The 142,982-nt window shown below is 47.7% G+C and overlaps 1 protein-coding gene and 2 long non-coding RNA genes across 6 annotated transcripts; all 3 read left to right on the top strand.

The window, feature by feature from the left end:
- The first annotated feature begins 72,996 nt into the window (after positions 1 to 72,996).
- Positions 72,997 to 103,766, top strand: LOC114671281 (uncharacterized). The gene is made up of 6 exons (XR_013399988.1): positions 72,997 to 73,247; positions 75,624 to 75,849; positions 100,593 to 101,121; positions 102,047 to 102,159; positions 102,262 to 102,382; positions 102,465 to 103,766. It is a non-coding gene; the product is annotated as an uncharacterized LOC114671281 (long non-coding RNA).
- Positions 103,767 to 104,365: 599 nt separating this feature from the next.
- On the top strand, positions 104,366 to 106,320 carry LOC144332183 (uncharacterized). Its single transcript, XR_013399990.1, has 2 exons — positions 104,366 to 104,650; positions 105,780 to 106,320. It is a non-coding gene; the product is annotated as an uncharacterized LOC144332183 (long non-coding RNA).
- A 919-nt stretch (positions 106,321 to 107,239) lies between these two features.
- Positions 107,240 to 127,274, top strand: CSF1 (colony stimulating factor 1). Of its 4 annotated transcripts, none has more exons than XM_028830580.2 (9): positions 107,240 to 107,453; positions 110,718 to 110,840; positions 112,083 to 112,145; positions 113,745 to 113,915; positions 118,137 to 118,284; positions 120,342 to 120,472; positions 121,060 to 121,112; positions 121,428 to 121,486; positions 125,144 to 127,274. In XM_028830580.2, exons 1-8 carry the CDS (start codon positions 107,415 to 107,417, stop codon positions 121,471 to 121,473), a joined length of 774 nt encoding a protein of 257 aa, XP_028686413.1. In that variant the 5' UTR covers positions 107,240 to 107,414; the 3' UTR covers positions 121,474 to 121,486; positions 125,144 to 127,274. The 4 variants fall into 4 exon arrangements, with proteins under 4 accessions (XP_028686413.1, XP_028686403.1, XP_028686409.1 ...); XM_028830570.2 differs by having other exon boundaries at positions 119,448 to 120,472; XM_028830576.2 differs by having other exon boundaries at positions 119,448 to 120,472; positions 122,346 to 126,920.
- Positions 127,275 to 142,982: the final 15,708 nt, after the last annotated feature.

Here is a 142,982-nt window from a genome sequence, read left to right as displayed (position 1 = left end):
TGGCGACTGGCTTCTCAGTGGCCCCGATTTTGTGTTCTTGTTGTTGATTCTTGGAAACCAAATGCTGGCAACCAGCCTGTGCCTGCCGGACTCCAGGCTGGGGCCCTTAGATATGTGACTGCTTTTCAAATTTGGAACAACCAAAACATAAGCATGCTCATCAACACTCTTGTACAAAGAAGGAAACGGAGTCAGGATTGGGTGTCTTCTTCCAGTCTGCCTGCCAACTTTCTCCATCTTGGTCTGCCCCCTAGGACTGTGGGAACTACATCCGTGGGTGCTCTTACCCTCTGCCTTGGTCACTGGGGAGCACCGACAGCTTATGGGAGGCAGAGAGGAGAGTGAGGTCAGGGCACTTAACCTCCTGCAGGGTAGCCACAGCCTGACTGCATCCCTCCATGAGGCCACAGCTGCTGCCAGGCAGCCCTATCTACTCGGCTCCAGAGCTCTGCAGGTCTGGTGACCTCCCCTGGGCTCATCAGGTCCAGCAGCAGAAAAGCCTGATGCTCTTGGTCCAGGTTCCTGCAATCCTTTTCCAAGACCTTTGACAATAGTCTCCTTATTGAATACTTCTCAAATCCCCCAGTTTGAGTGTGTTGACAGCTTCCTCCCAGGACCCTGCATGATCCATACCATCCAGCCAGTTGATGAGCAAGGACTCCTGGGTCTGCCGAGTCACTACAGACTGCAGCTGGGCCATAGGAGGGGGGCCCCCTTTCTAATTCCTGTTCTTTTTTCTGGCTCTGCTCATACCCTCATCCATGTACCCCCTATTACCCTGCTTTGCCTCCCACCCCAACCTACAGTTCTTCCCCTGCCAGATGTCTAGGGATGTCTAGAAGATAAGAGTCACAGCCAAACAACTGCTTCCCCACCCCAGCCACCCATGATGCATCCGGGAAGTGGTGCTCATTGGGATCTGAGCTCTGAGGCGTCATAGGGCAGTCATAGAGGCCCTGGGTCTTTGAGACAGGTGTCCTGGAAGCCAGTGCACGGAAGCAGGGTGATTTCACATTGCTGGAAGAGTCCTCTTCTCTGGGGACCTCTTTGCCAGTAAAGCCCACCCACTCACCTACTCACTCACTTGCAATTCAGAGGGGCTGGCTCACCACCAGGCCCACCCCAAGGGACCCGTGTATCACTTCCTGTGGGAGGCTGTCCCTGGCCCCTGGTAGAGGCTGGCTGCCCCATCACATGCTCCCAGCACATCATCTCTCCTCATGTTGTAACCCTTATCACACTGACATGGCTTGTCTGTTGTCCACGTCCACCACTGGTCCCACCACAGCCTGGAGTCCTTCGCACCTGGCACAGTGCTGGGCACACAGAGAGGGCTCAACAAATGTTCGTTAAATTAAAATGGGAAAAAAACGTATTTCAATCAATACTATGCAGGTTACTCTTCCTGTATCAAGGTGGCCCCTGAAAGAACACCTAAAGAACGTCCTAAAGAGAACACCAGCCTGCCGAGTCTGGAGACTGGGCTCTGTCCCTGATGTGCCTCATGCTAAGCGTGTGCCTCTGGTCAAAGTCTCTGAGCTTTAGGTTTCTCATCTCTAAGATGGAGATGGTACTTACCTTCGTTTTCTATTGCTTCATAATAAATGATCACAAACTTAGGGGCTTAGAACAGGACACATTTGTTAGGCTTCGCTGGGTCCTCTGCAGGGCCGCAGTGAAGGTGTCAGCCAGGGCTGGGTTCTTCATCTGGACGCTCACCTGGGGATGGATCCACTTCCAGGCTTATCAAGGTTGTTAGCAGAATTCATCTTGTGGTTGTAGAACTAAAATCTTTGTGATAACTGTTGGTAGGGGGCTGCTCTCAGGTCCTAGAGGCCACCTGTACTTCCTTACCACAAAGCCTCTCTGATGCCCCTTCAGATCATGGCACTTCTTCAAATTCAGCAAGGAAGAAAATGTCTAGCACCAGTCTGCTAATAAGCTCAGGTCTTTTTTTTTTTTTTGAGACAGAGTTTTGTTCTTTGTTGCCCAGGCTGGAGTGCAGTGGCACGATCTCGGCTCACTGCAACCTCCGCCTCCCGGGTTCAAGCGATTCTCCTGTCTCAGCCTCCTGAGTAGCTGGGATTACAGGTACCCACCACCATGCCTGGCTAATTTTTGTATTTTTAGTAAAGATGGGGTTTCACCATATTGGCCAGGCTGGTCTCAAACTCCTGACCTCAGGTGATCCGTCTGCCTCGGCCTCCCAAAGTGCTGGGATTATAGGCATGAGCCATGGTGCCCAGCCAAGCCCAGGTCTTTTATGGAACGCTTCATGAATTTGCATGTCATCCTTGACAGCCCACGTCTTTTACAATATAACATAATCATAGAAGTGACGTCCCATTCCCTTTGCCATATTTCCTTGATTAGGAGCTACTCACAGGCCCTGCCCTATGAGGGTTGGGGATCACAGAAAGACATGAACATGGAGTCACTCTAGGGCTCTAGGAGCTAGAGTCTGAATCCTGCAATGCTAATCTCTATCTCATAGATTTCTGGAGAGAATTAAGTGAAAGAATGCCTGGCACTTAGTGAGAACTCAGGAAATGTCACAGAAGGCAGCATAAGCAGCTGTCTTTACTTTGGCCCACTTTGAAATGTTGGCTCACAGCTTGTCCTCAGGCTGCACCTGCCCTGTTGCTTCCACCACGCTGCTGCGGTCACTTTTATCACGTGGCTGGATCTTGAAGGCAGTTGAATTTGCCATGTGGTATTAACTGGAACGATCAACAGGTGTTATTATCATTTTAATTAAAAGTTATTGGAAGATAAGAACCCATCTTACTAATGTTTTCAGCCGCTGGTGCTTAGCCTGTTCAGCTTAGGATGTTGGCTTTAGCTTGGCTGCTCTGTAAGTGTTGAGCCATTGCACCCTAGAATGATGTAATTGAGTTCAGGGCTGCAGCCTCAGGGGACAAGTGATGGTTGGTGGGGAGAAGGGAGCAGACATGGGTTGGATGGGCAAGTTAGGTGACAGCTGGGAGGAGCAGGAAGAGTCTTGGCAGGTCCCTGAGTCCAGATCCTGCCAGGGGAAGCGCCTCGACCCTGCTGCCATGCCCACCCACCCTCCCAACCCCTGGCTGCTCCAGGCTTTCTTCCATTCTTTCTGTTCAGCTCCCCTCACACCCCTACCCCCAGAGCAGAGTGGAGTGCAGTGGCGCTATTTCAGCTCACCGCAAGCTCCGCCTCCTGGGTTTACACCATTCTCCTGCCTCAACCTCCTGAGTAGCTGGGACTACAGGCGCCTGCCACCATGCCTGGCTAATTTTTTGTATTTTTAGTGGAGACAGGGTTTCATCGTGTTAGCCAGGATGGTCTCGATCTCCTGACCTCGTGATCCGCCCATCTCGGCCTCCAAAGTCCTGGGATTACAGGCGTGAGCCACCGCGCCCTGCTGGGCCCTGTCCCTTCTAATGTGGGGAGAGAAGCCTGATTCTTTCAGAGACATAGAGCTTCTGGGCCAGGAAGGGCCTTAGACTTGGGGTCAGTAACTGTCTTTAGGATGCAAGTGAGTTGTGTCTATTGAGCAACTACTTGTGCCACTGGGCTCTGCACTTTACATACTTCATTTCCACCATTTTTCAGTCTTCAAGGTGGATAAACCAAAGTCCAGAGAGGGAAAGCAGCTTTCCCTGGTCACACAGCTGCTAGGTGGCAAAGTTAGGACCAGAGCTTTGGTGACCTGAGCCACTGGTCCAGGATTCCCTTTCTGTGACACTCCCTCCCACCCAAGTCTGTGGGCCCCCCGGTGTCGGTAGGGGAGCGTGCCTGCCTTGGCCCTAGCCCGGTTCTTCATATAGGCTGCTCTGACTCCCACCCACAGTGTCTTCCTTCCCACCACCCTTCCTTCCAGAACTTTGCTCCAGCCTCTTACCAACTCTGTCCCACATCCCTCACCCCCGCCTGGCCCAGAACCAGCTGGGGCAGATGGTCCAGACCCTGAGTGTATTCTTTCCCGGCAGGGACAGAAGCAGTCTGAGGCTCACACATCTGGGCAGCTGTTGCCCAACTTTGATCTGCAGGAAATAAGCCAGAGGGATCCTTCCTGTCACTTCTGGGCTGGACCCTGGCCCTGAGAGTTGGAGCGTCCTCAGAGAGGTAGAAGGCCTGCCTCAGCTGTGGGAGGGGGTGGTAGCAGCAAGAAGCTAGGGTACTGCGTGGGTGGGGTCACCTGGCCTGGGACTAGGGGCAGCCAGACTGGAAGCTCGCCCTCCTTCCTCAGGTAGAAAAGTGGAGGACAGAAGCCCAGAGACAGCAGCCTAGGGCCGGGCCTGGAAGAGCCTGTAAACATCTGAAACTGTCAGTTTCTTCCAGGGCTGTTTTTGTTATCCCATCTGATTTCTCTCAAGGAGTTAGTGGTAAAGCCCTTACAAAGCATGTCTTCAGGGTTGGAAAAGAAGCAGAGCTGGGTTCCTGTGTTCTTTTTGCACCCAGATGAGGTCTGGGGAGGGTGGAAGCAGGTGGCCAGGGCTGGGAGGTGCTGGCTGTGCTCCTGCAGGGTGGAAGGCAGCCTGGGTCTGGGTCAGGGCGGAGCTGAGACTTTGTTAGCCTGGGACTCAGCTGTTGCAAGGGCTCAGACGGGCTGGCACTCCCCCAAAGCCCAGACTGGCTTCCAAGAAAACACTCTGAACATGGTCAGTAATGGCAGGGAAGAGCACCCTGCAGCCCAGCTCCACCTCCTTTCATAAATGGGAGCTGGTCCGGGCTCCTCAGGGGCAGAACCTGGCAAAGGAGGATGCACACAGCAGGCACGCACACACCTGTCATCCCCCACAGAACACAGGCTGCAGACCCCTCACTTTCTTGGGCCTGGGCCTGTGCCAAGAAGATTGGGGGTCTGCAGCCTATATTTTGTGGGGGTTGACAGGTGTGTGCATGGTCCTGAAGAGTCATACACAGCCCCACCCAGTCACACACAGCCACCCACAGCCACACGCACCCACAGGCATGCTTCCTCACACTCCGCACCACACAACCACTAGAACACACATAACCACAGGTGATCATGCCTAACACACCATGACATACAATCACACAAAACCATACAGCACCAGGTGCAATCGCATTCAGTCCTCCATCTGCACTCAATCACAGCTGGACACGGTTACACGCAGGGATTCTGAGTCACATGTAGTCACACAGAGACTTGTACCATTCAACACAACCACAGTCACATTCAACCACGCCTATCGGCGCATAACACACAGTCACAGGCAATCACACACGACCAGTACGGTGGCAGGCAAGCATAGGCAGTCACAGGCCATGGATGGTGCTTTGATACAGCAGGGGGTCAGGGCCTGGGGAGACCTTGTTCTCTGAATGGGGGTTGGTGAGGGCCTGGCTGTGACTAAGGGACAGAGGCATCCATCAGCCATTAGACAGTCCACTTCCTGGTCACCCCTTCAGAGCGGTGGAAGTTATTCCCCGCTGCTCCCACCCAGCAGAGCATTCCTGGGTCCTGATGCAGTCTCCTTGGCCTCCTACCTCCCTCTCCTCTGGTCTTGGCTGGGCCGCTGGCAGGAAGCTTGGACTAGCCAGGACTATGGTGAGTCAGCAGGGAAGGGCTCAGGGAATGCCAGGCAGGTGAGTGACCCACAGGGCCTGCAATTGATGAGGCTTCTGAGAGTGGGAGGGCTGCCATTCGTCATCGGGGGCTGCCCACTGGAGGTCACCCACCCAGGGGATAGAGGGTTATGGGCATGGGACCAGGTGACGATGGTAATTTCCCAGCCAACCCTATATCCAAAGCCTCTGCTCTTGGAAAACTCCCTATGCAGCTGTCAGGGTCTATGCCCTCCTACAGGCTGAGCTCTGACCTGGGCCTCTGCTCCCATGGTCCCCAGCTAGTCTCAGCCTGGAACAGTCCTGCATCCCCAGCCCCACACCCTGCTCTCTACCATCACTGACTCACTCATTCATTTAGCACTTTGTGAAGCACCTACCACACCAAGATGTTTGACAGTCTCTTCAAGTAGGGAAGATCGCCCAAAAGATGATTCCAGAATGATGTGGACGTGTAGGGACAGAGATATATACATATTATTGTGGAAGCTGTTGGGATCGACTGCCTTGTGAGCCCTGGATGGCCAGTCCTTGCTATGGGGGCTGGAATGGCTGCTGACAGTGGTGACCGTCCACAGGCAACCCAGCCAGAAGGGGCTGAGCCCCTCCCAGGGAAGGCACCAGTGGCCTGACAGTTAATAATAGAGCCTTTTTTTTTTTTTTTAAGGAAGTAACTCAACCCACTTTAATACTTAGCTAGCATTTATGTTACAGGTCTATGAGGGAAGAAATATGCTGGAAAAAAAGAAGAAATACATTTTTTTCTCATTCTGAAAGATTTCATTTCGCCACAAGAGAGCAAAATATACAAATATATGCAAATATGTGCATGCACACGTGCACACAACCCACAAAAGTCCTATCTATGACGGAAAAAGATACCAAGTTCAATTTAACAGGAATTTAGAAATGATAGGGAGGTTGGAAGAAAAGGTGAGAACACGTGAAAAGTAATTTTACTTTTGTTTAACCTTAAGCTTGCCAACTTTTTTCCTTGAACAGCATTTGTCTTGTTTTCATACCCACCTACGCTCATATCAGGAACTTAATACAAACTACTTAGTGATTCTACTTTGAATTTATAGCCGCATGACTAAGATATTTTGAATATAAGCTTATCCATATGCCAGATAAACTTCGAGAACTCTTAATATCTCTTCTTTTATGAGAATTCTACCCCTATTCTGATGTAGTTGGGTTGATCAAGAAAATTAAAGGCCAAGGGCCAGAAAGCCAAGTTCCTTAAAGGCAAACAGAGGAAAATTTCTTGCACAACTACCTCTATGCAAGAAATCTTTCTTGCAAGTACTAAATGAATTTCTTCAACTGTATAATAAATTCTAATTTGATGGTTTCCAAAAATAATGGAGTAACAACAAAGTATGATAAAATTAAGATTACATGAAAACAGAGTAAATGGAATAATAATTCAAATAAAGATTAAAATAAAATGACATTTACTATGGATTTTTGTAATCGGTATCTCATAATATATTTAAATTTTCCTTTTATACATAAGATCACAGCCAACCAGGTTAACTATAACTTCCAATTTTATCATCAGCCACTTGTGCTATTTTATCACATTTGAAAATATCCACTCTTACTAATTTACTTCAAACATTGACTTACAAATTTGTTTAGACTATAATAATTAAGGGTCCTTTCTTTGTCAGGATAATAAAAAAATTAAATGATATATTGAAGATACTACTAAAGAAACCACTTTGTTGATTTTGGCCTCTGCATTGACGATCTGTAGGAATTTTTCTAATTAATTTTCAAATCTTACCACAAGTTTTATGTTCGAAGAAATATCATCTTTGAAATAATTTGTGGGAATAATTTACAAATCAAAAATTGATTCACAAGATTGTGTTGCTGTTACCACCAATTTTAACATCTAAATATTTTCTGTATTGGTTTTCTTGATTGTAAAATATCAATAATGTGGATGTACTTTTAATATACCAGAACACTTAATTACACCAGTTTCCCATCAACCCACCAAAATCATTTAATGATTATATTGGCCATTTCCGCTGATTGGCAGGAGGCTCTTCTGCTAAGAAGTCCCATGGTTTCCACTGCATTATTTTTTTCGCCAGACTTCATTCATTTTGAGCCTGAAGAATCACCTCTTTGGCAACCTTGAAGTCAGTCTTCTTATTTTTTAACATCTGGTTCTGCTTTAACCATTTAACTATTTTAACCAGCTTCTCATTTGTAATCTGTTCTGTATACTTTCTGTATGTTGCATTTTTAGGGTTTTGCTTAATAACATCAAGAATCTTTGCATGCAGTATTCTCAGCCTCTCCAGTGGACTCTTGCATACATCCAGTCTCACAAATCCCGGGTTCTTCTTCAGCACACCGCCATGACAGCACCAATGAACCCACCCATTTTCTTTTATCTAACAGAGTCGGGTGATTACTTTTTCAGATCTGAAGAACGAAATTTTAAATGACATGTTTGAAGGAAGTCTTTCCAAAATGATGAATTCCTGCCAGGCACGGTGGCTCACGCTTGTAATCCCAGCACTTTGGGAGGCTGAGGCGGGTGGATCACAAGGTCAGGAGTTCAAGACCAGCCTGGCCAATATGGTGAAACCCTGTCTCTACTAAAAATACAAAAATTAGCTGTGTGTGGTGGTGGGTGCCTGTAGTCCCAGCTACTCAGGAGGCTGAGGCAGGAGAATTGCTTGAACTCGGGAGGCAGAGGTTGCAGTGAGCCGAGATTGCACCACTGTACTCCAGCCCGGGCAACAGAGCAAGACTCTGTCTCAAAAAAAAAAAAAAAAAAAAAAAAAAATGAATTCCTGCCTCTTGCAGCATGGCAGATTCCCCACAGCATTCTTCTTCTTGTCTCAGGGCCATTAGTCCCAACTTCCATTATGACTAGAGTAGGATGCAGTGATGCTTTCTTGGACTCAGAGTAGGGGCACAAAAAATATTTGTGGAATGGCCAGGTGTGGTGGCTGATTCCTGTAATGCCAGCACTTTGGGAGGTCGAGGCAGGTGGATCACCTGAGGTCAGGGATTCAATACCAGCCTGGCCAATGTGGCAAAACTCCATCTCTACTAAAAATACAAAAATTAGCTGGGCATGGGGGCTCACACCTGTAATCCCAGCTACTTGGGAGGCTGAGGCAGGAGAATTGCTTGAACCTGGGAGGTGGAGGTTGCAGTGAGCCGAAATCATGCCATTGCACTCAAGCCTGGGCAACAAAAGTGAAACTCCGTCTCAAAAAAAAAAAAAAAAAATTTGTGGAACACACGCTAATGAGCCCACCCAGTTAGGCTGGAAGATTGGAATGCAGAGAGTAAAGAACAGAATGCTCCCTGGTATCAGGTCCATGGGGTGCGGTGGCCGCTACTAGGGTCTTTCTCTCTTGCTCCCTGGATTCTTCCTAAGCGAAGAGCGACTCTTCCTGCCTTCCTTCTTCTTTGCTGCAGGGGCTCAGCCTGTTTCCCCTCTTCTAGGCCCTGCATCCATCCTCCTAACATCGTCTGAGGAGCATGTCCCACTCTCACTGGGTCCTCCTTTCCTGGCTGTCCCTGGACTTGAGGAGAAGCACCAGCCTTCCTTCTAGTTCCTTCTCATTGCTCCCTGGAAACAAGATGTTAACAAATATCAGAACCACAGGGAACTTGCAGAGACTCTGGAATCTTAAAAGTCCCTACATCCGGCTGGGGGCCATGGCTCACGCCTGTAATCTTAACACTTTGGGAGGCCGAGGCGGTGGATCACCTGAGGTCAGGAGTTCCAGACCAGCCTGGCCAACATGGTGAAACCCCGTCTCTACTAAAAATACAAAAATGACCCAGACGCAGGAGAATCACTTGAACCTGGGGGGCGGAGGTTGCAGTGGACTCCAGCCTGGGTGAAAGAGTGAGACTTTGTCTCAAAAAAAAAAAAAAAAGTCCCTACATCCTAAGCGGCTATCTCTTTTAAAAAAAACAAAAAACAAAAAACAGCTAAGTCATCCTGCCTCACATCTATAATATAAAACAAATTCCAGATAGAAAAAATATTTCAATATAAAAAGAAACCACAGAAGACATGAAAGAAAACAGGAGTGACCATTTTTTTTTTATTTTAGAGTGGGGAAGACCTTTCTAAGAAGAAACTCAGAAAAGCCTAATACATTTAATTACATAAAATTTGTAATGTTCTGGACAACAAAAGCTCTGTATACAAAGTCAAAGCACAAAGGACAAGCTGGGGAAAATACTTGCAACAGATAAAACAAAGGGTTTGTATCTCTAATCTACAAAGAGCTTTTCCACATCAACAAGAAAAAGATAAACAACCCATCAGAAAAATACAAAAAAAGCCAGGAGCAAGTAATCCATAGAAAAAGTATTATAATTAGCTACTACATGTATGAAAAGATGTTCACCTTCCCCCATAGTTTAAAAAAATCAAATTAAATCTATCAGGATGGCAAACATTAAAAAGATGAAATATATATATATATATATATATATTTTTTTTCTTCTTCTTCTTCTTCCTCTTCCTGCTCCTCTTCTTCTTCTTCTCCTTCTTCTCCTTCTTCTTCTTCTTTTTGAGACAGTCTCCTTCTGTCACCCAGGCTGGAGTGCAGTGGCACAATCTTGGCTCACTGCAACCTCCGCCTCCCAGGTTCAAGTGATTCTCTTGCCTCAGCCTCCCAAGTAGCTGAGATTACAGACATGCACCACCATACCCAGATAATTTTCTGTATTTTTTGTAGAGACAGGGTTTCACCATATTGGCCGGGCTAGTCAAGAACTCCTGACCTCAAGTGATCTTCCTGCCTCAGCCTCCCCAAAACTGTTGGGATTACAGGTGTGAGCCACTGTGCTCAGCTAAAAGATGAATAATATTTAGTATTGACAAGGTGTGGGTTAATGGGCATTTTCATAGCCTGTATAGTTGGAAGGAAAAATTGGTAGAAACGTTTTAGAGGGCAATTTTGTAATATCGATTAAAGTTTGAAATACTCAAGCCCTTTGACTCAGCAATTCCATCGCTAGGAATTTATTATAGAATAAGGATAAACACCACACATCAGGGTGTTTATGGTGCATTTTGGGGGAGTCAGTGTGAATTTTTTCCTCCATAGGGTAGTGTTTTGTCTTATTCCCCTTGGGATTCTATAGGCACTTGGGGTGTGGAGTTTATACAGTCCAGTAAACTCACTTATTTCTCTCTAAGCCCTTACACCCTTAAAAGCTCTCATAGGCCGGGCACAGTGGCTCATGCCTGTAATCCCAGCACTTTGGGAGGCTGAGGTGGGCGGATCACCTGAGGTCGGGAGTTTGAGACTAGCCTGACCAACATGGAGAAATCCTGCCTCTACTAAAAATACAAACTTAGCCAGGCGTGGTGGTGCATGACTGTAATCCCAGCTACCTGGGAGGCTGAGGTAGGAGAATCGCTTCAACCCAAAAGGTGGAGGTTGCGATGAGCTGAGATTCCACCATTGCACTCCAGCCTGGGCAACAAGAGCAAAACTTCATCAAAACAACACAAAACAAAACAAAAACTCTCATAAATCCCCACTTCCCCTCTTCTAACAGCTCACTTTTTGTTGGAAAATAAATCCCTCTGACTTTGGGAAAGCCATCTGTACCTCAACTCTGGAGGGGAGCATGTGACCTAGACTAACTCTGTCGAATATTTCATCCTCCCACCACAGCTGTTGGTTCGGTGGCGGGCACATGGCCTAAGGTATTCCCATCATAATGCAGTTCTGTTGGATGTATGAGGACAGAGATCTTCTTTTCCTATAGATGTCATAGATAGATATGTGATCTGAACTGCTCTAGTTCGTTTTCTGCAGGGATAAAAATGAGCTTGAGGATGAAGCTAATCTACGGAGCAAGCCTGAGCCAAGTCAATTACAGAGAAATGAACTAAAGCCTGATGATGTTGTGAAACTCTAGATCAAATCACCCCGGAATCTCACCGAGCCTCTGGGCTTTTCTAATGTTGGAGGCCATACATTCTCTCTATCTGAGCCAGTTTGAGAAGAGATGTTTGTGTGCTTGCAGTGGAAGCCTCTCCACAAAGACAGAGTCCCTCCTCCTTGCAGACCATCTGGTTCTTTGTCTCAGTAAGGCTCTGCCTCAGAGAACAACATTTTGTTAGTTCTTCTTGGGAGTGAGGGAAGAAGTCCTGACTTCCTTCATCCTAGGCTTCATTGCTTTGAGGTACTGTTGAGGTGGTATATGGAGGTGAGAGAAAAATGCCTCCTTGTCTTTGTGAGCCTCCTATAATGATGTGAACTAGTCAGATATTAGTCTCTCCCTGAATTACCTCACTACATTAGTTTCAGCTACAAAACTAGGAACAATTCAAATGCTTATCAGCAGGGTAACTTAATCGTGGCTCATCCACATGGTGGGGCCGGGGGTGGGGGGATCCTCTGCAGCCTTTAAAAAGATGTAAGAAGAAATGCTCTATGCACTGCCATGAAAGGCACCTAGAATAAATCATTTATTGAAAAAACCTGGTTGAAAAGCAGAATGTATAGTATATAATGCCACTTCTGTTTTTTAAAACTGTAAGTCTATGGTTCTATCTGAATAGAAAAGGTCTAGAAGGAAGGTTGCTTGCACGACAAATTTTAAAATGATCTCTGGGTGCTAGAATTCCAAAGGCTTTGCATTTTCTATTTTTTTCCACTCCTTTACTGAATTTGTATAGTATAATAAAAGGATTTTTTTAAATAAAATTTTTACAGTGCTGGCCTCTGGTCTATAGCTCCCTATTTCCCTCTGTGACAGTAACTGGAGGCCTCGAGGGAGCTGCCACAACCTGAGTGTGTAGTTAAACATCCCTGCTGCTCCAGGAAACTCCAGCCTTGCTTGGCTTGTTTGTGGGTCTGTGAGAGACAACTCCAGGGTGGGTAGGGCCTCAGGGGCAGGGCCATGTGCCCAATCATCCTGAGCCTGGTGTACGGTGCCAGGTGGTGAAGAGTGACAGGACCAGGATGCCAGGGGGTGGAGCGGTGAGCTGCTGGTCAGCTTTGTTAGAGGAAGATGTCAGCGTGGGTAGTAGGCTGAATCATAATCCCCAAAGACTTTGGATCCTAATCCCTTGGTATCAGTGAATGTTACTTTATATGGAAAAAAGGTCATAGCAGATGTGATTAAGGATCTTGAGATGGGCAGATAGTTTTGGACTATCCTAGCAGGGCCTAAATGCAATCGCAGATACCCTTAAGAGAGAGGCAGAGGGAGATTTGTCACAACAGAAGAGGAGAAGGCCATGTGACCACAGAGGCAGAGACTAGAGTGATGTGGCCACAAGCCAGGGAATGCTGGCAGCCACCAGAAGCTGGAAGAGGCCCGGCACAGATTCTCCCATGATGCCTCTAGAGGGGTGTGCAGCCTGACTGAAACTGGATTTTGGCCCAGTTATACCGATTTTGAACTTCTCTGCCTTCCAGAACTATGAGGGAATCCGTTTCTGTTGTTTTAAGCCACCAAATTCTTGAGGATCTGTGACAGCAGCCGTAGGAACCTGACATAGCTGTCGAAAGTGAGGCTGGCCTGCAGCTGTTCGGTGTGCTTTTTCCTGCGGGCCTACCTTCCTCACTCCAAGCTGCCCGGGCTGAAAAGAAAATGAGGCTGCTTCTTCTAGACACCCTTGAGAGGGGCTTATCTAATGAGTTCTGGCACTTGTGAGGAGGGGTGTGGGAGTGTGGAGCCTACCCTTGCTCTCCACTAGCCCTGCTGGCGGTGAGGGGTTGCCCAGCAACCACAGAGACTGGCAGGGCTCCCCACTGTGCCCTGGTTTCTCCTCAGAGCAGTTCTTGCCGTGAGTATTGTTAGAGCGCAGAGGCTATTAAAAAAAATGAAAACACTAACCCTCAAAATAACTTCCCAGGTTCTAAAAATGGAATTCTGCCCAGTAGTAATATTTCTCACTCCTGCAATAGTAAAATTTCTCACTTCCTCGTGCTCTGTAGGCTTGTGTCTGGCCCAAGAGGGAACTGCTATTAATGGCAATTTCCGCCTGATGTAATCCCTTTGGTGAGCCACCTGCCTGTGGAGGGTGACAGTCCTTTACCCAACAGGCCTTGGCACCCTCCTCCACAGAACCTCCCCCAGCATGTTAGGTTTTTGTCTGCTTTGATTGATATCCATAGTCTCTCTTGGTTAAGAAAACAATAACAACAATGATAATCAACCAATTACTTATGTAGCCCTTATAATGTGTCAGGCACTGCTCCAAGCATGGAACATTTATTAACCCATACACTGCTCGTGACTATCCTATGGGGTAGCTATTAGTATTGTCCTCATTGTACAGATGAGAAAACAAAGGCACGGGGAGGTTAAGAGCATGTCCAAGGGCACATAGCTACCAAGTGGCTGAGCTGGGGTTTGAACCCAGCCTGAAGGGCTCTGGGATCAGAGCTCTTACCTCCTGCATTGTATTGGCTGGCTGGAGGAAGGATGGGGAAGCCTTTCTCTGTGCAAAGCAAGCTGTCCTGGGCAGCTGATTTGGGCCCTTGAGCTCTTTTGAGGTCAGGGCTGCGATTGCCTGGAGAGGTCTCCCAGCTGCATGCGCTCTACATTAGCACCTTCCGTATTCTCTTCCTGTTGGGTCATTGCAAAGCCTGTGACTATGAGTAGGGTGGGGAATTATCCTTCAGATTTTGGGCACAGACCTCAGATGGGTGTCCTGGAGGAACCAATGCAAAGTCCTCAGGCCTGGGTGTGGGGCAAAGCTGGTTCCATTCTGCTCACATTTACTGGGCAGTGTGTGGATAAATAGCCCACAAGAACCGAGGATGGTCCTCGATGCTGAGACTAGAAGGGAAGCAGCCTCCTTTCCTCTCCTTGTGGGAAGGACCTGTGGGAGAGGGACAGAAGGAGGATGAGTGGTCTCCCCCAGGGTCCTGGGGTGAAATGAACAGGTGCCCATGCTGTCTGTGCCTGCTCAGGGATGGCCTGACGTCTTAGATGAACAGAGCCTAGAAGTTGGAGTGAAGAGACCTGGCTTCTAGTCCTCATTCTCCCAGGTTTGACGTGAGGTGTCACTGTCTCTGTGTCCCAGACCTCCCCTCTGTATACCGAGGGATTGGATGCACTTTGATACATGAAATCCCTCTCTAAAACGCATAACTGCTCTGCAAATCCAAGTTGGTTTGCTGCGTGTCCTCTGTGAGACAGCAAGTCACAAGCAGCCGGATCCCGTGCTCACTTTCTGCAACTCCTGTCGTTTTGTCACTGTGCTTGCCTCTCTTCCCTCACTAGCAAAATAGGGGTTAAAACACTCGTCTCAGAGTTGTGAGCCTTAAAGGAACATCGAATGGAAAGGCCCTTCTTGGAAGGGTGGAGCCCTGCCCTATGGGACCCATCAGAGAGGGGCCCCTGCTCACCTGGACTCAGATGGGGCTGGGGGTGTGGACGCTGGAATCTTTCAGAGGTAAAAGGAAACTGGGTGAAGAGATTGCAGACTGGCAGCTCTCACCTGGACAGGCAGACATACTTTTTTGGTCCAGCAAAAATACCACACTAGAAAAAAAAATTCTGAGTGTCTTCTGGGGAGAGGATAAGTTCCACTCTCTAGTTTACCCACAGAGCCCACCCCTCCCTGTTGTCTTACACAGGGCTGGGCATGGCAGGCCCATGAGCTCACTGAGTCCTGCCTTCGGAGAACCTGGACCAGGGGGTTTGGATGTTCCAGGGGGCAGGACTGATGCTCTTCCCATCCTCAGCCCCACCCAGGTCTTGGCAGCACCCGAGTGGGTGTGTTGTGGGGGAATACTGAACTGGTCTGGGCCTCATTGCTCTGCCCTCACCCCCAACCCCGGAGATGAGAGCTCCAAGTTCAGCCAGCTGGTTGTGCTGCCTCTTTGCATCTGTTTTGGGGGTCCCAGAACTCCTCTTTTCCCAGAGGAAGGCGGTGTCCCTGCTGGGCCTGTAGAGGAAGCTGAGGGCTGGGTGTACCCTGGCCAGCAGCCCAGGAAGCCTGAGCATGTAATGAAAAGATTGCATCTCCTCAACTCTGCTGTTGGGGACAAGCACTTCCAGTGTTGTCCTTGCCCTGTGACCTCTGTCTGGGCACTGCCTCCCCTGCTGCCTGGCTCTGTTCTGTGTCTTTAGGCAGGCTTGGCAGCCCCATCTCAGCCAGTTCTGAGCACGGAGAAGACAGAGACCCCTTTCTCCTCTTCAGGTCTCCTAACAGCCACCCCAAAGGATGACAGATGTGCCTCCCCTTCACATGCCTCTTTGCTGTTGGCAAAGCATAGTCACATCGGTCCTGGAGGGACACCCCAGCTCTACAGAGGTCACCCAGCTGTAAGGGGATGAGCTGCACCTCCGACGTGAATCTACTGAGTGTTCAACCTTGCGCCGGCTCCCTAGTCCGTCCTGACTCCCTCTACCGTGAGGCCCATTCGTGGGAGGCAGAGTAGGGTGTGGACGAGGTGCATAGGATAGCTGAGGAGCTGCTCCCCGAGCCCCAGGCAACGGCTCTGACGAATCCAAATAGTCATGGAACACTGTAGCCTTTGCAAGTAAGACCATGAGATATCAAGTCGCCCCACAGTCACCAGCCTCACTAGTAGAAGGAAGTAAAGCAGGCAAGGACTCTCAGCAGAGAAAGGGACCGACTTCTGGGGATACAAAGGAGAGGGAGGATAGGGCCAGGCAGGAGAGGAAAAGTCAAGGGTAAGAGCCCGGGCGGTTGGGCAGTGGGGAGAGCTTTCAAAAGGACAAGCCAGTGGACAGGCCACATGGCCCCGTCTCTCCTCCTCCCTGTGGCTCTGTGGCTGATCAGGAGCTGGGAGCAGGCACGTGCTTTCTGGGCCTGGTGGCCTGGGCACAGAGGCTAAGAGTGACTATGGGAACCTCTTCTGCCTATGAATCCGCTGATTCCTGCCACTGCCCCAGGAGGCGGGTGGGCCCATCTTGTTGTACAGCCTGGATGGCTGCAGCCTGGAGATGGAAAGGGACCTGCCCAGAGTCTCCCAGGCTGGGGCCGTTTTCCCCAGTCCTGGTAGCAGCGGCTGCCATTTGCTGAGCACTTCTCTCTGCCAGACTCTGTACTGAGCACTTTACAGGCACCACTGTTATCCCACTTTCCCTACAAGGAGACCAGCACTCAGAAAGAAGGTCTCACGCAGAGCCAGTGTCAGGAGTTGAGTCAAGGTAGTTTGACTTCATAGTCTCCGTGCTTAGCGCAACTGCCCCACTCATTCCCTCCTACCTTCTCCCTTACCCCCACTAGACATTTTGGGTGGTCTTTTCTACTTGTTGGGCCTAGAGGTCATTGGGCTGCTTTTCTCACCCTCAATTCCCAGGGCTCCTCCCGGAGCCACAAGCCTCAGTGCTTGGGGAGCTAGGGATTTCCCTCTGTGCCTTCTGCCTGGGCCTCCTTCTTGCCCTTGAAAGAGGAACAGGGGGAAGAGTAGGCGAGGCTTTGGGGAAGTCTTGGGGGTAGGTACAGGAGAGGTCTTCACCCCAGGCTGGAATCTCCAGGTAGCTTAGTGTCCTCAGCTTGGTGTCCGCAGCCAGGGCAGGGATGGGTGGGGAGAGCAGCATTGGTCAGGGGTACAGATAATGAGAGTGGTCAGACACATCCTGACTTTTTTGTTTGTTTGTTTGTTTGTTTGGAGGAGTTGAATCCTCAGGACATTTAGGTCCTGCGGTCACTCAACCTTGAAGGCCTCATGACGTCCCTTAGCCTTGTCCCTGCCAACTCATAGTAGGGCCATCAATAGTAGGCTGGTGGTCTGTGGGCATTCTGAGGCCTGTAACTGTGCTGGGCTGCAGGGTTCCTGCCCAACTAAGGGTGGTCCCTGCCCTTTGAGGGGGTGGTCGGAAGCATCTTACTTTGCTGGAAGGTCAGGGAAAACCTAGACAGCAGATCCTTTAAGGATGTAGGAGCCAGACCAGGAATGAAGGGCAAGGTATCCCTAGCTGCGGGAATGGTACGGGCAAAGGTGGGGTGTCAGAGCAGGCCCTTATTGGGAAATTGTTTGGTAGGAGGTCCCCCAGGGCTGTGGGTTCCACGACTGTGGATTTAACCAACTGCATATACCCTGGATAAATTGTGTCTGTATTAAACACGTAGGGACTTGTTTTTTGTCATTATTTCCTAAACAATAGAGTATAACAACTATTTATATAGCATTTATATTGTATTAGATATTATAAGTAACCTAGAGTTGATTTAAAGTTTATGGGAGGATGTTTATAAGTTATATGCAAATACGTCACCATTTTATATCAGGAACCTGAGCATCTGTGGGTTTTGGTATCTGCAGCAGGATTTGGAACCAATATCCAACAGATTCCGAGGGATGACCGTAGCCTGGGTGGTTGGAGCTGGGGAAAAGTGAGAGGGCAGGTTTGTGGGAGGGAAGGGTCACATCCTGACCATCTCAGTACCAGCTTGCAGGGCAAGTCCTTCATGCCAGGGCAGCAGGGAGCCATCGAAGGATTCTGAGCAGGAGAGTAATGTGGTTGTAATTGTTTTTGAAAAAGCCCACTCTGACTGCAAGAGTGGTGTGGGGAGAGCAGTTAGGAGGTGCCAGTGGAGCAAACACCCACACACGCTGTGGTGGAATTCTGTGATGAGCGCCCCGAGCAACTGGGACCCGTGGTGCAACTGTTGCCTAGGCCAGCCTGGTCATCTTCCTCTCAGCAGGAGCAGGGCCCGTTTGGCTGGAGAACTGAGCAGGCGCAGAGAGAAGCACATGTGGCTGATGTGAGTGTGGCTGAGGAAGCTGTCGTTCGTGCTGATGAGTCAGTGGCCCGTGCCCCATGCCAGCATTGCCGGCTTCCTGGGATTGGGGGAAGGATTCAGAGAAGGGTGGGGGTGTGAGGGAGCAGGAGGGGGATACCCTGGGGAGGCCGTGGGTTGAGAAGCCCAGGCTGGCCTTAGTTCTTACCACTACTTACACCCAGGAGGGCAAATTAGTTTCTGGCTACTTACAGCCAGAGAGGGTTTGGGAGCCTCTTCTCTGCATGGAGGCTGGGCAGCCCAGGTTAACCCCTTTATGCCCTGCCCCCTCCTCAGCCCTCCTCCTCTGGGCCCTAGTACCTGGGGTGACCCAAGGCAGGACTGGGAGGCAGTTGAACTTGTTTCCTTCCTCCCTGCGATGATCATATCGTTGGCTTCCAGCTCTCCCAGCCTGAGAATCCAGGGTCACTCTTGGTCCTGACGCCCTGCCCAGAAGCCAGTGCCCTTCTCCAGGTCTGCCCTCTGATCCCATCTCTGCCAGCTGGCTCCTCGGAGGGATGTAAATAACCAACCCAGATTAGCTGGCCTTCCCCTAAAGCCTTGGGCATCATCAAAAGAATGAACAACAGTAGAATGCAAAGCATCCCGAGGGCCCGGGGTGGGAGCCATGATTGGGCAGGTGGGGGCTGTTTTGTCTTCTCAGACCACTGCTCTGACACTCAGAAGGTCCAGACTCCAAGATGGGGTAGCATTCTCTCGGGGCTTCCTGGAGCTGTGTGCTGAGGGTCCACGTGGGGGTGGGCGGAGTGGCTGTGCAGAAGGCCGCGGGTGTCAGCCCTTGGTTCAAGAGAGGGAGGTCAGGAGACTTCTGGCATCACTGTCTTCACCAAATGCAGGGCCTCAAAGATCAGAGGGTGAGTCACTGGTTCAGACTTGGCGACTCCCCCCGGTCCAATCAGAGGGTGGTGGGAGGTCTGAGGGAGAACCCAGGGCAGCCTCTCTAGGGCAAGGGGACAGGGCCAGGGCTGAGGGAGCAGGTGCTTCTAGGGAGATTCCATGGACAGTGGAAAGAAAGGACTGAGGCAGGCAGGAAAGATGACTCCGTGAGCTGTCCCTTCTTTGGGTAAGACAATGAGCGGTGGGTGGAGCTGAGGGCTTGCTGAGTAATGTCTTCACGGGGAATGGCCAAAAATAAGGAGGATGTGTGACCCTCGGGTGGCTCAACGGCCTGTGAGGTCATGCTCCTGGCCTCTGCTTCTCCAGTTTCTCAAGATAACAGGGTGCCCTCCTGATGCAAGCTCCTTAGTTACCCGAGAGCGGACTCTTTGGACTTGCATTTGTTTATTCATTTAACAACCAAGCAGGAGAAACAGGAGAGTGCTCTGGGAGTCCAGGGCTGGGACACTGATATACAAATGGTCAGTTGCCATTTATCAAGTCAATGTCATTGCATGCAGAGGTCCAAGGACAGAGAGGTGTAGGGGCACAGAGAGAGGGGTTGGCTCTGCTGAGTCACGACAGGGAAGGCTTCACAGAGGAGGTGGCACTTCTTGAAGAAGAAGTGGTGACTGGCTGCGAGAGGAGAATGGGAAAGGACATTGCAGACAAAGGTCAGGCAGCATCCCAGCGCCAGGGAAACCGAAGGAGGTGCAAGGGAGAAAGGACCTGCAGAAGGTGGTGGGAGCTGTGACAAGTCCTCAGCACGGCTGCTTAAGTGGGGAGGCCAGCGCGGCCTCTAGAGGGTTTGCCAGTCCACGCTTGGGTGAAGAAGGGGAGCAGATCCTGCTCTAGCATAAAGAATGTGGGGCCTGGAATCAGGAAAGCCTGCCTTCGAGTCCAGGTTCTACGGCTTAGCACCTGCTGAGCTTGAGCTGGTCACTTAATGCCCCTGAGCCTTGGTTTCCCGTCTGTGCAGTGGGGAATCACTGTGACTGGGGTTTCTGTAAGCAGATGTGACACTGCTTTGCAAGCTGTAAACAGCTCTGCAAACTTGAGGCATCACTAGGGTAGCACCTTAGCAGCAGCTGCTTCTGTGTTGACCTTTTGCTTCTGCAGCACCATTTCCTGGGGAATTGCCACAGAAGGCTGCTCTCACCCAGTCATCAGAGGGTGGTGTTTTCTGAACTTTTCCCTAGACTCTATGGGGTCATTTTGTTTGGGACCTGCTGTCACTGCCCAAGGCCTTGGGGCTTGCTGCAGAGACTTAGAGACAAGGGGTCCGCAGCCTGAATTGAGCCTTGAGGCTGGACAGCGAGGCACGAGAGGGTAGGGGCAGTGGACCCCCAGTGGGACAGGGACCTTGAGGCAAAACAGAACACTGGGGCAGCAGGTGAGTGAGGCTGGACAGAGAAAAGGATTGAGTGAAAACTAGAAGAGTGAGGAGGACAGAGGTCCCTGATCTCAGCAAGGAAGTCTGCTGCCTTCACCCCCACCGCCCCACACCCCCTGTTCTCAGCCTCTTCAGCCTTGGGGCCGCCTGAGAAGCCAAGCGCAGAAGGGGAGGAGGGAAGGCTTTTTAGCTCCACGGGCCTGCGGCCTCCATTCCGGCCTGCCCAGCCCATATCATGGCGGCAACTCCAACTCTCTCTGCCCCAGGGTCACCCTGGCTCAGCATGGGCAGTGTTTCCAGTGGTCTGTGACTCAGCAGTTCTTGGCCAGAGGGTGGAGCCCCAGCTGGCTGCTGAACTCTGGTCTCCACAGGGCCGAGGCTTTGCTCGGGGCCTGGAGGTCCTCAGCAACCAGCCCGGCTCCTGCACCCTCTCCAAGCCCCTCATCTGCTCCAGTGGTCTTGGAGGTCCCTCTGTCCACAACACCATGATGCCAGGATGGGGCTGTGCTCAGTGACTCAGCCTGGCCCTCTTATTTGCACTGAGTAGGTGCCATAAATATTTGTTGAATGGTATTCTTGCCTCTCGTTTGGGATTTTCCACTGCAGCCAAACAGTTGCTCCCAGCCCTGCCAAGGGCCTAAGCTGGTTCTGCATTTGCCCTACATGCAGGCACACGGTAACATCTCTTCCCCACCACACCTTACTCCTCCTCACAACCACCACTGCAAATTGCTCCTCAGAACCGCTGCCTCCCCCAGCGTGTGCCTACAGGCCTCTGCCTTCTGTTTCCTCATTGTTTTCCTTCTTCTATGCATGTCTTAGCAGGGGTGAAGGAAAACAGGCCCCGAAGCAGAATCAGTGGTGGAGCCCTGTTTGTGTGTGCTCACGTGCGGTAGAAGAGCCGCCTGTTGTAGGCAGGGCAGGGGGGGAAGGTTAGGCTTCTACACTGCAGGAGACTAGACTTTGGTGTGAGGATGAGGATAAAGAGGTCTGCTAAAGGTCACGTGACCACACAGCCTGGTTACCCATTGCAGGTCTGGCTTTTGCCTTTGCTCTAATTATTTAATAGCACCATAAACTATACGGCCACCCTACTCAGAGGGGCTGCCACAGACCCCTAGGGCATAGGGAACTAAGCTCGTGTTGTGTCTCCAGGACTTGGCAGGGCAACTCAGCCAGGTCTGCACCTTTCCCTTCCACCGCATGCACCCAGGGAAGCATTCATTCAGTGTTGACTGAAACAGGGTTTCAAGGTTGAGACAGGTTCATCAGGTACGCAGGTAACAGGACAGCCCCTGGTATAACTGTAGTGTGAATTGCCCTTCCCTCCTCCCCTTCTGTGCTTGCCTTCTCAGGCGGCCCCAAAGTTGAAGGTCATAGTAGCATCCAAGAAGGTCAGGTAAGGGCTTTGCAAGCCATAAAGTTCCCAGATATTCATAATAACATCTAACCCTTGTAGTTACTTAACATACTGCTAAACAACCCCGTGATGGGGAGCCTATTATTACCTCATTTTTTTTTTTTTTTTTTTTGAGACAGAGTTTCGCTCCCGTTGCCCAGGCTGGAGGGCAATGGCATGATCTTGGCTCACTGCAACCTCCGCCTCTTGGGTTCAAGCAATTCTCCTGCCTCAGCCTCCCAAGTAGTGGGATTACAGGTGCCCGCCATCTCACCCAGCTGATTTTTGTATTCTTAGTAGAGACGGGGTTTCACCACATTGGCCAGGCTGGTCTTGAACTCCTGACCTCAGGTGATCCACCCACCTCGGCCTCCCAAAGTGCTGGGATTACAGGTGTGAGCCACCGTGCCCGGCCTGCCTCAATTTTATAGATGCAGAAACAGGCAGAGAGAGGTTATGGGACTTGACAAAAGTCACACAGTAAGTGTCAGAGCCAGCTTTGAAATCCAGGCAGTCTGTCTCCAGAGCCACGCTTTTAACCGTCATGTCACAGTGTTTCACGTCCAATACTTCAGTTATTAATGTATCTGCCAAGAGGATTTTGTGAGAACTAAATAAGGCCAAATACATCAGGTGACTTTGTAAACTAGAGTCATTTTTGCAGACATGAACCAATTGTAAAGTATTTAAGAAATAGTCAAATTGTGTCAAACTGTGGAGATAATGAAAGTATTTGCTAACTTCTCCTGAATCTGTGTTTCAAGACTAACCATAAACTAAGATTATGAAATTTTCCCCTTCTTTCCTTCCTTTTCAGATGAATACATTGTAATGGAATTGGTTTGATAGTTGGTGTTAGATTCTATTTTTATGATCAGTATCATGACAAGTCCAGTCAACTGTATTCTAAGGTGTCTCTTACATAGAACTCCTCTTTCCTGTCTTTAGGGTGTTATCCATAGCCAAGTCTTCACATCACACCTAAATCACACAACAGCTTTCTCCCCATCACTCTGCTTTGGACCACTGTCATCTCACATCCATCCTTTCCAAAGCAGCTTGAAATTTCAACGTGGTTTCCCCATTCCAATGAACCCAAAAAAGGCCTGCAATATACCCAATGAGAAAATGCAGGAAATAGAAATAGTAGGATTACGGGGGGGAAGAACTGGCAGATGATACAATTGCATACCTAGAAAACCCAAGAGAATTCACTGGAAGGCAAATATAACTGAAGTTTTTTAGGTAGCTAAAAAATAACAACCAACATTTATGCAGAACACAACCCATGCCAGGCTCTGTCCTAAACACTCTACATGCATCACTGAGTTCCCTTCCACTGCAATTGCAGGAGAAGCGTTACCTCATTTTGTAAACAAGGAAACCAAGGCACAGGGAAGTTTGGTGGCTTGCCCAAGACCCAGGCAGTTCGCCTCCTGCGTCTGCCTTCTTAGCTACTCTGCTATCAGTAGCTTTCCTGTGTGCCAGCAATGACTTCTCACAGAGTTTACCAGGAGAAAAAGAGGCAGCCGTAACTGCTTTCAGAGGTACTGGCGTTTCACTTACTCCCTCACGTTGCCACCAGTGTCTTTCAGCACCTGTGATTGTGGCCAGAGTCTCATGAAGCCTCTCACAAAGTAGTCATCAGTGTCTGGCCCTTAGATCACTCACAACAGGGGTCCCAGGCTTGGGCTAAGGGTCAAATGGAAAGAAACATGGCAATACCCCATCATCAGGCTCGTCTGTCTCCTTGCAGGCGCACATTTTGTCCACAGCAGCCTGTTTTACAGGGAGCAACTCTGCCTTCAACGGACACAGCCAGAATCTTCTAAAAATCACAGCTCCGTTTCAGGACAGGGCCTTTGGTTTACATTTCTGTAATTAAAAGGCCCATATGGGGAGATTTTCCTGAATAAAAGGACAGAGTTCCCTAAACGACTACTGCAGCTTCCACTTCTTATCAGAAGGAAACTCACTGCAGTTGCGCTGGCCGGGCCCCAGGCACAGCCGTGGTGGCTGCCCAACACGTGAAAACCAAAGAAGATGCGGATGGTGCCTTCTTGGTTTGCTCTAGAGCGCGTGAATTACAGTTTTCCCCACCATTTGGAAATTTTTCCAGAGCAGAAGCAATGTTTCTTATCCCGCTAATCATTTCTAGGGCACCAAATAGCACTCTGAAAGGAGCAGGGCACTAATTGGCTGGTTGACTAAGCTATAGCCTAGGGCCCTCCCTCCAGAAGAAGCGAGAGTAAGCAATATTTATCAAGCACCCTTCATATGTACACAGTGGGTAGGTACTTTCATAGGTCATCTTATTTAATCCCCACTATAACCTTATGGAGAAAGTGTTGTTATAATCACTTTAATTTTAATTTTTTTTTTTTTTTTTTTTTTTTTGAGACAGGGACTCACTCTGTCATCCAGGCTTGAGTGCAGTAGCATGATCTTGGCTCACTGCAACCTCCCACTCCCAGGCTCAACTGATCCTCCCACCTCAGCCTCCTGAGTAGCTGGGATTACAGGCACATGCCACCATACCTGGCTAATTTTTGTGTTTTTAATAAAGACAGGGTTTCACCATGCTGGCCAAGCTGGTCTTGAACTCCTGACCTCAAGTGATCTGCCCACCTTGGCCTCCCAAAGCACTGGGATTATAGGCGCGAGCCACTGTGCCGGCCTCTTAGACTCACTTTAGATGTGAGGAGACTGAGGTCCCAAGTGGGTAAGGAACGCTTAGTACATACGTAGTGTGACTCAGGCTTGAATCCAAGTGTGCTGGCTCCGAAATCCATGGTCTTTCCATCTTTATAGTCCATCTGTATGGTCTTGATGAAAAGGCCTAGAGTGGGCAGAATGTGAGTGCCTCGAGAATGACAGCAAGGCAGTCACGGTGGGACACTCCCGCACAGGACGAGAGAATTCCAAGGTGGTGGGACTCCAGGATGGGGGCTAGGGAGAGAGATAGGACTTCTAAGGACTGATGACAACCTCTGGGATGTCACTCGCAGGAGTGTGCCCATCAGACTGAGCTTGCACAGAATGCTCTTTCGGTGGTCTGAGCCCAGCAAGGCCTGCCTGCCTGCCGGCTGCAAGTCTTCTCTGCCCTGAGCCTGTCTGCAGGATGGGACAGCATATGGGGCCATGGACCAGTGGCTTTCCCAGCCCAGGACCTTTGCTGTTCCTCAGGACTGAGCCGAACCACAGTTCTTCTCACTTGGGCCAAGTTAAATGCCAGGGCTGTTGATACAGTAAACAGGAAGGAGGGTGTTTGGATTTGGTCCCTGAGGCTGGGCCTGAGAGGTCAGGCTGCCCTCCATGAGGAACAGGAGATGGTAGGGACTCGGTTGCCGCCTCGCTCTTCTCCTGTCCCAGCTGTCTCTCTGGTTTTTATGCAACTTTCTGTGACTTTTTCAAGGGTGGAGATTTGGCTGGAGCAGGATTAGGTAAGAAAAGAGGGAATGGAGAGGGATGGGTGTTGGGACTGGAGGTAAGGATGGAAAGGATGGGGTTGGCCATGGAGGGAGGGACCTAAGCCGCTAGAGCAGCATCTACTGAGTTCTTACCACGTGCTAGTAATGGTGCTGAGCACTTCATGGACATCATTTCTCTGAATCCTCGGAGCCACTTAAGGGTTAGGCACTCTTATTACCCCATTGCATTGATAGGGAGGCTGAGCTTAGCAGAGACCTGGACCCAGATCTGTCTGACTCCCAAGCTAGTGATCCTATCCACTACATTGTGGAGGGGTGGGGGATAGGGCAGGGGTGGGGAGGGGTTGAAGAGAGACACTGAGAGAGCCCAGGGAACTCGGGCAGGGAAGGCTGGCCCAGAGTTGAGATCGTTGCAGTCCTGGGCTCCCCCTTCCTGTGGCTCCCTTGTTGCCACCCCCAACTGCACACGCTCCTGATTGGCAGGCCTCTTTTAGGAAGCCTCCTGCTATGCTCTTTCCCCGAGAAAAACCTCCTCTCTGGAAGGGGCCTGAGGTGAAAATGATTCAGAAAGCAGCTGAGGTGTTCTGGAAAGAGCCCCAAAGACCAGGCTCTGAGGCCTCCCCGGGCCACTTACTAAATGGGAGAGGATTACTTGGGAAAAAGCCTAGAACAGTGCCCAGCATAGTAGGTGCTCATTTAAATTTTAATCTGTAAAAGCAGAGATCATATCCCTACCTCAGTCTGTGATCAGGTTGGGTGGATATTCTGCATGTGAAAGTTCTTAGGAAACTGTAAAGTTATTTAATTGTAAGCATATTAGTATGATCTCAGGAATGTGTGTATTTTATGAGAGAGCCAAGTGTCGAGCCAAGGGATGTGTTGACTGGCTGGGAAGTTCTTCTGGGCACAGAAAGTCCCCGCTGGTTCTCCAGAAACAACCTGAAATCCCACAACTTTTCTCCAGCTGCCTATTATGAGACTGGAAGCCAAGCTGAGCTGGTAAAAAACCCTCATGAGGAACCCCAAGGCTCGAGGCCATGGAGCTTCAGAGAATTTCTTAAGGAGAAGAAAGTTGTCTTCAGAGGTTGCAACTTAGCTTTAGGTGGCAAGGAGGCTGTTTCTTCAGAGAGGGGCTCGCTGTGATTGCACAGGGAGCGTGGCCAGGCAGCAATGCCACAGCTCTGCAAACTGGCTCCATAGACTAGAAGACAGACAGAGGACAGGCACACAGATGGGAGTGCAATGCAAAGGGGCTGTGGGTTGCATACTGCAGCTGGAAGACACAACTTTCTGGATTTCCCTGAATTCCTGCCAGGCACTTTTCTCCCGGATGACCTTCCTGATGGCACTAAGAACTTAGCTGCTCTACAGCTAAAGGCACTCACCCTTCAAAGGAAGTTATTGCTTGCTCAGGTCACATAGCTCCGAAGAAGTGGATTAGGGATTTATATTCAGTTCTGTCAGATCCAGTACCCAATTTCTTTTATTTATTTTTCGAGACAGAGTCTTGCTCTGTCGGCCAGGCTGGAGTGCAGTGGTACAATCTTGGCTCACTGCAACCTCTGCCTCCTGCATTCAAGTGATTCTTGTGCCTTAGCCTCCCGAGTAGCTGGGATTACAGGCGACCACCACCACCTCCGGCTAATTTTTGTATTTTTAGTAGAGATGGGGTTTCGCCACATTAGCCAGGCTGATCTTGAACTCCTGACCTTGGGTGATCTGCATACCTCAGCCTCCCAAAGTGCTGGGATTACAGGTGTGAGCCACTGTGCCTGGCCCGGTACCCAATTTCTGACTGTTAAATGGTGTGACTTCCAAGTAGCATCATCTTTTTTAAAATTCAATTTTATTTTAATTTATGGCAAAAAAAAATAGCATAAAATTTACTCAACAAGTTTTAAGTATACAGGTTGTTAAATCTGTCTACTCTAGAACTCTCTAGAACTTTTTCATCTTGCAAAACTGAGACTCCATACCCCTTGAATAACAATTCCCCAATTCTTCCTCCCTTTAGCTTCTGGCAACCACCATTCTATCTTCTGTTTCTGTGAGTTTGACTACTTTCATTGCTATTATTATTATTTGGAGACAGGGTCTCACTTGTCACCCAGGCTGGAGTGCGGTGGTGTGATCATGGCTCACTACAGCCTCAACTTCCTGGGCTTAGGTGATCCTCCCACCTCAGCCTCCTTGGTAGCTAGGACTACAGATGTGCACCACCACACCTGGATAATTTTTTGTAATTTTTTTTTTTTTTTTTTTTTTTGGTAGAGATGGCATTTCACCATGTTGGCCAGGCTGGTCTCAAACTCCTGGGCTCAAGCATTCCACCCACTTTGGCCTCCCAAAGTGCTGGGATTACAGACATGAGCCACCGTGTCCAGACTGAGTTTAACTACTTTAGATGCTTCATCTAGGTGGAATCATACAGTGTTTGTCTTTTTGACACTGGTTTATTTCACTTAGCTTAATGTCCCCCATGTTGTAGCATATGACAGGATTTCTTTCTTTTTAAAGAAGAAATAATATTCCATCACATGTATTTACCACCTTCTCTATCCATTCCTCCTTCAATGCACATTTGTGTTGCTTCCCCCTCTTAGCTGTGGTAAGTAATGCTTTAGTGAACAAGGGTGAGCAGCATCATCTTTTAAAGCAAAGACATTTGCATGTGTGTACACATATGCATAAAGATATGGACACGCATTCAAGTGTGGTGTACACATATGCCTCCACTGAGGGTAGACCCAGGCATAACCTGCCTTGGGGTATATCTTAGAGCAAACTAACTCTGTAAAGCAATCACATTTTCATGAAATAATGTCAGGTTTTAAAAACTTTTATCAAATTAACAGAGCATTTAAATGCAATTGAAAACGCCTTTGCAAAATTATGACTGAGACAGTGAAAGAGATCTGACTTTACTGACTCCATCTTGCTTCTAACCTCCAAGCTGCCCTTGTAGGCTGGGTGTAGGCTGAACTAATTTTGGGAGAAACTTAGTTTATAGTTTATAGTTTAAACAAAGATGGTAACAACCCTTTCCCAAAGCAGGACTCCTTCTTGCCTGGGGACTAGATTGCCTTTGTAGAATTAATATTAGCTGCAAGATTAGAAATTATGGTTTAGGAGTCATGCAGCTGGAGACTTCAAGATTCTGATCTTCCCTAAACTGCTCCCAAGATCATTGCTTGAGACATTTCGTAGACCCTGCACTTGATGAATCAGCTGGAACCACCCGGATCAGTAAACTGGCTCGTCTGATCTTGTAGCCCTCACCCAGGAACTGACTCAGTGCAAGAAGACAGGTTCGACTCCCTGTGATCTTTCTTTCTCTCTTTCTTTCTTCCTTCCTTTCTTTCTTTCTTTCTTTCTTTCTTTCTTTCTTTCTTTCTTTCTTTCTTTCTTTCTTTCTTTCTTTCCTTTCTTTCTCTTTCTTTCTTTCTTTCCTTTCTTTCTTTCTTTCTCTTTCTTTCTTTCTTTTTCTCTTTCTTCCTTCCTTCCTCTTCTTTTTCTTTTCTTTCTCTTTCTTTCTCTTTCTTTCTTTCTTTTCTTTCCTTCCTTCCTTCTTCCTTCCTTCCTTTTTCTTTCTTTCTTTCCTTCCTTCCTTTTTCCTTCCTTCCTTTTTTCTTCCTTCCTTCCTCTTTCTTTCTTTCTTTCTTTCTTTCTTTCTTTCTTTCTTTCTTTCTTTCTTTCTTTCTTTCTTTCTTTCTTTCTTTCTTCCTTCCTTCCTTCCTTCCTTCCTTCCTTCCTTCCTTTCTTTTCTTCCTTCCTTCCTTCCTTCCTTCCTTCCCTCCTCTTTCTTTCTTTCTTCTTTCTTTCTTTCCCTTTTTTTTTTTTTGGGACAGAGTCTCACACTGTTGCCCAGGCTGGAGTGCAGTGGTGTGATCTCGGCTGACTGCCACCTCCGTCTGCATGTCCAAGCAATTCTCCTGCCTCAGCCTCCTGAGTAGCTGGGATTACAGGTGCCTGCCACCATGCCCGGCTGTTTTTGTATTTTTAGTAAAGATGGGGTTTCACTATGTTGGCCAGACTGGTCTTGAACTCCTGACCTCACGATTCGCCCACCTCAGCCTCCCAAAGTGCTGGGATTATAGGTGTGAGCCACCGCGCCGAGACTATGATTTCATCTCTGACCAATCAGCACTCCTGGCTCACTGGCTTCCCCTAACCCACCAAATTATCCTTAAAAACTCTGCTCCCTGAATGCTCAGGGAGACTGATTTGAGTAATAATAAAACTCCCGTCTGCAGTACAGCTGGCTCTGCATGACTTACTCTTTCACTATTGCAATTCCCCTGTCTCAATGAATCAGCTCTGTCTAAGCAGCGGGCAAGGTGAACCCCTTGGGCAGTTACAAATTTGGGGGCTCGTCTGGGATTGCCCTTGTGGCTACCTGCCCATGATTCAGTGGCCTCCTCCTTTAGCGATGGATCCAGAAGCCAGCCCAAGGGGCGGCCTAGTTCTCTTGGACTGGGGGCTGACTCTGGTATTTCTCTATTGGCAGGGCACTGCCGACCCAATGTGCATGGATTTAATTGCAATGGAGAAATTGTCCTGGGGAATAGCCCTATCCCAGGGTGTCTGTCTGTAGCCCCATGGTGGGGTGTCTGGATTGGTAAGTATCCTAGGCATTGCCAACGGCTGCTTCCTTCTCCTGACTGGTTATGTAGCCCTGTGGTAGGGTGTCAGTAGCACCATAGTGGGGTGTCTGTTCAGTTCCTGGGGGGTCTCAGTTGGCTCTTTCTAACTAGTCACAGAACTCTGAAGGTCTAGTAGGAAGAGTCCTGGTTTGGGAGACTTGTCTTCAATCAGGAAGATTTCGAGGAGGTTTCTCAGAAGGAGACTAGGAGGATAGTTTGGGAGGGATACTCTTGGAGTTCTTGGTTAGGGATCTGATTTAGAAGGCCTTCTCTCTTTGTGTGTGTTTGTATATTAGGAAGGGATCTCAGAGGGATTGCTGATGGAAGTCCAGCAGGCCTAACTCAGAGAACTCTCCTTATTTGTCTGGTCACATTCGATGAGCTTTAAGAAGGCTCAACAGGCCTGTCTCAGCGAGTGAATATCTGCTCTTCTCTTGCTCAGAGACCCCATTGTGAATTACCATTCAGAGCTCGTCCATCCCCACCTGGAGTGGATCAAAGACAATAGGGGCCAACAGGAAAAAGTTTGAGCTTTGCCAGGCTGATATTGGCTGCTGAACAAGGTGACTAATGTCTGTTTTGTTATGTGTATTTTGCTGTCATGGAAAATGTTAATTCGGTTCCCCATGCAGTCCATTGGGCAGCATATTGCAAATTAAGAATCTCGTCTTAAAGGGTGATTTTCTCTTGTAAGGTGGCTTGAACCCCAAAGTTATAGCACAAGCAAGCAGGATCATCAGAAGCCACTCCATTCTTCTGGAAGCTGCAGGGAAATGGAATCCAGAAACCAGGTATGCCAGCAAAAAGGGTAAAAAATGCTTACCGGCCAAGTTTCTGATTATCTTGCTTCCTCTGTCTGAATAAACAGTAAACTATTTGTCTCCTCTGCAAGGGTTTGATTAACAGAAAAAAGGATTTGTGAGACTAGTCTTAGGCTGTTAAAATCTGGTGTACTTTGTGCTAAGAATCTGTCTTTCTGTGTTTTGTAATGGAGAGAGGGGTATCACAAGATAGAACATGGGTGTAGGACCCCTAGGCCTGCTTTTCAAATCCGTTTGGCAGGCTGGTCAGTTACAAACTTTGCTACGGGTCCCTGAAACCAATACAGGATGAAATTTCTCTGTTTTGTTTTGTAATTAAGAGTTTAACCTTATGACCATGGGGGATACTTTCTTTTGGTTTCCACCACCCAGAGGATAGGAATTTTGGGGTTCATGTCATAATCCTAAATTTTTTTTTTTTTTTGAGATGGAGTCTTGCTCCCGTCACGCAGGCTGGAGTGCAGTGGTGCGATCTCGGCTCACAGCAACCTCTGCCTCTTTTCGTGTTTTTTTGTAGAAACAGGGTTTCACCATGTTGGCCAGGCTGGTCTCGAACTCCTGACCTCAAGTGATCCACCCGCCTTGGCCTCCCAAAGTGCTAGAATTACAGACAGGCGTGAGCCACTGTGCCCAGCCTAAAAATTTTTCTTGAGCAATTGAAAGCCTTGCAAGCTTGAAATTGGCTTCTCTAGGCTCCTTCTGGGAAAAGCAATAGAAACTGCTCAATGCGCACAGCGCAGTAGCTAAGGCTTTATCTTTCGACAGTGGTGGCCTGGGTTCAGTTGTGGGCTGCTGAAATGATTCTTTTCTGGTTTGTTATTTTTGTAACTTTGCCATTTATTGAGGTTTTTTCCCCTGGTAGATAGCTTCTGATTTCCTCTCTTGAATTTTCGTTTCTTTGAACTACTTTGTGGAGATTCTAAATCTTATAAAAAAAGAAACTGCTTACCATGTCTTTGAAGCACCTAGGAGCTTACATTTGGTAAAATTCAGAAGCTAGAAGTATTGGCCACTTGGCATGGCTAAAGTCAGGTAATAAGAGATTTGAAAGGATTTCTTTTTTAAAGAGCACTATGGTTAAAAGTTAGGTTAATTAAAAGTGGATAAACAAGCTATAGATGTATTTAAAAGGCCATTGTTATTCTCTTCTTGGAACTTGTTTTTCTGGAAAAAGGTTTTTCCTTTTCAGTCGACTGAATTATTTTTCTCCGTTTTTTTGGTCTTGCCACTCTTAATGCACACATGAGAAGCCCTAAGATAATTTCTGGTAGCCTGGGACTCCTTGGGAAAAACAGAGGAGGCACTGCAGACCCCGCTTTGGGGAAAAAAACTCTGTCTTCATCATGAAACCCCAGGAATTAAAAGCGGATAGATCCCACTCAAAGTCAAAGGTTCGTTCTGTTTTGCATTGTGTTACCTGACGGTTTTGAGTTCTGGGGGTATCAGAAATTACTTCGCATTATGAGAGAGCTTTGGTGTGTAATTACGAGGTAGGAAATATACTGTAAGGGATGACTAATAGTAGTTATGGAGGGATACTTGACTTTTTGCACACTTGCATCAGAGACGCATGCTCTTGGCCACCTGGTAGATAAGGAAACATCCCCACTCCCTGCCCGGGAGATGAGACTCTCACGAGGGATGGGCCGATTACAACATGGGCTGATTGGCTTTGGGTTGTCTTGCAATGAAATGCAGGGTAGAAGCACTGCACTGTCCTCTCCTGTAGTATTTTCCTCCTTTTGGGATCCAGGATCAGTATAAAATGGCACCCTTAATTTTGGGGATCTGTCTTTGACTTCAGCTGATTATTTGCTGCTGCTTATGTGGCATTAGAAATGCATGCTTTCCTGGCCCTGTTCCTCCAAGGGCTGCACCCGGAAGCCAGTAATTCAATTAAGAAACTGGCAAATGAAAAGTCTTACAAGTCCTGAATCTTCTCTCTGTTTGTGTATTTATATGTGTTGTATGTTTAGATATAAAAGAGTTCTGATTAATTGGCTTGGAAAAATAAGCACTTAAATCAAATATTTTGTCAGAAAAATAGAAACGTTAATGCCTTTTTGTTCTCGTGATTTCAGTAATCTTTTGGAAATAAAGACAGTTTTTAAAGACTATTGGTAAAATAAAATTTCTTGAAAATGTAGACATTTGGTCTAAATTAAGGTCAGATATCAGATTTGCTAAAGATTTTAAGGTCATACTGTTTCTTTGGCTTTTGAAAACTGTTCAATATACCTACTTTGGAGCATTAGAGTATAGATAAGGCCTAGGATATATGGAGAGCCATGCCCGCTAGCTATGCTAAAAGGAGTCAGATCCTATCTTTGTTTCTGTCTGATGTCCTAGGCTCCACCCCTAGCACATAATTAAAATCGCTTACTTATCAGGTTTTTCACTAAATATAAAAGTTGCTAAGAGTTAATATTGCAACATGTAGTTGAGACCACTGGAGAAACAGTTTTACATACAAGGTGTGTAGGGAATGTATTTTTGGTAAAAGATTATAAGAAGGCATGGGAATATGGCTTTTGTGAAAGGGAATGTAATTTTGTCTAGTTCAGAGGGTTTTAAAGATTGTCTTAACCTAAAAGAGTAATGGAACAAAACTGAAGGTTTAAGCAAAGTGAAAAGGGTTTGTAAAGGGTTGATCTTGTAAGAATTCTGTGGGTATAAACAAGTTGGCTAAGATTAAAAAGAAATTATTGGCCGGGCGCGGTGGCTCAAGCCTGTAATCCCAGCACTTTGGGAGGCCGAGACGGGCGGATCACGAGGTCGGGAGATCGAGACCATCCTGGCTAACACGGTGAAACCCCGTCTCTACTAAAAAAATACAAAAAACTAGCCGGGCGCCTGTAGCCCCAGCTACTCGGGAGGCTGAGACAGGAGAATGGCGTGAACCCGGGAGGCGGAGCTTGCAGTGAGCTGAGATCCGGCCACTGCACTCCAGCCTGGGAGGCAGAGCGAGACTCCGTCTCAAAAAAAAAAAAAAAAAAAAAAAAGAAATTATTTAGCTTTTTTCCATAGTTTAAAACATTAAAATCATACTGATGTGGGACCAGAATCTGGGCCCATGTGTCTGAATAACAGGGCTTTCTTAGAATATTATCTGCTGTTTGATGGAAAATTGTAAAGGGTTCTAAAAAGTTTATGAAAATCTTACCTTATGGTGAAACTAATTAAAACTGGATAGAGATATAAAATTTTATCTGAAAAACTAGCTTTAACATTAAAGATGCACTAATGCAAACATGAAATTTGGTTTTCTCTTTTGAAGATGATTTTTATGTAATGTTAAAAGATAATGAAAGGGTTTTGTTTTCTCCTTGGGTAAATGGCAGGGAAAAAAAGAAAAGAGATAAGAGACAGATTCAGTTGGCCTCGTGCTATCTTCATTGGGTCTTGTTTGGAAAGCTAAGTCTTCTGTATCAGAGTAAAGCTTTTTCTTTCTTAAAAATTGTTTTGAAGTTATTATTTTGGCCAAATGAATGACTTATGGTGACCTGAGATTCTATTTTGTGATATCCTGTGTTTTACACCTTTGATATTTGACAAACTTTTCAATATCAAATTATAAATTATGTCTCTTTCTAACCTAATATTTTAGATATTAGGTCCTTTAAAGACCAAAAATGACATTTGGCTTATTTGGTACAAAAATCACACAGGAAGCATTGTCAAATATGAAATGGTATTTGGCTTTCTTTGGTCTATATTTGTGTAAATGTGTTACTGGTATATGTTCTGAAATAATGTAAAACTCCTATAACTCTACTATGACTTAGTCTGTGTTATCTGTAATAATTATAATTATTATGTTAAAAGACTGTGTGTGGGGCCTATTGTGGGGGGGGGAGGGATAGCATTAGGAGATATACCTAATGTAAATGACGAGTTAATGGGTGCAGCACATCAACCTGGCACATGTATACGTATGTAACAAACCTGCATGTTGTGCACATGTACCCTAGAACTTAAACTATTAAAAAAAAAAGAAAGACTGTGTGCTACAGAGGTAAATTTCCTTGTCAATTGTGTCTTTAACTGCCCTAAAATGTTTTTGTCATCCACAGATAATTGTTGTCTCATTTTGGTCCTCTTTAAAAGATGGTTTTAAAATGTAACAGGTGCTCTTAAATGTAGGATTCTGATAAATAACTCTGGAGATTGTAATATTAGAATAGAGGGAAAACTTTCAAATAGAAGAGTGAATGGTGTTTGGTTCACTTTGGACTGTATTTGTATTAATGTGTTATTAGTATGTGTTCCAAAATTATGGGAAACTTCTACAATGTTGATATAATTTAGTGTACATTAATAATTATATTGTTATGTAAAATTGTACACCACAAAAGTAACCAAAATTCCTCATCAGTTGTAGCTTTAATAGTGGCTACAGACTCTTGTCATCCACAGACATTTTGTCTTGCTTTGGTCCTTTTCAAAAGTCAATTTATAATCAAATATAGGACTCTAAGTGCAGGTCTCAGATAACTTTAAAAATTGTGCTGTTGGAATAGAGGGAAAAAACCAAACTTCTAGGACTGTCATGGAGCACTAATGTGTTAAACATTGCTAAACCTTTTGTTTCCAGAGTCAAGAGAACTTATTTCTTTAGAGGTATTTGCAGCTTTTAACAAGTGAATAAGATATACTCCTGTAAACAAAATTTGGAGCACATTTGTTCCTCTCTACCTGATTTCTCCAGAATTTGGAAACTATTTATTAATATTCTCAATTTATGGCAGTATAGTTAATTGCATAAGTGCAATAAGAAGCTGTTTTCTTCTGTAACAGAACACAGATGGAGAAATTGGTTAATTTACCAAGGTTTTGACTGGAATGGCATGCTTCCTTTAAAGAATCAAAGCTGACTTATAGAGCCAATTAAAGCCTGGTGGGGAATCTGGCCTCATACCTTGTCCGCACAGAGTCCCTGTACAAGGTTCCTGACCTGTGGTAAGTAAGGAATTTCACTTTCTAACAGGCCCAGGAACCCCAAGTTATCTTGGGAACTCAAGAGGAGAGGAATTTGCCCAACTCATAGGTATCTGAGGGTACAAACCCATGGCTGGGCTTGGTTTTTAAAAAGTCTTATCTGAGATTCTTCATGGAACAGAGTTCTATCAAAGCCAATTTAAAAAGCCTGTGTGAAAAATAATTACTTTTGCTGTACTTTATGCAAATAATTAGGCCAAGTACAGTAAGACTAAAGTTTATTTTGTAAACAAATCAGTTCTATCGTGATTTGTTTTTAATGAAAATGAGGACTGGAAAGAGAGAAAATTATGCTTCAAAAGAAAAACTATAGTACACTGTTGTTAGCTGTTCTTGAGGTTTTTTTCTGCAGTTTAGACTAAATTCCAAATTCTTTGTGGACTAGAAGTCCTCAAACTAATGCTTTCAAATCTTTTTTTTTAAAGTGGGAATTGTACTCCTCATCCGAGGACTCATTATTTACCTTATAATAGGCTGTTTCACTTCAGTACTGTAGTAAAACTATAGTTGAGAGTACTAATGTTTTTGCCATGAAAGCCCATCCAGGCCTGCCTGAGTCACTTAGACAGTGGCAAAGCAGTTCAACTCTTCTCACCATGGGGTTCACTCCCATTCCCACCACATTCCCTGTTGGCAGGAAGAAGCCAGAGCGATCGACCACCTTTTCCCATCTTCATAGCCTACATCATAAGATGAAGGCATTACAAAACCCAAAGGGAAGGATTGAAACCGCCTTGAAAAATTATGACTGAGGCAGTGAAAGATCTAATTATACTGACTCCATCTTGTTTCTTACCTCTAACCTGTCCTTGTAGGCTGGGCGTAGGCTGCACTAACTTTGGAGTTTACAGTTTAAACAAAGATGGTAACAGCCCTTTCCTAAAGCAGGCCTCTTTCTTGCATGGGGACTAGATTGCCTTTGTAGGACTAACATTAGCTGCAAGATTAGAAATTATGGTTTAGGAGTCTTGCAGCTGGAGGCTACAAGATTCTGAGCCTCCCTGAACGACTTCTAAGATCAGTGCTTGAGATATTTTACAGACACTGCACTTAATGGATCAGCCGGCATCGCTCAGATCAATAAACTGGTTCATCTGATCTTGTGACCTTCACCCAGGAACTGACTCAGTGCAAGAAGACAGGTCTGACTCCCTGTGATTTCATCTCTGACCAATCAGCACTCCTGGCTCGCTGGCTTACCCCGACTCTCCAAGTTATCTTTAAAAACTCTGCTCCCCAAATGGTCAGGGAGACTGATTTGAATAATAATAAAACTCTGGTCTCCCACACAGCTGGCTCTGCATGAATTACTCTTTCTCTATTGTAATTCTCCTGTCTTGATGAATCGGCTCTGTCTAGGCAGCAGGCAAACCAACCTTGGGTGGTTACACAATGAAAATATTAAGAAAAATTTTAAAATGTTTTACTGAGTTCAAAACAGGGAGACTATTTTATTGACTAAAATGGTTTGGGACTTAAGTCCTTTTTAAATTAGCTTCATATTTTGGAGCTGCCAGTCAGATTCTCCCAGGGCTGAGATAGTGGCACTTTGCCATAGACTGGTTTCTGCCATAGGCATGTTTAGAAGGACAATGTCCCTCTTCAAGGATGACCTGTTCTACTTTGGGTGAGGATGAATGGCAGGAAATCTTCAGGCTAGGGGTTTACAAACGGTAAGCAATACAAATTCATTTTATGTCGCAGTCCTGAATACATAAACATATGTATCTAGGTGAAGCAAAAATTCCATAGAAACAACACTTAACCTCACTCCAAGTGATGCACTCATATTTTCCAGGCCAGTGCTACTTGAAGTGTGATCCCTGAACTGCTTATCACCAGATCACCAGCCAGGGAGGAGATGAGTGCAGATATTCAGAGAAATTAAAGTGTTTTGCACATGAAAAGGTGTCGACATCATTAGTCATTAGGGAAATGCAAACCAACACTACAATGGAGTACCACGTCACACCCATTAGGGTGGCTATGATAAAAAAGATAGATAATCCTAAGTGTTGGTGAGAATGTGGAGAAATTGGAAGCCTCATGCACTGCTGGTGGGAATGTGAAGTGGTGCAGCTGCTGTGGAAAACAGTCTGGCAGTTCTTCAACAAGATAAACACAGAGGTTCCATATGACCCAGCAATTCCATTCCTGGGTGTACACCCAACAGCTTGTACATGAATGCTCATAGCAGCCTTATTTATAATAGCCCCAAAGTGGAAACAACCCAAATGTCCATCAACTGATGGATGGATAAACAAAATGTGGTATATCCACAAAATAAAGCATTATTTGGCAATAAAAAGAAATGAAATGCTGACACATACTGATGAACCTTGAAACATTATGCTAAAGAAAGAAGCCGGTCACCAAAGACCACATGGTGTATAATTCCATTTATCCGAAATGTCCAGACTAGACGCATTTATGGAGATAGAAAGTAGTTTAGTGGTTGCCTAGGGCTGGGGTAATGGGAGTCTGAGGGAAATGGGTATTACCTGCTAACGGGTAGAAGGTTTCTTTCAGGAGCGATGGAAATGTTCTAAGATAGATTGTGGTGCTCTGTGAATATACTAAGCACCATTGAATTGTACACTTTAAATGGGTGAATTATATCTCAATAAAGCTGTTAAAAACAGAGTAGTTTAGACACTTATAGTAGGTTGACATTAGTATGGTAGCATGATCCTTTTCCTAGTAATTCATTTTTATTGTTTTATTGCATTTTGCAAAAGTATCCATTCATGACAGATTGGAATTGGAAAAAAAAAAAAAAAAAAAGCAGATCCCTTCGCCACCAGCCTGGCCAACATGGCGAAATCCTGTCTCTACTAAAAATACAAAAATTAGCCAGGCTTGGTGGCACGCACCTGTAATCCTACCTACTTGGGAGGCTGAGGTGGGAGAATCTCTTAAACACAGGACGCAGAGGTTGCAGTAGAAGAGATTGTGCCATTACACTCCAGCCTGGACAACAGAGTGAGACTCTGTCTCAAAAAAAAAAAAAAAGGGTAAATCCTCTATAATCGATCCTTTGAAAGGCATTGTTCTAGTCTATTTTGCTACTTTAAAAAAATTCTAGTTTTCAGCCACTAAATTGATTTCATTATCCAATGGGTTGTGACTTGTAGTTTGAAAAGTACTGCCCTGGGGACACAGCACTCCAGCAGGGAAGGTTCGGTGACCTCAGCAACTGTCAGAGGTGAGTGGTGCCTTCAGGATAAACTAACACCTTGATCTGACTCTGTCCGGTCTCCTGCTCCTCCATTGTGTGTTCCCACATAGGCCTTCCACTCCCATCCTACCCAACCACATACTTTCCCCAACATGGCAAACCAGTTGGGATCCCAGTGTCTTTACAAATGATTCCTTTGCCAGGAATAACAAAACTTCAGTGCCATCCACCTAGAAAACACCTTGTTATTCGCCATGTTGCAACTCAGACATACTATCTCTGTACCTGGACCCCCTTCCTCTTTGCTTCTCTTACCCCAAGTCCATAAAAAAGCAACCATTACACAGCATGACAATCACACCCTTGCTGGTCCATCTGCTCCAGGAGATGGTGAATTTTGGGAAGGTAGGTAAGATCTTTTGTTCATTTGTGCATCCTGGCATTCACCAAGGGGTGAGATGCATGTGCTCAGAGCATAAATGTGGCATAGTTCACCCCTGTTTTTATGACAACTGGAATCCTTCCTGTCTGCCACACTAGACAGACAGCCAGGCAAAGAGCCCTTCACGTAGAATCCTGCCCATCCCACATCCTTGGCTGGGAGGTTCCCCTTCCCTTGTGTTTCTGGGCCATTTTACCCAGCTGGTGGGTTGACATGGTGACTCCTGTTTCCTGGCTGCTTATGTGTCTCCATTCCTTGCATCCTCCACCTTGGTACCGACGGACTTCTCTTTCTGTCTCCTACTGATCATCTGGGGCCATAGGATATAATTTCCTGGCTTCTTTGATATGGGAGATCCTTATTTTTTACTGTGCTTTACAGGTGGCAATTAGTTTCTGATCATGTTGCTCAAAAGAGGATCTCCCTTTTTACCCCGTTCCTATTTGGCCTACTTTTTTAGTGTCTAGCTAGATCCAGGCTACAATCCATTTATGACACATACTATTGTGTTAATCTTGTTGCTCTCTCTCTCTCTTTCTCTCAAGTCCTTGACCATTTAGCAGTATTAAAACATAAAAGGTCAACTGCCTCTGACTTGAGGGGATCAGCATAAAGAAATCAAGGGAGACAAACAGACTAAAACACATCGTTGAGATGACTTAGAAAGGCAGAGAAAAGTAGATGGAACTAAGCCCCATCTAGCCAAGTTTCCCACAAATTAGAGGTAAATTATATCTCATTACTATTAGCTACTTTCAAGCTGAATTGGGACTGAATTTGTGTTTCTGCCTTGGTAACAATGCAGTGCAGTACAGCACTTAGGATCAAGGGCTCTGGGAGTGGAATGTGTGGGTTCTTGCACTGGCTCTACTATTTACCAGCTGTGTGATCTTGGGCAAGTTACTTAACTTCTCTGTGCTCCTATTTTCTTTCTGTAAAATGGGAATTGTATTTGTACACAACCCATAAGTCTGTTATGAGGATTAAACAAGTTAACATAAAAAGGATATATAACACTGTGCTGACCTAAAGTAAGCGCTCAATAAATTTTAGCTACGATTAACTCTTTCTGAGGACCTACTCTTCACATATTCATTAAAGCTATAGATCCAAGGATCAATGAAGCAGGAATTGATTTCTCATACCAAGCCTGTACCAGACCTTGCCTTTCAGTAGACACTTAATACCTCATTTAATTTTTATAGTAACTGAATGAGATACATTCTGTTACCCCTATCTTATAGTAGAATTAAGCTCAGAAATGTTAGGTAAAAAGAGAAAAAGAAATCAAAGGATACTACTGTTCAAAGTAGGGCAAAATGACTGATGATTTAAGGTTTTGTCGACAATTTCTCAGTGAAGATCAAAGCGCTAATCAGTAGGAGGTGATGCTTGATTGCCCATCTAAGGATGGGAAAAAGTTGGCTGGATCTGGTTCCCGAAACACACTCCCAGGTATCTCAGGAGAGCAAAAATCACCCAGTGATCATTGAACAGGCCCCAGAGACAAAAACTCCTTATCTGAGGGATTTAGAAGGGAGCAAAGACCACTTGGTGATCATCAAACAGGCCATCTGGAGGCAAAACTCCTCATCTGGGGAAATTAGAAGTAATTAGACTTTCGTATTATATAAAGCAGACATCTGGTTCCAGATTTCTACCCCCCCCCCAAAAAAAATTCATACATAACTATTATTTATTTATTTATTTATTTATTTATTTATTTTATTGAGATGGAGTCTCGCTCTGTGGCCCAGGCTGGAGTGCAATGGCGTGATCTTGGCGTACTGCAATCTCTGCCTCCCAGGTCCCAGTTCAAGTGATTCTCCTGCCTTAGCCTCCTGAGTAGCTGGGACTGTAGGCACACGCCACCACACCCAGCTAATTTTTGTATTTTTAGTGTAGATGAGGTTTCGCCATGTTGGCCAGGCTGGTCTTGAACTCCTGACCTTGTGGTTCACCTGCCTTGGCCTCCCAAAGTGCTGGGATTTACAGGTGTGAGCCACCAAGCCTGACCCATAACTAGACTTTTTATAAATCTCTGGAATGCCATGCCAAAACTCATTGTGCAACCTAAGGAACCAAAATGTCTATACATGTAAGCATGTATCATGACTTACGTGGCTAGTATGGTTCAAATTACCCTCAAGCTCCCATCTTAAGGTCCATAAGTACCCCTGAGGAAAAATCTACTGTGGCAAGCTCAGTCCTCTCCCTGAGGTGGCCTGCTGCAGCCTCCTGCAGTGTTCTTTCTAATAAACTTTCCTTTTGCAAACATATCCTGTTGTCGGTAAGTTCTTTCTACCAACCCGTGAGTCTACCACTTCACGATGCCAGGGTTTTGACACCCCCTCCCCTACCCTGCCAGTATCCTCTCAATGTAGCCTTTAGGCCTCTAAAGGATTCTGGTGAGAAGGAAATTGTAATGTCCCCAGTTCATGGCTGGGAACCTGAGCCAAGTCAGGTGGCCAGTGAGTGACAGAGCAGTGCCAGGAACTCAGGTCCTTTGATGACGGTGATCATTGGCCACAGGCAGCCTCACCCAGCTTGCTGCTGCAAAGGCACTGACAATTCAGACCCCTGCGCAAGCCTTGCTGATTTGTTGAGGAAGAAAACTCCCATGCTCCAGTGACATGCTCAGCCAAGAAAGCTCCGCACTTGGACTCCCACACACGTGCCCACCTTGCCAGAGCAGCTGGGTCAGGAGGCAACAGTCAAATTACCTCTTCTCAGTCCCTTCCTCTCTGGTAAGTTTCTCCCTTGGTGGTTCTTGGTGGCCTTTCCCACTATTGGTCCTCAGCAGGGACCACATCAGCTCATCAGAGAGGTTCCCATAGTCTTGAGTTGGAAAGAGGGAGGGATTGGATATTGATCCCTCTCTTCCTAGTTGATGGAATTTTGTTGAATCTGATTTCAATTCCAAGAATTTCTCATCAGTCATATAAAATCTGAACCTGCTGTGGAAATTCAAATAACTTTTCCTTATTGCCTATAAATCACTTTGAATCATGTATAGAAATTGCTAGACTGGGTGTGGCAGCTCACACCTGTAATCCCAACACTTTCGGAGGCCAAAGTAGGAGGATTGCTTGAGACCAGGAGTTTGAGACCAACCTGGGCAACACAGGAAGATCCAGTCTCTACAAAAAGTAAAAAATTAGCTGGGCATGGTGGCAGGTACCTGAGGTCCCAGCTACTTGGGAGGTTGAGGCTGAAGGATCATTTGAACCCAGGAAGTTGAGACTGCAGTGAGTCATGATGGTGCCACTGCACTCCAACCTGGGTAAGAGAGCAAGACTCTGTCTCCAAAATAATAATAATAATAATGATAATAATAATAATAATAATAAACAACTAAAAAAAGAAAAATAAAAAGAAATTTCTCAGTTGGATGAGTTTTAAATGGAAATCTAAATTTCCTTAGCTTAAGTCTGGGTTTCAGCTGCTGACAGCTTCATTGTTTTGTTACCTCTACCCCTTCACCATCTATTAGACCATAGCTAATTTTTTTTTTTTTTTTTTGAGACAGAGTCTCACTCTGTCACCCATGCTGGAATGCAGTGGCATGATCTTGGCTCACTGCAATCTCCTCTTCCCTGGGTTCAAGTGATTCTCATGCCTCAGCCTCTCTAGTAGCTGGGATTACAGGTGTGCACCACCACACCCAGCTAATTTTTTGTATTTTTAGTAGAGATAGGGTTTTGCCATGTTGGCCAGGCTGGTCTTGAACTTCTGCCTGCCTCGGCCTCCCAAAGTGCTGGGATTACAGGTGTGGCCCCCGCGCCTGGCAGACCATAAGTAAATTAATCAAGGTTTGCTTGATGGAGAAAGTATGAATGGATGGGTGGAGGAACAGATGATGGACAGACTAATGGCAAGACGGACAAACAGATATGTGAATCTGTGAGCAGACGGATGAGACCATGGTAATGACAGCATTGCATTGTGATACAGTTGTTAGCTACTTACTCATGATGATTTTGTTGAACTAAATATTTACTGGACCAGAAATCCCAATTATTGACTGACTTGGAAAGTAGAAATGTAACTAAGATCTTTGTGTATGCTTTGGCTAATTGCTTTCCCTCACTGTCATTTAGTTGGCTTTGTTTTCAGTGGTGACATGAATTTCAGATGGATATCATCACTTTGAAGGATCCTGGTCAAACCTTCAGCTACAAGTACCGACCAGACTTAAGCCATGCCAAGGATTTGACTCCTTTCCAGCTCCCAGCATGCCTCAGTACCTGCTAAGAGGTGCTGCTGTACTTCTGCTCCCAACACAGAACTCCCAGACCAAAGACAATTTCTGTCTCTCCAGATCACCCTTTCTCTCATGACACAGGTCCTTTTAAAAGAGACCTTTGAAGAGTGGACAAACTAGAGGAATTGTCCTCAGGTAGGGCTGCAGGTAGTGGCTCAAGTTGCCTATTAATAGAATTTGATAGGAAACCATTTGGGTGGAAGTGTCCTCTGTGTCTGCTGCTGCCTCACCCACCTTCTCACTTGGGCCTGCCAATGAAGTATCTGTTCATTTTGCTCTCTGCCCTAAATGCAATATCCCTAAGTCATGTGGGCCCTGGCCAGCTGCCCCTGTCTATTCCTGCTCCTGCCACCCCCTCCCCCTCCCACCTGCCTCCACCTAGCTTCTTATTACTCAGGCCTATCTGTTTGCTCTCATCCAGCTCTGTTTGCTCTCACCCAGGCCTAGGGTACAGTTAGTTCTAACTGACAGAATTTCTACATAGTGACAAGTTGAACTCTTCCTAGTAGTAATTCCACCTATAGAATTACCTGCTCCACAGAATATGCTAATTCTATTTCCACCCTCTGGGGCAACACAGAATAAGTCCATTCCATCTTCTGCAGGAAGATCCTTTAGTGTTGAAGACAACTTTGAAGATGACTAATGTATCCCTTAAGACTTCTCTCCAGGCTGATAGCTCCAGTTCCAGCAATATTTCCTCAGGGGACTTGCTTTCCAGGCCTTCACCATTCTGGACATTTTCTGGTTTTTTATTCTTAAAAAGTTTTTCAGAAGACTGAGGATCCATCCCAGAATAGAGGTGATTAGGGAGATATGACAACTACATGCTATATTGAAGCCTGGATTGGATTTTCTATATCAGAAAAGGGAGATTGGTGGGACATTTAACTTAGTTTGAATAGGATCCATAAAGTAGTTAACAGTATAAATGTCAATTTCCTAATTTTGGTAATAATATACGGTTATGTAAGATGTTAACATTTAAGAATGCTCAGTAAAGTGCATACAAGAATTTTTTTTGCAGTGTTTTGGAAATTGAATATTATTTCAGAATGAAAGGTTTCTAAGTTAAAAAATAATCTTTCAGATGTGTTGGATTTGCATAGTGTCAATTTAACTAAGCTGGAACTACAGCTCCCAGAATTCCTTTCTCTGTATAGTATGGAGTTGGCGGGGTGGGGGGCAAGAGACCTGTGTGTGAAATTCTGAGGGCAGAAGTGAGGGAGTGCCGGGGCAGGGCACCAAGTGCTGCTGCAGCCCATGTAGTTTGTTGTAGGGCAATGGCTATCCCCACAGCTCCAGCCTGATCTATTTCTGCTTCTCCAAGTCCTTGGCCTGGTACATACTTAGCTCCTTCTGTGAAGAAGTGCACGATTTAGAAGAAACCGTTTGGAATCTTCAGGCTGCTCATTTTGTATTTGATAGATGCTGAGCATTTGCCCCAGTAAACATTTCAATGAACTATTTTAAAATCATTTTAATCTATTGGGAAGAAACTTGATTGATGAGTTAGTTGATATTAGTACAGTATCAATGTGGTCTAAAATTTGGTTACCTTTTTGAGAAATCAAGTCATAATGCTATCTCCTATTAAGCTAGTGTCAACTATCAATATCCAGAAATTTCCCCACATGAGTTGCTCTCATCCAAGTCCTTCAGTTCATTCTTGCAAGTAGTTTTTTGAACCTGAAGGTTTAGCTTTACATTTTTCCCCATAAAATTTCGTCTTGGGGCTTTTGGTTCATCATTCTAGCTATTCTGACTAATTTGAATGTGGAATCTGTCATTTAATACATTAGTCGTCCTTGTGAACTTGGCATTACTCATACATTTGGTAAGAACATATTCAGATTTTCTGGAGGTCTGTTCCAAGATGGCTGAATAGGAACAGCTCCAGCCTGCAGCTCCCAGGGTGATCAACACAGAAGACGTTGATTTCTGCATTTCCAACTGAGGTACCTGGTTCATCTCATTGGGAATGGTTGGACAGTGGGTGCAGCTCACGGAGGGTGAGCTGAAGCAGGGTGGGGCATCACCTCACCCAGGAAGCTCAAGAGGTCAGGAGATTTCCCTTTCCTAGCCAAGGGAAGCTGTGAGACTGAACCTGGAAAATCGGGACACTCTCACCCAAACACTGAGCTTTTCCAACGGTCTTAGCAAATGGCACACCAGGAGATTATATCTTGTGCCTGGCTCGGTGGGTCCCATGCCCACGAAGCCTTGCTCACTGCAAGCACAGCAGTCTGAGATGGACCTGTGAGGCAGCAGTCTGGTAGGGGGAGGGACGTCCGCCATTGCTGAGGCTTGAGTAGGTGAACGAAGTGGCTGGGGAAGCTCGAACTGGGCAGAGTCCACTGCAGCTCTGTAAGGCCTACTGCCTCTGTAGATCCCACCTCTGGGGCAGAGCATAGCTGAACAAAAGGCAGCAGAAACTTCTGCAGACTTAAAAGTCCCTGTCTGACAGCGCTGAAGAGAGCAGTGGTTCTCCCAGCATGGTGTTTGAGCTCTGAGAAGGAAGAGACTGCCTCCTCAAGTGGGTCCCTGACTCCCGTGTTGCCTTACTGGGAGACACCTCCCAGTAGGGGCCGATTGACACCTCATACAGGCGGGTGCCCCTCTGGGACAAAGCTTTCAGAGGAAGGATCAGGCAGCAGCAATATTTGCTGTTCTGCAAAATTTGCTGTTTTGCAGCCTCCACTAGTGATACCCAGGCAAACAGGGTCTGAAGTGGACCTCCAGCAAATTCCAACAGACCTGCAGCTGAGGGACCTGACTCTTAAAGTGTCTTTTCTTCTCCAAAGGATTGCAGCTCCTTGCCAGCAATAGAACAAAGCTGGACGGAGAATGACTTTGACAAGCTGATGCTACCAGGGGGTCCTTGTTCTTAGAGCTCCCAAGATGGTGGCAGGCCACTTCCAACATGGCAGCAAGCCTCTTGTTCTCTGACCTGGGGTTCTTAGCCTTATGGATTCCAAGGAATGGAATCTTGGGCCATGCGGCGAGTGTTATAGCTCTATTAGAAGCTCTATTAGAAGTCACAGAAGAGAACCATGGAACCCAGCGACTAGCGTTCAACTTGATTAGGAAGAACCCGGGCACTTAGCCATGCTGGAACAATGGCAAGCCTTTAGCCCGATCAGGAGGAGCAATGGGTGCCTCGCTGGATCAGGAGTACAGTGAACACCCTGCCAGATCTGGAGGGGTGGAAATCAGCAGCAGGTCTGTGACAGCGGCAAACAGCAGTGGTGGACGGTGAGACAAAGCTCAGCTCAAGCTGTAACAAACATGCACCAGAAGAGTGTTCAGTTGCAAGATGTAATAGAGTGAAAACAGAGCTCCCATACAATGGGAGGGGACCCAAAGGGGGTTGCCATTGCCGGCTTGAATGCCTGGGTTTATATCCCAATCATTGTCCCTCCCCCTGTGCTCTCAGGTGATAGATGATTGGCTATTTCTTTACCTCCTGTTTTTGCCGAATTAGTATTTTAGTGAGCTCTCTTTACTACCTGATTGGTTGGGTGTGAGCTAAGTTGCAAGCCCCGTGTTTAAAGGTGGATGTGGTCACCTTCCCAGCTAGGCTTAGGGATTCTTAGTCGGCCTAGGAAATCCAGCTAGTCCTGTCTCTCAGTACCCCCTCTCAACAGGAAAACCCAAGTGCTCTTGGGGAGATTGGCCGATGACTACTCTAACTGCTCCCTGCTGAACTGGGGCATAGTAGGGGTCATGCAGTTGAGATTTCCTTGGGAGGGGTGCCTTCGATGTCATCAATGTCAGCGCATGGGCTAGCAGACTGGTCCAGGGGTCTGCAGTAGATCTTAGTCATGGACTGCATCTGGGGCTCCATTTGAAGAACAATTTGTAGTTTTACAGCTTCGATTCTGGAAGAGACAAACTTAATAAGGATGTTAAAGATACAAGAATTGAAATGTATGGCCTGCAGTGCAGGTGATTATTTCTTTGGCACACTTCACAGGCCCTGACTATCTGCTTGATAATTTTGAAAAGGCCTGGTCCAGTAAATAATAATTTGGCCATCTGGTGGGTGCTATCAATGCCTAAGTGAAAGGTTTGTTGAAGGGTTTTGAGTAATTTCCATTGGTTAGCTGCAGGCAAAAGTATTTTTCCTTCTTCAATGGCTAACCATTCTGAGGGGAGGAAACTATGTCCTCATGAGGTTCCCCATTCTATTTCTCCTGCTGAGTACTGGAGCTTGGTTTCCCAGAGAGGATTACCCCATCCTAGGGGTCTTTCTATAAGCATTTCTAATGGAGGGCCCTGCCTTGCAGCTCTTCTGGCTTCATTATCCGCTTGGTGGTTCCCTTCTATTTCCCTTTCCTTTCCTGTCTGATGACTCCAGCAGTGTAAGACTGCGACCTCTTTAGGTTTCTGTACAGCCAATAATAATCTCCTAATGGCTTCCTGATCTTTGATAGGTGTTCCCTCAGAAGTTAGGAATTCCCTTTCTCTCCATCTTGCTGCATGGGCATGGAGGACTAGGTAAGCATACTAAGCATACTTAGAGTCTGGATATATATTTACCCTTTTTCCTTCTAATTCTGGTGCCCGAGTGAGGCCTATTAGTTCTGCCAGCTGAGGGCTAGTTCCTGGAGTGAGGGGATTACTTTCAAGTATTCCATTATCACTGACCACTGCATACCCCGCTTTTCAAAGTCCTTTTTCTACAAAGGAACTTCCATCAGTATACAAGTTGAGGTCAGGATCAGTCAAGGGAAACTCTAGAAGGTCCCCTCGAGTGGCGTAGGTTTGAGCAATCACCTGTTGAATGTTATGTTCTATCTTTTCTTCATTGTCTAGAAGAAATGTGGCTGGGTTAAGAGTTGCCCAAGTGCACAGTTCTCAGCACTGGCCCTTCAAGTAATAGAGCCTGATAGTTAAGCAAACAGTTGTCTGACAGGCACAAGTCTCCAGCAGCGAGTATGCCGTTTACATCATGAGATGTCCACACGATAAGATCTCTTCCCTGTATTATTTTAACTGCTTCAGATACTAAGACTGCTACTGCTGCCACTACGCATAAACAATGAGGCCAGCCCTTTGGCACTAAATCAATTTCCTTAGTCAGGTGTGCCATGGGTTGCAAGCTCATCCCTCAGACCTGTGTAAGGACTCCTAGAGCTATTCCTGTTTTTTCTGTGACATATACAGAAAAGTCTTGCCCTGTTAGCAAACTTAACACTGGGGCTTGGGTTAGGGCCTTATTTAGGGCCTGGAAAGCTGCTTCTGCTTCAGGTGTACATCTTACTAATTGGATATTGGTTTTCTGAGTTTCCTTAATTAGTGCATATAATGGCTTGGCTATTTCACCATACCTGGGAATTCATATTTGGCAGAAGGCTGTTATGCCAAGGAACGCTCTTAGTTGTTTTAGAGATTTGGGATGAGGATAAGCCAGTATAGGCTGGATACGTTCCTCACTGAGGGCCCTGGTGCCTTTGGATAATTTTAGCCCTAAGTATTTAACCTGCTGTGAGCAGAGCTGAGCCTTTGATTTGGAAACTTTGTAGCCACAGTTGGTGAGGAAATTTAAGAGTGCTTGGGTGGCTTGATGGCACGAGGTTTCCAAATGGGTGGCTAAAAGTAAATCATCCACGTACCGAAGGACAAGAGTGTCCAGGTATGAGAATTGGCTCAAGTCTTGGGCTAATGCCTGGCCAAATAGATGGGGGCTGTCCCTGAACCCTTGGGGTAAAACAGTCCAGGTAAGTTGAAATGTTGGGTTCGAAGGATCTTCAAAGGCAAACAAGAATTAAGAGTCAGGATGTACAGGGATGTAGAAAAAGGCATCCTTAAGGTCCAGGACTGTAAACCCCTCTGCTTCCTCTGGTATTTGGGAGAGCAGAGTATAAGGGTTAGGTACAGCTGGGTATAGAAGGACTCACTGATAATCCTAAGATCTTGCGCTAACCTCCACTGTCTGTTAGGTTTTTGTACTCCTAAAATTGGAGTATTGCAGGGGCTATTGCATGGTTTTACTAGGCCTTGGGCTTTTAGGTCTTAACAATCTTTTGGAGTGTTTTTTGGGCCTCAGGTGTAAGAGGGTACTGCCTTTGGTAGGGAAAGGAGGTGGAATCCTTTAGTTTAACTTAAACAGGATGGGCATTCTTTGCCCATCCATATTGTCCTTCTGTTGCCCAGACTTCAGGATTAATTCCTTCCTCAAGCAGGGGACAACAAAAAGGTGTTCCTTCTCCTATGTTTGGACGTATAATGGCCCCTGCTTTTGCTAGAATGTCTCTCCCTAACAAGAGAGTGGTGCTTTCAGGCATAATTAGAAAAGTATGTTAAAAGAGTAAAGTTCCCCAGTCACAGCTTAGTGGCTGGGAGAAGTATCTAGCGACTGGCTGTCCTAGGATCCCTCGGCTAGTGACAGATCTGCAGGACAGTTGTCTGGGACAGGACAGTAAGACTGAGAAGGCCACGCCAGTGTCCAGGAGACAGTTAACCTCCTGGCCCTCAATGGTCAAGCATACCCGGGACTCTGTGAGGGTGATAGCATGGGCTGGCACTTGCCCCAGGCACCCTCAGTCCTGCTGCTGGATCATCTGGTTAGCGGCTTCTGACTCAGAGGACCTTCATCCCCTGGGGCAGTGGGCCTTCCAGTGATTCCCTTGACATAAGGGGCATGGACGAGGGGAAGGCTTATTTCTATTCGGACAATCTTTTTTAAAGTGTCCTTGTAGACTGCACTGGAAGCAAGCCCTATTAGGCATTCGATTTGCCCAGCCTTTCCATGTTCCAGAGCCTCCAAAGTCTGCGTACCTGAGGGCCATGACTAAAGTGGTGGCCTTTTTCTTATCTCATTTGTCCTGTTCCTCCTGCTCTTCCTGATCTCTATTATAAAAAACCAAGGTAGCCAAGTTCAATAGGGTTTCTAAGTTTTGCTCCAGGCCTAAGGCGGACTTTTGAAGTTGTTTTTTAATGTCTGCTGCTGACTGAGTGATAAACTTATCCTTTAAGATTAGTTGGCCTTCAATAGTCAGGTGACCGAGAGGTATGCTTCCTCAATGCCTCCCTTAGTCTCTCCAGAAAGGCAGTAGGATTTTCTTCCTTACAGTGGACATCATTGAATCATTTATGGACTGCTTCCTAGTTTTCCTTAGTCCTTCTGGCACGCAAGTTAGTAAACGTCTGTGGCACCAATCTCCATGTCCTGATTCTGTGTCCCAATGAGGGTCTACACTGGGAACTGCCTGCTGGCCTGTGGGGAATCGTTCTCTTTCCTCTGTTGTCATCCTATCATTGCCCTGCCTGAGATACCAGAGATCGCCAAACTCTTGGGTTGCAGTTATGGCAGCACTTCTCTCATTTGGGGTTAGTGTCAGATCTAGCGGTAACATTATATCTCTCCATGTCAGACCAAAGGATTGTCCCAACCAATGTAAAACATCAATATAGCCATCAGGGTTATCTGAGAATTTACCTAGGTCTATTTTAATTTGCTTCAAGTCTGACAGGGAGAAAGGTACATACACACTGGGCCAAATTCTCCAGAATACATCTTAGGGGTGTTTTGCCTTGGGGGGAATGTTTCTCATCTGAAAAAAAAAACCATAAAGATGCCAGCACCCCTAGTCATTTTCCAATGAGCATTAGTCATATAGCATCCTCTATGGTCATAGTGCTTATTCCTTTCCAGGGTGCGTAACCACCCATGGACCTCTGCTTATTGGATTAGTTACACTCACTGATGTAGCAGTCCTGCACCTGTTTTCCTGCCTTTCTTGACCACAGATAAAGGGTTCTGGGCTGCTGGATTCTAGTGGTCCTTCACCAGCATGCACAACATTGCCTTTGCCCTCAGAGGTGAGTTCTGGAGCTGGACTGGGTTCTTGAGTATTTCATAACAATGTGGCTGCCCCATCAAGATGCATTCCCATAAACAACAGTTCTTATGCAAATTCGTTTCAGAGAGGGTGTAGGTAACATTTTGAGTCAGGATTGAGATAGAGTCTTTTTGATTCTGTGAGTACTTTAAGGCTTGGCTCAGTGCAAACAGCTCTTGTTTGAGCAAACCAATTATTAGGCAATTTTCCTAACTCTGCTTCCACAAGAGTCTCCCTATCAATTACTGAATGCCCACTGTGGTTTTTTTTTTTTTCCCTCAATCACCGGGGAGGAACCATCTATCATCCTGTCCTGAAGGGAGTTCCTGCTAGGTCTGGTCGGACCTTTGTATGGTAATGAAGATTTAAATCACCTGTTAGAAAATCTGCTGGGTTAAGGGAATTTTCAGTGGTTAATGTTAAATCACCTTTTTCTAACAGAAGAGCCCCATACTTTAAGATTTTTGAGTTAGTAAGCTACCTTTTTGCTTTTTTGACTTAGAATAATTCTGAACTGGTGAGGTGTGCTCACAATGAGGTTTCCTCTAAAAGTTACTTTTCTACTTTCTTCTGTTAACAAAGCAGTTGCCATTACAGATTGAATGCATTTGGGCCATCAGTGGGTTCCTGGGTTAAGGATTTTTGATAGGAAGGCTACTGGTTGTCAGTGGTCTCAGTGTTTTCAGGCTAAGCCCTTGTTTACACTGACAACAAGGTAGTACTGGAGTGTTATAGGGTCACGGAGAAGACCTTCAATTATCAATTATAGGTTTTGAATTTACCCTGGCTTTTAAAGGAATAGGGCACATTGTTTTTTCTTTACTACTTCTATCTCTGTTTTTCTCTCTCTTCCTCTCTTTTGTCTATCTCTCTGTCTCTGTCTCTATGTCTCTTCTCTCCTTGACTTACTCAATTCACTTTCATCCTGATCTATTATGTTGTCGTAGACCCATTTCCAGTTGTTAAAGTACTAGGTCATCAGTTCTAAGGTCCTGGCCAAGGAGCCAAGGCTTGGAGATTGTATTGCAGAGGGGAAAGCTGGGTAGAAATTGGGGGAGGAGAGCATCTTACGCAATGGGAGAGCAATCCTCCTAGCCATTTACAAACTTGGGGCTCTGGCAAGGGTGGTGGGGAATAGGTCCCACATAACTGCCCATGTTGAGAGCTATATGCCTAAATTGGGAGGGACACCAGGGACAAGAATCTCTGGGTTCATAGCTTAGGGGCCTAAGGATGCAGTGTAGAGCTTCCTTAGATTCCTTTGGAGATAGAACTTGCTAGAGGAAATGAAAGTCTGAACCATTAGTACCTAGGAAGTAGGGATCAGAGGAAGTAGATTCAGAGGTAAGGAGAATTTTGGGGCTACACTTTCAAGAAAGTCATGGTTGGGACCCAGGAAGTGTGGGTCAGAAGGAAAGGTAGGGGCACACGCATGGGCAACTGTTGAGTAGAGACTTCTGGCTGTGCCATGATCTCAACCGGCTAACGTCAGGAGTTCGGGATGACAGCTTTCTGCCTCTATTCGGCCCTTGGCTTCCCTAGGAAAATTGAAAGTGGAATCTGGTTCCAGGCTGACCAACGCTCCCAACCCAGAAGGGTTGGGGGTTGATAGAAAGCCCTTTCCCAGACAGCCTCACACCTGAGTCTTAAGTCTGGCGTCCACGCTAATAATTTTTAACTGCCCAACAGGTGCCCAGTATTTTCCTCCAGTTCTAAGGAAGGCTAGGACAGAATAGCAAGTGAAAGTTGTCCAATATTACTCATGGCTTTGGAGGTCCCTTCGTGGTCACCAAAATGTTACTGGGGGGTCTTTGTTCTTAGAGCTCCCAAGATGGTGGCAGGTCACTTCCAAGATGGCAGCAAGCCTCTTGTTCTCTGACCTGGGGTTCTTGGCCTCAGGGATTCCAAGGAATGGAATCTTGGGCCATGCAGTGAGTGTTATAGCTTTATTAGAAGCTGTGGGTCATGGAAGAGAACCGTGGAACCCAGTGACTAGTGTTCAGCTCAATTAGGAAGAACCTGGGCACTTAGTCATGCAGGAACAATGGCAAGCCTTTAGCCTGATTGGGAGCAGCAGTGGGCACCTCACTGGATTAGGAGCACAGCGAACACCCTGCCAGATCCGGAGGGGTGGAAGTCAGCAGCAGGTCTGGGACAGCGGCAAACAGCAGTGGTGGACAGCAAGCAAAAGCTCAGCTAAAGCCGTAACAAACACGGACCAGAAGAATATTCAGTTGCAAGATTTAATAGAGTGAAAACAGAGCTTCCATACAATGGGAGAGGACCCAAAAGGGGTTGCCATTGCCAGCTTGAATGCCTGGGTTTATATCCCAATCATTGTCCCTCCCCCTGTGCTCTCAGGCGTTAGATGATTGGCTATTTCTTTACCTCCTGTTTTTGCCTAATTAGCATTTTAGTGAGCTCTCTTTACTACCTGATTGGTTGGGTGTGAGCTAAGTTGCAGCCCTGTGTTTAAAGGTGGGTGCAGTCACCTTCCCAGCTAAGCTTAGGGATTCTTAGTCGGCCTAGGAAATCCAGCTAGTCCTGTCTCTCACTGACAGAAGTAGGCTTCAGAAGGTCAGTAATAACAAACTTCTCCAAGCTAAAGGACAGTGTTCAAGCCCATCACAAGGAAGCTAAAAGCCTTGCAAAAAGATTAGACAAATGGCTAACTAGAATAAACAGTGTAGAGAATACTTTAAATGACCTGATGGAGCTGAAAACCATGGCAGGAGAACTATGTAACACATGCACAAGCTTCAATAGCCGATTCAATCAAGTGGAAGAAAGGGTATCAGTGATTGAAGATCAAATTAATGAAATAAAGTGAGAAGAGAAGTTTAGAGAAAAAAGAGTAAAAAGAAATGAACAAAGCCAAGAAATGTGGAACTATGTGAAAAGACCAAATCTACGTTTGATTGGTGTACCTGAAAGTGACGGGGAGAATGGAACCAAGTTGGAAAACACTCTTCAGTATGTTATCCCGGAGAACTTCCCCAATCTAGCAAGGCAATCCAACATTCAATTTCAGGAAATACAGAGAACACCACAAAGATACTCCTCGAGAAGAGCAACCCCAAGAAACATAATTATCGGATTCACCAAGGTTGAAATGAAGGAAAAAATGTTAAGGGCAGCCAGAGAGAAAGGTCGGGTTACCCACAAAGGGAAACCCATCAGACTAACAATGGATCTCTCGGCAGAAACTCCATAAGCCAGAAGAGAGTGGGGGCCAATATTCAACATTCTTAAAGAAAAGAATTTTCAACCCAGAATTTCATATCCAGCCAAACTAAGCTTCATAAGTGAAGGAGAAATAAAATCCTTTACAAATGCTGAGAGACTTTGTCACCACCAGGCCTGCCTTACAAGAGCTCCTGAAGGAAGCACTAAACATGGAAAGGAACAACCGGTACCAGCCACTGCAAAAACATGCCAAATTTAAAGATCACTGATGCTAGGAAGAAACTGCAAAATAACCAGCTAACATCATAATGACAGGATCAAATTCACACATAACAATATTAACCTTAAATGTAAAAGGTCTAAATGCCCCAATTAAAAGACACAGACTGGCAAAATGGATAAAGAGTCAAGACCCATCAATGTGCTGTATTCACGAGACCCATCTCACGTGCAGAGACATACATAGGCTCAAAATAAAGGGATAAAGGAAGATCTAACAAGCAAATGGAAAGTAAAAATAAAGCAGGGGGTTGGAATCCTAGTCTCTGATAAAACAGACTTTAAACCAACAAAGATCAAAAGAAACAAAGAAGGCCATTACATAATGGTGAAGGGATCAATTCAACAAGAAGAGCTAACTATCCTAAATATATATGCACCCAATACAGGAGCACCCAGATTCATAAAGCAAGTCCTTAGAGACCTACAAAGAGACTTAGACTCCCACACAATAATAATGGGAGACTTTAACACTTCACCATCAATATTAGACAGAGCAACAAGACAGCAGGTTAACAAGGGTATGAGGACTTGAACTTAGCACTGAGGAAACCTAATAGACATCTACAGAACTCTCCACCCCAAATCAACAGAATATACACTCTTCTCAGCACCACATCGCACTTATTCCAAAATTGACCACATAGTTGGAAGTAAAACACTCCTCAGCAAATGTAAAAGAACAGAAATCACAACAAACTGTCTCTCAGACCACAGGGCAATCAAATTAGAACTCAGGACTAAGAAACTCACTCAAAACCACACAACTACATGGAAACTGAACAACCTGCTCCTGAATGACTACTGGGTAAATAATGAAATGAAGGCAGAAATAAAGACATTCTTTGAAACTAATAGGAACAAAGACCCAATGTATCAGAATCTCTGGGACACATTTAAAGCAGTGTGTAGAGGGAAATTTATAGCACTAAATACCCGCAAAAGAAAGCAGGAAAGATCTAAAATCGACACCCTAACATCTCAATTAAAAGAACTAGAGAAGCAGAGCAAACAAATTCAAAAGCCACTAGAAGGCAAGAAACAACTAAGATCAGGGCAGAACAGAAGAAGATAGAGACACAGAAAAAAAAACTTTCAAAAAATCAATGAATCCAAGAGCTGGGTTTTTGAAAAAATCAACAAAATTGATAGACTCCTAGCAAGACCAATAAAGAAGAAAAGAGAGAAGAATCAAATAGATGCAATAAAAAATGATAAAGGGATATCACCACTGATCCCACAGAAATACAAACTGCCATCAGAGAATACTATAAACACCTCTACACAAATAAACTGGAAAATCTAGAAGAAATGGATAAATTCCTGGACACATACACCCTCCCAAGACTAAACCAGGAAGAAGCTGAATCTCGGAATAGACCAATAACAGCCTCTGAGGTTGAAACAGTAATTAATAGCCTACCAACCAAAAAAAGTCCAGTACCTCCCTAACTCACTTTATGAGGCCAGTATCATCCTGATACCAAAGCCTGGCAGAAACGCAACAAAAAAAGAGAATTTTAGACCAATATGCCTGATGAACATCGATGTGAAAATCTTCAATAAAATACTGGCAAACCGAATCCAGCAGCACATCAAAAACCTTATCCACCACGATCAAGTGGGTTTACTCCCTGGGATTCAAGGCTAGTTCAACATACTCAAATCAATAAATATAATCCATCACCATAAACAGAACTAATGACAAAAGCCATGTAATTCTCTCAATAGATGCAGAAAAGGCTGTCGACAAAATTCAACAGCACTTCATGCTAAAAACTCTCAATAAACTAGGTATTGATGGAACGTATCTCAAAATAATAAGAGCTATTTATGACAAACCCACAGCCAATATCATACTGAATGGGCAAAAACTGGAAGTATTCCCTTTGAAAACTGGCATAAGACAGGGATGCCCTCTCTCACCTCTCCTATTCAACATAGTGTTGGAAGTTCTGACCAGGGCAATCAGGCAGGAGAAAGAAATAAAGAGTATTCAATTAGGAAAAGAGGAAGTCAAATTGTCCCTGTTTGCAGATGACATGATTGTATATTTAGAAAACCCTATTGTCTCAGCCCAAAATCTCCTTAAGCTGATAAACAACTTCACTAAAGTCTCAGGATACAAAATCAATGTGCAAAAATCACAAGCATTCCTATACACAAATAACAGACAAACAGAGAGCCAAATCATGAGTGAACTCCCATTCACAACTGCCAAAAAGAGAATAAAATACCTAGGAATCCAACTTACAAGGGATGTGAAGGATCTCTTCAAGGAGAACTACAAACCACTGCTCAACGAAATAAAAGAGGACACAAACAAATGGAAGAACATTCTATGCTCATGGATAAGAATGATCAGTGTTGTGAAAATGGCCATACTGTCCAAGGTAATTTATAGATTCAATGCCATCCCCATCAAGCTACCAATGACTTTCTTCACAGAATTGGAAAAAACTACTTCAAAGTTCATATGGAATCAAAAGATAGCCTGTATTGCCAAGACAATCCTAAGCAAAAAGAACAAAGCTGGAGGCATCGCACTACCTGACTTCAAACTATACTACAAGGCTGCAGTAACCAAAACAGCATGGTACTGATACCAAAACAGAGAGATAGACCAATGGAACAGAACAGAGGCCTCAGAAATAACACCACACATTTATAACCATCTGATATTTGATAAACCTGACAAAAACAGGAAATGGGGAAAGGATTCCCTATTTAATAAATGGTGCTGGGAAAACTGGCTAACCATATATAGAAAGCTGAAACTGGATCCCTTCCTTACACTTTATACAAAAATTAATTCAAGATAGATTAAAGACTTAAATGTTAGACCTAAAACCATAAAAACCCTAGAAGAAAACCTAGGCAGTACCATTCAGGATATAGGCATGGGCAAGGACTTCATGACTAAAACACTAAAGCAATGGCAACAAAAGCCAAAATAGACAAATGGGATCTAATTAAACTAAAGAACTTCTGCACGGCAAAAGAAACTACCATCACAGTGAGCAGGCAACCTACAGAATGGGAGAAAATTTTTGCAATCTACCCATCTGACAAAGGGCTAATATCCAGAATCTACAAAGAACTTAAATAAATTTACAAGAAAAAAACAAACAACCTCATCAAAAAGTGGGCAAAAGATATGAACAGAGACTTCTCAAAAGAAGACATTTATGCAGCCAACAGACACATGAAAAAATGCTCATCATCACTGGTCATCAGAGAAATGCAAACCAAAACCATAATGAGATACCATCTCACACCAGTTAGAATGGAGATCATTAAAAAATCAGGAAACAATAGGTGCTGGAGAGGATGTGGAGAAATAGGGACACTTTTACACCATTGGTGGGAGTGTTCAACCATTGTGGAAGACAGTGTGTGGATTCCTCAAGGATCTAGAACTAGAAATACCATTTGACCCAGCAATCCCATTTCTGGGTATATACCCGAAGGATTACAAATCATGCTACTATAAAGACACATGCGCACGTGTGTTTACTGCGGCACCATTCACAACAACAAAAACTTGGAACCAACCCCAATGTCCATTAATGATAGACTAGATTAAGAAAATGTGGCACATATACACCATGAAATACTATGCAGCCATAAAAAAGGATGAGTTCATGTCCTTTGCAGGGACATGGGTGAAGCCAGGAACCATCATTCTGAGCAAACTATCTCAAGGACGGAAAACCAAACACTACATGTTCTCACTCATAGGTGGGCATTGAACAATGAGAACACTTGGACACAGGGCAGGGAACACCACACACAAGGATCTGTCATGGGGTGGAGTGCAGGGTGAGGGATAGCATTAGGAGAAATACCTAACGTAAATGACAAGTTAATGGGTGCAGCAAACCAACATGGCACATGTATACCTATGTAACAAACCTGCACATTGTGCACATGTAACCTAGAACTTAAAGCATGAAAAAAAAAAAAAAAAAGAACATATTCAAAGTATTATCCAAGTTACTATAAAGGACAGAGGCATGCAATTTTCCTGTGGGCCAGCATCATTTGGTCAATCCAATCGGGTGTTAAACTAGCTGAAAACCCCAAACTTGTACCATCGTTGAACCCACATTTTTCTAGCTTATCCACAAAAATATTATAAGCTGTCATTTCAGCATTTTGTTGGTGTATCAGAGCAGATAAGACATCCGTTTAATAATCTGTAACTACTGTCCCTTGCCTTACCAGCTTGGGATTCAAATAAGATTCCCATTATTTCTTATTTTCCAGATTAATCTCTTGAATCTCCCCATGCCCAAATCAATTTGTTACCAGGCTGCTGTAACAAAGTACCACAAATCGGTGGCTGAAAACAACAGAAATTTAATGTCTTGCAGTTCAGGGGGCCGTAAGTCTAAAATCAAGGTGTTGGCAGAGTTGAATTCTTCTGGCTGGCAACCCTTCGCATTCCTTGACTTGCAGGTACATCACTCCAATCTCTGCTTCCAAGGTCACCTGGACTTCCTCCCCATGTGAATCTCTGTGTGTCCTCTCCTCTTCTTATATGGATGCCAGTCACATCAGATTTAGGGCCCACCTAAAACCAATAGACCCTCATCTTAACTAGTTACATCTACAAAGACCCTACTTCCAAATAAGGTCAGGTTCCAGGTAGATATGAATTTGGGGTGGTGGGGGTTGCTATTCAGCCCAGTACACCAAATAAGTGTCAACCTAAAAGGAAAAAGCTGAGGCAAAAATAATGTAAGGAGTTTATTCTCCAAACTTGAGAATTGCAACCAGGCAGCATAGATTCAAGTTGTCCTGAACACACGTTCTGGTCAGCAGCAGTTACAAGTGGACATTTATTTATTTATTCATTCATTCATTCATTCATTCATTCATTCATTCATTCTGAGACAGAGTCTCACTCTGTCACTGTCACGTGGCTGGAGTGCAGTGGTGCGATCTCGGCTCACTACAACCTCTGCCTCCCGGGTTCAATCAATTCTCCTGCCTCAGCCTCCTGAGTAGCCGGGATTACAGGCACCCGCCACTACGCCCAGCTAATTTTTTTTTTTTTTTTTTTTTGTATTTTTAGTAGAGAGGGGGTTTTACCACATTAGCCAGGCTGGTCTCAAACTTCTGACCTTGTGGTTCGCCTGCCTCAGCTTCCCAAAGTGCTGGGATTACAGGCATGAGCCACCACACCTGGCCACAAGTGGATTTTTAAAGGCAGAAAGTGGGGACAGGGAGTAGGCTGATACAAAGTTGTTAGTCAGGATTTCTCATTGGTTTACAAAAGTAACATTGGGCCAAGCATGGTGGCTCACGTCTATAATTCCAGCACTTTGGAAGGCTCAAGTGGGTGGACCACCTGAGGTCAGGAGACCAGCCTGGCCAACATGGTGTAACCCCATCTCTACTAAAAATACAAAAATCAGCCAGATATGGTGGTGGGCACCTGTAATCCCAGCTACTCGGGAGGCTGAGGCGGGAGAATTGCTTGAACCCAGGAGGCAGAGGTTGCAGTGAGCTGAGATGGTGCCATTGCACTCCAGCCTGGGCAACAAGAGTGAAACTCTGTCTCAAAACAAAAACAAAAACTGAAACAAAAAACACACATACAAAAAAGTAACATTGAATAGTGATTTGCTATACATCGTTAAGCAATATAGTGTCCAAGTGCTATTTGTGGCAATAGCAAGCAGTTTCAAGAGATGAATACATAGCTCAAGGGGGAAGTAGAATGTGATTGCTTTCTCATTTTAATGTCTCTCTGGGACTGATGATTTAAAAGGACTCACATTCCTCAACTATAAGTTCTTTTCTTTCCTCATGAGCAAAACCCTCTCTCTCCCTGCTGCCTGTGCATTGTTGTAGTTTACGCAGTGTTTGGCGGAAGGAACCCAGGCTCTCTCTGATGCTGCCATCTCTATCACTGTTGAAACTAGAACTCCTCCACTCCCTCCCCAGCTCCTGATGCACTGCTGCTAATGTCACAGGGTGAACCCCCAAATTAAGGTTCAGCCTGGGAGGCCTCGTGAGTTCTTGGCTTTGCACAAGAAGGAATTCAAGAGCGAGCAAGCAAAGTGAAAGCAAGTTTATTAAGAAAGTAAAAGAATAAAAGGGGGGCTACTCCATAGGCAGAGCAGCCCTCGTGGGCTGCTGGCTGGCTATACTTACTTGATTACATGCTAAATATGGGGTGGATTATTTGTGAGTTTTCTAGGAAAGGGGTGGAGATTTCCCGGAACTGAAGGTTCCTCCTCTTTTTAGACCATATACGATAACATTCAGTGGTTGCCATGGTATTTGTAAACTGTTGTGGTGCTGATGGGAGTATCTTGTGGCATGCTAATGTATTATAATTAGTGTATAATGAGCAGTGAGGACCACCAGAGGTCACTTTTGTTGCCATCTTGGTTTTGGCTGGCTTCTTTACCACATCCTATTTTATCAGCGGGGGGCTCTGTGACCTACATCTTATAAACCAGTCCTGCCAAAGTCCTATCACACAAACAGTCCAGCTCCTGACACAAGCTGCATTGAGTCCTCCCGCAGTGTCATGCTTAGACAAGACTGCACCACATATGGGCTGCTACACACAGACACCCCTCTGGTGAGGCAGCTGGGCTGCAGGGGTGCGTCAGCCTCAGCCATGCACCGTGCCAGAGGACAACCAAGCCATCGTTTCACACCTCCTCTTCCACTTGGGTGGGTGCAGTGGGAGTGAGCAGTGGTTCTTGGTCATTTCAGGTGGAACCCAGCCATGGATTCAGGTATGACCATTTCAGCCCATCAGAGTTACATTTTGCCTCAAACGAGAAGGCAATGGTTCGGATCCGTCTTCTCCCAGAAGGCTCCTTGTGCGCCGGTATAAATTTGTCCAAATGCTTCAGCAACCAGCTCCTCATACCAAGAAATACGGAGAACAGCCTTTGTCAAGCCACACAGTTGGAAAAAGTGTCCAGTTATATCCTCTTCTCAGGATGATGGGTGCCTAGCTGCCCACATTTACGTAACTGAAGGAGACCATTCACACGATTGTTCTAAGAACAAAGACTTCCTCTTAGAAGATTGGCTGCCTCCTCTTGCTAGCTGGCAACCTTTAAGTGGCAGTTTATTGAGGCAGAAAGATGTAAAATTCCACTTTCTAGGCACTCCATTACAAATCTAGTCCACACTTGTACCATGAATTAATGTTGTTTGGAAGTCAGAGGTCGTTAAATTTACCCCATTTACACATTCTTCCGTTTTGAAGACTGACAAACATTTCACACTTCCCTGGCTGTTGGCTTCTTTCCCAAATTTCTCAGAAATCATGGACAGTAGTTCTGCAATCACATCCCCGAGTTCCGAGGAGATTCCTCTAAAACCAGAACTCGAATGTGGCCAGATGCTCCCACCACCTCCTCAGGGCTGCGCTCCACGTTCTTCTGGAATTTGCCTTTACACTTTCCGGTTTGAGAATTACTCTTCCTGAGGGAGAAAAACATTCTGCATTAAAAAATTTGCCTCCTCCACTAAGTGTGGGGCCTGGATCTTCCCGGTTGTTTTCCTTGCTTCAGATGATTTTCTAAAACAAGGTTTCTGGTTTCTGTCATTTGTTTAAACCTCAGCTCATTTTACATGTTAGTATTCCTGACCCCAGTCTTGTGGGCTGGTGCTCCTTTGGGCGTTTGTTTTTGGCCCTCTGCCCCTTCCCACTGCTATACCTGCTCTTTGAAATTCTGAACTCACCGTGTATTTGAGGTGGTTTCTTTAGATGGCTGCTCTGGGCCCAGTCCACCTTCCTTCTCAATGAGGTTATTAATTATTCCTTGTTCTATGTTTGTGGAGCCCCTACTACGTGCTGGGTACAGCACGAGGAACTACTGATATACCAGGGAACAAAAGCAGATATGGTGCTTGCTCTTACAAACTCAAAGAAAGAGACACTACTCAACTAATTACACAAATAAATATAAAATTACAGCTCAATAACTGTGAAGAGGCACATAGCTAAGCATTTATAAAGAACCTTTCTTCTTTCTTAAATCTATTTAAAGGTGCAAGAAAGGGATCACTGAGATCTAAAAGATGAGTGGGAAGGATTGACTGAGGTCAAAAAGGAAGGAAACGACTCAATTTAGAAATGAGCAAAAGATCTGAATAGGCATCTCACCAAAGTAGATACATAGATGGCAAATAAGCCTATGAGCAGGTGCCCAACATCATAGTCACTAGGAAATTAAAGATCAAGGAATTTTTAGGGTAATAAAACAGTAAGGGTGGGTATCTATCATTATATATTTGTGTAAACCCACTGACTGTACAACACAATGAATGAATCATAATGTAAGCTATGGCCTTTGGGTGATAATGACACATCTATGTTGGTTCATCGGTTGTAGCAAATGTCCCACACTATTTCAGGATATTGAGGGTGGAGGAGGCTGTGTGTGTATGGGGATGGGGGTGGGAGTGGGACAGGGAACTCTTTGTGCTTTCCACTCAATTTTGCTATAAACCTAGAACTACTGTAAAAAAAAAATAGTCTATTGATTTTAAAAAGGGTTAGGGGTGCAGATAGGGGGAAGAGAAGGAGCTTTCCAGGAAGAGACTTGCACATGCAAAGGCCCTGTGACACAGGAAAATTTGGTGATTGAGACTAAAGGAAGGCCGTTATGGGTGGAGTAAAGAGAGTAAGACGGAGCTTGATGAAGCTGGAGAGACAGGTGATGCCCAGACTTGGCAGGGTCTGGTAGGTTATTAAAGCTGTTTTTCTTTATCCTGGAGGTGCTAGGAAGCCAGCAAGTGGTTCTAAGGGTGGGAGGTAGGATAGGGATGATGGGATTGCAATCAGATTTATATTTCAAAATAATCACTGTGGGTATAGTGTGGAGGGTGGAGAATGCCTTAAACTCTAAAAGGGGCCAGAGTTGATATGGGGAGACCAGTTGGGAGCCCAGGTGAAAAATAAAGGTAGTCTGAAGGAGAGTGGGTGATACAGGAATGGGAAGAAGCAGCAAGACAAACTTAGGATTTAAATTGGACAGAATTTAAAGGAGGATGAAAAAGGAAACTAGGAAGAAGGTGGGGCCCAGCATGTTTCCTTGGTTCATTTGTGATTACATAATGAGCATTTTACTTCTTGGAAATTTCTGTCCCTCTTTAGCCATATTCTCCTTTAATGTTTTTGACTCATGCAAATTTCCCAACTTGTCGAAATCTGCTTTTCTTGAGTGAGATGAACAGGTCACTCCTGCACCATAAAGAGCTCCACAAAGTCATTACTTTCTCCCAAGCTCTAGTCACTTCTACATCATAAACCAATATTGACATATGTTTTTAACATTAGATCCAACAAAGGAGTTCCTCTTATTTCTTCTACTTTTGGAGAGTTGAGTTCATAAAGCAAATTAAACATTCTTGTGCTGTCTGCAGGATAAGTGATGGCCATGGTTATATAGAGCTTACCATGTACCAGGCACTGTTTTGAGCACATCATTAGCTCACTGAATTCTCCCAAGAACCCAATGAAGTAATACAATTATCATCCTTATTTTAGGGGGAAACAGACACAAAGGGGTTAAATAACTTCATTATGTCCACACAGCCAGGATTTGAACTCTGGTTCTGGAGTCCATGCTCTTAGCCATTATTCTAATTGCCCTCCCCCCGCAAACGTGGTCTTTCTGAAGGATTTTTCAAGCCAGTTCTGGAGAGAGAAATTCTTTTGTCTCTGGGGTCTCAAAAATGGAGAATAGAAATCTGCAGGTATGGCCAGGTGCGTTGGCTCATGCCTGTAATCCAGCACTTTGGGAGGCCGAGGCGGGATCACGAGGTCAGGAAATGGAGACCATCCTGGCCAACGTGGTGAAACCCTGTCTCTACTAAAAAAAATTAGCTGGCCCTGGTGGTGTGCATCTGTAGTCCTGGCTACTTGGGAGGCTGAGGCAGGAGAATCTCTTGAAGCAAGGAGGCGGAGGCAGGAGAATCTCTTGAAGCCAGGAGGCGGAGGTTGTAGTGAGCCCAAATCATACTACTGCACTCCAGCCTGGCAACAGAGAGCGACTCCATCTTAAAAAAAAAAAAAGAAAAAGAAAAAGAAAAAGAAGAAATCTGCAGGTGCATATTGTATGGGGAAAAACAGGAAAAGAACAAAGCTGACCCACAGGATAATCTAAAATGGGAGAAGGGAAAGGATGGAGAAAGACAGAGAAACAGAAAAAGAAAGAGATTTTAAATGGCTGTGGGCCAGGCACTGTGGCTCACGCCTGTAATCCAACACTTTGGAAGGCCAAGGCAGGCGTATCAGTTGAACTCAGGAGTTCAAGACCAGCCTGGGCAACATGGTGAAACTCTGTCTCTATAAAAAAAGCACATAAAAATACAAAAATTAGCCAGGCATAGTGGTGTACCCCTGTAGTACCAGCTACTCAGGGGCTGAGGTGGGAGGATTGCTTGAGCCCAGGAGATGGAGGTTACAGTGAGCTGAGATTGTGCCATCGCACTCCAGCCTGAACAACAGAGTGAGACCCTGTCTCAATCAATCAATCAATCAGCTGCAGAAGATCATGATGGCCAAGAAATGAAAAACAATCAATGCCAGCAACTCTCAAGGACTACTGACTATTTTCCTGACAGTCAGAAGGTGAATGTCAATCTTCTGGGAGGCATGAGCAAACACAGGGTGGACACTTGACTCCTAAACATAGGCCTAAAAGCCAGGTAACTGGAAGAACTTAAAGAAGACCAAGGCAGGTTCACACCTTGGCTATGGTTCTTAATGGAGAATTTATGTAAGGTCTCCAAGGAAATGGAGACCTTAACCTGACACAAGACTTACAGAATCTCTTGGAGTGGGATTGACCCTAGGCATCTATAGTTCTTAAAAGCTTCTTAGGTGATCCTGATAGGGGTCCTTGGTTAAGGCCTCCAGCTGATGCCTGTGAGAGATCTCCTGGGGAAGAATTTACTGGGTGCTTAAGAGCGAAAAATAAAATCCCAACACAAAAGTCTACTTGAGGGTCCTGGAATTAATAGAACCTTGAAGAAGCTTGGGCCAGAGGCCTTGACTTATCCATCTGGACTCCAGGTGGGTTAACTGTGTTCCATGAGGCAGAAGTAGCCTGGCCCCATCTTGAGACAAACCAGAGAATGGGACTAGGAAAAGTGACTCTCCCCTTAAGGAAGGCCTGGGTCTCACATGAAACTCAGGCACCTCAAAACCTCCCTTTACTAGGAGTGTGGAATATGACCACACACATTCAGGGGCTGAACTGCAACTTCTGAACCAAGAATGGGTATTATTGGAATGAGCTAGATGGTTTGAGGAATAATTGAGATGGCATTTTGTTGGTTACCATTATGTCAACACTTGCTGCTTGAGTGTAGAATGTATGTATGTATGTATGTATTTTTGAGACAGAATCTTGCTCTGTCACCAGGCTGGAGTACAGTGGTCCAATCTCGACTCACTGCAACCTCCGCCTCCCAGGTTCAAGTGATTCCCCTGCCTCAGCCTCCTGAGTAAATGGGACTATAGACATGTGCCACCACCCCCAGCTAATTTTTTGTATTTTTTTTTTTTTTTTTTTGAGACGGAGTCTTGCTCTGTCGCCCAGGCTGGAGTGCAGTGGCGCAATCTTGGCTTACTGCACGCTCCACCTACCGGGTTCACACCATTCTCCTGCCTCAGCCTCCCGTGTAGCTGGGACTACAGGCGCCCGCCACCGCACCAGGCTAATTTTTTGTATTTTTAGTAGAGACGGGGTTTCACCGTGTTAGCCAGGAAGATCTCGATCTCCTGACCTCGTGATCCGCCCATCTCGGCCTCCCAAAGTGCTGGGATTACAGGCGTGAGCCACCGCGCCCGGCCCAATTTTTTGTATTTTTAATAGAGGCGGGGTTTCGCCATATTGGCAGGATGGTCTCAATCTCCTTACCTCCTGATCTACCCACCTCGGCCTCCCAAAGTGCTGGGATTACAGGTGTGAGCCACCCCGCCCGGCCAAAATTTATTTTATCTAACAATGAAAACCCTTTCCTCTCCCTTTCCTTCTCATAGAACTGTCAGGAAAAAAACGCAAGGAGAGGACTTTGCAAGCGACTGGCAGTTACACAGTAAATGCAATAAAACTATTTACGAAGCAAAGATAAACGTGAGATTTGAGATCATGTTTGTCTCAAATAGAAACAGTGTGGAGGGGTTGTGTACGTGAGGGATGTGGAATAGGAGTGACGGTAAGGTTAGCGATGCTTTTGTTCAGAGTGTTAGCTTTGTGGGTACTCATTGCATTATCAAAATAACTAGCAAACTGCTAACCAAATAAATAAATGGAAATAGCCATGCCTGGACTAATGATAATGGTGTGTAACGAAACAAGGATGATAATGAACACTATTCTGTGTACCTAAGGGCCAATTTAGAAATAAATAAAGAGTCAGCCTGGGCAACCTAGTGAGACCCTGTCTCTACAAAAAAATTTTTTTTGATTAGCCAGGTGTAAAAGGCACATAACTGTAGTCCTAGCCACTTAGGAAGCTGAAGCAGGAGGATTGCTTGAGCCCGGGAGCTCGAGGCTGCAATGAGCTATGATTGGGCCACTGCATTCCAGCCTGGGTGACAGAGTGAGATCGTATCTCAAAACATTAAATTAAGAAGTACATATAGAGAAAAAAAATTATCTACAAAAATCCCACCACATTTCCTTTCCAGATATTTTTGTAAATCTTTTTTTTTTTTTGAGACAGAGTCTCTCTCTGTCACCCAGGCTGGAGGGCAGTGGTCCGATCCTGGATCACTGCAACCTCTACCTCCCGGGTTCAAGCGATTATCCTGCCTCAGGCTCTAGAGTAGCTGGGACTACAGGCACACATCACCACACCAGGCTAATTTTTGTATTTTCAGTAGAGACGAGGTTTCACCATGTTGGTCAGGCTAGTCTCGAACTCCTGACCTCAGGTGATCCACACACCTTGGCCTCCCAAAGTGCTGGGATTACAAACGTGAGCCACCACGCCCAGCCAAATCTATTTTTCAATAGAGTTGAGATCATACTGTAGCTATGATTGTTTTGTATTCATTTCTTAAAAGAAACTATTACATTTTATTTTTTAGAGTTGTTCTAGGTTCACAACAAGTTGGTAAGATATACTCCTCTTTTTACTTAACATTAGGGCATACCTATATTTTCATTTCATCAAAAGCTTCTCAAAAACATATTTTTTAATTGTCAACATAATATTTCCTTATATGAATATAATATGGTTAATTTAGCCCTACTGCCCCGGACATTAAGATTGTTTCAAATTTTTTGTGACATAAGTAAAGTGGGGATGAACATTTTGGTGCATAACTCCCCCTACCCCATGCATTTAGCATTTTTTAGGACAGATTATTAGAATTGTTGACTGAATAAATATGAACATTTTAAGGCCTAGTTTACCAAACTGCTCACTTGCTTTCCGGAAATTTTATGAAATTTTACAACTTTACCAAAAGAATTTGAGAGGATATACTCATTGTACTCTTACCAGTTGTGATTGAATTAATTGTTCCTCCCCACAAAAATGTCTATGTCCTAATCTTCAGAACCTATGCATGGATTGTCTTTCGTGGAAAAGGGGTATTAAGATTGCTTATCTACTGGCCTTGAGATGAGAGAGTATCCTGGATGATCTTGATGGACCCAATATGATCACAATGGTCCTTAAAAGTGGAAGAGGGTGTCCGAAGAGGACCAGAGAGACACCCATGTGAGAAGGACTCGGCCTTATGTTGCTGGTTTTGAAGATGGAGAAAGGGGCCACAAGCCAAGGAAAGCGGGGGACTTCTAGAAGCTGGAAAAGGCAAGGAAACAGATTCTCCCCTATAGCCTCCAGAATGGAACACAGCCCTGCCAACCCCTTGATCTTAGTCCTGTGAGACCCCTGTTGGACTTTTGACTACAGAACTGTAAAAGAATACATTTATATTGTTTTAAGTCACCAAATTTGTAGTAATTTGTTACTGCAGCAATAGAAAATAATATACCAGCATAGGGTATTTTCATTTCATCCCAATTTTCTTTCTTTTTTTTTTTTGATATGGAGTCCTGCTGTGTTGCCCAGGCTAGAGTGCAGCGGTGCACTCTCGGCTCACTGCAACCTCCGCCTCCCAGGTTCAAGTGATTCTCCTGCTTCAGCCTCCTCCCAAGTAGCTGGGATTACAGGCACGCACCACCACACCCAGCTAATTTTTTTTTTTTTTTTTTTTTTTTTTTTGCACTTTATTAGAAATGAGGTTTCACCATGTTAGGCAGGCTGATCTCAAACTCCTGACCTCAAGTGATCTGCTGGCCTCGACCTCCCAAGTGCTGGGATTACAGGCGTGAGCCACTGCATCCAGCCATTTCATCCCAATGGTATTTGTAGTTTTAATATGCATTTTTTAAATTTTTGGGTAGAACAATTCTACTGTTCTGTTCTGTCACATTTTATTGTTTAGAAAATACCCTTCTTCTGGGAAATGCTCCTTCACCTCCTTTTAAACATGTGGTCCAAAATAGAGCTGAATAACTGAGCCAAACTAAGCCATTCAGAGTCTGTCTTAGTGATTTAAAATGTTTTGATTAGAGAAAACAAGCCTCATCCTTCTCTGTTGGTGAGTCACAGCAGCCGCCAGAGGCATTCTCCTGCCATCTGCACCAACCCTGTGTGAGAGAACGACGCTGATGTGCAGAGAGAACAAGGATGAGGGCTGGAGAGAGTCTCCGTGATCACCTTTGGTCACTGGAGCCAACTGCACTCTGCTCTTCTCCTGGCCACATGATCCTTCCAACAAAATGTTTCTTTGGCCAAAATTAGTTTGAGCTGTGTTTCTGTCACTTACTACTAAATGAGTCTTAGTGCAGAAATTGGAACTTGAAGTAGGATGTGGAAACTGGCAAGCTTCAAATGGCTGAATTAAGGTTGGTTAGTGAGAGCATCCCCAGATCCTAGGCTGGGAAGATTGCATTCCCTAATTTTCTCAAGGAGGAGTTAGACCACTTTCCAGTGTTTCTTGGGACTCAGACCATGTGCTATGCAGGCTTATGCTTTAGGAGACCTGGTATGAAAATATCAGAATAATAGAATGTATTAACAGGATTCATTCTAATTTAGTGATTCAGTGATTTCCTGCAGCCTTTGGTAGGGTGCTGTGAGGGAGAGAAAGAGAAGACCCAGAAGAAGAAGCAAGCAGTCAAGGCACCCCTGGGCAGAGAGGTGCAACTTTAAGAGAGGTCTTTCTGTTAGTCTCCAGAAGTCCCAAATGGCCAAGTCATGCCCTTTGTTCATCTTCATGGCCTTTGTCCAACAGCAAAAACCCAATTCTCTTCCCACACTAAAGTGTCTGCACTGATTAAGAAGCTGTAGAATCCTGAAAACTGAAATAGCGATACCTGGAAAAAGCCATAACCAGCCAAGCATGTTGTGTTGTGCCCTCCTTGCCTGACAAGGAATTACCAACCTCTCCCCACCCCACCACAGTGCAATGTGAAAGTCCCCATGGCAGAAGTAACGTAGCAGAACAGAGTAGCCCTGCCTTCCCTCCCCAGTTTCCTGCTGAGCCCTGGGGGATGGGCAGAGTCTCCAGAGCTGCTGGTAAGAGGTTGAAGCCACATGGGCAAGGGCCAACACACTTCTTGTACCTTCAACATTGCTGGAGTTGGTTATTAGTCACAGAGACCCTCAGAGTGAAACTCACAGTAAGATGATGCAAGGTTTAAGGGTTTGCATGCTAAAAAACCACAAGTTTGCCAAATGGAAGTGTGTGATTGCTCAATCACTAAGGTGGTTATTTTCTAAACTTTCCTGACAATAAGAATCCCTTGGGATGATTGTCAAAAACACAGATTTCAAAGCACCTCCCCTGGAGATTTCATGAATTTGAGGTGTGATTGGAGATCTGTATTTTCACTAAATTTCCTAGGAGATTTCTATCATCCAACAAGTTGGGGAAACTCTACTGTGAGGTAATCTACAGGTATGTAGACCAACAGGAAGTGATTTGTGAGGCACTACAGCCTCAAGCAGGGGGATCCTTTGTACCCCCTTGCTCACTAGGGGTCTTGTGGATGTGGGCAAAGGGAATGTTCCCAACAGGCAAAACCTGGAGAGCCAGACTGGCCAACCAGAGATCTCACTCCTTGCCAAGGATGGAGTGATATTATTCAGCCACAGCCCTGACCTTCCTGTCCCTATCCAGCTGGATGTGGTTTAAATGTTGGACCAGTGTCCATTGAACGTTGTTTCCTTGTTACCCAATTTAAATGGTAGCATTTACAATGGTTACCTTGCTTCCCACCAGCATTGTGCATGAAGTGTGTTGGAGGTGGCTAGTGGTTGTGATAATCACATCACCAATGAGGACAAGACTAGATAGTTTAGTCCAAGTATCCTAAACTTGGACTCGCCATCAAATGACCCTCTAAGTTAATGCTTTGAGCACCACTTTCATACACACTAAACTCATTTATTTTCTCCAAATATGTAGAAATAACCCCAACATTTATTAAACACTATGTCCTAGGCATAGTCTATGTGCTTTATATGTGTTAGCTCATTCAACTCTCCCAAAAACCCCATTAGATAAGTGCTATTATTATCCCCCAGTGAACAGATGAGGAAATAGAAGCTCAGAGAACTGAAGAAGGCTGCCCAAGGCTGTGCAGCTATTAAATCATGGAGATAGGAGCCCTGGCAGCGTGACCCCCGAACCTGAGCTCTTCACCGTCACTCTAAGCTGCCTCCCCAGTGAAAAAGGGGAAAATAAAACAATGCTGCCACATTTCAAAAGAAGCTAAACATTGCCATGGATAAGAAACAGGAAAACTAATATGAGGAAACACTGCCAACAAAAGCAGTCAGCAGGGAACAAACTCCCTCCAGATGAAAAGAAAGTAGTCGAGCAAGATGAAAATGGTTGTCAACTAAGCTGGTTTAGAATCCTCAAAAGATAAAAGAAGAGAGGCCAGGCTTGGGGGCTCACGCCTGTAATCCCAACAATTTGGGAGGCCAAGGTGGGCGGCAGATCACCTGACATTAGGAGTTTGAGACTAGCCTGGCCAACATAGTGAAACCCCATCTCTACTAAAAATACAAAAATTAGCCCGGCATGGTGGCGTGCGCCTGTAGTCCCAGCTGCTCAGTAGGCTGAGGCAGGAGAATCGACCCCAGAAGGTGGAGTCTGCAGTGAGTGGAGATTGCGCCGCTGCACTCCAGCCTGGCCAACAGAGTGAGGCTCTGTCTCAAAAACAAAACAGAACAACAACAAAAAGATGCCCACTGAGTTCTTAGTAGAATAGGTAGTAAATTCACATCTGTACAGGCTTTTCTAAATCTGCAGAACATCAAGAAGAACAAGAAAATCTTAACAGCTATCAGAGGAAAAAAGAGATTTCTAATTTAGTAGATTCTGAACTTAGAACTGCATGCGGTTGCTGGATAAGACTTGAGTTACATTGCACTGAGATGGGATGGTTGTATTACGTTAAGAGAGGACATTTGGAGGCATTATTTGTATGGGAAGAAAAGTGTGTATATGGGGAATCCAGGGGATATTCATTGTTTTGCATGCCCAGAAGAACAGCCACCTCCTCTGAGCAGCCCAACGAAGAAGAGAGATAGAGTGACTCTTGCCAGTGTGTAAGGATCCCTTCCTAGCTATCTCCTCTAAATTCCCTCTTTAATTTAACTCGTAAAAATTAAAATTCTATTCTTTTCAGCCAAATGAATCTTAGTTAATGAAATGTGAGACTGATATTTTGTTATTATTTAATTATTTACATGTTTCCTTTTGGGAAATGTTTTTTTCTTGTTTATCTACTGAGGGCTGCATGGTTTTTTGTTTGTTTGTTTTAAATGTGCAAGACTCCTAAACAAAATTTCTATTCTCCTGATCCCAATTCTCTTTCTCTTTTGCCTTTCTTAGCTACAGGCTTCCCTATCATCCCACACATCCAAGCCAAAGGTCTCAAGATCATGAAGGAATTCTCTTGAATTCACCTCTCATACCCACAAGCAGCCACCAAATTCCATCAATTCTATCTTTTAAAAATCTCTTTCAAATCCATCCACTCAGACTTTAACAATGACAAACCCACCGACTGAAAGGGCGGCAGGCAACAATCTCATTTGCTGCCGAGTGGAAACTGGAAACGCTTTTCTCAGAGAAATTTAAAAGTAAGTTTCAGTGATCTTAAAAATATTTATATCTTTTGACTTAGCAGTTGTACCCCTATGAATAAGGGGAAGGGGAAATCAAAGATAAGAACAAAGACTGTTTAAAAAAAAAACGGATGTTTACAATAATGTCATGTTTTAAAATGTATTTTAAAATGTATTTAATAGAATGAGGTGTGGCTTAAGATACAATGTTAACTATGAAAGAATATGAAACATATATACCGTATAGTTCTCATAAAAATATATGTCCAATTCGATGATGATTCAGAAACAGAATAATCAATAGGCTTCTGTTCTCCTGTCTTTGTTCTCTAGCCAGCCAGCTGCTCTTCCTTTCTGTGGATCAGGTGGGTGGGATTAAACGGTGACAGCCTCCTGGTTGCTTGGGGCTTTTCTTAGTTCAGCCTACAGAGTCCTGAGTGTGGTAACATTTTCAACATCTTTACCTTGTGCTTTTTGGGACAGTAGAGACCCCCCTTGCTTCAAATGCTGTTTTCTATTACTTTCACCATCATACAACCCCACACTTCACACTTGTTCATTTTTATCCCCACACAGATCATGTTTTGGTTGGGTTTTACTCTATTTGTCTATCTACATAAAAAACAATAAGTAAACACTAAAATGTTCCTTCTGTGTGATGGAAGTTTGTTGGTTTTAATATTCTCCTATACCTTTAAATATTGTTGAGAATGGAATTGCTGATGGCCACTTAGCATTCTGACATATGGGGACACTCTAGCCGATTTAATCAAACTCCTTTTCTTGAACATTTAGGTAACTTGCCATTTCCCCTTGCTGTAAGCAATGCTTCAGTCAACACGTTGGTACACAAATCTCTGTGCCAACTGGGCCCTGCAGAATCATACAGACGTGAACCAAAAAGGTGACGGCCTTCCCCTTTTCTCCTTAGTAGGGGAGAGCAGACATGTATAGCAATAACTGTACTATAAAACATAACGTGTTAGAAGGATTTCAATCCAGGTAGGGACCAGGCTGCCTGGAGGAGGAGGCATTTGAGCCAGGCTCCTCAAGCAGAAAACTGGAAAGAGGGAGCTCATCTCCCTGGTAACCACAGAGAGTCCTCTCAGTGAGCGACTCCCTCCACGGTTCCTGAGAGCTGGGAAAACAGGCCTTCATACCAGAGCCAGAGAATCTGGGGCCCCGGTCCCCAGCCCTCTTGGGAATACGGCAGCTCTCTTCAAGGGGCAGGAACAGCATCTCTCATCTACAGAAGCCAGGAGATTTCCCCCGACTTCCTTCCAGCTCCACCAAAATCACCCCACACTCAAAGTCCCTACGTTGGGGGAGGGAGGGTCTTGAGAGCCCCCTGCAACCCCTGCCCCCACCCTGTGCCCGCAGGGAGCAGGGCCGAGGAGCTGTTCCCTGACAGTGCTGAGCCATGCGGCAGGCCCACAGGCTCCCATTCCTGCCGGCTCTCAGCGTCTCCTGCCAAACCTCAACTCCTGGGGTTAAAGGAATGTTGAGCAATCTTAGGAATTTTTCAGTGAGAAATAAGTACTTTCGAATTCCGTTCAGGCCTCCTGAGTAGGGCGCACTGCCTGCAGCGCCTGAATCTTCCTGAACCGGCATCAGGGAGCACTGGGGGACTTTTCAGTGTTTGTTTTCTCCTCCTGCTGGCCAGGCTGTAGGACACTATTACAATGAGGTCATGGGGCCCTGCCCCACTGCGTCCATGGGTGGCTGAGCAGCCAGGATCTTTCCCTTCACAGGCTGGCTCGGGTGTGCACAGGGTTGTACTGGAGGATGGGCGAGGTCAGAGCCCAAGCTCAGCCTGCACCCCTCAGGGCCTCCCTGCCCCATCACTGCTAGGTCTTATTCCCTTTCCGGGGCCTGGCCTTGGCCTAGGATCTTGGGGCCACACTCTGTATCTAGTCTCGTGCGGGCTGTGTGAGGAAACTAGTTTTTACTTGCTAGAGATAATGGAACAGTGCCCTGCAACTAGTTCTCAGCTCAGATGGCACCTCCTCTGGGAAGACTCTTGAAACTTCCTCCACAATGTCAAGTTCCCCTATTATACATTCTCATGGTAGCCTAAGCCTCTCCATCTAAGTTCTTGCCTCTGTTATTAATAATAATTATTTGTTAACACAAATAATAAAAAAAAATTTGTGTATTTGCTTAATGTCTGTCTTGCCCACAGACAGTGGGCACCTTGGGGTGCACCATGAGGGCAGGAGTCCATTTTGTTCACTGCTGTATCCCCAATACCAACTGCAGTGCTTGACATATAGTAGGTGCTTTATGGATTGCATTATGCCAAGCAACGTTTCTCAAGAAAGTATAAGGAGTCTGCCTCTTAAGGCACTCTTGCCAGGACACGATCTCCTCAGGATTTTCTTTTCTTAAGAGACAGGTCTCACTATGTTGCCCATGCTGGACTTGGAATTCTTGGCTCAAGTGATCCTCCCACCGCAGCCTCCTGAGTAGCTGGAACTACAAGTGTGCACCACTGCACCCAGAAATTCCTCTGGGATCTTGTACCAGATTTGGGGGTACCTTCAAGCATGGCCCCACTGTTGGCCTCAATTTCCCTCTGTGTTCCAGGTCCTCCAATTTCTGCCTTGTCTACAACCAGGTAAGTGGGAGACCAAAGTGTCACTGTTTAACTGAAAGCAAATCTCCTTTGTCTGTGATCAAATTGCAAGTTCCCAGGCAAGGGGACCTGACCAGGCAAGGGGTCCTGACCAGGCAAGGGGGAATTTTGCAGATACCGGCTGTGTCAGAATTCCTGGCTCTGGGGCAGGTCCTGACCCCACCTGCATGCCTCCACTTTATTTTAGCTTTGCGTAAGGTTTGAAAGTTCCCAAAGCCCATCACACTGTTATTTCATCTGTACCTCCCACCAGCATTACCCTTCCCATTTTACAGAAGAGAGAACTGTCCCAGAGAAGTGAGCTTCTTTAGTCATGACTAGGAAATAGCAGGGTGAGGTTTCTAGCTCCACGGGCAGGATGAGGAATGTGGGAGACAGGTAGCAGGTGGGAGTTGGGCCCCAGGAAGGGGGAGACACAGGCCAGGCACCTAGAGAGTCATGCCAGGGTCCTGAGGTAGGAACACAGCCACCTCAGAAGGTACTGGAAACAGAGCAGTCCCTTCTGCTTTGAAAGAAGGCTTCACTTTGTAAGCCAGACAGTTTTTATGATTCTTATGTTCTCTGTGTTAATTTCCCTGATTTCCTCCCTTAGTGGGAAGTAGGAAAGACTCAGGAAAGTTCTAGTTGGCCTCAGCTGTGCAGAAGGGAGCCAAAGGAATAGGTTTGCATCTCTGCATGTGCCGGAGTGTTTCAAGTGGCCAGCATGCTGGGTGGGGGAGTCATAAAGGGGAGGGGGCTGGGCATTCCTGGGGGCCATTGTCACCCTGACCCTGACCCCAGACACTTGGAGAGAATCACAGCTTAAGCATGGAAAACTTGGAGTTTCTGTCATTAAAATAAGTAGGCTGACTTAACCACCTCATAGGATTGTTGTGAGATTATATCACTCACACACAAATATTTTTTGAGTTCTAAGTGTCTAGGATACATCAGGGAACAAAACACAGATTAAATCAGTAGATTACATGGGAAGCTAGAATGTGCTAAGTGCTGTGGGCAAAAGGACCTGTGAAGTAGGCCAGGCATGGTAGCTCACGCCTGTAATCCCAACACTTTGGGAGGCTGAGGCGGGTGGATCACCTGAGGTCAGAAGTTCAAGATCAGCCAGGCCAATATGATGAAACCCATCTCTACTTAAAAATATAAAAAGTTAGCCAGGCGTGGTGGTGGGTGCATGTAATCCCAGCTACTTGGGAGGCTGAGGCAGGAGAATGGCTTGAACCCGGGAGACAAAGGTTACGGTGAGCCAAGATTGCTCCACTGCATTCCAGCCTGGGCAACAAGAGCAAAACTCCGTCAAAAAAAAAAAAAAAAAACGACCTGTGAAGTAGGTAAAGGAATGAAGGGGGTCTGGGCTAGGGGCGGGGAGCAGTCAAGGTAGGCCTCATAGGAAAGGGGAGACTGAGTCGTGGGGTATCGGGGGCGTGCGCCCCAGGCAAGAGGAGCCTATGCCTGTGTGCTGAGATTCAGGAGGGCAGAGGCTGGGGCAGAGGAACCAGGAGAGAGTGGCGGGAGTAGAGGTCAGGGCGGTTAGCACAAGGGGCAGATCACGAGCTGTCTTCCTGGCCATTGCATGAACTTGGGTGAAATAGGGAGCCATGGAGAGTCTGATTTCTCTGGCTTCTGTGCTGAGAAAAGACCGAGGGGTCACTGGGGGACACGCCAGGATGCTGCAGCCATAACCCAGGTGAGGGACAATGGTGGTGTGGACGCGGGCAGAGCAATAGGAGATGGTGAGAGCAGGTGGGGTCCTGGCTGTCGGGAGAGATGACAGCTTTTGCTGACGGTTCTGGTGTGGGATGTGAGAGAGAGAGGAGTCAGGGATGATTCGATGGTTTTTGGCTTGAGATGGTGGAAAGATGGAGTTGCCATTAGCTTAGATAATTTGTGTTATTCTAGCTACTGACTGCAGACTCTGGGCCCGGGCCTGGGTCAACCACTTTTCACCCTGATCCCATTCAATCTTCACAACCCCACAGGTAGGAACTTGTCCCCTCAGCTAAGAGAGGGTAACTAGCTGACCAAGGTCACCCAGCACGTAAGTGGTGGGGTTCAGATGCCACGGGCTGGTCTGATCCCACCAAGCAAATGTGGATATCCTGTCCCCAGGACTTGGGACACCAGTTCCCTCACCTCACCTGACCTTGCCTGGATTTGCACCTCATTCCGTTTTTACCCTATAGCAAGCTGCCTCAAAGCTACAAAGCTCTCATGGCCTGATGTTGTACACATCCTGAGGCTTCTCTCAGAGGCACTTTAAAACTCCTTATTTGGATATCTGAAATTAAGTAGAGGGGTGGCCAGGACTAGTGTGTTTGGGGACTTCCTCAGAGGCCTTGGGCAGACAGGTGGGCCGTGAGTCAGGGGCAACGGGTGGAGGGGACACAGGCAGGCTCTGTAGCTGTAGCAATAAAAATCTGAGATTCTTGTAAATACAGTCAGCTACCCGGCCCACCACCCCCGCGCCTAAGCTGGAGGCACTGCTCTCCCACCCACAGGATTTGTTTTGCTCTTCTAGACCACCATATTCCCAGTTTAGAGGAGAAATGCGTGGGATCAAGGATTTGAAACTGACTTACTCAGACATGGGAGCAATGCTTGTGGGTGTGTGGCGGGGAGGGGGACATCCAAAGCACAGCATGACAAGCGCAGCACGGTGGTGTTCAGGGCTCTGACCTCTGCCTGCCCAGGACCTTTTAGAAGCAGGGTGCTAAGAGCTGGCTTAGCACTGAGCTCAGGCTAGGGGCTCCTGGATGGCTCTCTGCGCTCCTAAGTTGTGCTGAGGAGTTGGGGATACAGCCCCACCGCCTGCCCTAGTCACAGGGAGGAGAATTTAAGCATGAATAAGCACTTGCTCTGTGCCAGGCGCTCTCACACACACCACCTGCTTTAATTCTCATAACTGTGAGGTCAAGACAAAACTAAGTTCGGAGAGCTTAGAGGCCACACAGCTGGGGGACCCTGATTTTACCCTTGGCTATCTGACTTCAAGGCTCGCAGGACCCGAAGTCTTTGATATCTCTGGCACCCATAACTCAGGCTCCTCTGCACCTCCTCCTGGCTGAGCGACGAATCTGCTGAGGAACAATTCTGGGTCAACCCGGCTTCCTTACCAGAGGTCTTGCCCTCGCTGGAGCCTCCCAGCCAGGCCTGGGATGTGGAGAAGCCCACAGGGAAGGCTGACGCCCTAGGGTAGGAAGTCGGGGAGTTGTGCCGACGTATCTTTGGCATTTTTCTGACTCCCCCATCCTTTTGGACAGAGAGCAGACAAGGACTAAGCATGTAAGCAAAGAAAGGGCATCCCTCTTCTCAGGAGGTGGTCCTGCGGCTGAATGGGGTAACATCTATCTCCACTGATATTCTTAGATGCACTGTCTCCTAAGCCCACTCCTCAGCTGCTGTTCCAAAGCTCCGGACCTGTCTCCCAGAGCTCACTTTCAGCCAGTGGGGTACTAGATGTCTTCACTGGCCCAGCTGCTGAGCCCCTACCTCTGGAGTGTCTCCCCTTTCCCCAGGCCCTATACCCCTACCCAGCTTTTGAGCCAGTTTCTCCTGGCTCGTTCAGTGGTTGGGACTGATGCAGGTGACTGCATGACGAGGTCCTATAAGACAGTGCTTATCCCAGAGGAAGGAATTGCTAGAAAGTGGTTGTCTGACCTCATGGAGGGATGCGTTGCATAGCGCCTGCCCCTGACATTATCAAAACATCAGGGAGATGTGCTGTCCTGGGCTCAAGGCTTCAGGGTCTCAAGAGGCCAATTCAGAGCTTCTTGGAGCCCTAGATTTCTAGGACTGATGGGTACTGACAAGGGCCACCTCTGTGCCTTGGCCTTGAGGTTTGGGGTAGGAGGGGGACTCTGAGCTGTGGTCAGAGTTCAGCTATCCGGGGTGTGACAGGCACATACCTTCTCCACTTACCATGCTGCTGGGTATCCCTACCGCCAATGTCCCCCTTCTAAACTCCCTTCTAACCAGCACTGACCCCTTGTCTGGATGCTGCCTCTCCTCAGATCCTGTGTCTGAGAGCCGCTGCAGAGAACCAAGGGATTGACACATGCAGAAGGCCCCGGTGGAGGCCAGAGACAGAGCCCTAGACGGGGGCAGGGCGGGCGCACAGACAGCCTCTGTTGGCCTGGGAGGCAGGGAACAGTGGCAACTCAAATACTGTTGTTTGCAAATGAACAACCTCAAGCCTAGAAGACAGCTCATCTTTGTTTGCCATGGTTGGTGCTGATGTGGCTTCTGCCCCGCCCCCCATCTGGGGTTCTTTTTTTCTTGCTCACTGCAGCCATGGACCCAGGGAAGCAGGGACAGGGGTGAGTTGAAGCCCAGGCCTGAGGCACCTGATCTCAAGGATTGAGTTCTGGCCCCATGGCCTCTCAGGTGTGACCCCTCTCACCTAGCGCTCATGAGAAGCTGTGCTTAGGATCACAGGCCCCAGACCCCTCCCTGCTGGCCTGGACCTCTGCCTCAAGCTCAGCGTGTTCTCAAAGCCTTGTAGCAACGAGGCTGCGGCTCTGTGCCATGCCCCATCTGAATCCTAGGATACCAGGGAAACTTGGTGTGTGGATAAAGAACCTAACTCCTGAGACGTCAGGTAAGTTGCCCAAAGTCACACAGCTGGTGAGTAGCTGAGCTGGCTCTCTATGCTCTTGGAGGCATTCTCTTCCCATTTTTCCTGTGGGCTCCTCCCAGACCCCAGCCCACCCAGGAGAGCCCAAGCTGGGCTGGGATGAGCTCTCTCTCCACACATGTGGTGCTTATCAAGCAAACGTGGCCTCGACGGGTTTCGCAATGAGCCTTGTGTTCTGGTCCCCGCAGTGGGCTGGGAGCTCCAGGAGAGTGGAGGCCCTCCTTTGCTGTTCTCTAACTGCTGCCCAGGTTGCTGTCCCATGCACATCAAGGGGCAGGGCCCAGCAAATCCTTACTCAATGAGAGAAGAGACTAGCAAAACCTGGAGAGGAAATGGACTTAGGACAGTTCAGACTGTTTTCTCTCTGAGGGAACAGAGCCACGCGTTGTGCAGGAAGGCAGGGAGATGTTTGTAGGCTCCAGTTTAGGAAAGGGACTTGTAAAACAGGGAGGTGGCCAAATTCATTCAGATTGGCCTTGGAGCAGGCCCTACGCATGGAGCCAACTGAAATATTCAGAACTGCAGGCCAGCAACCTGTCCCCAGAGGCTGAAGGAGGAAGGCCCAGTCTAGAGCCCACAATGGCAGGATCAGGATCAGGAAGGCCTGGGCTGGCAGAGGATGCCTAGGAGAGGTTCATGGTCCTCAGGGAGCAGTGAGGGGGGACTTCTCTGGGAGGCCTTCTTTCTAGGATTAATTAACCCCTCCTCCTCCGCATTCAGCCAGTTAATCAATCGGCTTTCCCATGAGCCCAGTGTGGTCCTAGAGTGCTAGAGGCCTAGAATGGGGTGGGGGAGGCAGACACCAGAAATATGAGCCAGTGTCTGCCTTCAAGGGATCTGTAAAATAGTTGGAGAAAATAAGCAAGCACGTGCAAATCAGACCATGGTTAAGACAGATTAAATAGCAGACCATAGGGGACCAAGTGCAATGGGGTAGGGAATGTCCTATCCGCTGTGTCTCAACACTGGCTTCTGGTCTTTTATTTTTTGTCTTTCCTTCAACCATCCCCCCAGTCCACACAGAGTCCCCTGCATAACAGGGCCAGCAGTCGAGGCTAGGGAACAATTTCCTAGTAAATCAGGGACTCTATGAAACCTTGGCAACATCTCAATTCTCATCTTGAATTTATAGCTCTCAGGGCTCTCGCCGCTGGCCACCAATCCCAGCGCACTACCAACATCTTCAGTTTATTGACTGACAGGCTGATTATCGCTGTGCAAGGCGGCCAGTGCTGGTGGTTTGCAGAAGGATGGCACACAGGCAGGAAAAAGCTGAGAGCAACTTGGCAAAATGCAACAAGCATTCTTCCTGTAGGAAGAAGGGAAAGCGTTAGAACAGCTCTCTAATGACTTTCCCAGAGCAGATTCTTTGGTTCCCACTTCTGAGCCTTCACACTTTCCCCACAGCTGGAACTTCCCCACCTCCTCTCATCCAAAAGCTCCTCCCCAATTTTGAAACCAACTTCTAGGGAAACCGGCTCTAGGTCTTACGCCTGACTAAGCCCATTGGACCTTCCCTGCTCTGTCGATTGAGCTCGGGTGGCCCAACTGTCAGTCTCTAAGGGCCAGGATTGGACGCTGGGGTCCTTCTTGTGCATACACAAGTTTTCTACTCAGTGAACCCTTCTGAGTGCCTGCTCCGTGCCTAGCTCCAGGCTACATCAGTGGGAGACAGTGGGGCAAGCCAGGCCTAGATGCCTACAAGTTCACAGTCTTGTTAGGGAGGGAACACAGACACTCACCAGAACAAGCTTAACCCTACCAGGCGGCCTGGGGTCAAAGTCCAGTGAGCAGAAGCATCATGGCCTTCTTTGTTTTGCTTTGTTTATTATTTTATTTGTTTATAGCGGCTCTATTCACAATCTCTAAAAACTATAAACAAACGATGTGTCCCTCAAAAGTCACTACCTGTAAAAAGTTCAGGGGAGAAAGATGCTTCTGAGTGCTGGGAGATAGCCCAGCTCCTTGAAGAATCTGAACTGTGAAATAATGTGGACAGGTGGAGAAGAAGAGAGAGCATTCCAGGAGAGGGAAATTGCCTGAGTCCAAGGGTGGAGGGCTGCAAGACGTGGGCAAATATATGGCACATGTGCCAGCCCTCTTCTATCTCCTGTCCGTGGCAGACATTGTTGATGTACTGTTTCCTCTGACTCACTGCAGCCGTCACCAATCAATCAAAACTGAGGAGTGAGAATCAGCCTATCTGTCCTGGTGGTCTAGAGTGTGTAGAAGGCATGGGAAAATGGGTCGGGCTGGAGCAGAACATTTGTGCCATGGAGAAAGGCAAACTCATCGAGTTGTAGGATGACAGAGTGGGAATGGGCCACGTAATCTAGCTCCCTAGTCTAACGCTAGAGAAAAAAGAACTTGCCTGAGGTACATGGAAGTTATTGGCAGGAGTGTTGGAACTCAAGCCTCCTGAACCCTGGGCAATGGATTGGGGCCAGACATTCAGAAGGGCCTTGAGCACTCAGCTGCTGAATTGATATCTAATCTTGTGCAATCGAGTTGGACACGCAGGAGCCAAGGCAGGACGGGAAGATCTTCTAAGCTCATTCTTTACTTCCTGACACTCTCTCCTCGCTGTCCAAACTCTCATTCCTCCTGTGCTGGGAGTCCAGGAGGGTGTCCTGGGAGCACTGAGGCAGAGAAACAGGTGGACTCTCCTCCCAAAGACCAAAGGAAAGCACTTTCTCCCCCCGAGCCTGAGGCACCCTGAGGGACTGAAGCACCAGTGAAGAAGCCCCCCGCCACCTCCCCCAGCTTCCAGGCCACAGACTTTGAGCATGAAAATGTTATGATAAAGTGATATTTACAAAATATTATTATAAGAGATTAATCTGTCCTGCGTCCTTTTAGGAGAAAATACCTCCTGTGGGACATTCCTCGATGACTCTGAAGCTTTGGGGAATGAGGTTCCCCCCTGCATGAGGGCTCCAAGGAATAGGGTACCCGCTGGAGGTGAGGGGGCCACTGGAGGAGTTGAGTTATGGTGGAGAAAAGAAGGGGACCTTACCCTCAGGAACAAATCCATGGGTCAGAATCCACTGAGGCCCCCAAGGGGGTCAGAATCAAAGCCAGGAGCCATATCTAGCTGCAGGAGCTTTGGATGTGTGTCAGGCTTCATAACTCCCCATCTGGGGTGGGCATGTTCTGCTTGTTTTGCCGTTTGTTTCCCTGAAGGAGATGTGAGTAAAGGATGTTGTAGGCTTGTCCTGGGAGGTAGAACGAATTGGAGACTGGGGACCATCTCTGCAGGCAGGATGTGGGGATCTGAGCAGGAAGAGTGGGAAGCAAACTCCAGGCAGAAGAGTGGGTGATGGCAAGAGAGGGCAAAGAGAAGGATGCAGCCTGCAGGAGCCCTCTCAGGACCCAGAGGGTCAGCCGGGAAGAACCCTGGTCTAAGAAGGGCAGGACTGAGCAGCAGCAGTGCCTAGAGATCCCATTAGCCTGTAAGCCTCCAAAGGTTGGGGACCAGACCCCTGCCTTCCTCATCACAGTCCCAAGTTCTGGAAACTGGACATATAAGCCATGACCTTGCTTGAATGGAATTGACTTTATCTCTCTTTCTGACCATTCCCCAAATCAGAAACAGTTCTTCCACTTGTAGAAATGGGCAGGGAGGGGCAGCGTTGCCCCTGCCCACAGAGGTGCTATCAGAGGGAAGGTAGAAGGAGCTGGGACCGGAGAGATGAGCTAATTTTTCTCTTCATAGGTCATGTCTGACGTCCTTTTTTCCAACCCTGGGAGCCACTTCTCAGCGTTCACCCTTTCTGGGGCAGCTGACCATGTTGCTCAAGCTTCACTTCTTTAAAAGTTACTCCCTTGGCTTCCGGCCTTTGCACCTTCATGGTTCTCCCTTGAGGCCTCTAGTTCCTCTTTCCCCATTTCTGGTTTAGTTTACTCTTCTTCCTAAGCCCCTTAAATCAGGTGTCCCCAAAGTTTTATCAATAGTACCTTCTGCTTGGACATCCCCATGATCTCCCTAGGGATGCTCACTACTCACATAGCTCTGATGGTCACTTGCTTATTGGTGAATCCTAAATCTACACCTTCAGCCTGATCGTCCTTCAATTCTAGGCCCTCGTTTGTAACAGCCTGCTGAATAGGTACAACTGGATGCCCTCCACAATCCCCAAGCTCAACACACCCATTGTTCTGGAGTCTTCCATGGGACTTGGGAGAGCCTTGCTGGAGGCCGCACTTCAGTAGCCAGGCCTGGAGATGAAGCCGCCTGGGTTGCTGTACCTTCACTTCCGCTCACCAGCATCAGCCCCGCCATCTCCCCGCAGGAGGCTGCCAGCCCTCCCTCTTGTCTCTGGTCACTCTGCCTTCTGATCGTTCCTGTTGACATTCAGGATTCAGATAAACCTGGCTGAGTGATTGGTGTTGGGACTGGAGGATTGACACCCCCACTTAGGCACATCATGGTGTGTAAATTCTAAATCTATTTGAAAACATTCAGCTTTAACAGATGCTCTGCACTGAGAGCTCACAGGAAGGTAAGAGGAGACCTCCAAGGCTGAATGGGGAGAAAAGCTACTCCCTTATTTATCCTTGAAGCATTAATTGAGCTCCTTGTCTGTGCCAGGGACTATGCCAGGGGCTCAGAATCCAATAGAGAAGACAGAGTCCTGCTCTTGTGGCATTCACAGCCTAACAGAGAACCAGGCATTGGCCAGGCCATTAGAGGGTGACAAGTGATCCACAAGGGAAAAATAGGATTGAGGGAGAGCAAAGGACAGAGCCTGAGACCTAAGGGATTATCATTAACTAAGAGGAAAAGAGGGAGAGGAGGAGAGGATTGTTCCAGGCAGAGGGACCAGCATGAGGGAAGACCCAAGGCCAGAGCAGCACTTTCGAGGAACTGAAAGAAGCTCAGTGTGACTGTGGAGCATTGAGAAAGGGGAAGAATGGCCCAGAAACAGGAGGGAGAGGTGAGCAAGGGCCACGTTAGGCAGGGTGTCGGGACCCTGGTAAGGCAAGGCATTAGGACCCTGGTAAGGGTTTCGGATTTCAGAATTTAAACCAGTGACATCCATGGTAAAATATGAATTTAAATAAGACCATTGGGCTGTTTGTGGCAATCACGTACTAGAGACCAGCCAGGATGGTGTAGCAGGTAAAAGATGGGGTGGCCTTGACTAGGATGATGGCTATTGCTGGAGAAAAGAGGTCAGATTTTAGGGATATTTTAGAGGATTTGGGAGCTAAAGAAGAACAGAGGAGCTCATTCCTGTTGACATTCAGGATTCAGATAAACCTGGCTGAGTGACTGGTGTTGGGACTGGAGGACTGACGTAGCATTTTTCATTTGTACAATGCAGTGGATGGTTGAGTTTGTTTCATGGGAAGTCAGCTGTGGAGATACTGAGTGGAGCTGCTGCGAGGGGTCTCAAATAAAGGTGTCAAGTCATGCAGGGTTGCCAGATCAAATATGGATGCCCAGTTACACCTGAATTTTAGATAAACAACAAATAATGTTTTAGTACAAATCTGTCCTATTACTTTGGGCGTTGTCATACTAAAAAAGCATCCATTGTTTATGTGAAATTAAATTTAACTAGGCATCCTGTGTTTTTATTCGCTAAATCTGACAACCCTACAGGCAATTGAACCTGTGGATCTGAAGCTCGGGAGGGGTTTAGAAGAGAGGTGTGCTTCATAGCTGCCAGCCTAGAGCAGCACTTGGAGCATTAGGAGTGCAAGGGGTGGCTTAGGGGCAATAAACAGAGGAGACAGGTCTAGGGTGGTCTCAGTAAGTCCAATATTTAGGGTTTGGGTAGAGGAGGACAAACAGGAAAGTGTAACGGAAGCCACGGGTAGGAGAAAGAAGAAGTGACCCTCAGTGGAAAATTCAAACACGCGAGGGCTAAAACTGTTCACTGAATGTATGGAGAAGGTCATTAGTAGTTTGGATGCAGTTTATTTATATTTTGTGAGGGAGGAAAAATCTATCACAGTGAGTTGAGGCGTAAATGGAAAGTGTTTGAGATGTTTTCCTAGGAAGGAGAGGGTAATCATTGGAGGAAGAGAGAGAATCAAGGGAGGGCCTGATTTCACATTAGAGACTTGAATGTGTTTAAATGATGGGGAGCTGAGAGTAAAGAGGGAGAAGTTGAAGATAAAGGGAAAGAGGGGATAGGCCAGGTCCCTGAGATGGCAGCAAGGGTTGGGATCCAAAAGCTAAGTGGGCAAATTAGATAGAAGAGTGTGTGCCTTCCATTAAACCAGGAGGCAAAGTGGAGAGGACCTGCACAGCCAGTAGATAGGAGAAGCTGCAGGATGGCCCAAGACTCACTGCCTCAAGGCTTCTGTCTTATTTATTTATTTATTTATTTAAGATGGAGTCTTCCTTTGTCACTCATGCTGGAGTACAGTGGCACAATCTTGGCTCACTGCAACCTCTACCTCCTGGGTTCAAGCGATTCTCCTGCCTCAGCCTCCCCAAGTAGCTGGGACTATGGGTGCGACCACCATGCCCAGATATTTTTTTTTTTTTTTGTATTTTTAGTAGAGACAAGATTTCACCATGTTGGCCAGGCTGGTCTTGAACTCTTGACCTCAGGTGATCCGCCCGCCTCGGCCTCCCAAAGTGCTGGGATTACAGGCGTGAGCCACCGTTCCCGGCTGGCTTCTGTCTTATCTTTGAAAGGAGTAAGAGATAGCATCGGCTGAGAATTCAGATGGAAGTACAGATGTGGAAAGTTTGAGGACAGGGATACTTTTCAGGTAATTCCACCATGTAGTAGAATTACCAGTTTATAGGGTGGTTTTTCCAGGACTAGAAAAGGCATGGCAGGCAGCACTGAGGACCCAGTTGAGCTTGGTGGTCACAGTGCTGGAGGACCTGGCTAGCTTGCTGCTGTGGCCTTCTCCTGCAGAATCACCTGTTACGCCAGTGCAGTTCAGAGGAAGGACAGCTGCTTCATCCACCAGTGGAATTTTGGCAGGTGATGCAACAAGGTGCAATTTATGTTATAGGAGACAATGAATAAAATTCTGAGCTGTGCATCTCAGGTATGAGAAAAGAGAGTGCAGGAAGAAGCAGGGTGCTGGATTGAAAGAAAACAGAGGGGTCCATGGATGGGGCACCTGATGGGGTTAGAGGTCAGGAGGAGACAAAGTGATTGAGTAGAGAAGCTGAGAGGATAGAGAAGGCCGTCAGGATTAGTGATTTCAGAGGTAAGGGAGTTCTGGGTGGTGACTAAGTCTAGGGAGTGGTGATGGGAGTGGGTGGCCAAGTCACAGTGGAACAGAAGGTTGTCAGAGATGGGGAAAGCCAGCAGCTGAGAGGCTAGGGTGTGGGCTGCCACTCTCACGGACATGAAGTCATCCCAATGATAGCAGGGGCTCCCTGTACACACCACATCTTACCTCTCTTGGCAACACCCCACTGTGTCTCAACCACGTGGGTTGCTGTGGTGGTGGGTGTACGTGGTGTGGTGATAGTTAAAACTGGGAGGGCTCTGTGAGATGTTTCCATAATAGGAAGAGATTTTGTCACTTGTGTAAGCTTTGTGCAAAGTGGGTTCCTCAGAGCCCTCACATAGCTTGTTATCAAGATGAATCAGGATTGAGAAAATCTAAGATTCTTCCTCTACTCCCATGCTGATGGCAGCCCAGAATGGAATGCCTCCTCCCCTTCCCCCACTCCCGGAGCCTGCTCCTCTCTCATGTCCTCCCAGCCACTCTGTGTAGATAATTCAGTCTCACTCCCATGTCACCAACTCTGCCTCTTTCTATTTATTCCCACTGTGCCTGTTCTGATTCATGTTATTGCCATCAGTCTGCTAACATTACATTGTTTCTTAACTGATTTATCTGCTCCACACTTTCCCCCCAACTTTCCCCAGCTCCCCCTTCCAGGGGAGAGAGGCCAAAGAGAGGACACTCCTAGAAATGCACTCTCCAAAATACACCCTCCCCACAGCCATCAGCACAGCCTCTGCAAAATGCGGGTTAGTTTAGATGACTCCTGTCATGGAACCTTCTCAGAGGGTCTCTGTGTCTACAGAACAAAGACGACACTCCTTGCTTAGCATGGTACCAAGACTCCTCCTCACCTGACCACCTACATCTCCTCCTTCCATGTCCTATGCACCAGTTCCTGTGGGCTTTTGTATGTTAGCTGTAACAAGCCATGTACTTTCCTGACTCATGCCCTCCTCCTATTTCTCTGGCTGGCAAGAGCCTGTGCATCCCGTAGGGCTTAGCCGCAGTCACACCTTCTCTTTGGTGCCTTTTTTATCCTCATCATTTAGAATTAATCAGCCCTTTCTCTACAACAAAGCCAGCATGTCAAATCTCTGTTTAGCATACATTGTCAGCCTTGTATTGCAGTCAACTGTTTAGAAGTGGTTCAGGTAACACTTATCTATAAATATGTTTAGTTGTGTGAGACACTGAAGACACAAAGACAGAAGGCCAATTCCTGCCTTCAGAGTGCTCATGTTCTGGTGGCAGGGGGATGGGGGTTGCTGCTAGGCTGCTAGGCAATGACACAGCTTAGTGGTGTATGCTGTGATGCTTGAAGGACAAGGGTCAGGGAAGACTTCCTAGGGGAAGATGACATTTCAGGCTGCAGGGAGGAGCTGCCTGGCTTTTCAGGTAATTCCACCATGTAGTAGAATTACCAGTTTATATGTCTCTCTCCCCAGCTGCAATCTAAATTACTAAAATTCAGAGAAATGTTTTACTTATCACTGAGTCCCCACACCTCATCCCCAGAGCCTGGCACATCTTAAAGCACAGTGATGGCTGTTAGGATGGGCCTCTGGACTCCTGGAAAGCAGGAGCTCTGTCTTCTCCATTCTTTTATTCTTCTCCCTTCCAGCGCCTTGTCGTGAAGCCTTGGCAGATTGGGAGTTTGTTGAAATGAGTTATGAGAGAGCTTCCCGGAAGTAGCAGGTGCTCTGGGGACCCACGAGCAAACAGTTGGCCTGGGATGTGTCTCAGACTAGACAAGTGCGCACGACTCATGTGACTGCCGTCTAGACCCCAGATGCCAGCAAGCTGATGCTCATCCCGGCTGGGCTCCCTGAGGCTTTCTGACTGAACAAGACCTCCCAGCCTTGGCCTGTTGTCCATCATTCTTTCCTACACACTGCCAGGAAAGGGACAGGGAAGAGACACTTCCAGCAAGCAGAGACAGGGCCAAGAACTCCAGGGACCAGGCTGGAGTGACTCACTGGGACAGCGTGGGGGCACGCTGAGAAGCACCAGCAGAATGCCTCCTGCCCTGGCTGGAGACTGGACCCCAGCATAGTTTTGGAGGCTATAGATTCAGCAGTTGTGTTGTCAGCCATTGAGTCACTCATCTCAAATAAAGGACAGGGGGGACTATTCCCTCAGTGTGAGGCCCAAACAAGAAGCTGACAGGCAGCTTCTGATTTCTCCTGGGGAGAAATTATTGGCTCCTGGGCTGGGTAGTAAGGGAGGGTCCTCCAGTGGAACCTCCTTCCTCCACCTCCCCGCCCGCCACCAATTTGTATTGGGGAGGGGTAGGTATGCAGAGGGTGAAGACATTATTATGAAAACAGGAAAGTGTCCTGAATTCCAGGGCTGAGGAAAATCTCCCCAGGGCTCTCCAGTTCCTACCAGGAAGTGGGGAATTCCCAGCAGCTTGCGGTGGGTGGTGGGGAGGTGGAAAGGGAGAAGTTTCCAGAGGGTCGGGGCTTCCTTAGGGAGGGCCCTCCCATCCTGAGGCAAATCCCTGCTCATCCCTTGAAGATAGAAGTGGGCTTTGAGATCCAAGGTGCCCTTTAGCTTAGGATGTAGGGCATGGAATTCTTACTCACAGGACAGCCTCTCTCCTCATGCCTTGGCAAGGAGCCAAGACAGACGCCCTCCCCCTCCAGCAGCCAGCTCCTTCGGGTTCCTCCTCCTCCTCTCCTCCAAGTGCTCCTCCCTGGACTTCTTTATTCCCCTCATTGTCTTCTCATCTCTCCACTGAAACTAGGAGAAGGTGGAGAGTGGGCCTAGACTGTTCTTCTCTGAAAGGGTCCCTGAGTTGGGTAAGAAGAGCTGGTTTGTGGTCACGGCCTGCAATCCAATAAGCTCGGGCTCTGCCTGTGGCCAAGTTGCTCAGCTACTCCAAGTCCAGGCTTGCTCATCTGCAAAATGGGGATGCCCCTTTCCAAAACTGTTGTGCTGAGCCATTGCATGTTAGACTCTTTGCAAATTTGCTTTAGAGACTGTTGTTCATTAGTCGAACATCCATTCGGCACATTTATTGTGTGCTCAGTATGTGCTATGTGCTGTTCTGTGGGCTAAGAATGTAGAGTGAACAAAGCAGGCAAAACCCCTGCCCTCCTGGAGCTCACACTTTAGTGAGGAAGATGAACAGGAAGGAAGCCAGCAAATACACAAACATGTAATACATAATAAATACAATTGCCTGCCATGCAAAAAATAAGGAAAGGTGACAGAGGGTGGAGAGTTCTATCTTAGGATGCTCAGCAAGAGCCTCTCTGAGGAGGTGACATTTGAACAGAGGCCTGGATGTGGTGAAGGGGATGGCCAGGTGACAATGTCTGGGAGGGCCTTCCAGGCAGAGGGAGCAGTGCCAGCCAGTGCTCTGAGGCAGGGAGCAGCTTGCTCAGGGACCAGCAAGGAGTCTGAGGGTCAGGAGTGGAGTGAGCAGGACACAGTTCCAGGGAAATTAGGTCAGAGGACAAGGTAAGGCCAGGTCTCCTAGGGCCTTGTTTGTCACTTTAGGGAGCTTGCATTTTATTCTAAGTAATGGTTTTGAACAAGGGAGTGACATGATCTGATTTATGTTTTTAAAAGATTCCTCTGCGTGGAGAATTTGCTGGCAAAGCGGGGCCAGGAGAGCAGTCAAGAGGCTGTGGTCATTATTCACCACAGTGCTCCCCTTCTTCCATCTCTCCTCAGCCAAACTCCTCGTTGCCTCCCTACTGCGCCTGGAGTCTGTCTGCACACTCTGGAAGCTGCAGTGGGCTTCCCCCAGGGGCTTTGGCAGCCTCCAGCTCTCTGAGGCTTGCGATGCTCTTGGTCCGCTCCTCCTGTTGGGAACCTCCACTCCCTGGCACCTCGGTGCTGCATCACACAACCTAAAGCGCCCATTCGGGACACAAAGCACAGCACCTGTATGAGGTCCACTCTCTGACCATCCCTTCTTTCCTCCTCTGCGGGCTCCTCTCCTCTCCCTGAGGCAGAGGTGTTCTGTTCTGACTGCAGTTCTGCTGTCACCCCCACCATCCCGTTCCCTGCTGCAGGTGCAGCTGTGGTGCTTCCTGGTGAGTCAGATGCTCCCAATTGCATCCCGTCACCGGTGTCTACTAGGTGTCCACTCCGGGCATGCCTCAGGCACCTCCAAACTGAAGGCAAAGAAGGCAGACTAAACCCCTCCCCTGAGGGAGGTCTCATTCTAGTGGCGGAGATAGAAAAACACATGCACAACCTATGATCTATCAGTCGGGGAATGATAAATGCCAAGATTAAAATTAAAGCAAGGGAAGTACATTGAGAATGATGGGGGTCAGGGTCCACTCTAGACAGAAACCTGGATTATTTGGATGCGCAAGTCATGTGAGTGTCAAGGGAAAGAGTGTTTCCGGCAGAGGAAAGAGCAAGTGCGTGGCCCCAGTTGGAAAATGAGCTCCTAAAGAAGGCGAATGTGGCTGGAGGGTGAAGGGGAGCACGACTCACACCCCCATGACCGTGGCCCAGACCATGTAAACTCTTCCCATGTAAAGTCTCTCCACCTGCAGCTCACCCTCCTCCAATCTGTGGTCCCCACTCCAGTCACCCTGGACTTTCCAAGGTGAAATTTTGCACACTGGGAACCTCTGCTATAAACCATTCACTGGCTTCTCATGGCTCTTAGGATAAAGACCAAACTGTGAGGGACCACTGGGCCACTCCCCGCCTCTTCTCACCACCCACCTCACACCCTCTACTCCAAATTTTATGACCAACTTTCAGTTCCTAGAATGCACTGACTCTTGACTGAGGTCTTCCTACTTTCTGGTTCCTCTGGTCCACACATTTTTGCTGCCAGCCTCCAGCCCTTGCTCCCTTACCCACCTACCTCCTACTCACTCGCCAGGAAATCAGCAGGGGTGTGACCTCCAGCCGCCTTCCGTGATCTCAAGGTGGGCGAGGTGTCCCTCCCAGGTGCTACATTGCAAGTGCCTGAGTATGTCTCTGTACCTCTACAAGCCTGACAGGCCCATGAGTGCTTGTCTAGCTCATCGGAGGTGGAAACTTCAGCTCATAGCACTGGACTTGGCACACAGAAGGTGCTCATTAAATATTTTTTGAATAGATGGAAGGGTGATGTGGGAATGGAAATGGGAATGGTGCATCTGGAAAGGAAAAGGCATTCCAAGGAGGGGGATGATGGAGAAGGGCATGGCAAAGGCAGAATTGTGGAGACGGCCGTGTGTGCTATGTCACATGCAGCAGCAAAGGAGGCCAGCCTGATGGAGCAGAAGGTGAGGAGGTCAAAGAGGAGGTTGGGGCCAAGCGAGGGCATTTGGACTTTATTCCGGAGGCAACAAGGAGCCTCTGAAGATTATAATCAAGATGTGACATGGTCACAGCTGTGTTTAAGGACATCAATCTGGTATGACCTGCAGGTGAAACTGCAGGGCAGGGAGGAGAGAGGGGAGGGATTTGGAGACTACCCCCACTTTTGGGGGTCAGCAGGCAGACTATTCTAAACCCCTTCTTCAGCAGTAAGACCTGGTCTAGCCACAAGCCTCAGTGACCCTGGACAGTGAGCCTCTCCTCCCAGGGTTCCTCCTCCCCTCGGCAGAGGCGGATTGCCCTTCCTGGTGACTCACCCCAGAGGGGTCAGCTCCAAGCAGAAAGTCATTGTTGACAGGAAGAGGGGTCAGACTTTCCCTTCTCCGGCCAGCTTCCTGGGTACCAAAATAGCAACGCAGCACAGCAAAGAGCTGGGGTAGTGGAGGCCTCCCAAATGGGTTGGAGGACACATTGGCCCCACCCCATGCTGCCCACCCGCCCATGGGACCCACCATGCCACATGACAGCCAGCCTGACGGCACCATTCGCTGGTGAGTCAGGCAGCCCTGGAAACCCTCTCACAGCCAGCCGAGGAGATGGGAGGGACACAGAGAGAGGAGGTGCCATTTCAGCCCCCCGTGCCAGGCAGGTCGGGGTGAGAAGGGCACACCAATTAGGGCTGGTTCTGAGGCTCGCATCCGGAGGGAGATGCTGGAACCAGGGGGCATCCGAGTTGGGGACACAGTCTGGGAAGGTGTCTAAAGGAAGTGAGAATTGAAGGAGGGACAGAGTGCTACCCAGAAGGGCATAAATAGAGGCTGGGACCAGGTCAGGAAACATGTCCCTCTGGTGTAGAAGCTGCAAGTGAGAAACCACTGTGGTAGGAACCTCAGCAGGCTGCCTCCAGCTCCAGAAGCTGTTGGAGTTGAGGATTTGTTCTCTGTAGAAGAGCGACATCACCTGTGTGGTCTGGTTCCTAGGCTAGACCATCCTCTAGAATTCTGTGTGAGCCAGAATGTTCAACTAATAAGAGAAGGCTGCATACTGGGGGTAAAGGGCGGGAAAGAAGGGGGGCTTGCAGCATCTGCAGGGGCCAGAAATCACATGCACAGAGGTGCTTTCTCAGTCAGAAAAGAGCTTAGGAAACATTGAACCAGAGAACAATGCAAGCAAACCTATGTCCGGGAGTGGCTCCAGTGAAACCCACCTCATTCTCTGTGTATGGAATTCCAAACACCCCTTGTACAGGAGGAAGCAGCTACAGACTGTCCTACTCACCAGCTGGGTGGCACCTCCCGCTTTAAGTAATGGGTAAACTGGCTCAAGCAAGCCTGGGACTCAGAGACAGATGTGCGAAGCAGAGATGTTGCCATGCCTAGGCTGAGGGTTTTCAGCCAATTGGTGAGGGGAATGGAGGAGAAAGGAGAGAGGGGTGTTGGGCTGAGGGCCAGGATATTAAGAAAAGGGATGTATCCTGAGAGATGGGCTAAGGACCTAGAGAGTGAAGAGAAACACCCCCTCCCACAGCCTCTGCAGCACCCAGAGTTGCAAGATCCGAGATGTTCCTTTCTGTCCTCTCTTTGCTGTCCCCCTCTCCTCCTGGCCCTCCCAGCATTGCAGACGCTGCCTCTGGTTCGCAGCTGGGCTAAGGGCAAAAGCAGAAGCAGGAGCCTGAGCTGCTTTGTCTCTGCCTGGATTTCTGTTCTTGCAGTTGCCACAGAGCTGGCTCCTTCCCATCAGACTGGTCTTGGCTTGAACGTTACATCCTCCAAGAGGCCTTTGCTAGCCACCACAGTGATGTAGTCCACCCTGACATCACTATCACAGTCCCTGCTTTAGTTTTAAGATAGCACGTACCACGAACTGGTATTTTCTCTCGTTTCCTTGTTTATTTTTGTCTCCCCCAACTAGAATGGAAGCTCCCCGAGAGCAGGAACCTTGTCAGTGTTGTTCATGGCTATATCCCCAGCACTCAGAACAGGGCCTGGCACAGAGTAGGTGCTCAAATATTTAGCTGATTCATGATTGAATAATAATTGCTAACATTGGTTCAGTGTTACTACATGATAAGTACTTATTTCAGTTATTAACTCATGGACGAGCGAGCTATAGGCATCAGGGCAAATCCAGCTCCCTGCCTGTTTTTATAAATACATTTTATTGGAACACATGCCCATCGTGTACATGTTGTCCATGACCACTTTCATGATACAATGGCAGCATGGAGTAGTTGTAACAGAGCCTGAGGCCTCCTAGAAGTGCTAGAAGCTTTTCCTTACCCCTCCAACCCTGTACCACTCACATTCACCATACTGAGCCAGTCTCCCCTCTGCCCTTTGTTTTTGCTGCTCCCTCTGCCTGGGACCCCCTTCCTGCCCGGTCCTTCTCCCTTTTCCTTGGCTCACCTGTCATTGGCCCTGAAAATTGCACCTGATCCTGGACCTTCTCCTGGAGGCTCCCAGAGCAACCTGGGCTTCCTCCCCCGTAGCACTAACTATGGGATGCTGTCACTGGCTGCTTACCAGGCTCACCCCTTCCAACTCTGCTGGACTGTGAGCCCATTGAGAGTAGACTATCTTCTACTTTGGAAATCCTAGCACTTAATCTTGAGCCAGGCACATAGTAAACATTAAGTAAAGATTTATCAGCCGGGCACAGTGGCTCACACCTGTAATTCCAGCACTTTGGGAGGTCGAGTTGGGTGGACCACTTGAGGTCAGGAGTTTGAGACCAGCGGCTAACATGGTAAAACCCCATCTCTACTAAAAACACAAAAATTAGCCAGGCATGATGGCGGGCCCCTGTAGTCCCAGCTACCTGGGAGGCTGAGGTGGGAGAATCGCTTGGACCTGGGAGGCGGAGGTTGCAGTGAGCCGAGACTGTGCCACTGCACTCCAGCCTGGGTGACAGAGCAAGAGATCAAGACTCTGTCTGAAAAAAAAAAAAAAGATTTATCCAGTGGATGGCTATCCGATTTTTGTCAGGCATAGGGGTGAATAACGGTGCACACTAAAAATATTTACTATCTGTCCCTTCACAGAAAAGATCTGTAGACCCCTGTAGTAACTCAGTTAATCCTCACCAGTACCATTAAGGTCAGTGCTGTTATTATCTCCATTTTATAGATAAGGCAACTGAGGCATAGAGGCACAGAGGGCTTGTCTAAGATTACACAGCTATTAAGTACAGAGGCTGGAGTTGAATCAGGCAGTCTCGCTCCAGCCCATGTTGGATCATTCCCTTTCTAAGAATGTTACCTGCTTCATTCTCTTTCTAAGAATGATCAGGAGGTGCTGATGGGGTGGGAGGGATGGGCTGGCCAACGTCATAATGGAAGCAGCACAGCAGGAAGGAGAGCTGGGAGCCCAGCAGAGCTCTGATGGCCCAGGGCTATTGTTTTTGAGGCTTGGCCTGATTCTGGGACCCAGAGCTCTCAAATTCTGTTTCCTAGAGCAGGAGTCCTACCCCTAAACATACATAAACACCCCCAGCCTTCCCAATCTGAAGACTGAGTGTAGAATACTCCCCACTTAGGACTTGAGGTCTCAACATTTTCCTTAAACCTTTGACCCCTGCTACGAGTTGTCTACATGAGAGTTGTCTTAGTCTGTTTTCTGTTGTTATAGCAGAATACTTGAGACTGGGTAATTTATAAACAAAAGAAATTTATTTCCCCAGTTCTGGAAGCAGGGAAGTCCAAGGGCATGGCCCCAGCATCTGCCTGGCATCTGGTGAGGGTCTTCTTGCTGTGTTATAACAGGGTAAAAGGGCAAGCAAGCACGTGAGACACAAAGAGAGAAGCATCAGAGGACAGAATCAATGGATGACAGCACACCCACATGATAACATAAATCCATTCATGAGGACTCCCCCTCGTAGCCCCACCTCCCAACATGGTCACATTGAGGATTAAGTTTCTAACACATGAACTTTTGGGGGACATGTTAAAACCATAGCAAGAACAAGGATCCAGTGGTCTCTGATTTAACACAGTTAGGTTAATTTAAGGCTGAATATACTGTTATTTAAAAAGAGGTCGGGTGAGGTAACTCATGCCTGTAATCCCAGCGCTTTGGGAGTCTGAGGCAGGCGGATCACCTGAGGTCAGGAGTTCAAGACCAGCCTGGACAACATTGTGAAACCCCATCTCTACTAAAATACAAAAATTAGCTGGGCACGGTGGCACACATCTGTACTCCCAGCAACACAGGAGGCTGAGGCAGGAGAATTGCTTGAACCCAAGAGGCAGATGTTGCAGTGAACCAAGATCGTGCCACTGCAGGCGAGACTCCATCTCAAAAAAAAAGAAATTTTTGTTGTAGTTCCACAAAAGAATGATCTGGCTTCTATGGGCTTCACAGTTTAAACATGTTCAAGAACTTCCCATTCTTCTGATGTTGACATTTGGATGCGGTTCAACTCAGAGGTTAAAAAAAAACCCAAGAAGTAAATCCTCTAGAATCAGAAGAAAAATTGCAGCCTTGAAAATCACAGCTCTACTCATGAGGCCTCCCAGATGTGCTAGAAGCTTTTCCTTACTGATAAGAAGGGCAAAAAAAAAAAAAAAAAAAAAAAGAAGGCAAGCGCTTTCTCCTTAAGGCCCCCAGAGCAACCTGGGCTTCCTCCCCGATAGCACTAATTATGGGATGCTGTCACCGCCTGCTTCCAGCCTCAACCCTCCAGCCCACCGGACCGTGAGCTCACTGACAGTAGACTGTCTTCTACTTTGGAAATCCCAGCACGTAACCTTAAGCCAGGCACATAGAAAACATTCAATAAAGATTTATCCAGTGTATGGCTATCCAATTTTTGTCAGGCGTAGGGGTGTATAATGGAAAACAAGACGGAAGCAGAAGGTTGGGACCAACCCGACGAAGGCCCTGGCATCAGTCAAGGGTGCTAGCATTCATGCTGTGGGTGTGTGGAGCCACTGTCAGCACTAGGTGAGGCCACGGCAGGGAGGACAGTGCCCATCGGCAGGACTGCCATGCCACATGAGGGCTGGAGCAGAGCAAGGACAGACCAAGAGTGAGGAAGGCCTGACAGGTGCCCCAGCATCCTGTATGCATGCAGGTCTCTGCAGCCTTTGGAGAGCCTGGACAAGTACCCTGAGTTCTGCTAGCACCTGGGTTACACTGACAGAGCAAGTTCTGACCTGCAGCTCTGGTATCCTGCCAGAACCCATGACCTCACCCAAGTGCAGAGGGCCCATGATAAGCATGTGACACAGCAGCCAGCACGGGGACAGGCCACAGTGGGATGAAGGGATGGAGCTTAGCTTAGAAACAGGAGAGGGAAAAAGGTTACTTCCAGCAGGGAGAATGGCCTGGATTCATAAAATCCATTCATTCACTCATTCATTCATCCATTCGACAAAGCTTTATTGAGCACCTAGTATATATGGGGTCTGTGGGAGACAAAAGCTGTCTCTACATTCATAGTTTATTAAGAAGAAGGGTAAGAAATGTACATAAACACAAGAGAGACACAGAGACCAGAGAACCATGGGGCCAGAGGAGAGAGGAAGCATTCCTGTTGAGAGTGAGGGGGAAGGCTTCCCGAGGAGGGGACATTTCAGACAGGCCCTAAAGATGAGTACAAGGAGATTCCAACAAGAAGACATGGGAGGGGCAAGCAGGGAAGGCAGGAGACCATGAGCTCCTGGGGGTGGGAACCATGGCAATCTGGTTCCTAATTGTCCCTGGTCCCCGCTTGGTGGTCAGTGAGCATTTGTCTTGTTTGTTGAATGAGACAATGACTGTTTCCTGGCCCCTCCTTCTCTCTTCACCTGGATCCACCACTGATTACCCGAATTTCTCCCTCTACAGCACTTAGTCTCCTGAGCTCTGTTCCTTCTGCCAAACCCACATCTTGGCCCTCAAAGGCAAAATGTCCCTTTCTCTGACCCCACACACCCTCTCCTCATATCCTTGATCTCACCCCTGCCTATCCCCAGTACCCTGCTCCTTCAGTGGCCCTGTCTCTCCATCTGCTTAGCTTCTCCCTCTGTGGGCTCCTTCCCATTAGCTGATAAACCTGTATAAGTGTCTGGCACTCCCCCAAGCCCTCACTTCCTAATAAGATGCTGCATTTCCTAAGAACAAGTCCAGGCACCACGGGATGTGCCTCTTCACGGACCCCATCAGATGGTGCCCTATGCTTGGAAAACATTCATTGAATGGATGCATCCAATCCTGTCATCTCCTAGCATCATCAGTGGTCCTCAACGTAAAGTCAAATGTCACGTGTATGACCTACAGATGCCCAGTGAATGGGATTGATCTGGCCTGCCTCTCACTTCCTCTAGTCTTCCTCCCCAGCTCCAGTCATTCCTGAGTAATTATACTACCCAGAACCCACTACACTGCCCTTGCCTCTCCTGAGCTTTGTGCATGCTGTTCCCTCTCTCTGGAATGCTCCTTCCCTCTCTCTGGAATGCTCATCACCACGTGCACTTTTGCTCTCAATGCAGCTCAAGGGTCTCCTCCTCCCACGAGACTGTGAGCATCCTGGGAGTAAAAGGTGGTCCTGGTTAATAACTTTAGCCCTAGTGCCTACGTAGCTGCTCAATAGATGTTCATCAAATAAGCAAGTTAAGGAATATAGGGAGAAGTGCTAGTGATTCCAGAGGCATATGCTCAATTTTCCTCTTGAGTCCTGGCTCACACCTGCAAAAAGAGGTGAAATTCCTTAGGGGCACAGAGTGTCCAAGAAGACATGAGCCTATAGTCTGGTTTCCCCTAAACTCAGCTCTAGGAAGATTCTTCTTTTAAGCTGGCTTAAAGAATTAGGCATGTGCTTAATGATTTTCTTTTAATTCAAGGCAGAACGGGAGTATGACTTCTATTGTCACGTTCTAAAAATATTTTTTCTATGGTTCTCTGCTTTCTTCACAGTAAAATAGCCTTGGCATGACCCTGTTTTTGCATAACTGAAAACACAATTTAATGAAATAGCACTTTATGAGCTTTAAGGGAAGCAAATATCTGACCTAATCAGGGGTGAAAAAGGGGATAGAGACTCTATGCCAGGCTGTTCCATCTCTGTTAGGAAAGGCCCAGGGCCAGGCAGTTCCCAGCTTTTCAAGGAACATTGGCACTGGAGTCCAGGATCAATTATCCTCAATCAATCAGCAAATATTTATTGCGTGAGTACAGCATGGGGGCCTATAGCTGCAGAAAATAAGATGCATGTGAACCTGGTTTGCTTTCTATGGTGAGCTCTGTCTGGTCATATCATTCCTGTTACTTCTATGAATAATTGTAGCTAATAGTCACTGGGCAGCCACTCTGCAGCATGAGCCTGGTTGTACACTATGTTGACTTTTTGTAACACTCTGAGACACGTAGTATGACTTCCACTTAGTAGATGAGGAAATTGAAGTTCATAAAAGTTCCTACATTGCCCCAGGTCACAAAGCTAGAAAGTAGCAGATCTGAGATCTGAATGTAGATCTGATTTCAACCCCAAAGTCCTTTACTAATGATAGCCAATATCACGAGTCTTCTAAGATTACAGAGCATTTTCCAGTAAATTTCTAATTTGATTCTGTCACTACTCATGGGAGGCCAAAATTATGATAATTCCCATTTTACAGATAAAAGAACTGAGGCTTGGAGGATTCAAGCAACTTGCCAAAGGTTCCTGTTGGTAAATGGTATATCCAAAAGGATCTGAGCTGAAGCCAATTCCTGCATTCCTTCTGCTACACCTTGGCAAGGACTGGATCACTGAGTGTTGGCCCCTCAGCTGCTTCTAGCAAAGAGCTGGATACTGACAGGCAGAATTCTCACCTAACAGCCCCAGCGAACACCCTGGTGCCAAGCCATGGATGGCCCTGACTGGACTCTGCCCCAGACACCTGCCCATGGAGGACAGAAGAGGAGGCTGTTCCAGGCCAAGTGACCAGCTGCTCTGGGGACTCGCAGCCCGGCACTGGGAGCTGACAGGGAGCAGGAGGGGCAGAGCGCTCTGCCTGGGCTCCAACAAACAGGCTTTCTAGTGAATGGACCAATTGGCAGTTGTGGGTTATGTGGCCAGTTGTGGTTAGGGGAAGGGAGGAGCTCCTGGAGGAACACTGCATTCCTGCTCCTGTCAGTGACTCCGAGAGAGTTCTGGACTAAGAGGTGGGAGCACAAGCCGTGTCAACTCCTCTGGGCTCCAGAATTAAGCCCACTCCCACATCCTCCTGGCCCCTGGAGCAGGAGCTCTCCCCATGACAGGATTCAGAAGGGGCTTTCCTGAGTGGAACCAGCCTTGGTCATACGCCACCCCGCTCCCCGCACCCCCGCCACTGTTCCCTGACTGAGAAGGCATTAGCACAGACACTCTGGAGTCCCCCTTTAATGACACCTGAGGTAGCACTGACTGAACAACAAATGCAGTGCCCTCTCTGCTTCACCAGCCCCTCAACGACGACCACTCTACGCCTTCTCTAGCTATATTCTGTATTCTATATATTCTAAGCAATGCTTTAGGCATTTTATGCATAATCACCTAACTGATCCTTATACCAACCCTACGAGTAAGGCACCATTATTATTACTATTTATTTTTTACTTTTTTTTTTTTTTTTTTGAGACGGAGTCTCACTCTGTCGCCCAGGCTGGAGTGCAGTGGCCGGATCTCGGCTCACTGTAAGCTCCGCCTCCCGGGTTTAGGCCATTCTCCTGCCTCAGCCTCCCAAGTAGTTGGGACTACAGGCGCCCACCACCATGCCCAGCTACTCTTTTGTAGTTTTGGTAGAGACGGGTTTTCACCGTGTTAGCCAGGATGGTCTCGATCTGACCTCGTGATCTGTCCTCCTCAGCCTCCCAAAGTGCTGGGATTACAGGTGTGAGCCACCACGCCTGGCCGAGTAAGGGCACCATTATTAACTTCATTTTACAGATGGGAAAACTGAGGCACAAAAAGGTTAGGTACCCTACCAAGGGTCATGGAGTTATCAGGAGGCAGAGCTCGGATTTTAGCCCAAGCAGTTGGGTTACAGAGCTAATGCTCTTACTCGCCACATTCCACTTGTGAGGGCTGTGAGACTTTTCCTCCCCCCAGGGAGAAGTGCCTAGCAGCAGCCAATGGAAAGGGCACTTGTCTTCTGGCTGGAGGACCCGGGACTGGGCTGGGCTGGGCCCCCGGCCCGGGGCTCACGGCAGCCACAGAAATGAGTGAGTATTGCTCGTTGTATTTGGAGTCATCCATGACTTTCCTCCCTTCACACGGGGAAATCTTAGGAAGGTGTCCTCTCCCCACTTACTCTCCTGCTCTAGGCCTCCCCCATCTCTGCCCAGCCTGGCCTCCACACAGGCATCCAAGCATCACCTTGGACTTCCCAGTTGGCACTGGGCAAACCAACATAGAGAACCAAGACAAGGAGCAACCTTAAATCACGTAAGTGGAATAGAGGGGTCTATCTCTCTGGCTGTATCTAGGACCTGATTTCTTCTAATTCCCAATCTCTTCTCTACTCCAGGTTTCTGATTTCCTTCAAGTGACTTCTGAAGCCAAACCACTTTGGGCCTTTGGGGCACTGGAACATTTCTTCATTGTCATACTCATACCCCTTGATGTGTGTGTCCCTGGCAGTCTGTGAAGAGGGAGGCCATGTAATTCAACAAAGTGTGGACAAGCACAGGCCAGGCATGCAGCAGGCACTAAAAATGTTTATTGCACTAACAGATGACTACAGATGGTGTAGGTTCTCACTTCCTGTTTCTAGGTAATTCTCTGCCTCATTTACTCTGAAGTCACATAGGGCCAGGATAGGAAGTGAGCTTGCTGTGATGCTTGGGCACCAGCTGACACATCATCCTTTTCATGATTCTCTTTTTCCGATGAAGGTTGGAAACTTTCATTCTAGAAGGGTCCTCAGCTGAGGGGTTGTGACTTTAGGGGGTAGGGAGGCCACTTGGGAAGCCAGAATTCACTGTGGATTAATTGCTTATCAATTTCTGGGTTAGATTTTTCAGTTCTGAGGGGTTCATGAGAGCAACCTAAGAATCGGTCCTGCTGAGGTCCAGGAGACAGTGCCGGGCCTGGTTGTGGCAGGAAGCTCCAGGAGAGGAAAGTGGACAGGCTACTGATACAGTCTTGCATTGCAGCAGTGCTTGCCCTTTGTGGGTGGCACAAGTCCTGAAGCCAGCACGTATTTCTGTGGCTCTGGGACAAGGGGGACAGCTGACTTTCCCCCAGCCATAGGATGGCGTGGTCTCAACAAGTATCAATATTTCCAAAGTACCAAAGATTGGCTCTCAGTAGTTTGCCAAACACAAAGGCTTCACAGCAGCCCTAGGAAGCTGGCAGGTGGGAGCTGCTGTTCCCATTTAATTGACAAGGACATTCTGTCCAAGATCCTTCCCTGGTGGCTGCTTTACCAACCTTTATGCTGCCCCTCATCTTGAAAGTGGGAGAAGACATGACTGAAAGGGCGGGCTGCAGTACAAAGGACATAGGTGCATGGCTGGGAGATGAGACGCTCTGGCTCTGACGTCCTGCTCCCAAATCTGGTCAGCCAGGAGTCCTACATTCTGGCCCTTTCTGTAGCACTGGGACAAGAAAGCAGCATTTTCTTGGCAGCCCCAGCTTCCAAGGTAGCTGCTGTCCACCCCCAGTTGACTTTCTAAAGAGCCACAGAGCCACTTAGGTGGAAGAAAGAAAGCTGGGAAGGAAGGAGAAAAGGAAGGGAGAAAGAAAGGAAGAGAGAAGGAATAGAAAAAAGAAAGAAAAGAGAAAGAGAAAGAAATGAAGAATGAAAGGGAGAACAAACAAAAGAAAAGTAGGAAAGAAAAAAGAAGAAAGGGAGGAGGAATGGAGGGATGCATGAATAAAGGGAGAAAGAAAGAAAAGAGAAAGAGAAAGGAAGAAAGAAAGCTCTTTGTGATAGAAGGCCATTCCCTAGAAGAGATCTCAAGAGGAAATTGGCTGTCAAATAGTTTCAAGGAAATGACATTTGGACAACCAGCAAATGAGGGTTTCCTCCCACTTCCTGCCATCCATCTCCATTTCCCTCTGTTCAATCTCTCACCTCCCTCCAGTGGTTCGTTCCTCTGACAAATAGCATCTCTCCCATGCTCCCTTCTACTCTCTTCTGGGGTCAGCTGAGCACTGCTTCCTTGATGATGCTACATTAGGAAATCGTCACAACCCCAAATCTCGGATGCTTCCAATTCCCCTATACCTGTCCCAGAACCTGGCCTGGGACATGACTTCACTGGTAGTCAGCAGGGAGGCCAGCAGCTAAGCTGACCAAGGTAAGCATGCAGAGCTGAGTCCTCTTACTCCAGGACTCACTCTGGAGGTCCCCACCCTCAACTCATCATTCATGTGTGACTCTGGAGGAGGAGGTTATCCTGTGACTCTGGAGCTTATCCTGTCTGGGCCTCCATTTTTCATCCGAGGCAACATGGGGTGAAAAATCTCTTTCTGTGGTACCAGCACTCCTTGCCCATGGATGGGTACAAACAGCTTGCATGGATGTGAAGAACTAAGACACCATGTGCAGACAGACACCATCCTGCTGACTTGGCCCTAAGATGCAGGCAAGACCTGCCAGCCACAAGTCTCCCAGCCAGCCAGGCAGACGCACTGGGGCTGGGGGGCTTGCGGAGGGTGGAGGGAAGAACATCAGTTCCAGGGCAGGAGCAAGCGGAGGAGACTCAGGTGAGTCACTTGAGGCTAGCCATCAGCTTTTCCAGCCTCAATTTCCCTGTGTCTGGTGACAAAACATGTCCACATCAAGCAGATCCACAATCCCTTCTTTTAAGGTAACAGAGAAGAGACAGCTGCAAGTCCCACTGTGGAGTCATGGTTATCAAGGACCTTGCTCATCCCTCTGCAACTCCGTGAAGGCAGAGCCTCCCAGAGCCCCACAGCCCACATGTCCAAAGAGCTTTCATCACTGAACCCCTACTGTGTGTTGTGCATTGCCCTAGGGACTCCCATATGACCCATTTGACCTCATGACCACTCCTTGGGGAAAGTCTTAAAATTGCCACTGTACAAATGAGGAAAGAGAGGCTCAAAAAGCTAAGGAGTTTGTCCAAAGTTACACAGCAAATGAATGGCAGAGCTGGGACTAAAATCTGACCTTGGGACTCCCAAGTCCACTGCACCATTGAGGTGTCATTGCTTTAGAACCCATGTGAGTGAACAGATAATAGTAACAATAGCACTTACTGTCTTCAGGCCCTGTGCTAAATACTTCACAGGCCTTATCTCATTCAATACTCATAACACCTTAGTTCAGAGAGAGAAATTAACATCTCTGTTTTATAGACAAGGGAACTGAGAGAAGTTTGTCCAATGTCACACAGCAAATAACTTGGCAGAGCTACCAAGGTCAAATCACTTGTAAGTAGTGGAGTCAGGTTCAAACTAGGGTATGTAAAGAACTTCAGTTTGGGGAATGAGGACCTCAAGCCTTGCACCAACGTGGAGAATGATTACGCTCCTCCAGAAGCTGAGCAAAGTCCAAATGCCAGCCTCAGTGAACCTGGGCCAGGGCTGGGTTGGTGAAGGAGGGAGCAAGTAAAACTGGATCCCATTCTCAACAAGTCTGTTGGTTTATCTTTCTCAGGTTACTTCCTCTAATCTTTTATCAGTCTTAAGAACTGTAGTGTCAACATGTTATCTTAAATCATTATTGTACAGTGACCATGTCATTGGTGTATCCCCAGGGCCCAGCACAGTGCCTAGCATCTGGTAACACATATTTGTCAAAAGAACAAAGTATTCTCTAATGGCCTAATTCAACTCAACCATCATTAACTGGGTACCCATTATGTGCTAGGTACCATTGATCCAGAGGTGACTGAGCATGGGTGCCACCTGGAGGAAGTCTCGGTCTAGGGTGGGGACAGAATGTAACCATCGGTACCACCTTACACACTTCAAAAAGTACTGTGGAGAATGAATGGATGGCAAACGACTTATCGGAGCCAGCACTGAGGAATGAGCCAAGTCCAGTGGGAACACAAGAAAAGGACCCTTTGCTCTGCTGGGAGAGTCACAGAAGGCTTTGCTGGTGGAGGATGAGATGCGATTTCAGCCTGAAATGAGGAGTTTGTCTTCAGCCATGTGGAGAAAGGAGCATTCCAAGCAGAGGGACCAGTCTGAGCAAAGGCATTCAGGTGTAAAATTATTGCCTAGGACTGGAGTGAGGGATATGTAGTGCAACTGACAAGAGACTCCTCTTCAAGAGCAGGCCACATATCCTTTATTTCCCAGGGGGTGGAAATGGGCAGCCTCACAGAGGAATTGAATCATAATGAATTGAAGAAAGAAAAAGCCCCTGAAGTTGGCATTATAATTAATAGGTTTAGGCTCAGGCTCATCCTACTAGTCCTCACTTAGATTCATTCTCATATAGAAACAAAACGTGATTAATCACCTCAGTAAGTGCAATTTCCGAAAACATCCAGGGAAATCTAGGGTCCAGGTGCAGGACCTTTCCAATCTGAGCTGGATTTTGCCTCCAGGAGAGAGCATGGGTACCAGCCAGCATTTTCATCATCTAAGGGTCAGGTGCCCTGAAGTGTCTGCTGGCACCCAGGGAACAGCCCCCCAGCTTGCTGTCGTAGGACACAGCTGCTCCCTTCCTGGTCAGGTAGCTGGCATCCCTCCCATAATGGGACTTGAGGCTGGGCGGGCTGCTTGGGGACTGCAGAGGAAGAAGGGGGCTGCCGGCAAACCTGCTGACTCAGGCTCCACGAGGGAGCAAGTAACACTGGACTCCTTTCGGCACTCCGAGAATGGGGTGGGGGCGTCTTCAAAGGATTTTCCTCCCTTCCCAGTGCTTGTCCCTGCTCTCGGTCCGTTTTCTGCTAAGATTTGGGGATTTTCAGGCCTGCAGGGAAAGTCCCTTGGGAAGATCATAGAAAGAGCGCTAGCACCGGATCAGTCTGGAGAGCGCGGAAGGAAAGGGTCGGTCCGCAGAGGGCGCGGGGAAGGCGGGGTGGGGACGCGGTGGAGCCCGCGCTCCTTTGCTGAAGGCTTGGAAGTGCAGCGCAGAAGACAGAGGGTGACTGGGAAGACGCGCGAGCGGGGCCGGCCGGCCGGCGGGTGGGGGAGGGGGAGGCGGGGGAGGCGGCTGAGTGGGCCTCTGGAGTGTGTGTGTCTGTGTCAGTGCGCGCGCGTGTGTGTGTGTGTGTGTGTGTGTATGTGTGTGTCTGGCGCCTGGCCAGGGTGATTTCCCATAAACCACATGCCCCCACAGCCTCTCTTAAAAGGCTGTGCCGAGGGCTGGCCAGTGAGGCTCGGCCCGGGGAAAGTGAAAGTTTGTCTGGGTCCTCTCGGCGCCAGAGCCGCTCTCCGCATCCCGGGACAGCGGCGCGGCCCTCGGCCGGGGCGCCCACTCCGCAGCGGCCAGCGAGCGAGCGAGTAAGCGAGGGCGGCCGACGCGCCCGGCCGGGACCCAGCTGCCCGTATGACCGCGCCGGGCGCCGCCGGGCGCTGCCCTCCCACGGTAAGCGGCGGCCGCAGCGCGGGGCCCGGGACAGGCTGGGACGGGGGCTCGGCGGCCAGGCGGCCGGGCGGCCGGGAGCTGCCAGTCGGAGCCGACAGCCTGGGCGCGCAGGCTGCACTGGCCTGGCGTTCCCGCCGCGGACCAACCGCCTTTGCGCACCGACTGGGCCCCTGGCGCCAGGGCGGAGGCCGGTGGCGGCCCTGCAGCTGCACCCCGACTGCCAGGCTTCCCTGGGAAACGGAGGGCTGCTCACCCCATTGCACGGAGGGGAACACTGAGCCACCTGCAGGCACGAGCCCCCGCTCAGCCAGGGTGCCCTGCCTCTCTCCGTACCCGCCACCACCAAGGCACGGGCAGAGTGGCTGTGCGCTGTGTGCCCTCCCCCGTGGGCACCTTCCTCATCGGCCACACACGTGCTTCCAAGGCCCTGCAGGGGAATGGGCGCTTCTGGGCAGGGAAAGTTCAGGGGGTCAACCAGATTATAGAACGCCAGGGCCTTGCTGGCAGAGGGACGGAGAGGGGCAAGCCACTGCTTGTTCCAGCCCACAGGCAGGAGCTGCGGAGGACTTGGGTGGCTGTTTGGGGGGGGCGGGGGCAGGGGACGTGGGGTGGGGGGACGGCAACAGCCCCTCGCTGGGGCTGCTTGGGGCTAGCTCAGAATCTCTTTTTCTTGCAAATTCTGGTTTCATCGGTTGGGGAGATTCTGGGCTTTGTGGTGGTTTATGGTGGTTTGCAGTGCTTGAGGAAAATGGAAAGAGGGTTTGGTGTTGCAGAGCTGTGTCCAGGGGCAGGGTCTGCTCCTGACTGTGCAGGGGATGCCCTTCCCTAACTGTGGCAGTAGCAGATGCAGCCGTAGAAAGTGAGCGCGGCACTGTTCATGACCAGTCAGTGGGCTCATAATGGGTTTGCTTCTGAGGAGTCCTAGAAGAAAATGAGAGGGGAAACCTGGGGGGGAAAGAGCAGAAAATTATTTGGGGGTAGAGGAGAGAGGGTTGCAGGTGAGGTGAGAGAGAAAGGGAAGAGTGGGTCCACAGAAAGAAAGTGCCCCACTGAGAGAGAGGAGATAGGGTTGAGAGGGGAAGGGAGAAGGGCTAGCCATAGGCAGGAAAGCAAAGCTTCAGGGCTGAAGGGGAGACCATGAGGAAAGAAGAGGAAGACAAGGGGGCTGTGTTTAGACAGGGGAAATCCAAGGGCCCGGTTCTGCCAGGTCTCTCCAGAGGCCTTGTTGAGGGGGAAGATGAAATGGAATAGGATAGGTGGCAGAGGAGGCTGGACAGCTGGACAGAGGTGTCCTGGCATCTCTGAGCCTGCAGCAGAGATTCCTTCTGAGGGCTGCTCCCCAGGCAGAAGCCAGGGCTGGGAGTGGGAGGAAGAGGCAGTCAGAGGAGAGCCTGCCCAGCCAGATGCAAGCCAGAGTGTTAACCCCCCACTGTCTGTCCAGATCCTCCTGAGGCAGAATGGAGGCCCCAGGTCCAGGGGTATCCCCTTTGGCCACCTTCGAAGTCAGCCTCTCATGTGGTGGCTGCACTCTCCCCACACTGATGCCTGAAATATCACCAAAGCCAGACAGCCCTTGGGGTTAAGCATTGCTCCCACCTTGCTCTCCTCCAGGGAGGTTGTCATCCTGAGCGGTCCCTTTCATACGCACCATTCACTCCAGACCTTGAGTGGCAGCCAGCCTGGGGTAGATACACCGTCTAGTGGCCCAGTTTCCTCCAATCATTCTTGAACCTAAGGTTCCTGAGAACCTGGGCCATTGTTCCCACCCAGGGCAACCTCCCCAACAGAGCTTGAAGTCCCCCCAGCCCCCATGACTGTCGTCACGTGCGCTGAGTGTGTGCCCTCCCTCGTGGGCACCTTCCTCATCGGCCACACATGTGCTTCCAAGGCAGCCTCTTCCACACTTTCCCTCCCTCAGATCGGCCAGGACCCTCACCGTCCCTGTGCTGAGTGGTATTAAACTGTCCTCTGCCTCTTCCTTCCATGCCTCCCACCCCTCTCCTGCCATCAGCTTCTCCCCATCTTTCAAGGGCTCACTGAGGTCCCTCCTCTCTGCAGTCTCCCTGGTCACCCAGCCAGAGCTGCCTTCTCCTCCCCATAAGAGCTGGCAAGCATTTGGGCTTTTGGTGATATGTAGATTAGCACATTGTTGTGGGCTGTTTCATAGCCTCCTTGTGTTTTTCCAGTGAGCAACTTATTTGCAGTATTTGTCTCAACATCTGGATTACTGAGGCAAAACCCAGAGTCCAGGATAGTGTCAACCCTCACCCTACCCTGCCAGCATTTCCCTGAATCTGGGGGCATCAGCTGCCAGGAGGCTTAGGAGCTCTCAGGAGGTGACCTCAAGCTGGAGAAAGAAAGCCCAAGAGTCCCTCTGCTTTTGGCTGAAGAAGGAGAGACCTAGGGCCAAGTGTAGGGATGAGGAGACCTCAGTGAAGAGAAGGAAGAGAGGAAGAGGAAAGACAGGGCATCAGGAGCCAGTCCCATCACTCTGGTGCTGAGCAGCTACTGGGCCAGGTGGGTGCTGGGAGAGAAGAGGGGTCTCAGAAAAAACTTCTCTGCCATGATAAGAGGTGGCTGGCTGGAGGCAAGGCCTGATGGTGCTCAAATAGGCAGGTGGCAGGCAAGAGATGGCCCGTTACTGGCACTGGTGCCTCTGATTAATCAGTTGGGCTCCTTTTGAAACACATACCCAGGGCTCCAAGAGGTCTCTGGCAAGGGATGAGTTCCAGTGAAACTGAGTTTGATCCCACAGTCTTTCCAGTGGCAGAGCCAGATCTGCATTGAACCAGGTGGGAGGAAGTGCTGGGCCCAGGGGAGGTGTCTCTGGCTTGCCATCTGAAAGCCGGTGCATGAACGTGAACTTGAGGGCAGTTCAAAAAGTGCTTGGCTCAGTGTTGATGTTACAGAGACAGAAAAAATGGGTAGATGCAAGTCCTGCCCTCGAGTTTCCTGTGTCATTAAAATTTAGACTGGTAGGCACACCATCTGTGTCACTATTAGTTCAATGTGTAGTTAGGTTTGGCTTAATCTGGGAAGGCTTCTTGTAGGTGACATTTGGGTTGTTTTCATGGTAGAACAAGGTTGTGCTGTGGCTGCTAGAAATCCTGGGAAAGCTGGATTTGAGGGATGCTGTATCCTGAGGTAAGGGGCAGAGCCTGTAGCATTGTAGGTTTGAGGCCTTTGTTTTTCTGCTGTGAGCAGGGCATGGGGATAACTGGGGAGAGTGAGGGCTGGGGAGAAATGACACCCTCTCTGTCACAGACATGGCTGGGCTCCCTGCTGTTGTTGGTCTGTCTCCTGGCGAGCAGGAGTATCACCGAGGAGGTGTCGGAGTACTGTAGCCACATGATTGGGAGTGGACACCTGCAGTCTCTGCAGCGGCTGGTGAGTGCGTGGCCATGCTGTATTCTACCTTCTCTCCACTGGGGAAATGGAGGCAGGAGCCAGGGAGCAGGTCAAAGAGAGCAGTTGCAGGCAGGAAAATAGGGCAGTGCAGGACATTGCTTGTGGTTCCCACTAGCTCCACCAGTGATGTCCTTCACTAGCCTTCCCAAAGTTAGGACCTCTGGTCTCCCCAGCTCTGAAGCCCTCTCTGACTCCCCTGCAGGCAGTGGATGGGGTGGGCTTCCAGCTGCTTGCCTGGGTTAGTGATTGCCCAGGAATATCAACCACTAATTCTGAAAAGGCTTCTGAGGTCTGCTGTCCCTCAGTGGGATGCCTCCTCTGGGAAGCTAGCCCAGGCAGCCTGCTGTGTCCAGATGTTGCGTCTAGCTCCTGGACTCTCATGTGTGGCGCCAGTCTGGCATCAGAGCCCCACCCAGATTTGGAGGGGAAGTGCTCACTTAACTCCCAGCCTTCCACCCTCACTTCCCTGGCTCTTGCCCATACCCTGAGGCTGGGATGGCCTGCTCGTCTAGGCCATGAAGGAGCCCGTATCTCATTCTAATCAGGCCCATACGTGGTCCACCCAGGCAGAATCAGGTTGCTGTCATGGCTGCCGTCCTGCTCACTGGGAATTTACCATCCCTCTGGCCAGCTAGGCAGGGTGGGGCCTCACTGGCTAAGGCCAGCTCCAGGGCCCTGAGCTTGGGGCCTGTGGGCTATGCCTTCCACCTCTCTTGCCCTAGCGCTACTTCTCCTGCATGTAGTTGCTGTAGCAATCCAAGGTAGACCAAGAGCCCCAGCATTCTCTGAGGCTTAAAACCCAGAACTGCTGCTCTGGGGCTAAAGAGGGCTTTAAGGGCATCCAGCTCCAACGCCTACAGATGTTCAGTCCCCAGAGCTTGTCCAGCCTCTGCTTGAATTCCTGCCATGACAGGGTGCTCACTACCTCCCAGGGAAGATTATATCCTATATTCTCCTATAGACATTTCTTTCTTAAAACAAATGGGCATTTGTCAGATTTCCTGGGGTGGCAGATGGAAGGAAAAGACTTGTTCTTCTACAGCCTTCCCCTGGGCATATGGAAGGCACTGATCTTCTCCTAGACTTGACTGTCTTTCCACATGTGGTTGGCAGGGATGAAGTTCAAACCCCAATGTATTCAGAAGTTAAGGTCCCCGTTCTGAAGAAGGCTGAGTTGAGCTGTAGGTTGCCCTGCAATCATTGGCCTGCTCTCTCTTACAGATTGACAGTCAGATGGAGACCTCGTGCCAAATTACCTTTGAGTTTGTAGACCAGGAACAGTTGGTGAGTGATAGCTGTTTACAAAATCCATGTACCAGTCTGCATGCAACTCCCAGGGTGGGGTGTGTGTGGGAACATGAAGGCAGCAGAATGCCTACAGCTGGAAAGGTTGAGAGTGTGAGGATCCACGGGTGCTCAACTCTGGGGTGCCAGTATCCAGGGCTCAAGTCCCCTGCCATTCCCTTCTCCTGGCTTGATACATAACAAACGCTCACTAGGTACCAAGCACTTTGCTAATTTAGTTCTGACAGTACCACTATGTGGTACACAAATACTGTTTATTATCCACAGAGAGGTGAAAGGAGCATAGCTAGTAGGTGGTAGAGGCCTGATTTGAATCCAGGAAGGTTGGTTGTAGGGCTTGAGGCAAATCAATACTTCTTCCAGGTCACATGCTTCGCTTAAGGATGTCACTTCTTTTCACTAGGCCAACCAGCAGGCAGGGAGGCAGTCCAGCCCTTCCTGGACTTGCCCCACACCCAGCAAGCCACCAAGTGCTGCTGGTTCTGCCTCTCAGCATCTCTGGGTTCTGTCTCCTCCATCCCTACCTTCACCCCTCAATCAGTTGCTTGGACAATTTCAGGAGCCTCCTAACTGGTCTCCCTGCTTTTAGTTCACTCTTCATCTTACCACTAGGGGGAATTTTCTGAAACGCCAACCTGCTGCCTTTACCTCACTCTCCCAAAACCATCAGGGGCCCCATCACTCCAGAAGAAAGCCAAGGTTGTCTAGCCTGGGTTACACCAGGTCTAGCCATTCTCCACCACATAAACCTGTACACCGCCTCTCCATTCCCTGCTCCTTCCTGCCTCCCATCTTTGCACAAGCTCTTCCCAATGACTGTCATGCCTTTCCACCTGCTCCCCCAGTCACTATTCCACATCTGTTCATCTTTATGCCTCATGCAAAACTGCCATGGTATCCAGAAGTTGCCCCTGTCTCTGAGCTTCCACACACCAGACCCATATGCACCTCTGTTAGTACTGGAGACCACCTCATGGTCCAAAGAATAGCCTCAGTATTTTATAGCCTCACTCACTCGCTTGCTCTAGCATTCATGCCTGAACTAGCATTTGCTAGGAACCTACTGGACTAGATGCTGGGGGTAGGGAGCTAAAGCAGAGTGGGTCTTCAAGGCAACTACCATCTCTTTAGGGAGACAAAACACAGAGGTTATCCTTTGTACCATGAGATAGTCTTCACCCCCCCTATATCCTGGAGGATTTGAAGGGGCCATATGGTAAAAGATTTTTGTGAAAGGAAGCCAAGAGGAAGACAGAAAGAAAGGCAGGGGGAGGTTCCCTGGAGCCCACCTTCCCTATGTACATCCATCCTGATTAAAACCTCATATTCCAGAAACCCAGAGAACTCTCTAATCAGAATCCACATTTCCTTCACTCTAACCCAGTCTCCAATAGTGCTAGATCCCAAAGAGAGAGAAAGACAGGCAAGCTGAGGGCAGCTTTCTCCTCGTTGCTGGCATGGTGTGGTCCCTCCCCTGGGGGAAGGGGGAGAGCAAGCTGCAACCCTCCATCTGCCTGGGGTTGGGGGTTCCCAGGCCACAATGGCCAGGCTATAAGCCTCAGGTTCCTGTTTTTTCAGAAAGATCCGGTGTGCTACCTTAAGAAGGCATTTCTCCTGGTACAAGACATAATGGAGGACACCATGCGCTTCAGAGACAACACCCCCAATGCCATCGCCATTGTGCAGCTGCAGGAACTCTCTTTGAGGCTGAAGAGCTGCTTCACCAAGGATTATGAAGAGCATGACAAGGTAGGAAGCCCTGAGGCCGGGAGCACTGAGTGAGGGCAGAGGGCGGCTACAGAGGCGCTGCTTGGTCCACAGGCACAGAGGACGTTTGCTTACCTCGCCTCATGCCGTTGCTTACTCACTCTCGTTCATTTGTCATCCCACCAACCTTTACCAGGCAGGAGGCACGAGGGATCATGCTGGGCCCTGACGATGTCATCATGAGCAACAAATACATGGTCCCACCCCATGCAGCTTATAGTCAAGTGAGCTTGGCAGCTGTTAAACAAACCATGACACCAGTCAATAGAATTACAAACTATAAGGACTGTTCATTCCAACAGCAAGCAGTTTTTGTGTGTCTCTTGTGTACCAGATACTGTTCTAGACACCAGGAAACAGCTGTGATCAAAACAGACAAAAATCCCCACATTCCTGGAACTTACATTTGGGGGTGGTGGTAGTGGTGGTGAGACAGTTAACAAAATATGTATGTAAAATATACAATATGTAGCATGGCAATAACAGCATTGGAGAAGAGTAAACCAGGGATGAGACGACCCGAAGGAGGTGGAGGAGTGAGCTGGGAACAAGAACCGTGAAGGGCTCAGGGAGAGCAACAGGGAACTCAGACTTCCATGGAGTTGGGAAGGCAGAGACAAGGAAGGCTTCTGAGTAAGCAAATATTGATTTGAGCTCCAAAGATGAGTAAGAGTTGAAAGTGGTAAGGCTAGAAGAACATTCTGGAACAGGAAAAGCTATGCAGAAAGCCCTAAGGTAAACAAACAGGAAAGTGCACATTCAGGGACCCAAAGGGTTATAAGCATGGCCAGAGCATGGGAAGTGCAGGAGGGAGAGGAGAGAAGGCAGAAGCCAGATCATGTGTGATTTTAGAGATGTGGGATTTTGTCTTAAGGGTGAGGGAAGCTGTCATGAACAGGATGTGGCTTACTCTCAGGTTATAAGACTGACCTGGTTGCTGTGTGGAGGATAAACCACGGGGCAGGAATGGAGGCTGGGAGACCAGCAGAAGGTGCGAGTCCAGGCTAGACGCTTGGACCAGGTGGTACAGTGAAGGTGGAGGCAAGTGGACTGGACATTTTCCCATGAGCTTGGGGGCCAGAATCAACAAGACTTGGTATGTGCAGTGGATGCGAGAAGCTGAGGGAAAGGAAAAGCCAAGGATGGTTTTTGTCTTGAGCACCTGGGTATTCCAATGATGCTGAAATGGGGATGATCCATGGGCAGAGCAGGTTTGAGGGAAGACAGTTCAGTCTGGGGCACAGCAGACGTGAGGTGCTCATGAAATGGTGAGTGGAGACATTGAGCAGGCAGCTGGGTGTGCGGGTCTTCAGTGTGACCGGCAATGCACAGATCTATGAGGCATGGGGGTTCGGCTTATCTGTGAAGCCATGGGACTGGACAGCACAGACACTGTGAGAAGAGAAGCAGGCCCAGGAACCCAGCATTTGGAGGGCAAGCAGAGGACAGCGGACCTGGCAAGGGGCAGCCTGAAGGTGGGAGGAAAAGAGGGAGAGTGCAGAGTCAAGGCACTAGGTTCCAAGATGGAAAAAGGGATGGAATTTCATAAAAGAGGGTTGAGAAATCAAGCAAGGGGAGGGCTAAAATTATCCATTGGATTTGGCAACGTGTCACAGGTGCCGGATCAGGGTGAATAGAAAGGAAGTAGAGACACCACTGTGGAAGAACTTGGATCCGAATGGGGGCAGGAAAAGAGATATAGCTGGAGGGAGTGTGTGATTGAGGAGGACTTTTTGTTCTGTTTTTGTTGTCATTGTTGTTTTGAGACAGGGTCTTACTCTGTCACCCAGGCTGAAGTTCAGCAGTGCAATCACGGCTCACTGCAGCCCCAACCTCCCAGGCTCAATTGATCCTCTGACTTCAGTCTCCTGAGTAGCTGGGACAACAGGCACACCCCACTATGCCCAGCTATTTTTTGTAGAGACAGGGTTTCACCATGTTGCCCAGGCTGGTCTCAAACTCCCAGGCTCAAGCGATCTGTCTGCCTTGGCCTCCCAGAGTGCTGGGATTACAAATGTGAGTTACTGTGCCTGGCCAGGAAAACATTTTCAATAAGACAGGTACTAAATCTGTGATTTTCTAACATTAAGATTCCTGAGAATCACTTGGAAATATGTTGAAAATGCATATTCCCAGACACACCCCTAGACAGTCTGATATACTGGGTTTAAGAGTGGCTCCAGGGCCGGGCATGGTGGCTCATGCCTCTAATCCTGGCACTTTGGGAGGCCGAGGCAGGTGGATCACCTGAGGTCAGGAGTTCAAGACCAGCCTGCCCAACAGGGTGAAACCCCATCTCTACTAAAAATACAAAAATTAGCAGGGGCTGGTGGCGTATGCCTATAATCCCAGCTACTCGGGAGGCTGAGGCAGGAGAATCGCTTGAACCAGGGTGGCAGAGGTTGCAGTGAGCCAAGATCAAAACTTCATCTAAAAAAAAAAGTGACCCCAGGAATCTGCATCTTAAGCAGCTGTCCCACTGATGATTCTGACCCCCTTGGATGTTCACCCATAGACGGGTGTGAATGCTGTGGGGCAGGCTTCAGGAGAGAGGGTGGGTGAAGCTGGAGGAGCTAGCTCCCATCAAGTCTCCGGAGAAGACAGTGGGAGGTATTCGGAGCTCCTGAGGGAACTCAGAGTGAGACTCCATCAAAAAAAAAAGTTGGGCATAGTGGGGTGTGCCCAACTCTAGCCATCTCAGCTCACTGCAACCTCTGCTTCCCGGGTTCAAGCGATTCTCCTGCCTCAGCCTCCCGAGTAGCTGGGATTTCAGGCACGTGCCATCATGCCAGGCTAATTTTTGTCTTTTTAGCTGGGATTACAGGCACGTGCCACCATGCCCGGCTAATTTTTTTCTTTTTAGTAAAGACAAGGTTTCACCATGTTGGTCAGGCTGATCTCGAACTCCTGACCTCATGATCAGCCTGCCTCAAACTCCCAAAGTGCCAGGATTAGAGGCATGAGCCACCGCGCCCGGCCTATCTGGTAAACAGTTCTTAAGAGCTGACTGTGCACAGGCCAGGGGGATGCAGCGATGCCTTCAAGGACTTCACAGCTTAGAAAAGCCCATGGTTCTTCCCTGTGAAGCTCAGTTTAAGGAAAAACTTGGTATTTGTGAGTCAGTGGCAGTTAGGCCCTGGATGAAGCTGTGGGCATGCATGGCATGGCCTTGTGTGAAAGGAGAGGTGGGCCCAGGAGTGAACCCTGAGGGATAGCAGCATTTGGACATCAGGAGGAGAAGGGGAGCTTGGTAAGGAGACAGAAGGAGCAGCTTGAGAGGTGGGAGAAGACTCAGGATGATGCAGCTTCTCAGAGTTCTAGTAGGTGTAGGAAGCCGGGGCCCCTTGGGCAGCACAGAAGACAGGCTGGGACCTCCTCAGCCCTCCCGCCAAGACACACCAACGCCAGCAAAGGACCCACAGGCCTGGCGGCTGCCTCGTTCCCTTCTCCACACTGCAGCTCGATGATTTTTCTCAAACTGAACGCTTACCATGCCACCGCCCACCCATAACACCCCTTCAGATGTTTTCCCTTTGCTCTGTGGACAAAACTAAAAGTTCTGGGCTTGGCCCACAAGGCCCTCAAGACCTGGCGCTTGCTAACCTCTCTCCTTTTGCATCTCTTGCCATGCTCCTCCTAGATGGTAGTGCTGCAGCCACGCCAGCCTTCTTTTAGTCTTTGGACCTTTCATGCATTTTCTTGCCTCAGGACCTTTGCACAGTCTGTTCTTGCAGCCTGGACAGCTCTCTGGAATCCCATCTCTTTCCTGGTTAACTCTTGCTCATCTTTTAGTTGATTCCTTGGGGAAATTCTCCCTGAACACTTGTTTTGTTTCCCTTGTTGCACACCATCGGATGACCCAGTACTTCTTCATAGGACTCATTGCACTTGTAACAATGTGTTTAGTCCCTGCTGGACTCAGTGTCCAACTCAGCCAGGAACCACCTCTCTCTTGTTCATTGCGTGATTCCCAGATAATTACCATATGCCTGGCACATAAACATGTGTTGAATGGGTTGGTGAATAAATGACATATCTCATAACCTCAGGACTCATTCTGCTGCAAACCAGGGGAAAGGGGAGGGAGGAAACAAAAGGGAAAAAGAAGACAGATGTGAGAAAGGCCAAGGGAATTTGACAAACAAGACGGAGACATGGGGCCAATGGTCATGCTCACAAAAGGGGGCCCTGATCTCCTTCCAGGCCTGCGTCCGAACTTTCTATGAGACACCTCTCCAGTTGCTGGAGAAGGTCAAGAATGTCTTTAATGAAACAAAGAATCTTCTTGACAAGGACTGGAATATTTTCAGCAAGAACTGCAACAACAGCTTTGCTGAATGCTCCGGCCAAGGTAAGCATGGCAGGGGCCAGGAAGTGTGTGGGGGTGGTGGCATATGGAACGGGGATTGGGAGGTGAGATGTGAAGCTGGGGGGACCCCTGGGGAGGCAGCCTGGCTGCTACTTGTGTTCCTGTATGCATGAATGTGCTTGTTCCGTGTACATATGTGGCTTCACGTGCCTCTGGTCCTGGGCACATGTCTTTTCTGATATGTGTGTGCATGCACACCTACTTCTGTCTGCATGTGGCAGCGTCAAGAAGGATCATGCTGGTGCCTTGGGATTAGAGAGTGGAAATGGGAGCCTGTCTTGGGAGCCCTGTAGGTATGGAAGCTTTCCCCACTGGCTCTGCAGGCTGACTGAACATGTGGGGGGTTCTGTGGAGACAGCTGACACCCATCTGGGAGTCAGGGCCCTTGCTCCAGGAGCTCTGCTGCGAATCACCATGATACCCTGGCTCCCGAAGTCCCCAGGATGCCTTGGGCGTTCCCTCAAGGGACAAGGCTGGATTTGAAGTCTGAGCATCATTGGAACTCCCAGGGCTGGCTCAGCTGCATACATGTGTACACTGCGTGTCCTCGTCTCTGCGTCTCGTGCCACACATGCCCTCCTACATTCAACCTTGCTTCCCAAGGCAGGGTCTAGGGCCCTGCAACCTGCCAGTGGCCAAGTCTGGTCTCGTTGCTTCAATCCCAAGGCTTCAAGACTTGGCTGCATTCTAGCCCCAGCTTGTTCCTGCCTGGGGCTGTGGCTGTGGCTGTGTGGCTCCTGGCTATGCATGAAACCAGTGTCTTTGGGGCTTGAAGTTGTCTTGTGTTGGTCTGGAAGGCAACTGTTCAACCTCCTGACCTGCTGCTGCTCACCCCTAACTTGGCCTGTGGCCAGTGGGTACCCTGCATGGGCTGTTCTTTTATCTTCCTTCTCCCCTACCCCCAGTGTGTACATCTCAACCCTGTTCTTTGTCACTGCCCATAAGACCCTGCATATGGCACCTTCCCTGTGTCATGAGCACCCACTCTAGTCCCATCCTCTTCTCAGCTCCAGGGCTGAGCTAGGAGATGAGGGCCCCCCAGACTCATATTCCCCTCTTGCCCCGCTCTAGGAAAGCTGTGCTGGAGGCTAGTGACTCTATCTCCTCCCCATCTTTCTCTCTCCCTCTCTCTATGGTTCTTTCAGATGTGGTGACCAAGCCTGATTGCAACTGCCTGTACCCCAAAGCCATCCCTAGCAGTGACCCGGCCTCTGTCTCCCCTCATCAACCCCTCGCCCCCTCCATGGCCCCTATGGCTGGCTTGACCTGGGATGACTCTGAGGGAACTGAGGGCAGCTCCCTCTTGCCTGGTGAGCAGCCCCTGCGCACAGTGGATCCAGGCAGTGCCAAGCAGCGACCACCCAGGAGCACCTGCCAGAGCCTTGAGCCGCCAGAGACCCCGGTTGTCAAGGACAGCACCATCGGTGGCTCACCACAGCCTCGCCCCTCTGTCAGGGCCTTCAACACCGGGATGGAGGATATTCTTGATTCGGCAATGGGCACTAACTGGGCCCCAGAAGAAGCCTCTGGAGAGGCCAGTGAGATTCCTGTGTCCCAAGGGACAGAGCTTTACCCCTCCAGGCCAGGAGGGGGCAGCATGCAGACAGAGCCCGCCAAACCCAGCAACTTCCTCTCAGCATCTTCTCCACTCCCTGCATCAGCAAAGGGCCAACAGCTGGCAGATGTAACTGGTACCACTTTGCCCAGGGTGGGCCCCATGAGGCCCACTGGCCAGGACTGGAATCACACCCCCCAGAAGACAGACCATCCATCTGCCCTGCTGAGAGACCCCCCGGAGCCAGGCTCTCCCAGGACCTCACCACCACGCCCCCAAGGCCTCAGCAACCCCTCCACTCTCTCTGCTCAGCCACAGCTTTCCAGAAGCCACTCCTCGGGCAGCGTGCTGCCCCTTGGGGAGCTGGAGGGCAGGAGGAGCACCAGGGATCGGAGGAGCCCCGCAGAGCCGGAAGGAGGACCAGCAAGTGAAGGGGCAGCCGGGCCCCTGGCCCGTTTTAACTCCGTTCCTTTGACTGACACAGGCCATGAGAGGCAGCGCGAGGGATCCTCCAGCCCGCAGCTCCAGGAGTCTGTCTTCCACCTGCTGGTGCCCAGTGTCATCCTGGTCTTGCTGGCTGTCGGAGGCCTCTTGTTCTACAGGCGGAGGCGGCGGGTGAGCAGATCCCCATGAGGAAGAAGAGGGCGTCCCTTAGGGCAGGGGCAGAGCCTGGTGGGGGTGCAGGTGAGGGGGACAGCTTGGTTGTGGCCTGAGTTCTTCAGACGCAGAGAGATAGGGGCTGGCTCAGCACAGAGGATGAGAGGTGGAAATTGAGGATTGCTTCGAGAATGGGGAAGGCTCAAGCTATAAGGTCAATGGGAAGGGAGTGGAGCAGAAGGGAGCGGGAGAGAATATTCTTGGGCTGACAGCAGGATGACATCCAGACAGGCAGGGAGCTGGAGGAGGAGAGCAATGCTGTGTGAGTGTGTCAGGGCGGGCGTACACTGGGAGTTCTGCAGAGCCTGGGACAGGAGGACCGATAGGGAGCAGCCTGCAAGGGCGTGGGGAGAGGAGAGGGAACACCATCAGCAGAGAGACCTCACAAATCTCCCTTGGGCCTCTGGCTGATCCCCACTTTTGGGAAGCTGGAAGGACTCTTGCAACTCTCTCATAAATACCTGGGGCAGCCCTTACTGGGGATGGGGCCACCGTCCCCCCACCCTCCCCCGGCTCCTCAGTGAGATGCTCTTTCCTGTCCTCAGAGCCGTCAAGAGCCTCAGAGAGCGGATTCTCCCTTGGAGCAGCCAGAAGGCAGGTGAGAGCTTGAGGTGGGGCTCTGGGAGGCACTGGGGGCCTGGCTTGGGATCTGTTTCCCCTCTTCGTGGTGGTGGGGCTCTCCTGCTTGCTCTGAGGAAATGGAGCTGCGGAACAGGATGGGGTAGAGACGGTCTTCTCTCCTTTCCCAGATATCTGGGCTTTTTCCTCATTTCTCCGTAGAGTTAGACGGTTCTGGGATTTTTCAATCTGAGAGGGCCTAGAGCATGTGTGGGGCTTAGGGGTGAACTTACGGGGTCCCCTTACTCCCCTGCTCCTGCTGATGTCTAATGCCAGTGCTGTGCTCTGCCTACAGCCCCCTGACTCAGGATGAGGACAGACAGGTGGAACTGCCAGTGTAGAGGGAATTCTAAGGTAAGATTCTGATTTTGATCTCCACTCCTAAAACTTAGCTATACCCTTTTCCAGTCACCCTCACCTGTTGGTGACACCAATTCCCCTGAGACCCCCACACTGACTCCCTTGCCTCTCTCCAGTTCCCTTTCTATACATTGCCAGCCAGGTCCAGCCACCATCTCCTTTCCAGGTCCTCAGCTATCCCCCTGCCCCTCCATTCCATCCACCGCCGCTGAGGCCAGGGACTATTACCTCTGCACTGGGCTTCTAGTGTTGCTGCCATCTTTGACCTCAGAGCAGCTAAACCCCCTTCTTCGTATGTGGCCTTTATAAGGTCTTTATCCACCTGAAGAATCTTCAGTAGCTCTGTGTGGCAGCCACTGCAAGCCCTATATTCTTGGCTTGGCTGCCAAGACCCTCCAACAGCAGCTGCTTGCCAGATCGCCCCCACACCACCAGTTGACCCTCCTCCCCAGCCGAGGACTGTTCTGCTTCCTTGCTTTTAGGATCATGTTGACATAGAACCTGAGTCTTGGAAGGGCTCTCAGGGGTCATTTGGCCCTGGGTCACACCCCAAAGGGACTGCCCCTCTCCATGTCCCCAACAGGCAGCCAGCCAGCTGACTGTCACACACTCCCAGTTCCAAGCCAGCTCCCTGCCTAGCCACAGCCCGTGCCATCTTCCAGTCAGACTGGGAGAAATGTCTTCCTCATGCGAGGCAAAACTGGCTTCCCTGCCCCCTCCATACTGCTCCTCCCTCCTGTTCTCATGAAAGCCCTCAGATATTTCAAGTCAGGTATCCATGTCCCCTTTGAGAATTCTCTAAGCTAAGAATGGCCAAGTCCCTCAAACGTTCCTTATATGATATGGTTTTCAGACCCCTCACCATCCTGGACACACTCGTTTGTCAATGTCCCTCTGAAAATGTGGCGCCCAGCCCCGGACACAGTACTCCAGATGTCTGACCAGCTCAGAGAGAGTACAGTGGGACTGTTACCTTCCTTGATATGGACAGTATTCTTCTATTTGTGCAGATTAAGATTGCATTAGTTTTTTTCTTAACAACTGCATCATACTGTTGTCATATGTTGAGCTTGTGGTCTATTAAAACCCCTAGTTCCGTTTCCCATAAACCTCTGTCAAGCCAGACCATCTCTACCCTGTACTTGGACAACTTAACTTTTTTAACCAAAGTGCAGTTTATATTCACCTTTGCTAAAGCCACCTTGTTGGTTTCTGCCAATCACCTGAACCTATTGAAGTTGTTTGAAATCCTAATTCTGTCGTCTCTGTAGCCCTCCCTTTTGTGGCTCCTGCACATTGATGAGTGCCTGTTGTTGTCCTTGCCCATGTTGTTGATGTAGCTGTGACCCTATTGTTCCTCACCTCTGGCCCCCCCAACCCCAGCTGGCGCACGTCTTCCCCCTCCCACCCAAGCCCACAGCCAGCCCATCAGGAAGCCTTCCTGGCTTCCCTACAACCTTCTGACTGCTTCTTTCAGTCATGCCCCTCCTGCTCTTTTGTATTTGGCTAATAGTATATCAATTTGCACTTATTTGGATGTTGTTTTCATATTTTTTAAATCTTATTTTATATGTATGTGTACATTCCACATCCCTAAGATTGTAAGCCCCTTGAGGGCAGGAACTGTCTTCCACTTTTTTTGTGTTTCTTTTTCCATCCTGGGTTCTACTACAGAGAGGGCCTCTCCACATTTGCCAAACATGAAATAAATATTGACTGACTGGCTTCAGGGCTGACTCACGGACTGACCCTGGCCAGCTGTCTCTAACTGACCAGCCTCTAGCTGACCAGTTAACCAGCTAACTGACTGACTCTGACTGACTGGCTGACCAGCTGGCTGGGTGAATGACTAACCAACCAACTATCTTGGTAACTGGCCAGCTGTTGCTTGGGGAGCCCATTGAGCAACTGACTAGCTGATTTCCTGACTAATTGGCTGGTTGGCTGACTAGCTGGGGTGGCCGAGTCAAGTTTCCAGTCACACTCTTTACCAAGTGCAAGCTAGCGCTGCAGGGCTCTCCCATGTGTGGAGTGACAGGTCTGGGCCCTTTCTAGAGAGATAAGGAATTTGGCAAATGCTCAAAACCAGGGGAACCTATTTAGACAAGAGCCAGCAGTAACAACATATCTAGAATCCTGGGGTCTACCTTGTCAGTGGGGTGGGCTAAGATGGGCGAGTGGGTCAGCTGGGGAACTGGCAAGACTGTGAAATGACCCAGGCCTCCTCAGAACTGGTGGTGGCTGGTGGCTCAGTGCCACGACACCCTTCCCACTGGTCGCCTGTCCCCCAAACCCCTTGCCGTGGTCTTGGCCCTCTGTCCCATCCCTCTACGTGCCCACCCTCCTTTCCCCACTTGCTTATTCTCAGGCCCGTCCCAAGCTTTCATTTTCCTCCCTTCAAGATTTCACTTGGAGAGGGAACCTGGGGCAAGGGGCTACATCCAGATCTCACTTGGCCCAGCAGGTCCAGCCCTAAGGTGGTCTCCAGGCCAGGCACCAGTGGCCTTGGAGAGATTGAGTGCCAGCCCCTAGACTGACTGCTGCTCTGATGGAAGAAGTGAGAGAGGGAAACAGAGGCAGAGACTGAGATAGGGACTCAGAGCCACAGAAAATGCAGACACCAGCACCTCAGCCCTAAGCAGCTAGGAGATGGGGCAGCAGGCTAGAACTTGCCCACTGGGTCCTTCTCCCCTCCTGGGCCTTAGCTGGGCCTGTGGCCTGGCTGTACCCATCATGGCTCATGTCCAGTTTATGGTTCCCCTTCTTTCCCTCTGGAGCATGGGAATGGGCAAGGAGCCAGAGGCTGTGGTTCCATCTTCCCTCCTTACCCAGTAGGGCCTATGGATGTTAGGGAGGGAGGCTCCACACAAGGTCCAAAGTCAAACTGTTGGATGGGGTCCAGGGGATTTCTGCTCTGGGAACAAAGCGTCCTGAGGATGCTGGGCAAGGGACAAGGATGGGGGTGGAGCAGGAGAGGGCAAGGCCCTGACTCCCATGGATGATGCAGGAGGCAAGGCCCTCGGCCCATCCAGGAGGGGCTGGGTTGCTTAGGGGTCAGCATGCCAAATGGCAGTGTGGGAATTTCCTTGTCCCGGCACTACCTCTAGACTTTTCCTCTCTGGCCCAAGTTCTTCCTCTTCAGCTAGCTCTGCCCGACTGTCTTGAACATCATATGTGATGCCCCTCTGATGAATGCTGTGGAGGTGGAAATGAAAGATTCTTCTTTGCTAGTGTTAGCAGGAATCACCTTTTGTTCACTGGGCCAAGACCAATGAGATGACCTTGCCTGAGGAGGGGTCCAAAGACATTCAAGTGCCCGCTTCGCTCCTCATCAGAGCCCTCTGCTTGAGGAGTAACCCCTCTTCCCAGCCTTGCCCAGACCTCTCCTGGGCCCTGTTATCTTCCACTGAGGCCCTGATTCCCCAGGAGGAGATAGGAGGTGAGGCCAGTTTGGCCAGAGGCCTGGGCTGGTGCCAGAGAAAGCCGCCTGCTCTCTCTGTGGTGTCTGGAAAGGCTAGGGAAGGGAGGAAAGGAAGTCCCGCCTGCAACACCGCCAACAGCCCACAGGAATGCCACACCTCCCAACCCATGTCCTCAACGACCCTCCCCGCACTCCCACTCTGCTGACTAGCCTTTCCTTCTCTCCCACAGCTGGACGCACAGGACAGTCTCTCCGTGGGAGGAGACATTATGGGGCGTCCACCACCACCCCTCCCCGGCCATCCTCCTGGAATGTGGTCTGCCCTCCACCAGAGGACCGGACCAGAGCAGCCAGGCTAGGGCCCCTCTGTCTCAACCTGCAGACTGTTGACTGAGAGAGGCCAGAGGATGCTCCCCATGCTGCCACTATTTATTGTGAGCCCTGGAGGCTCCCATGTGCTTGAGGAAGGCCGGCGAGCCCGGCTCAGGACCCTCTTTCCTCAGGGGCTGCACCCTCCTCTCCCTCCCCTCCATGCCAGCACCCAGGCCAGGGACCCATCAGCCTGTGGTTTGTGGGAAAGTAGGGTGGACATTGAGGAGTGAAAGAACCCTGCACCCAGAGGGCCCGCCTGGTGCCAAGGGATCCCAGCCTGGACAGGCATGGACCTGTCTCCAGAGAGAGGAGCCTGAAGTTCACAGGGCGGGACGGCGTCGGCTTGATTTCCCGTAAAGGTGTCAGCCTGAGAGACGGGAAGAGGAGGCCTCTGGACCTGCTGGTCTGCACTGACAGCCTGAAGGGTCTACACCCTCGGCTCACCCAAGTGCCCTGTGCTGGTTGCCAGGCACAGAGGGGAGGCCAGCCCTGCCCTCAGGACCGGCCCGACCTGCCAGTGATGCCAAGAGGGGGATCAAGCACTGGCCTCTGCCTCTCCTCCTTCCAGCACCTGCCAGAGTTTTAGCGGGAGGCCAAGCAGAGGCTCCCCTCATGAAGGAAGCCATTGCACTGTGAACACTGTACCAGCCTGCTGAACAGCCTGCCCCCGTCCATCCATGAGCCAGCATCCATCCGTCCTCCACTCTCCAGCCTCTCCCCAGCCTCCTGCACTGAGCTGGCCTCACCAGTCGACTGAGGGAGCCCCTCAGCCCTGACCTTCTCCTGACCTGGCCTTTGACTCCCCGGGGTGGAGCGGGGTGGGAGAACCTCCTGGGCTGCCAGCCAGAGCCGGTCTTTAGGCTGTGTTGTTCGCCCAGGTTTCTGCATCTTGCACTTTGACATTCCCAAGAGGGAAGGAACTAGTGGGAGAGAGCCAGGGAGGGGAGGGCACAGACAGAGAGGCTGCAGGGCGAGCTCTGACTGAAGATGGGCCTTTGAAATATAGGTATGCCCCTGAGGTTGGGGGAGGGTCTGCACTCCCAAACCCCAGCCCAGTGTCCTTTCCCTGCTGCTGACAGGAACCTGGAGCTGAGCAGGTTATCCCTGTCAGGAGCCATGGGCTGGGCTGCATCTCAGCCCCACCTGCATGGCACCCAGCTCCCATCCACTTCTCACCCTTCTTTCCTCCTGACCTTGGTTGGCAGTGATAACCTCCATCTCTCACCCACCCGTCTACCATCACCTCTAACCAGGCAAGCCAGGGTGGAAGAGCAATCAGGAGAGCCAGGCCTCAGCTTCCAATGCTTGGAGGGCCTCCACTTCGTGGCCAGTCCGTGGTGGTGGCTCTGAGGCCTAGGTAACAGGCGACAGGGTTGCCAGTTGCCCCTGGGTTCCTTTGTGCTGCTGTGTGCCTCCTCTCCTGCTGCCCTGGGTCCTCCACTGAGAGACCCTACCCTGCCTGGCCACTGGGCCCGTGACTTTCTCTTCCTGCCCAGGAAAGTGAGGGTCTGCTGGCCCCACCTCCCCTGTCCTGATGCTGACAGCTAAGGGAAGGGCAGTGAACTTGCATATGGGGCTTAGCCTTCTAGTCACAGCCTCTATATTTGATGCTAGAAAACACATATTTTAAAATGGAAGAAAAAAAAAAAACAAAAAAAAAGGCATTCCCCCTTCATCCCCCTACCTTAAACATATAATATTTTAAAGGTCAAAAAAGCAATCCAACCCACTGCAGAAGCTCTTTGTGAGCACTTGGTGGCATCAGAGCAGGAGGAGCCCCAGAGCCGCCTCTGGTGTCCCCCCAGGCTACCTGCTCAGGAACCCCTTCTGTTCTCTGAGAAGTCGAGAGAGGACATTGGCTCACGCACTGTGAGATTTTGTTTTTATACTTGGAAGTGGTGAATTATTTTATATAAAGTCATTTAAATATCTATTTAAAAGATAGGAAGCTGCTTATATATTTAATAATAAAAGAAGTGCACAAGCTGCCATGTGAGTCGTGGGAAAGTTGCTTTTGGGGTGTGGGTGGCAAACATCAGGGTGGGTGGGCAGCAGTTGCTGGATGAACCCCAGCTCAGAGAACCTTTTTCCACAAAACACAGGGGAGGAAGGTTCTCTCCAAGTTTCAGTCTTGTTACCAAAACCTCCTGTATTTTTTTTTTTTTTTTTTTTTTTTGAGACGGAGTCTCGCTCTGTCACCCAGGCTGGAGTGCAGTGGCCAGATCTCAGCTCACTGCAACTTCCGCCTCCCAGGTTTACGCTATTCTCCTGCCTCAGCCTCCCAAGTAGCTGGGACTACAGGCGCCGGCCACCTCGCCGGGCTAGTTTTTTGTATTTTTTAGTAGAGACGGGGTTTCACCGTGTTAGCCAGGATGGTCTCGATCTCCTGACCTCGTGATCCGCCCGTCTTGGCCTCCCAAAGTGCTGGGATTACAGGCTTGAGCCAATGCGCCTGGCCGACCTCCTGTATTATTGCTGTCCCAAACACATTCATCTGCATATCTGGTCGTATTGGGCAGAAAGTGGCCAAACCCCAGGCCTGGTCACCGGCCCCTGCTCCTGCCCAGCCTAGGAAAATGGCTGGTTGGGCTCTGTCCAAGGACCCCGGGGGCCTGTGAGGATAAGGCTCCTTGACCGTTGAGCCCTGCTGACCAGGGCAGAGGGAGCTGGCTAGGTCCTTGCAGGCTCTGGGATGAATGAGTCCTGTTTCCAGGCTGCGAAGTGAGTGTGTTTAGCGGGGGAGAGCCAGGAGTCTGTGTGAGGGCCCTCGTTCGGGCTTGACCTTCCTACTGGAGCTGGAGAGGAGACTGAGGGTGTGGCTTTCCGTGGGGAGAGGGGTATTAGGCAGGGCCAGAGGAGTTGAAGGCCCAAACATACACCCTGGGCAAAGCTATGACAAGAGGGGCCTCTCAATCCCTGAGGGTGTGGTAGACAGCTTTGGATTAGTGGTTCCCAACGCTGGCTTCCAGGAGAATCACCTGGGTTGTTTTTTTTTTTTTTTTTTTTTGAGACGGAGTCTTGCTCTGTAGCCCGAGCTGGAGTGCAGTGGCCGGATCTCAGCTCACTGCAAGCTCCGCCTCCCGGGTTTGCGCCATTCTCCTGCCTCAGCCTCCGGAGTAGCTGGGACTACAGGCACCTGCCACCTCACCCGGCTAGTTTTTTGTATTTTTAGTAGAGACGGGGTTTCACCGTGTTAGCCAGGATGGTCTCGATCTCCTGACCTCGTGATCCGCCCGTCTCGGCCTCCCAAAGTGCTGGGATTACAGGCTTGAGCCACCGCGCCCGGCCACCTGGGTTGTTTTAAAAAAAAAAAAAAAAAAAAATCTGATCCCCTGAGCCCCACCCTAGATCAATGAAATCGAATCTTAGGGGCGAGGCTCAGGCACCAGGTGTCAAAACTTTTTAAAAGACATCTCAGGTGATTCCACAGTGATCCAGGATAAGAAGTATCTAGAGCTGCACTGTCAGGTAAGATGGCTATTTAAGTTTAAATTAATTAGAATGAAATAAAAGTAAACATTCAGTTCCTTAGCTATACTATCCACATTTCAAGGGCTCTGTAACTACATGTGGCTACCATGTTGGACAGCACAGAAATACAACATTTGCATCATTCCAGAAATTCTACTGGACAGCGCTACCCCAGAGATTAGGTCCTTGGACTTAGGGACCAAGGATACAGGGCCAAGATTGGCATCAAGCAAATTTGACCAGGGGCTAAGTGTTCAGGCGTCTCAGTCACCCCTTTCTGTGCCCTCACCCCTACCACCCTGTCCCTTATCATTTCCCTTAAGATGGCTCTTCCCTTTCTATCAAAAGAGCTACAGAAAAGATTTTTGAAGAAACTTAACATTTTATTGTTCAAGGCCCCTCTGAGAAGCCTTCCCAGCCTGACTCGAGCTCCTGAGGCCTACCCAGGTTCAATTCTTTCCCCACCTGTGCTTCTCCAGATTTGGAATTTGGAGCCTGTTTGTCTGTGTGTCCCACCAGGCCATGGTCAGTGGCAGACACTGCTACATCCCTCCTTTTATTAAAGGGGGATGTGCACCTAGTGCCTTAGTGCCTAAGAGTATCTGGCACTCGGTAGGTGCTCGGTAATTGTGTGCCAAAGGTTAATACTGAAAGCATGAACAGAGGCATCATAATGCAAATTCTGACCAGATGTAATGGGTGGCCTTTTCTAGAGGCCTTATTGGTATTAGCAAATGAGAGTAGTATCTAATAACTACTGTTCAATGGCCATGCAGAAGGATCTTCAGCAGAGGAGTCTTCCTGGCTTCTGACAGAGATGGGGCTAGATTAGAGCCCTTCCTGATCACTGGGCGGTGGTGGATGATATGTACATTTCAAAGCCTCTAAGCAAGGATTGGTGATGAGGGGAGCAAAAGATCCCTTCCCCTTAGCTGCCTTTCCAGAACCCCCAGAAAGAGCTGAGAATCTCAGCAGGCCTTTCCTGGGCTTCATGTGCTGCAGGGGCTGCTTGGGAAGCATCCTACCTATACAACAATATTCGCTTTGAATTGAGAACCAGAGAACTGGCTGAGGGTGGTGGCTTACACCTGTAACCCCAGCGCTTTAGGGGGACTGAGGTGAGAGGATCACTTGAGCCCAGGAGTTTGAGATCAGCCTGAACAACATAATGAGACCCCATTTCTACAAACAAAAAACTAGCCAGATGCGGTGGCACACACCAGTAGTCCCAGCTACATGAGAGACTGAGGTTGGAGGATAGCTTGAGCCGGAAGGTTGAGTCTGCAGTCAACCCTGATCGTATCACTGCACTTCAGCCTGGGAAATGAAGCAAGACCCTGTCTCAAAAACATCAAAACCCAAAAACCAACAGAACTTAGGTTCTTGACTTGAATCTCTCATTGGCTCTTACTGTTTGACCTTAAGTAAGTTTTTAAACTCTCTGAGCCTCAGGTTTCTCTTTCGTCTGTAGAACTAGTTTAAGAGTACAAACCAGGTGGCTGGCTACGGTGGCTCACACCTGTAATCCCAGCACTTTGGGAGGCCAAGGCAGGCGGATCACCTGAGGTCAGGAGTTCAAGACCAACCTGACCAACATGGTAGAACCCCCGTCTCTACTAAAAATACAAAAATTTGCCAGGCGTGGTGGTGCACGCCTGTAATCCCAGCTACTCGGAAGGCTGAGGCAGGAGAATCAGTTGAACCCGGGAGGCAGAAGCTGCAGTGAGCCGAGATCGCGCCATTGCACTCCAGCCTGGGCAACAGAGCGAGGCTCCGTCTCAAAAAAAAAAAAAAAAAAAAAGAGTACAAACCAGGTATACCTGGACTGCAGTTCAAATGAAATGACAAACCCAAAAGCACTTTGTGGGCTCCAAAGGGCTGCCCCTGAATAAAATGTGTACTGGTAATGTGCCTGCCAGCTGGTCCAACAGTGCCCAAGCCAAACAGAGAGCTGCCCTCTGGGCAAGCCCTGGGGGACCAGCATGCTACCAGGCCCTGGCTATTCTCAGAGGAAGGTGGCAGAGCTGGGTGCTTCCCACAGGGATGAGCAGTTAGAGAGCTTGTAGCTCAGGGATTTCTGGTTGACAAGAAGAGCCAGGTAGAAGACTAGAGGGGAAAGTGGCCTTGGGTTGCTACGGGTGCCGGTGAGCAGGCAGGGTCAGGAACTCTGGCTTGGACTATATAAGCAGAGACCACGGCCAAACCCCAAACCACTATCCGGCCAGAGGCAGGAAAGTGAATCAGAGGAGACGAGGAAGAAGCCTGAGGTTAACCTCGTGCAGACTGTGGGCCGTGGCAAGAAGGGTTGGTGACAGGACTAGATGCAGGACCTGGGTGGGTGTCCAAAGACCCCTTGAATAAGGCACTAAAGTCATTTGGTGAGGGCAGTGACCAGGCAGCCCTGAAGAGAAAAGGCCACATGTCCCAGTGAGCACATGTCCCCTGCCCCAGTGAAGGCCTCCTCTGCCACAGCAGCACTTTTGTTTGCTGGTTTCCCTCTTCAGGCTCTAGGAGGGGTAGGGGAGTCACCAGGCTCTGCTTCTGAATACTGGGACTGCTGAGGGAGCAAGTGGACCACACTAGCTTGGAAAGCCCCATGGTGAAGTGGCTGGACCACAGGAAAGCCCACAGGTTGACCTCTATGGCACCATCTAGAGTCCATACTGACTCAGCTCCACTACTGGGTGGCTGAGTCAGAAGAGGTTATGCATTGGGGCAGTGGAGAAGGCTGGGTCAGGGAGTTTTCGAGTGAATTCCTTGAGGAGGGCTAGGGGAGAACCCCAAGTTAGACTTTAGCCTCTCTAGTCCACAGGCCCCACCCCTGCTCTGAGGTCTTAGACGTCTTCCCCCAGTCACTCTGCTATTTTGCCCTCCTCATGTGTGTGCATCTAGTGAGGTCTGTGAAGGCAAGAGCCTCATCCTTATTTATTCATTCATTTCCCCATTGATTGCTACACACTGAGGAAAAAATGGTAAATAAAAGAGTCAGTGAAGGAGACAGGTATTAGTAAAACAATCACAAATAAATATCTAGTCATAAAGTATGAATAGAATTAGAAAGATGTCTAATAGGAACCTGACCAGGGATGCTGCACTCTGCAGGACTTCAGGAAGATTAAGACAAAGGAAGCCATATAAGGGTAACAGGAAGTCAGGCACGGTCTGTTCCTCTTCCTTGTCCAAGACTGTCAACAAGATCGAATGGAAGGCTATTTACTATTTACTGGTATGTATGAGGCAGTCTATAAAAATGCAATTGCATTCTATCCTATAATAGCCTGTAAGCGAGGTTCTAACATCCTCATCTATAGATGTAGAAACTAAGGCTTAGAGAAACTTAGCTCAGCCAAGATCACAGCAGCTGGCAAGTAGCAATGCCTGGATTTGAAGCCAGATCTGCCTGTTTTCAAATACAGCATCGTAACATCACACTCTAGCAGACATTTAGCAAATGCTTCATGCACAAACGGACAGCTCGTGCCAGCTTGGTGGGCTTTGAGGGTCCCCAGGGCCTTAGAATTCTCCTTCTTTGTCCCCTCAAAAGGATTGTGTAGTCTGAAACTGGGCAAAAGGTGCCTATGACAGACTCCTGTATTCTCAGTCTTGCTGCTATCTCTAAATCCACCAGGAAAGGAAAAAGGACCTCTCCTGGGTGGTGTGTCCACTGCCTGGGCCTCTGAAAAAGGCCTCTCTTGACTGGCAGTCCCTCCTGGCTTCTCTTGGCTTGAGTCCTTTGTGACCCATGTGTTTTCTTCCTGCCCACCCTTTGGACATATCCCAACCCGCTGGTTAATTATTGAGCCAGGTGACACCTGGCCATTGATCACTCCAGCTGGCAGCAGGCTTTGTCATCATTCTTATTTTGCCTGATTACAACTTTCCCAGAAGAAAGGGCTAGAAATAATTTGTTCTCCCACACCCAGCAAGATCTCCAGGGGAGGTTGTCCAGGCCTGGGCTGGGGTTTCATGGGCAAGGCTGTATCAGGACCACCAAGTGTGACGTCTACAGGCTTAATATGCTCTAGTGATTCTGAGAAGACGGACCAAAGACTAGAGGCTGAAGAATCTCAGAGGTGGGAGCAGGGCCATCACCTGGCCTGTGATATTTAGGGGATCTTCCAAAAGGTGTCACTATCAGAGGGCACTTTTGGTACACTTTCTATGTTGGCTTTCCTGAAAAGAGCTCCATGCCCACATGCAGGAAACAGTCTCTGTCTACTCTCCTGAAGAGGAGTTTCAAGTTTGAAGCTCTTTGGGTATTTGGGTCCAAGTCCTCTGCTATGTTCAGAGTATTTCTCTATATTAACAACAACAACAAATCCTGGGGGAGGGGGTAAAAATGTGACTTCCAGAGTTGATGCATTATATTATTTTAAATGTCTAGCTTCCAACAACAACAACAAATGCAAGGCATGTAAAGATACAGAGAGTATTCTCTATACACAGGGGGGAAAAGCGATCAATAGAAACTGCTTCTGAGGAAGCCCCAACATTAGATTTACTAGACAAAGATTTTAAATCAGGTATTCCAAAGTGTTCAAAGACTAAAGGAAAACATGTATGAAGAACTAAAAGAAGATATGAGAATAATGTCTCACCAAATAGAAAATACCAATAAAGATGAGAACATACAGACAAGGAACGCCTGTAATCCCAGGACTTTGGGAGGCTGAGGCAGGCGGATCACGAGGTCAACAGATCGAGACCATCCTGGCCAACATGGTGAAACCCCATCTCTACTAAAAATACAAAAATTAGCTGGGCATGGCGGCGCATGCCTGTAGTCCCAGTTACTCAGGAGGCTGAGGCAGAAGAATTGCTTGAACCTGGGAGGCAGAGGTTGCAGTGAGCCAAGATTGTGCCACTGTACTCCAGCCTGGGCAACAGAGCAAGACTCCATCTAAAAAAAAAAAGGGAGGGAGAACCAAATAGAATTCTGGAATTGAAATGTACAATAACTGAAATGAGCATTTTACCAGAGGGGCTTAATAGTAGATTTGAACAGCCAAAAGAAAGAATCCATGAACTTGAAGTTATCTCAATTGAGATTACCCAGTCTGAGGAAGATAAATAACAAAGAAACAATGAAGAACAGAAAAAATAAACAGAGCCACAGAGGCCTGTGGGACATCTTCAAGCATATCAACATGTACATAATGGGAGTCCCAGAAGGAGAGGAGAGACAGAAAGGAATAAAAAGAATATTTCAGCCAGGTGTGGTGGCTCACACCTGTAATCTTAGCACTATGAGAGGCTGAGGTGGGTGGATCACCTGAGGTCAGGAGTTTGAGACCGGCCTGGCCAACGTGGTGAAACCCTACCTCTGCTAAAAATACAAAAATTAGCCAGGTGTGGTGGCAGGCACCTATAATCCCAGCTACTCAGGAGGCTGAGGCAGGAGAATCACTTGAACCCAGGAGGTGGAGGTTGCAGTGAGCTGAGATTGCACCACTGCACTCCAGCCTGGGTGAAAGAGCAAAACTCCATCTCAAAAAAAAAAAAAAAAAGAATATCTGAAGAAATAATGTTTGAAAATTTTCCAAATTTAATGAAAGACATTAATCTACACATCCAAGAAGCTCCATGTACTCTAAGTAGGATCAACTCAAAGAGGAACACAGACACGTCACAATCAAATGTTCAAAAGACATGGACTATTTTTTTAATTTTTAGTTTTTGTGGGTACATAGTAGGTGTGTATATTTATGGGATACATGAGATATTTTGATACAGGCACACAATGCATAATGATCACATCAGGGTAAATGAGATATCCACCACCTCAAGCGTTTATCATTTCTTTTTGTTACAAACATTCCAATTATACTCTTTTGTTATTTTTTAATGTACTATAAATTATTATTGACTATAGTCATCCTGTTGTGCTGTCAAATACTAGATCTTATTGATTCTATCTAACTACATTTTTGTACCCATTACCCATCCCTGTTCACCCCCACCCTGACTACTGTTCACAGCCTCTGGTGACCATTATTAGAGGGATTCTTGAAAACAACAAGATAAAAGTAACTCATCCATGCAAAGAATGCTCAATAAGGCTCACAGCTGATTTTTCATCAGAAACCAGAGAGGCTAGAAAACAGTGAGATGGCATAATCAAAGCACTGAAGGGAAAACAGTGTCAACCAAGAATTCTATATCCAGCAAAACTATTCTTCAAAAATGTTGGAGGAATTAAGACATTTCTAGATAAACAAAAACTGAGAGAGTGCCACTAAGCAGATCCAACCTAAAAGAAATACTAAGGTGGTCCTTCAGGCTAAATTGAAAATATATTAGATAGTAACTTGAATCCACACAAAGAAATAAAACCACCAGTAAAGGTAACTATGTAGGTAAACATAAAAGACAGTATAAATATATTTTTTTCCTATTTAATTTTTTAAAAAAAATTCATAAAGCATTAATGATAAATCTATGTCAATGGAAAAAATGTATAAAGATATAATTTGTGTTAATAGCAGCATAAAGGAGAGGGAGGTACAGAGCCAAATAGGAGCAAAGTTTTGTGTACTATCAGAATTAAATTGGTATTAATTTGAACTAGATTGTTATAGACTAAGTTGCTAATGGTAATCTTCAAGGCAATTACTAGGAAAACAACTCAAAAATATATAATAAAAGAAATGACAAGAAAATTAAAATGATGCACCAAAGTATTTTTCTATGAAAACCTCACTCTTGGCCGGGCGCGGTGGCTCAAGCCTGTAATCCCAGCACTTTGGGAGGCCGAGACGGGCGGATCACGAGGTCAGGAGATCGAGACCATCCTGGCTAACACGGTGAAACCCCGTCTCTACTAAAAAATACAAAAACCTAGCCGGGCGCGGTGGCAGGCGCCTGTAGTCCCAACTACTCGGGAGGCTGAGGCAGGAGAATGGCGTGAACCTGGGAGGCGGAGCTTGCAGTGAGCTGAGATCCGGCCACTGCACTCCAGCCTGGGCGGCAGAGCGAGACTCCGTCTCAAAAAAAAAAAAAAAAAAAAAAAAAAAAGAAAAGAAAACCTCACTCTTAAGCAACCAGCAAAAAATGGGGAGTCTGAACTCCCTGAGAAGGGGAAATATGCATATCCCCTTTGTTTCCCAGCCCTATGCTTTACTCATACCTTAACATAAAATATCCAGCATTCCTTAGTTTTGCATGCCCTTTCCCAGAAAATATCATGTTTTCTCCTCAAAACAACCTTGTGAGGCAGGCTTCATAATATCAGTTTTAGAAGTGAGGGCTCTGAGGCTCAGAGAGGTTAGGTAAACAGCTCAAAGACACACAGCCAGTAAGTGTGAGAGTTGGGATAAGAGTGAGGTCTATCTTACTCACGACTCTTTCTTCCACAGCTCAGCTTAGCACATGGCTGTCAGAAATGCTGGCTTGCTTTTCCTTTGTTTCTTTTCTAAGTTTTAATTATGGCAAATATAAAACATGTACCAACTGGGCACAGTGGCTCACACCTGTAATCCCAGCACTTTGGGAGGCTTAGGCAGGTGGATTGCTTGAGTCCAGGAGTTGGAGACCAGCCCTGGGTGACATGATGAAACCTCCCTCTACAAAATATACAAAAATTAGCCAGGTGTGGTGATGCATGCCTGTAGTCCCAGCTACTCAGGAGGCTGAGGCAGGAGGATCGTTTGAGCCCAGGAGGCTCTTGCAGTGAGCTGCAAGATCACTGTGATCTTGCAGTGAGCTGAGATCATGTGACTGCACTTCAGCTTGGGCAACAGAGCAAGATCCTGTCTCAAAAAAAAAAAAAAAAAGGACCAAAATAAACAGATAGTAAAATGAAATCCCATGCACTCATCACTCGGCCTGAACAATTACAGCCAATATTCATTCATCTATATTACCACACACTATTCCCTGCCCCACCTCACTATTTTGAAACAAATCCCACGTATACCCTATCAAACATAACAATCTCAGTACGAATCTTTAAAAGATAAAGATTTGTTTTTTAAAACATAACTACAATACTCATCACTTCTAAAAATTAATAATCTCTTAATGTAATCCAATAATTTGTCTCAAATTTTTTAAAGTTTGTTTGAATATGGATCCAATATTCATACATTGCAATTAGTCAATATGTTTCTTAACACTTTTCATCTCTAGGTCTCCTTCTCCTCATCTCTTTCCCTCAGCAGGTTATCTGATGAAAAACTTGCTTATTTGTCCTATAGAGTTTCCCAATATCTGAATTTTTCTGGTTGCAGCCTCAATATGTCACTAACGTGTTCCTCTGTCACTTATATTTTCTACAAATTTGGAAATTCAATGTAGAGATTTAACCTCTGGATCAATTGTTTTTATAAGAATACTTCATAGGTGCTGTTGTATTCTCTGATCAGAAGGGTACATAGAACCAGTTGTCTCCTTTTGCCCTCATGATATCTTTATCTTTAAACTTGGAAACACCTTAAATATCTGATACTAGGAGAATAGTTATATAATAATAGTTCATCATTTACAGTGGAATTTTATGCAATCATTACTGGTCATAGTTTTTAAAGAATACTGAGTGATATAGGAAATGCTAATCATATAATATTAAGGAATAAATGAGAATAGAAAATACCCATGGGGCTGGGCGCAGTGGCTCATGCCTGTAATTCCAGCACTTTGGGAGGCCAAGGTGGACAGATTACTTGAGACCACGAGTTCGAGACCAGCTTGGCCAACATGATGAAACTCTATCTCTACTGAAACTACAAAAATTAGCCAGGCATGGTGGTGCACATCTGTAATCCCAGCTACTCAGGAGGCTGAGGCACAAGAATCACTTGAACCTGGAGGTGAAGGTTGCAGTGAACCAAGATCACACCACTGCACTCCAGCCTTGGTGACAGAGCAAGACTCTGTTTCAATAAATAAATAAATAAATAAATAAATAAGGTAAGCCATATACCTGTACATAGAAAAAAAGATGAAAAGGAGCCATTAATTGCAAGGAAAAATGACTATGTTAATGGAGGCTATTACTAAGGGTTAGAATTATGGGTGATTTAATTTCTTTCTTTATTCCTTCTACATTTTCCAATTTTTAATAATACATTTACATTACTTTTATAATCTGAAAAAATATTTTATAAAACTCGTATTTTTGTAATGAAGTTGTGATTTTTCTGAAGTCATCCACAGCAGGGCCAGGAACTGGTACCAGTCCATAGGCTGTTAGGAACCAGGCCACACAGCAGGACGTGAGTGGTGGGCCAGTGAGCAAAGCTTCATCTGTATTTACAGCTGTTCCCCATTGCTGGCATTATCACTTGAGCTCTGCCTCCTGTCAGATCAGCAACAGCATTAAATTCTCAGAGGAGCACGAACCCTATTGTGAACTGCACATGTGAGGGATCTAGGTTGCACACTCCTTATGAGAATCTAATGACTGATGATCAGTCATTGTCTCCCATACCCCCAGATGGAACTATCTAGTTTCAGGAAAACAAGCTCAGGGCTCCCACTCCCTCTACGTTACAGTGAGTTGTATAATTATTTTATTATATATTACAATTTAATCATAATAGAAATAAAATGCACAATAAATGTAATGCACTTGAACCATCCCGAAACCATCCCCCACTCCCTGGTTCATGGAAATATTGTCTTCCACAAAACCGGTCCCTGGTGCCAAAAAGGCTGGGGACTGCTGATCCACAGAATGGCAAAATGCTACCTTGAGGCAAGATCTAAACATACTAAACAGTGTGGTCATAGAACAAATTGCTAGTCCATTGCTGGTTGGTCACTGGTTGTTTGATGACTCTGAGTGGTTATTTTGGTCACAAAAATCAGTCTGCTGCTCACGGGAGCCTGGCAAGAGTGGAGAAGAGTTCATTAGGAAGGCCAAGGGAGAAGATCCTTTGGTTCAGCTGGTCTGGCCAGTAGGCTTGAGTCTTCAGAAAGCCCAGTCTCACTGCCCTGTGCTCTCTGTTAAATCGTTCACTATGAGACCAAATCACTCACACAGCCACAGAGGCGCGATCCCTCTAGCAGCAAAGATCTCCAGCAGGGCTAGACTAGCGTAGCAGCTATGGGAGGCATGCCCAAGGGTCCTTCCACCAGGACAGCAAAGGCCAGACTTGAAATTTGACCAGGACAGAGGAAGATGTGAGATTTCCATTTCTGATTTCAAACTTCTTCTCCTTCCTGGTCGATGTTAACCCTGAACAAAGGAGGCATCAGATACTGATCTGTAAGAAAAGAAGATTCGATTTTAGGATCTCTGAAGCCCCTTTCTAGCTCTGACACTCTAACCTTTTCTGGACTGGTTTCCTCCAAATTCCATAAACCATTTAAACTCTAAGAAGAGGCATTTTTTGTTTCTTCATTCATAAGTAATAATTTAAATCTGTATCCCCACATATAGACCATCTAATTGCAGCAGTGTGTCACATACACAAATCTACTCATTATGCAGCTCTACCCTTCAGACACCACAGATCACTAGGATGACCATTCAATCAACCAGTCTCTTCTATGGTGTTCATGTCTTCCTTTAAGTGGATGATTTATTTTAAAACATTTTCTCTTTTTATAAAGTTAGCACGAGCTGATAATAGGTAAATAGGAAAATGCAGAAAACTGTAACTAGGAATATAAAAATCACTCTTGGTTGGGCGCGGTAGCTCATGCCTGTAATCCCAGCACTTTGGGAGGCCAAGGTGGGTGGATCACCTGAGGTCAGGAGTTGGAGACCACCCTGGCCAACATGGTGAAATCCCGTCTCTACTAAAAATACAAAAATCAGCCGGATATGGTGGTACATGCCTATAATTCCAGCTACTTGGGAGGCTGAGGCACGAGAATCACTTGAACCTGGGAGGCAGAGGTTGCAATGAGCCAAGATTGTGCCACTGAACTCCAGCCTGGGCGACAGAGTGAGACTCCGTCTCAAAAAAATCACTCTTAACCGCACCATTCAGGAATAACTACTGTCAACATTCTGTTGTATTTCCTTCCAGTATTTTAATAGTATGTTTATATTTTTACATAGTTGATATCATAATGAATGTACAGTATTGAGTTTTTACATAATGTCATAATCATGAATATTTTTCCATGTCATTACAATTTTTGTAGATAGCTTTTTACTCTTTTACCTTCTATGTTTTGTGCATTCAAAGCTTTCAGACAAGGCCAGGGAGGAAAGAAAGTTCATGTGTCTCAGAAATGGGAGACAGATGATAGGCAGTTCTGTGGACCAAATTTTCTGAGCCGAAAATTGAGCCACAAGATCTGACCGAAGTGCTCTTGGGTAAATAATTTAATCTCTCTGTGACTCAGTTTTCTCATCTGTAAATTGAGGGTGATAATAACACAGTTCTTACTTCTAAACTGTCCTGGAAAATAGCACCATCCAAGTTGTAGTTTTTATCATTTGGGAGACACAGGTATTTCAGAAGCTCTTGCTTGGTTGTCAAAATATTTGCATTTCACTGTAATGTAGAGATTGTGGGGTAAAATATTTGAAATCTTAACTGTCCTGGGAGATGTAGAATAAAAGATTACTCCTACCTAGAGGAAAGGGTATGGAGAAGGGAGAGAGGCCAAGGGACAGAAAAAGAGAGAGAGAGAGAGTCCTTCCAGCAAATTATCAGGGAAGAATACATAGAGGAGGAGAAATTTTAAGTGGTCTTTAGAATCTTCCTTAAAAGTCATAACTCTTTGAGTTAACAGCTCAAATACTGAGGTAGACGAACGTCGTCTGACATTCCCTCATCATTGGATGGGAACTCCATTCACAGGGCCTGCCCACCACCCACCACAGACCGGCAGAGAGAAGGCGCTCATTTAACGTCCGTGGAACTGATAAGAGCAAAATGGAAAGAGAAGACGAATACAACTTTCAGACCAATTATTCCCCTTTTTATTTTTTATTTTTATTTTATTTATTTATGTATTTATTGAGATGGAGTCTTGCTCTGTCGCCCAGGCTGGAGTGCAGTGGTGTGATCTCGGCTCACTGCAAGCTCCGCCTCCCGGGTTCCCACCATTCTCCTGCCTCAGCCTCCCCAGTAGCTGGGACTACAGGCGCCCGCCACCATGCCCGGCTGATTTTTGGTGTGTTTTTAGTAGAGACGGGATTTCACCATGTTAACCAGGATGGTCCCAATCTCCTGACCTCGTGATGCACCTGCCTCGGCCTCCCATAGTTTATTTTTTAACCAAGAACCAAACCCTGAACCAGAATTTTTGTTCTAGTGCAACCATTCTCCACCAATTTTTCAGCACAATGTTATTTGATATGAGAATATCAGCAGAGGTCCAAGTAGAATGTACTTTAAACAGCATTTGGCTTTTTGGCTCACAGAGAATGCTCATCTCTCGCAGAAACTACTGTCTTCATCCTTTGCATGATTTAACAATGAGCAATTTTCTTTTCCTTTTTTTTTTTTTTCGAGATGGAGTTTCACTCTTGTTGCCCATGCTGGAGTGCAATGGCGCAGTCTCAGCTCACTGCAACCTTCACCTCCCTGGTTCAAGCGATTCTCCTGCCTCAGCCTCCCAAGTAGCTGGGATTACAGGCGCTCACCACCACACCCGGCTAATTTTTGTGTTTTTAGTAGAGACAGGGTTTCACCATGTTGGCCAGGCTGGTCTCAAACTCCTGAACTCAGGTGACCCATTTGCCTCGGCCTCCCAAAGTGCTGGGATTGCAGGCATGAGCCACTGCACCTGACCAACAATGAGTAATTTTCTAAAACAAAAACCAAAAACAAGACAAAAAACCGTTAACAGTATTTTTTAAAGGGGAAAAAAAAAAACAGAAACAAATTTCAGCCCCTAACTCTGCCTTGTGTTGAAATAGAATTGATGGAGAAAGGAGCACTGATTGGAACCACGCAACCTGGGTTCTGCTCTGGGCACCTTAATGAGGAGCTGGGATGAGGTGGTGGAAGTAGGATTAAGAAGGGCTTATGGAAAAGTTAAGATTTAGCCCTATGAAGGTGCCAACTTCCCCACCACTGAAATTCCTCATCATCCAGAGGTTCAAGTCACCTACAAAGGATGCAGGTTATCCCTTCACAATCAGGGCCCAATCTATCATTTAGCCATTTAACCTCATCTTCAGCCACTCACATTCACATCTAGTAAATGTTCTTCCTCCTTGCCCTTCCTTGGGCTCTCGCTCCCCTTCCCCTTCTCACATCTACTTCCTGTCCAACCACAACCTGCTAAAATGTCCTTCCTCTAGAAAGCTGTCCTGATCCTGCTGGCTGAGTTAATCTCTTCTGTCATTCCATCTGAATCTCCAGTATGTCATTTATGTCTTTCTCATATGCCTCAAGCTACTTAAGTGAGTGTCTTGTTTTTTATGTCTTTCTCATGTGCCTCAAGCTACTTAAGTGAGTGTCTTGTTTTTTATGTCTTTCTCATATGCCTTCAAGCTACTTAAGTGAGTGTCTTGTTTTTCTTATACCTAATTACAATAACACCTCTTATTTCTATAATGCTTTACAGATTACAAAGCAAGTTGGCATATATTTTATCACTTGGTCCTCACATCTGGTGAAGCAGCTCTTTCTATGGTTTACACAGAAGGACCTAAACCCAAAGAGGTTAAATAACTGGTCCAAAGTCATGACAACCCAGAGCTTTTATGCCAAGACTCTCCTGCTGGACTGTAAGTTCCTTGAGGGCAAGAACCCTGCCTTAATTATTTTCATATCCCATCAAAACCAACACAGGAGCTGGTTCAGAGCGGGTGCTCAATAAATGGATATGTATGACCCTGGACAATCCCTTCACCTCTCCACACCTAACAGTGCTAGGTAAAGATGCTCTTAACATACTTCCCAACTTCCTTTATGGCAAGAGTCAATAGCACCACTTCTCTGTATTCCCTTCTGACACCTGGATGAGCTGCATGTCAACAGAGCAATTGTCAGGATGTCCATTCCATTCTGTGCCTCTTCTTTCACTAAACACTAATATATTAATTTCCTACTGCCGATATAACTAATTGCTGCAAACTTAGTCACTTAAAACAACACAAATTGGGCCGGGTGTGATGGCTCAAGCCTGTAGTCCCAGTCCTTTGGGAGGTCAAGGTGGGTGGATCTCTTGAGGTCAGCACTTCTAGGCCAGCCTGGCCAACATGGTAAAATCAGGTCTCTACTAAAAATACAAAAATTAGCCGGGCATGGCGACTCACACCTGTAATCCCAGCTGCTCAGGAGGCTGAGGCAGAAGAATTGCTTGAACCAGGGA

The sequence above is a fragment of the Macaca mulatta genome, chromosome 1 (genome assembly GCF_049350105.2).
Source record: "Macaca mulatta isolate MMU2019108-1 chromosome 1, T2T-MMU8v2.0, whole genome shotgun sequence".
Taxonomy (NCBI): Eukaryota; Metazoa; Chordata; class Mammalia; order Primates; family Cercopithecidae; genus Macaca; species Macaca mulatta.
Note: the sequence above shows the minus strand (reverse complement) of the source record. Positions and strands in the feature narration are given on the sequence as shown.

What these genes read in the sequence shown, in the direction of transcription:
- CSF1 (XM_028830570.2), top strand. Translation starts at nt 107,415, where the DNA reads ATGACCGCGCCGGGCGCCGCCGGGCGCTGCCCTCCCACG. An exon ending in TGCAGTCTCTGCAGCGGCTG is followed by an intron (nt 110,841 to 112,082) that starts GTGAGTGCGTGG and finishes TCTCTCTTACAG; the next exon opens with ATTGACAGTCAGATGGAGAC. An exon ending in TTGTAGACCAGGAACAGTTG is followed by an intron (nt 112,146 to 113,744) that starts GTGAGTGATAGC and finishes CTGTTTTTTCAG; the next exon opens with AAAGATCCGGTGTGCTACCT.